This window comes from Pongo abelii, chromosome 19 (assembly GCF_028885655.2).
Source record: "Pongo abelii isolate AG06213 chromosome 19, NHGRI_mPonAbe1-v2.0_pri, whole genome shotgun sequence".
NCBI classification, from domain to species: domain Eukaryota; kingdom Metazoa; phylum Chordata; class Mammalia; order Primates; family Hominidae; genus Pongo; species Pongo abelii.
This window is the reverse complement of record NC_072004.2, coordinates 65,540,629-65,680,041: the sequence shown is the minus strand read 5'-3', so window position 1 is coordinate 65,680,041 and position 139,413 is coordinate 65,540,629. Positions and strand designations below refer to the sequence as shown.

General features: G+C 48.0%; 6 protein-coding genes and 2 long non-coding RNA genes across 17 annotated transcripts; 3 read left to right on the top strand and 5 right to left on the bottom strand.

Annotated features, from left to right (window-relative positions):
- Positions 1–236: 236 nt before the first annotated feature.
- Positions 237–5,791, bottom strand: MRPL27 (mitochondrial ribosomal protein L27). 2 transcript variants are annotated; one of them, XM_002827386.6, is made up of 4 exons: positions 5,512–5,791; positions 2,831–2,962; positions 2,408–2,475; positions 237–668 (listed from the first exon to the last, which is right to left on the bottom strand). In XM_002827386.6, exons 1-4 carry the CDS (start codon positions 5,558–5,560, stop codon positions 462–464), a joined length of 456 nt encoding a protein of 151 aa, XP_002827432.1. In that variant the 5' UTR covers positions 5,561–5,791; the 3' UTR covers positions 237–461. The 2 variants fall into 2 exon arrangements, with proteins under 2 accessions (XP_002827432.1, XP_063574209.1); XM_063718139.1 differs by lacking the exon at positions 5,512–5,791 and adding an exon at positions 3,282–5,472.
- EME1 (essential meiotic structure-specific endonuclease 1) lies at positions 5,601–13,932 on the top strand. 4 transcript variants are annotated; one of them, XR_008519611.2, is made up of 9 exons: positions 5,601–5,658; positions 7,592–8,393; positions 8,476–8,603; positions 11,037–11,135; positions 11,228–11,349; positions 11,522–11,678; positions 11,906–12,021; positions 12,120–12,231; positions 12,762–12,894. XR_008519611.2 is itself a non-coding variant. In XM_009251618.4 (9 exons), exons 2-9 carry the CDS (start codon positions 7,616–7,618, stop codon positions 13,387–13,389), a joined length of 1,728 nt encoding a protein of 575 aa, XP_009249893.1. In that variant the 5' UTR covers positions 5,601–5,658; positions 7,592–7,615; the 3' UTR covers positions 13,390–13,932. The 4 variants fall into 4 exon arrangements, 3 of the variants coding, with proteins under 3 accessions (XP_009249893.1, XP_054402562.1, XP_054402563.1); XM_009251618.4 differs by lacking the exon at positions 12,120–12,231 and adding an exon at positions 13,213–13,932 and having other exon boundaries at positions 11,561–11,678; positions 12,762–12,951; XM_054546587.2 differs by lacking the exon at positions 12,120–12,231 and adding an exon at positions 13,213–13,932 and having other exon boundaries at positions 12,762–12,951.
- On the bottom strand, positions 13,687–31,099 carry LRRC59 (leucine rich repeat containing 59). The gene is made up of 7 exons (XM_003780536.5): positions 29,762–31,099; positions 27,475–27,534; positions 25,285–25,443; positions 24,943–25,047; positions 20,578–20,650; positions 17,613–17,786; positions 13,687–15,725 (listed from the first exon to the last, which is right to left on the bottom strand). Exons 1-7 carry the CDS (start codon positions 29,864–29,866, stop codon positions 15,478–15,480), a joined length of 924 nt encoding a protein of 307 aa, XP_003780584.2. The 5' UTR covers positions 29,867–31,099; the 3' UTR covers positions 13,687–15,477.
- A 14,223-nt stretch (positions 31,100–45,322) lies between these two features.
- LOC134760487 (uncharacterized) lies at positions 45,323–56,316 on the bottom strand. The gene is made up of 3 exons (XR_010137970.1): positions 53,867–56,316; positions 52,609–52,711; positions 45,323–50,727 (listed from the first exon to the last, which is right to left on the bottom strand). It is a non-coding gene; the product is annotated as an uncharacterized LOC134760487 (long non-coding RNA).
- A 4,082-nt stretch (positions 56,317–60,398) lies between these two features.
- On the top strand, positions 60,399–109,116 carry ACSF2 (acyl-CoA synthetase family member 2). Of its 4 annotated transcripts, none has more exons than XM_054546226.2 (17): positions 60,399–60,637; positions 61,153–61,227; positions 94,983–95,178; positions 95,546–95,674; positions 95,937–95,990; positions 96,480–96,598; positions 96,684–96,879; positions 97,449–97,544; positions 97,686–97,843; positions 98,108–98,199; positions 98,508–98,584; positions 105,308–105,415; positions 106,708–106,859; positions 107,947–108,088; positions 108,176–108,286; positions 108,481–108,549; positions 108,784–109,116. In XM_054546226.2, the coding sequence occupies exons 1-17, from the start codon at positions 60,510–60,512 to the stop codon at positions 108,832–108,834; spliced, it is 1,953 nt and encodes a 650-aa protein (XP_054402201.1). In that variant the 5' UTR covers positions 60,399–60,509; the 3' UTR covers positions 108,835–109,116.
- LOC129054955 (uncharacterized) lies at positions 88,720–94,257 on the bottom strand. The gene is made up of 3 exons (XR_008519610.2): positions 93,963–94,257; positions 90,522–90,643; positions 88,720–88,882 (listed from the first exon to the last, which is right to left on the bottom strand). It is a non-coding gene; the product is annotated as an uncharacterized LOC129054955 (long non-coding RNA).
- On the bottom strand, positions 98,786–103,140 carry CHAD (chondroadherin). The gene is made up of 4 exons (XM_024234612.3): positions 102,300–103,140; positions 99,994–100,157; positions 99,581–99,726; positions 98,786–99,336 (listed from the first exon to the last, which is right to left on the bottom strand). The coding sequence occupies exons 1-3, from the start codon at positions 103,071–103,073 to the stop codon at positions 99,585–99,587; spliced, it is 1,080 nt and encodes a 359-aa protein (XP_024090380.2). The 5' UTR covers positions 103,074–103,140; the 3' UTR covers positions 98,786–99,336; positions 99,581–99,584.
- Positions 109,117–112,917: 3,801 nt separating the features above from the next.
- On the top strand, positions 112,918–120,205 carry RSAD1 (radical S-adenosyl methionine domain containing 1). 3 transcript variants are annotated; one of them, XM_009251614.4, is made up of 10 exons: positions 112,948–113,187; positions 113,818–113,951; positions 114,069–114,273; positions 116,294–116,659; positions 116,845–116,908; positions 117,531–117,678; positions 117,897–117,951; positions 118,634–118,737; positions 118,936–119,085; positions 119,370–120,205. In XM_009251614.4, exons 1-9 carry the CDS (start codon positions 113,053–113,055, stop codon positions 119,051–119,053), a joined length of 1,329 nt encoding a protein of 442 aa, XP_009249889.3. In that variant the 5' UTR covers positions 112,948–113,052; the 3' UTR covers positions 119,054–119,085; positions 119,370–120,205. The 3 variants fall into 3 exon arrangements, with proteins under 3 accessions (XP_009249890.3, XP_002827424.3, XP_009249889.3); XM_009251615.4 differs by having other exon boundaries at positions 112,918–113,187; positions 119,075–120,205; XM_002827378.6 differs by having other exon boundaries at positions 112,920–113,187; positions 118,936–120,205.
- The last annotated feature ends 19,208 nt before the right edge of the window (positions 120,206–139,413 follow it).

Below are 139,413 nucleotides of genomic sequence, written 5' to 3'. Positions count from 1 at the left end.
GCCCAGCCCCTGGCCTTTTCTGGGATCTAAGAGGGGAAGCAGCAATGACACCCTCAAGCACAAGCTCCCCTCCTCCCCCTCTGGAGGACAGTGCCAAAGCAAGTCCCTCCTACAAAGTCCCCCCCTTCTCATTTCCTCACTCAGATATGTTCTTTCCTGCTTTGAGGCTCCCCCTTGGTGTGCACTAGAGAACCTGGGTAAGGACCAACAGATCACTAGGCAGTTCCATCCAGGTGTGTCCCTAAATAGCATGCGTTCATGACGCTGGCTCATTTTATTTTTGGCCCCAGGTCAGGTCTCCCAAAGGGTTTCCCAGCAGTCACTTCAGAGTCTCCTGCAGAGTCACCATCAAGCAGACCTCTTCCTCGGGAGGCCGTGTCGCCACCCCAACCCTTGACTTCTGGTATCACCATCTCCTGTCACCTGGGCTCCAGTCTCTGTCCGATGGCCTCGACAGGACATCAAAGCATAGCTACCAGTTTGAAGGTGCCCTCAGGCTTGGCAGGAACCACGTGGACAAAAGTCTTGTAGAGCACAGCACCCTTGGGCAGCCTGGTGATCAGATCCACAGCCTCCGTGTTTCTGGGATGAGGCACGTAGACCTCCTTAGTGTAGCGGACTATCCCCTCTTCCAGGGCATACAGACATTTATTCTTCCCAAGACCCACCTGCAACACACAGACCTGGTCAGCTGGTCAGCGAGGGGGTCCGTCCCAGAACTTTGGGACAGACTTCTCACACAGAGCCAGGCCCTGGGGCCGAAGGGGGGATCAGAGAGCTCCATCTCAGGTTCCCTTTCCCACTGGCTGGCACGTCCAAACCTTCTGCTTCTTTATTGATTCATAACAAATGAGGGGAAAGAAAGCTCCAACAGCCAACATGGGCCACTGCTCAGTCCCAGGGGCTGTTACCTGGAGCCATGTCTATGCAGCTGGTCAGAAGCCACATTGGACAAATCCCAAAACCCAGGAAGATGCCCTAAATCTTCACTTAGACTTAAACAACACTAGAACTGTCACATTAAAACACTAGTTTGATGTAAATTTTCATTTAGATAGTGATCTATAAAGTTTAGGCTCTATGGAAAATATAGACCAAAGCTATATGGATAATGCATATGCTAATAAAACAATCATACTACTGCATTAGCTAATACCCATGTAAGCCCTTTAATACACATTAAGTCATTTAATTCTCACCTAGTGAAAGAGGTATTATTTCCAACGCCATTTTTCAGATGTGAAATATGAAGCAGAGAGGTTAAACTGTGTTGTATATAGTTTTTAACCATATTTTTTAGCTTTTTCTTTTAGAACTTCAGGCTGGGTGTGTGGCAAATTTTACCCAGGTAGTCCAGCATTATTCTCTGTCTCTCTGATTAAAAGAATAGGCTCTGGAGCCAGGATGCCTGGTTCAAATACCAGCACTGCTACTTACTCCTGTGTGGTCTTAGGCAAGTTACTTCACTGTGCCTCTATTTCTTCATCTGTCAAATGGTGATAATATTAACTATTTTACAGGGTCATTTTGAGGATTAATGCTCAACAATCATAAAGGGCCTAGAATACTGTCTAGCTCAAAATGTGTTAGCTTTGATTGTTATTGTTGACATAGCTACACATCTAATGTCTTCAGTTCTAAAAGATAAAGCTACTACATACATAATCAATTCACATACAAATTAGCATCTTTGAAATAAATACAGGTTACTATCAACCTTTTTGTACCTACTAAAATTATCGAAAAAGGGGTGGGGGAGGGGAAACTGTTTACAAAGGCAACTAATATTTAAAATAATGTGAAGAGTACAGTGTCATTATGTCTCTGTAACAAAGAACTGTCCTACCTATAAAAATGATGCCAACTTGCTGAAACTGAAATCCCCACCTGGTATGAACCTAATTTCTGGCACACTGAATTCTATTTCATTAAATTCAAGCTATCTTTCAACCATCTGCAAGTAAGTTTATACAAAGGAAGAAGTCTTAGACATAATGAAAAACTAATAAATTGAAATTAGTTTCCCAAGACTAAAATAATATTTTAAATCACCAGGTATCTTGTCCTCCAAGAACTGAGGGTTAGAAAGGAGAACCAAGAATACCAGGCCAATGCAACACCAAGGCAAATCACAGTGATCTGGGAGTTAGGCAGACCTGGTGCAAATCCCAGCAGTCACTTGCTCCTTCCACCCCTCTAGGTCTCTGGCATTTCAACTATAAAATGGCATTTCACCTTACTCACAGGGATATGGTAAGGAAGAAATGAGATCGGGTAGGCATGGGAATCAGCACAATGCTTGCCATTTGGTAAACACTCAGTACATGCAACTGTTATTACCATGCTTAGGGGTAAGGAGAGTTCATCCTAGAAAAGGAAAAAGGGGGACAGCAACGGAGCAACTCACATGGGCACCTGGGTGCCAGCGGAAATGGCGCTGTGTTGCAATGATGTTCCCAGCATGAACATAGTGACCTAGAAGAGAAGTCCACAGTGACTGGGGCAGCATAGCAAACTACCAAGAAAACATGACGGCCCAAATGCTGCACACCAACCTCCAAGCCTGCCCCTGGCCAAAATCAACTCCCAGACAGTCCAACACAAGCAGCGCAGCATCTGCCACCCAGCAGCTCTTGTCTCTAATTGCATGGTTATGGCTCACACCCACCCACTCGATGACCCTTCCTCAGGTCTTATCTGTTCCTTTCAACTGGAGCCAATTATGATGGTGAGGAAGAACACGGCCAGGCACACTCAGGGTTCTTCTGCTCTCCTAAGGAACACGAGGACAGGGTGCAGCTAGGAAAGGGAAGCCAAGGCACATCCTCACCTTCCATTTTCTTAATGCCTTGGCGTCTGCCTGATGACTTTCCACCGAGGTTTTTGGAGCTACCACCCGACTTCTTGGATGCATATCTGACAGCAAGAGCTGTAGCCAGAGTGGGGCTTAGCAAGGATGTAACTGCAGAGAAAACAGAAACACTGTTCAGACAGACAGGCTCAAACTATTTCTGCCTCAATGGGCCACATGCTGATAGGTGAGAGGCGGTGGGGAGATGAGAAAGATGTGTCAGGGGAGCAGAAGTGCCACTGAGTGTATTAGTTCTCAGGGAATACCTGCAAGTCCTTGGCTTTCTCCTTTTGGGGGAGGGAGCGGGGGAGCAGTGAAACACAAATGGAAAAAAATAAACATCATGTGTTCTGGGTCCTGACACATTCAGTCTAAATGTGCTGAGGAGAAATGGACACCACAGAGCTGCCTGCTTCAGAGACTCACTCACCCTCATGCACCACGGAGGGGCCAGAACAGACTTGGGGAGCCCAGCACATCCAGAAAGGCTTCTGTTTCAGGCTCACCCACGACTTTCTTTTTTTTTTTTTCTTTTTTTTTAAAGACGGAGTTTCGCTCTTGTTGCCCAAGCTGGAGTGCAATGGCATAGTCCTGGCTCCCTGCAAACTCCGCCTCCCGGGTTCCAGAGACTCTCCTGCCTCAGCCTCCCAAGTAGCTGGGATTACAGGTGTACGCCACCACGCCCAGCTACTTTTTTGTATTTTTAGTAGAAACGGGGTTTCACCATGTTAGCCAGGCTGGTCTCGAACTCCTGACCTCAGGTGATCCCAAAGTGTTGGGATTACAGGCCTCACCCACGACTTTCTCAGCTGTCCACTCATCCACTGCTCACCAAATACTAGTAAACCAAAAGGATAGCTGGCCTAAAGGTGGCTCCCACAGGGTCCTGGCCATTTCAGAAGGCTGGGCCCTTTCTTCTCAAAGCACATCAAGCAGAGGCCCAACCATGACCCACACACTGCCCTTGTTAATCTGACCTCTCCATACTCATTCCAAAGTGCTCAACAGCATTCATTTGAAGAAGTAAAATGAACTAAAATTCATACTAAGATGGTAGTCCCTTGCTGTATGACAAGCCTAGGGGTGCAACTCCTTGCCTGCAGGTCTCCAGACACAGCCATGATTTAAGGTCCATGCCAGTGTCTTTAGAGAAGCCTTGTGGGTCTCTGGAGCCTATACGTTCAGAGTTCCTGAAGCCTGGGTTTCTGACATTTCCATGACACCAGAGACTAGCTGGGGCAAAGGACCAGAGATAAGGACTCAGAAAGACAACGTGTTAAAACATGCCCGGCGCCAGGATCTACCTACCTTTAAACATCTACTCATTCATTTACATACTTACTAAGCTCAGGAGCTGGGCTTTTACTTTACTTACATTATCTCACTCACAAATCTTTGCTCTTCACCTTACTCCCCATCCTCCTCCTCAAAGTAAATGGTGCTACCATTCATCCAGTTGCTTAAGCAGAAACCAGAGTCATTGGGGATTCCTTCTCTTTGCTGACCTCACATATTCAGTTCACCAGCAAGCTCTGTGTATGCTAACTCCAAAACAGATCTCAAATTCATCCGTTTTCCTCCAAGTTCACTGCCACCACAAACATCTTGGCTAAATCATCTCTCCTCAGGGCTATTACGACTTTCCATTTGATTTCCTCATTTCCACTCCTATCCCCTTTAAATTTACATAAGAGCAATAGTTTGCTTCTCAAAATGTAAAACTGGCTCAAGTCACTCTCCTGTCCCTCACTCTACACAGGGCTAGGTCTCCTGTCATTCTTTTTTTGGGGGGGGAGGGGATAGGGCCCCATTCTGTCACCAGACTGGAGTGCAGTGGTATGAACATAGCTCACTGCAGCCTCGACCTCCCGAGCTCAGGTGATCCTCCCACTTCAACCTCCTGAGTATCTGAGATCACAGGCAAGCGCCACTACAGCCAGCTAATTTTTGTATTTTTTGTAGAGATGGGGTTTTGCCATGTTGCCCAGTTGGTCTTGAACTCCTGGGCTCAAGCGATCCGCCCACCTCGGCCTCCCAAAGTGTTGGGACTACAGGCATGAGCCATCACGCCCCGCCTCCTGTCATTCTTTAGGTCTTAAATGTTATCTCCTCAGAAGCCTTCCTTCACCGTCCAATCTAAAAAAAGACACACACACAGACACACATTTTCTTTCTTCACAGCACTTGCCAGTCTGCAACTACTTTATATGTTCATTTATTGGCTTATGCACCAGAGAGAACCGTTCGGGGGCTAGAAGCCACGTCTTCACGTTTTCTGCTGATTTTCCGAACACCTACCGCCGTGTCTAGCACAAAGACCTCAATCTGCTGAATAAATAGATTAATTTTTTCAGCCCCAATGTGCCAATGTTACTAATACTTCTACAGAGAAAGGATCCACCCAAACCTCCAACCGCCAAGGAACCCGTTCGTGTGCTGAGGCAGGAGAAAGACAAGTGCTCTTCAAATGCCCTCACTCACGGCGCCACCCAGGATGTGTCACGTGACCAGCGACACCGTCCCTCAAACCTGGAGTACCCCACACACTTCCCCTCGCATCCAAGGTCCTCCGCGGGGATCAGTGTCACCTCCTTCCCTCCCTGCTGGAGCTCCACTCTGCCTCTCCGCCTCGCCCCGCTCTGACTACTGCGTCCCATTACCGGCTGTCCGGGTCCTCAGCGCCAGCACCACCGACGCCATGCTTGCCATCACTCACTTCCGGTCTCGAAAAGTTTCTAGTTCCGCTATCAAGAGATCTACTTCCGGGCCCTGCGTGGCAGTTGGAAGAGTGGCTGGAGAAGTTGCAGGTGAGCGTCCCCGGTCGCAGGCCTGCGGATTGGGCAGGGCTTCCCTCCTGAGCACCGCTCTGCAGAGTCTTGGTGGCTAGGGTGTACAGGAGCCTCTGCAGCGGACCGCCAGCCTGACAGGCGCAGAGCTTGTCGGGCAGGGGCCCGCTTGTCCCACTCCCCTGATTTGCAGATGTCAACGGAGGCCCAGCGAAGGGTCAGAGATGAGGCCCCCTCCCTAGTCATTTAACTTACTCTACTTAGCCAGCTGTGTGCCAGATGCTGTACTAAGCGCGGTGGATGCATTATTTTATTTAATTCTCCCTACCTTATAAAATGGGTGCTGTTATCATCCCTGTTTTACTAAGGAAGAAACTGAGGCCTAGGCAGGTTACATGTCTCCTCCTGGGTCATACCTACAGTGTTAGTAAATGTTCAAGAAATGATTAGCTTTGCATATGACCCAGCAATTCTACTCCTAGGTATATACACGAAAGGGATTTGAAAACATACCCCCACAAAAGCTTGTACGTCAGTGTTCATAGCAGCATTATTCATAATAGCCAAAAAAAGGAAACAAATTAAATGTCCAAGTGATGAATGGATAAACAAAATGTAGCATATCCATACAGTGGAATATTATTCAGTCATGAAAAGCAATTAACTACTGATACAGGCTACATCATAGATAAACCTTGAAAACATGCTGAGTGAAAAAAGTCAGTCACAAAAGGCCACATAGTGTATGATTCTATTTATATGAAATATCCAGAATAGGCAAATGCATAGAGACAGATTTATGGTTGCCAGGAGCTGGGGAGAGGGAGTGAATGGACAGTGACTGCTTAATGGCTGCAGGAATTCTTTTTGAGGTGATAAAGATAGTGGTGACGGGTGCACAACATTGTGAATATACTAAAATCTACTGAACGTACACTTTTAAAAGGATATTATGCTGTGCAAATTATCTCTATTTTTATTTTTATTTTATTTATTTTTCTTTTGAAGCAGGCTCTCACTCTGTCACCCGGGCTGGAGTGCAGTGGTACAATCACAGCTCACTGCAGCCTTGACCTCCCAGGCTCAAGCAATCCTCCCACCTCAGCCTCCTGAGTATCTGGGACTACAGGTGTGAGCCACCATATCCAGCTAATTTTTGTATTTTTTTGTAGAGACGAGTTCTCAGTATGTTGCCCAGGCTGTTCTCGAACTCCTGGGCTCAAGTAATCCTTCTGCTTTGGCCTCGCAAAGTGCTGGGATTATAGGCATGAGCTACCATGCCCAGCCTATATCTCAATTTTTAAAAAGAACAGTTTTTGGCCAGGTGCAGTGGTTCACGCCTGTAATCTCAGCACTTTGGGAGGCCAAGGCGGGCGGATCACTTGAGGTCAGGAGTTCAAGACTAGCCTGGTGAACATGATGAAAACCCGTCTCTACTAAAAATACAAAAATTAGCCAGGTGTGGTGGTGGGCGCCTATAATCCCAGCTACAGCGCCTGTAATCCCAGCTAGGCTGAGGCAGGAGAATCGCTTGAACCTGGGAGTGAGGTTGCAGTGAGCCAAGATTGTGCCACTGCACTCCAACCTGGGTGCCAGAGTGAGACTCCATCTCAAAAAAAAAAAAAGAATAACTTTTGACATCTCCATTTCAAACGTGAAGATCAACAAGGGGTTGGAGGTGTTAAATCTTGTTACCACCTCCCCCCATTAAAATTTTGTAATGGTAACTCTACTTTGTTTATGCTTCAGCTTGACCTGGAAAGAATTTGAGGAGGATTCCTGTTAGATTACCAGGAGTTAGAGTTCCAGATTGAATGTGTTGGGGCCATGTCATATTTCTCTGTTTCTGTATTCTCTATATCTTATATTTATGTCATAAAGCCTGGCTATGGAACACAGCTAGTGGACTGAATTGAATGCTCCAGTCTGTGTTGTATGTCTCTTTTCCTTTTAGGGAATTATTTGATAGCACATACTGATGGCTCTGAAGAAGTCATCACCCTCACTGGATTCTGGTGATAGTGACTCTGAGGAGTTGCCAACATTTGCCTTTCTGAAGAAGGAACCATCTTCAACAAAGAGGAGACAGCCTGAAAGGGAAGAGAAGATTGTAGTGGTTGACATCTCAGATTGTGAAGCCTCCTGTCCTCCAGCACCAGGGTTACTTTCACCACCTGTCCCAGACATAGCTGAAACTGTCACACAAACACAGCCAGTCAGGTTGCTAAGCAGTGGAAGTGAAGATGAAGAAGAATTTATTCCTCTGGCTCAAAGGCTTAAATGTAAGTTTCTGACCCACAAGCAACTGAGCCCTGAGGACTCTAGCTCCCCAATTAAAAGTGTTTTGGATCATCAAAATAATGAAGGTGCGTCATGTGACTGGAAAAAGCAGCCCTTTCCAAAGATCCCTGAAGTTCCCCTCCATGATACCCTAGAGAGGAGTGCAGCAGATAACAAGGACCTGATCTTAGATCCATGCCGTCAGCTTCCAGCCTGCCTGTCTACCTGCCCTGGCCAGAGCAGCAGCTTGGCAGTAACTAAAACAAATTCTGACATCCTTCCACCCCAGAAGAAAACCAAGCGGAGTCAGAAGGTCCAGGGAAGAGGCTCACACGGATGCCGGCAGCAGAGACAAGCAAGGCAGAAGGAAAGCACCCTGAGAAGACAGGAAAGAAAGAATGCAGCACTGGTTGCCAGGATGAAAGCCCAGAGGCCAGAGGAATGCTTAAAACACATCATTGTAGTGCTGGATCCAGGTCCTCACATGTGTCTTTGTCCTGTGCTGAGTTATCTGCTTTCTGGACCACCCACTGACAGTCCCTTTTCCATCTGTTGCAGTGCTTTTACAGATGGAAGGTGGGGGCCAGCTCCTAGGAGCACTGCAGTCCATGGAGTGCCGCTGTGTGATTGAGGCGCAGGCTGTGCCTTGCAGTGTCACTTGGAGGAGAAGGGCTGGGCCGTCTGAGGTAGGGGTTTTCTGGCTGACATTTCCTCCCCCTCCTCCCCTTACAATTACAGGATAAATATCCTTTTATTTTAAAGGATACTTATCAGTCAGGGCCCCAGCAGGAAGACAGATGGCACATTCAACTCAGGGTAATTAAAAGAAGATTGAATAAAGGGACTGTTTGCCAAGGCATGGGCAGGGTACGAGGAAACTACCAGTGACAGCATGGTACCTCACAGTAATAACAGCACAACTTATGGTTTTTCGACCTCAGTATTGTTGACATTTTAGATTGGAGAATTCTTTGTTTTGGGGGCTGTCCTATGATGTGCAAAATGTTTAGCAGCATTCCTGGCCACTATCTACTAATGTACCCCTCTCAGTCATGACAATAAAAAATGTCTGCAGACACTGCCAGATGTCATTTGTGGGGAAAAATCACCCCTGGTTGAGAACCATTGGCATAGCTGTTACCATCCCTATGCCTGAAGGGATGAGGGGAAGGAGTGGTTAACAGAATCCAGGAGAGAGAAATGGAGAGAGGACCACCTTGAGCGAAGCTATGAGCTGCCATAGAGGGGGACAGCAAACCCTAGGTGACCCCACTGGGAGGGAGCCAGGGGAAAAATACCCTGACTTCACTTTTCTCCTTCCCACTAGTCCTCTCCTCGGGTCCCTGCTGGTGACACCCAGCTGGGAGCCAGACGACATGTGGGCCCTGTGTTTTTTGTAGAGATCGCAGAGTGGAGCTTGTATTTTTGGTAGAGACGGGGTTTTGCCATGTTGCCGAGGCTGGTCTTCAACTCCTGAGCTCAAGCAATCCACCTGCCTCGGCCTCTCAAAATGCTGCGATTACAGGTGTGAGCCACCTTGCCTGGCACTAAGATTCTTTTTTATCTCACCAGAAGCATCTTGTATAAAAAAAGAAAAAAGATTTTTTTTTCCTCTCTTTGATTTCTTTTTTGGATCTGATAACTTTCTCAGTAACACAGGACAGTTCCCCACCCTTTTTACTCTGGGGGTATTAGCAAGCCTTTATATTCATAGAGCAGCTTACCCTCTCAAGGCACTCCCACATTGTCTCTTGTGTTTCCATCAGTCATCCTATAGGGTAGAACTTCTCCCCACATCACAGGTGGGGAAACTGGGGCTCAGAAACGTTAAAAGCCTTGTTGAGGATCACAACGGGAATGAGAACCCAGAGCTCCCCCAACCTACACTTTGCTGTAATATAGGTCTTGCTTTGCTTATAGGGACCCAATCAGAAAACTTTCTATCAAAGTCCTGTTCCCCAATTACTCCATAATACTGTACTGCTGGAGGATTGTTGGCCTTGAGGCATCCTTGACTTTGATTATGCCCTACCTGTGATAAACAGGAGGTGCTCTCATAGACTGAAGTTTCCCTTGTGATTCTTGTCTTTGTCACAAAAAAACCTATGTGTTTGTAAGGACCACTCAGCTCACAGCATCTACCCTCAAAGCCAGAGTGATTTACTTGTACTAAATCCTTTGGAAGAGTTTCCCTTCCCTCCATTCCCGTATTCAAAATGTACAGAACAAATTGGCCCCAGCCCCTTTCAACTTGCTATGTTCCTTTCTTCTTTCTTTCTTTCTTTTTTTTTTTTGAGACAGAGTTTCACCCTGCTGCCCAGGCTAGAATACAATGGCATGGTCTCGGCTGACTGCAGCTTCTGCCTTCTGGGTTCAAGTGATTCTCCTGCCTCAGCCTCCCAAGTAGCTGGGATTACAGGCGTGTACCACCACGCCCAGCTAATATTTTTGTATTTTTAGTAGAGACGGGGTTTCACCATGTTGGCCAGGCTGGTCTTGAACTCCTGACCTCAGGTGATCCACCTGCCTAGGCCTCCCAAAGTGCTGCGATTGGGATTACAGGTGTGAGCCACCGTGCCTGGCCTGCTATGTTCCTTTTTTTTTTTTTTTTTTTTTTTTTTTTTGATGGAGTCTAGCCCTGTTGCCAGGTTGGAGTGCAGTGTTATGATCTCGGCTCACTACAACCTCCACCTCCCAGTTTCAAGCAATTCTCCTGCCTCAGCCTCCCAAGTAGCTGGGATTACAGGCACGTGCCGCCACACCCAGCTAATTTTTGTATTTTTAGTAGAGACGGGGTTTTACCGTGTTGGCCAGGATGGTCTTGATCTCCGACCTCGTGATCTGCCCACCTCGGCCTCCCAAAGTGCTGGGATTACAGGCGTGAGTCACCGCGCCCGGCTGCTATGTTCCTTTCTTATTCACTGTCTCTGAGATGCAGGGCACCAAGACTGAATGATTGAGGGCTGGGAGGGACAGCGACACTGTTTCTTGCCACAGTGACTTCATTCCAGAAAGGATAATGCATAAGGGGTGGGAGTTAGTTCATTCACCCAGAAGACCTGGGCCACTCTCACAGGTGCTCAATACCTGCTGACCTCCCTCCCTGTGCTGTGTTCCAGGTACTTTGGCAGGACGGAGAGGACTGGGTGGAGGAGCCAACAGTACTGGTGTTGCTCCGGGCAGAGGCATTTGTGTCCATGATCGACAATGGAAAGCAGGTGGGCAGAGCCAGAGGGTGGGAGGACATGGAACAGAAGGCTGACTCTTACTAGGAAGCAAGTATTAATGCAATTTCTGCCCCTTCATGCAGGGAAGCCTGGACAGCACTATGAAAGGCAAGGAAACGCTTCAGGGCTTTGTAACTGACATCACGGCAAGGACAGCAGGGAAAGCTCTGTCACTGGTGATTGTGGATCAGGAGAAATGCTTCAGGTTTGGATTTGCCCTGGTGATTTCATGTTAAAAGGGGCAGCTCTTGGGCCAAGAGGGGTGAGTTTAGTTTATTCATTGCAGATGTAGGTCACTCTGCAAGGTAGTCTATCTCTAACAAGTCCGGGGGGATGCTCTGGTCCAGTCTTCTTCCGTATCTTCTGCCTGACTTCAGCCTGGAGCTGCTGTTCTTTGATTTCCTCCCCTGCACCAGTGCTCAGAATCCTCCAAGAAGAGGGAAACAGGGAGCAAATAAACAGACCAAGGAGAAGCAGCAGAGACAACCAGAGGCCAGCATAGGGTCCATGGTATCCAGGGTAGACGCTGAAGAGGTAAGAACGTCCTGTTGCCTGAATTGGGCTGGGCACTCACTGGTCACCTGAGACTTGCTATTGATAAGAGAATAAAATGCCTGCTGCATACTGCTTTCTGCCTTGGCACTGACTAAGAGAAGGTACCAAACAGGAAGCCAAGGGGCTGGGGTGTGGCTTTAGTGGACAGTGACTTGCAGATAGTCTCTTCCTACCCTTCCAGTCCATTGTTGCTTTTGGGTTTCTAGGCATTGGTGGATCTGCAGCTACACACAGAAGCCCAGGCTCAAATTGTGCAGAGCTGGAAAGAGCTAGCCGACTTCACATGCGCATTCACAAAGGCTGTGGCTGAGGTGCCCTTCAAGTGAGTAACCCCAGCAAGTCCAGCCTCCACGCTGGGCCTTGTCCTTTACCATGGCTCTTGCAGTCAAAGCAAATGTCCCTTTCCCCTCATCTCTGCAGTCAGCCCATTGTCTCTCAAGCTTGAGGCAGAAGGAGCTGACCTCACACTGGAGATTCTTGAGAAGAGTCCTCAAGCCTAGCCCCTTTTCAAATATTCTCCTTTCGCCTATATGTAAGTATGTGTTCTGCAGGCTGATATCATAGGCCAGGTTACCATAGGCCAAGTTACCAGGATTAATTACAGGTCAGATCACAATGTAACAAGCACTAGGAAAGCAAATTTTTAGCCTACTCAGTTCAAGAAGTGTTCATTGTCAGAATTTAAAATAAGTAAATGACCTCAGAGATAATCCAGTCCCTTATTTTATACTTGAGGGGACTGAGGCCTGAAGAGATTGACTTGTCTAAGCTCCTAGCAGTTAGAAGAACCAGAAATAGATTCCAGATTGCCAAATATCCAAAGAATCTGGTATCTTTTCTTCTACTAAAATGGACTAGATGTAGTTTTTAAATGAATCAGCAACTGGCCCTATACCTGGGAACAAAGTGAGCACTCAAATTGTCAAAGGCACAAAAAGGCCAGACGTAACATGGCGCCCACCTCTTCCAAGGTCAGTGGGGGGGTTTTTCAGTTCCCACTTGAGGGGAACAGGTGTAGAAGAGTAATGAGCAACTTACAGCTCTCCAACTACGCTGTTGCAGGAAGCTCCGAGATGAAACTACCTTCTCCTTCTGTGTGGAGAGTGACTGGGCTGGAGGGGTGAAGGTGGACCGTGCTGGCAGGGGACTCGCACTAGTCTGGAGGAGACAGATTCAGCAGCTAAACCGAGTCAGCCTGGAAATGGCCAGTGCAGTTGTGAATGCCTATCCCTCCCCACAGCTCCTGGTACAGGTATGCCGCTCCAGGGCTCAGGGGACACTGCCCATTGCCTGTGGGCTCAGTGGGCCCCCAGATTTCCATAGACAACTGTTGAGGGCCCACAAAGGCCTCACAGGTCAGCAGTGCAGGCCTGCTAAGATCAATGTTGCTAATGCTGACCCAGGGAGGGAGGACAGGTTCTCATGCCCCAAGCCAAGCGTAGCACCCTCCATGCTCATGGAGAAGGGATCACCATGGATGGCACCATATTAAGAGGTCATCTGCCACTTCCAGGCTTATCGGCAGTGTTTTTCGGAGCAAGAACGCCAGAATTTGCTCGCAGACATACAGGTGCGCCGTGGGGAAGGTGTGACATCCACTTCTCGCCGCGTTGGACCAGAGCTATCCAGGCGTATCTACCTTCAGATGACCACTTTACAGCCACATCTCTCTTTAGATAGTGCTGACTGATTCTAGCTCTCAGGGATGAGGATGAAAAGTTGGAAATTTCCACCTCCCCAACCTCAGAGCCTGACTGCAATGAAGAAACTGGCAGCACCTCCTGGAACACAAGCTTAGGTGAGGCCCAGTCTTTCTTGGGTCTTATTATTTGTGAAGGTCTCTGCCTATCAGCTGGGGCAGAGACTGAAATACTGCCACCTACCTTTGGCATTTAATGTTCCTCTCCTGGCAAAAATTCACTAGCCACAGACAAACCACCCCCACTCCTACCCAGCCAGCCCTCAAAACACAAAGGAACAAAGACAGTCCACTCAAACACTTATTTAATAACTGTAGAAATCCAAAAGAATTAGCATCAAATCTTGAAGTCGTGAGTGAAGCTGCGGGTTGGCTTGACTGGGCTCAGCCACTGAGCTGCCTCAACCAGCCAAGGAATGGGATTATGATGACTATGCGGACTTCTATATTGTCTTCATCTCATTGTGTGTATTATGTATTTAGTTTCAATAAAGCATTTGTACCAATGGCTCTGGAGCTTGGAGGAAGACTAAAGGAATGTGTAGTGATTCTGAGTAAGGTGTAGACCTACGCAGCAGAGCTATGGGGGAGAAGATTAACAAAGTCCTTTCTTCCAATATCAGGACAGTCATGAGTGGCAGTCCCATCCAAAAGGTCTTTAGGGCTAAAAGGCCCTCTCTGTCTCTGAACTATGAGATTCTTGCTCCCTCCGGGGGAGCCAAGGAGCTTGCAACTGGGAGTTTGCAGTGAATGAGCACCATGACACAGTCATTTCTGATCCCTCTATCCAGCTGTTGTCAGTCATTTCTGATCCCTCTATCCAGCTGTTGTGAAAAGATGAAGCAAAGGAGGCAAGAAAATGCTTAATCTAGCAGACAAGAAAATGGACAGTGCGATCCTTGTTTGTGCTAGCCATTGGGTGATGCACCACTTTTCAGCTCCATGATGCTACTTGTTTCCCTTCGTTTCCTGTTTCCATTTATGCCCTTCAGTTATGGTCTAGAATCAAACAATTCTAAACCTCAGTGTCTTATGAAGCTGACACTTCAAAACCTGCAAAAGCAGGTTGCCTTTGAGGTATTTAGTCACACCAAGTACAACTAGAGCTGTCATAGACAGTGTAGGTTTGCAGAGATCCACCTCCTTGCTTACTGGCAATTAGGGAGTTAATGCTCTAAAATTGAGGCAAGGAGCCTGGACGGTTGCCATTTTAAGGAAGCCACATAAATTGGGCAGGACTCCACAGGAGCTGCCCATGACTTGATGATAGCAAGAGATTTCTATCTCTGAGTCACGAAATCTGTCTACCATGAAAGAGTCTATGCTTCGCCTGAGGAATAATCAATTCTGGTGTGAGTGCTAGTCTCTCAGGACATTATAAAGGAGGGAAAATGATGTAAAGGGAAGAAAGAATACCAGAGTGGGAATCCAGTTTTGCCTCAAACTAGCTGGGAGACCAGGCAAGTCATGGAAGACCTCCGTTTCTCTGTCTGCAAGTGTCATATTTGACTGGATGGTCATGAAGTCCCTTTCATAGCCAGAGATTTTGTGTGGCTGCTAACATGCTTACATCTCTGAGGTACTGAAGAAAACAGGAATACCCCTACCTCCCAGTTTAGACTGGATTTACTGAGTGTGGTGTTCTAGTCCCCCCCAGTTCCTCCTGATCTACCCTGATTCCCAGGGAGGAATGAAAGAAAGGGTTTGTGGCATACAAAAGTATAAATGTAGTGACAGCTGACCATTTAGTACAAACAAGCCTTGCCTTTACACAGCTTTGTATAACAACTAGAAAAGGCTATGTTTTCTCTCTCCCCACCCCCAAGCCTACTCCTTTAGGCATGCAGGTAACTGCCCCCCCGCGCCCCCCTGCCACCTCCCATTTCTCCTCATTCCACCAGGGAACCCTGACTAAGGAATGAAGAAGTCCTACAAAGAGGAGGTCTCATGTACCAATCTGCAGCCATTTGATGATGGCAGGTAGGTCTGATGCTAAAAAGAGGTTGTGTCCAGCAGAACCCAATTCCATAGGAATCCAAACTCCAAGGCTGGGAGGCAGCAGGTGTGCTGGGGACAAGCTCACTGCTGAGAGTCGGTCTGGAGGACCCACTGGAGGATCTCATGGCGGCGTAGACCCTGGACCGCATTGTCATAGATGGTGTTCACGCTGGTGCAGAGGGGCTGCTGCTGCAGCTCTGTCACCCGACAAGCAACCAGCCCTCCCGCCACACCAAATAGCAGCAGCAGCAGCAGCAGCTTCAGCACAGCCCAGGAACGAGTGTGCTTCCGGGGTGGTGGCTTGCGGGGACGGGAGCCAGACTTAGATTCTGGAGGAACAGTAACAGTAGACAAAACAAGTTCAGTCAGAGGAGACCTGCTCTATACCAATCTCTGCTAGTCTCCTCCGTGCAGATCTACCTATATTCCTTCCTCAAGCAAAAACTCCCCAGGCCCTGAAGAGAAAAAATGTCTCCAGAGACCGAAACAGAAACAACTTTTCCCTTGGATCTCAAGGGGGTAGATTTGAAACTGGCACTCATTCTGTGTGTCTCATGTGGCCCACAGCCCTCAGGGTGCTAAGTTCTCCTTGGTAACATGGTGATCACGCCTCTTGGGATCACAGAGGGAGAGGCTTATCAGGAGGCATCCAGCGCTGACAGAGTACTGTCCACTTGGGGAAACACGGTCAGGATTTATCATTATTGTCATTATTATGATATAATGTGTATATAAAAAGAAAGCCCAAAAGGTAATACACCATATTGTAAGCAGTGATGATTTCTAGGAATGGGGGAGTACAGGTGGTTGCCATTTTCTGATATATGTATCTAGATAGAAAGTATCTTTTCTTAATTCTTTGCAATGAACATATGTTACATTTTTAATTAGAAAAAAATTAGTTTTGAGATTTTTAGACAAAATTTTAAAAAACTTGACTGAGCATCCACAATGCCAGGAACTGCATGATCCTCCTTCCTCATTTAATCCTTATCACTACCCTGTATGATCTTCATTTTCAACAAGGAAATTAAAAACCAGTGAGATCAGGAAGGTGGAGGCCTGTGGCCCTGTCCTGTTCAAGACAAGGGTGAGTAGGGGCAGGGCCACAGGCCTCCACTCTCTGTACAGAGCTCCTTCCCTCACCTGCCTCTCCCTCAGGGGTCCCTTTTCACCCAGAGGGTATCTGACCCTCTGCAGCATGTGGAGCCAGGTCACTAACGAAATTCAACCATATTCAGGTAAAACACAAAAATGTGTTTTCTATACAATGTGGCTCCCTGAATGCAGGCCAAATGACTCCTCTAGTGTTCAAGCAGAGAGGGGTCTCACTGTTGCCCAGGCTGGTCTTGAATGATCCTCCTGCTTCAGCCTCCCAAGTAGCTGGGACCACAGGTGTGTGCCACTACACTTGGCTAATTTTTTAATTTATGTAGAGACAGAGTCTCTCTATGTTGCTCAGGCTGGTCTCAAACTCCTGGGCTCAAGTGATCTCTTCTCACCTTAGCCTCCCAAAGCACTGGGATTAAAGGCCTGAGACACAGAACCTTACTGTAAGGCACTTTTAAGAGTAAACTTGCCGGGCACAGTGGCTCACACCTGTAATCCCAGCACTTGGGGAGGCCGAGGCAGGCGGATTACCTGAGGTCGGGAGTTTGAAACCAGCCCGACCAACATGGAGAAACCACATCACTACTAAAAATACAAAATTAGCCGGGCGTGGTGGCACATGCCTGTAATCCCAGCTACTTTGGAAGTTGAGGCAAGAGAATCTCTTGAACCCAGGAGACGGAGGTTGCAGTGAGCCAAGATCACGCCATTGCACTCCAGCCTGGGCAACAAGAGTGAAACTCTGTCTCAAAAAAAAAAAAAAAAAAAAAAAGGAAACTTGACCATGTGTGTGATTTTTACATATCTCAATGATTTTGGAACCTCACCTCTAAAAAAAGTGAGACTGTTCTGGGAATGCTCCAAGACACATCTGACCCAAACACCTGCACAGAAGTATGTGGACACTAGAGAAACAAACAAGCTGGGCACTGCCTCCCTAGAAGAGTCCCTCATTCCCTGTAACCAAACCTTCTCATCCACTCCCAAGCTTTAGAGTGTACTTTATCTAAGGTTTGCAGGCCTGCTCACCCAGTTGTCTATGCCTGGAAACATTGAGTGTCTCCACTGTACCCCTGCTGGAATCTTACAACAGGCAGAAAACTTACTCGGGGCCTGATTTGCTTCCTTCTTAGGTTTCTTCTCCTGCTCCCGCTTGGCTGCTTTGAGGGCATCATACTCCTTTCTCCGGCGCTCCTTCTCTTCCGCCTTCTCCCGCTTCCGCAGTTCCCGCTCCTGAGCTTCCTTAGCTCGCTGCTTAGCCTCACGCTTCTTCTCTGCCTCTACAACAAAACATACCAAAATTTGACTTCTCTCCCACAAACACTCCAGCAGTTTGCTTTCCCAAGTGATTAAAAGTACAGATTCTGCCACCTTTACCCTGGTGCCATGGTTCACATAAGAAATATTCAAAGGAAACAGCCATCCTTCTGCTCCTGGAAGTAGCCCTCCCCAAAAGCAGCTGCTCTCAGGGTTTGCCGAATGGTTTCTGATTACGAGGTTCCTATCCTCAAGCAGCAGAGAAATTAGGGTAAAATAACAAGGAGGACCTAAGAAAGCCATGAGGGATAAGTGGTGCTCCTCTAGAATTAGGTACTAACTCAGAAGGCATAGCAACTGATTGCCTTCTAGAACTCAGCTATGAAGAGAAAAAACCATGGCAGTTTTCTATGGGACTCCTATCTTCCCAAGCTTCAGAAATGAATGTGGCATGGGGGGCCAAGTGAGAAGAGAAAATGAGCACTCAAGTTTAGGGTTAGAAACAATGACGCCAGGAGCAGTAGCTCATGCCTATAACCCTAGCACTTTGGGAGGTGAAGCTGGGAGTATCACTTGAGGTCAGGAGTTCAAGACCAGCCTGGGCAACATAGCAAGACTGTCTCTATAAAAAAACGAAAAAATTAGCTGGGTGTGCTGGCGCATGCCTGTAGTCCCAGCTACCTGGGAGGCTGAGGTGGGAGGATCGATTGAGCTCAGGAGGTGGAGGTTGCAGTGAACCGTGATTGTGCCACTGCACTCCAGCGTGGGTGACAGTGAGACCATGCCTCAGAGAAAATAAAAGAAAAAAAGTAACAATGGCAATGTTGTTCTAAAAAAGTGAACCTACCTTCTTACTACTGCACTGACTGGTTTTTTTGTTTGTTTGTTTGTTTGTTTTAAGGCTAGTCAAGTGAAGCAGTGGGAGTGGAGAAGGAAGAAAGAAATCTCTAACTGGTTGTGATGAATTAGTTGTAAACACCACTGCACTAGGACCAGCCTGCACTTGACTAGTCTTAAAAAACAAATGCTTGAACTCATGAATCTGAGAACTGAACACAGGAACACATTCAGATTTACTCAACGGTTCAAGCATGTTTACAAACTTCCAAATTACAACCTCCAAATTATTGGGTTCTAAAAATGCATTTCCAAATTAGTTATTTGGAAGTCTGAAATACATTTTTCCAAAGCCAGAATGCCACAAATGATGGTTAAATGTCCTTTTAGGGCTTAAAAGTCTATGTTAGCCATAATGTAGCTGAATAGTACTACTGTAAATACTGTAGCTTTCCACTGCTTCTCCACGTAGAAACAAGCTCCAAGTTCCAGCTGGGCACCAGAATGCCAAGAACACACTCCACCCAGCCTCTAGGGAACATGGGCCACTGAGAGGTGAAGGCAGCAGGGGTCAGAGTAAACACGGGTATGTCTTGCCACAGTGGCCATGCGTAATAAGGGATGACTATAACTTGGCATGGTGCTCTCAGGGACTGCCTGTAATCAGTACTGTACACATCCCTTCTTGAACCACAGGAGTCCTCCAGTGAGGGGGCTCAGAAGTCAGCCAGCCAGTCAACAGAGCACCTACTATGCCAGAGGTTATTTTAAGTGCTTGAGATGCAGCAATGGAGAAAACAGGCCACATTCCAGTGCCTATATCATTTACTTTCTAGAGGAGACAATAAACAGGTGAATGTAACGATGACAGTGATCTGTGCCCTAAAGAAACTAGCAGAGGGGCACCTGTAGTCCCAGCTACTCAGGAGGCTGAGGCAGGAGAATGGCTTGAAGCCAGGAGGCGGAGGTTGCAGTGAGCCGAGATCGTGCCACTGCACTCCAGCCTGGGCAACAGAGTGAGACTCTGTCTCAAAAAAAAAAAAAAAAAAAAAAACAACTAGCAGAGGGTATGACAGAGTGACAGGTAGAATGGCTACTCTAGTCCAGTGGTTCTAAAAGGGTTACAGTTAACCTAAGGCAACATTTGAGCAGAGATGTGGGATTATGAAGCCAGCACTTAAAGAGACTAAGGGAAAAGGAAACCCAGCAAAACCCCGAGTGAGACTGCAGTTGGTGTACTCAAGCTGAAGTTAATGGCCCAGTTTCACTTGTGTGTGCAACAAGGCCGGTGGAGAGCAGGCAAGTAAGCTTGGGCCAAGGTGGGTTTTGCTGGCCTTGTCAATGAGTTTGGATTTCATTCTAAGTTCAGTGGGATGCCATTAGAGGGTTTTAAGCAAGTAGCAGCATAATTATTTATGTTGTAAAAAGATCTCCCAGACTGTTGTGAAGAGAATGAGTTTAAGGAGATGGCAGCATCATGGAGACATGCTGGAAGGTATTGTGGTGGTCCCAGAATGGTGGCTGGTTAGAGATGGCACCGGAGCTGGAGAAACAGTCCCACACAGGACTTGCTGACAGATTGGATGTGGGAATTATAGAAAAAAAGGAGTCATTAACATCTTTCCTATTTCAGGCTTGAGTAACTACAGGGAAAGTGATTTCCTATCACAGGGAACACTGGGAGGGACTGAAGGGCCATCAGGAATCTGTTTTAGCCACATTTCATATGAATGCCTATTAACCCTCCAAGCAGAGATGAAATATAAGCAGTTGACTGCCTCTAGAGCTCAGCAGAGAAGCCAGGACTAAAGAGAGATTCATCAGATAAAGACGATACCATCCACCACAATACTGTCCCCCCACCGCCCACTAACTGTTCTTCATGACTATTCTACTGGATCCCAGCTCCTGAAGCATGAGAATCCACTGGCTGGGATGAGGACCTGAAAGATAACTACAAGACGGACAGCCACCTACCACGTTCTACTTCCAGCCGCCGCTGCCTCTCCCGCTCCTGATCTGCCTGCACGGCCTTCATGTGCTGTAACACCTGCAAAGGAAAAGGAGGAAAGTAGTGCTCTTCATAGTCACGTTTGCTCAGGGAAGTCTCAAAACAGACTATTTTCAGGCTTCCAGATTATCATGGTAGCAATGTAGAACTAATAAGAGTTAGGCTGAATGTGGTGGCTCATGCCTGTAACTCCAACACTTTGGGAAGCCGAGGTGGAAGGACTGCTTGAGCCCAGGAGTTCAAGACAAGCCTCGGCAACATAATGAGACCCCGCCTCTACAGAAAAATGTAAAAAATTTGCCAGGCGCAGCGGCACATGCCTGTAGTCTCAGCTACTTAGGAGGCCAAGGAGAGAGGATCACTTGAACCCAGAAGGTCAAGGCTGCAGTGAGCTGTGGTCATGCCATGGCACTCCAGCCTGGGTGAAGACTGAGACCCTATCTCAAAACAACCACCACCACCACCACCACCACCAAACTAATGGAGTTAATTGTATCTTTGTATCCTAAAATTACTGTGCCAACCTTAGTTGGAGAAGAGTGTTATGAGCCCAGGTCATTAAAACTGTCAGAAAAAAGTGAAACACAATGCCAACTCGAATCTGTAAAAAGTTCTGCCATTTACACTCACTCGCACATGCATGATTCCATATGACCCTCAGCAACAACTTGGGAACAGCATTTCCTCCAACACGCTTTCCTGACTGCCCCTCCTGTGGCTACCTTAAGTCCCCCTCCATCTATTCCTGTGGAATCCAACACAGGACATTGTAGCCACTTGCTACCTACCTGGCTTGGTCATAAGATGGCAGATTCCTTAATGGCAGGAACCGCTGTCTGGTCTGTAGGTATCACACAGGGGCGTGGCTAGCACAGAGTTTAGCTAATTGCAGGCATTTAATACATACATGAGGAATGGCTGATTCCCATTTCAAAAGGAAGAAAACCAAGACTCATAGGGTGATTTGTCCACTGCTAATGGCCAGAAAGCAGCACAGCTAAGACCTGAGCACAGTCCCCTGCATTCCTAGGGCAGAGCTTGTCGCACACACTTTCACCACATGCAGGACAGCCCCGAGAGAAGCCTACACACAGCACACTTGTACTCGGCAATCTGAGCTCCCCAGATCCACATCAACTCGCTCATGGATGACCTCCACACAATCACAAAGATTCTCGCTATGGTGGGTGGAGGAGGTAAAGACCTTTTTTGTTTGTATTTTTTTAAAGCTGGTATTCTTTGGCTGTAGGGGACAGAGTGTAAGCTTGGAGCCCAACGCAATCCTGACTACCCCTTATTGTATAACCTTGGCAAGTGACTTAACCTTTCTGAGCCGATTTTCTGATCGAGAAAACAGAGATAAGATATACTTCCAGGGAGTGTTGTGAAGAATAAATAATATAACTTGTATTGGCTGCCTTGTATAATCTCTGGCATTATATGTGCTCAGTAAGTACTGCTGCTTATTTTCTTTACCATGTGAGTAAGAAAAAAGAAGAAAACCCAAACTATTAGCAAAAGGGTCTTGTTTTACTACTGCACTTAACAATTACATTTGAATATGCATGCGCATGAGACAGACATGTATATTCATATGTAATTCTTATTTCTAGAAAACTCCAGACATGCATACCTCCAGACAAGCACACACCCATCATAAGAAGTATTCAGGAGCAGACCAGCAAAAGGATCTCCTTTCAAGGCCTGGTTTGGGCCAGGCGCAGTGGCTCACGCCTATAATCCCACACTTTGGGAGGCTAAGATGGGCAGATCACTGGAGCTCAGGAGTTCAAGACCAGCTTGACCAATATGGTGAAACTCCATCTCTACTAAAAAATACAAAAATTAGCTGGGCGTGGTGGTGTGCACCTGTAATCCCAGCTACTCAGGAGGCTGAGGTAGGAGAATCTCTTGAACCCGGGAGGTGGAGGTTGCAGTGAGCCGAGATTGCGCCACTGCACTCCAGCCTGGACGAGAGCGTGAGTCTGTCTCAAAAAAAAAAAAAAAAAAAAAGAAAGAAAAAGAAAAAGAGAAGAAAAGAAATCAGGTCTGGACCCAGAGTTAAGGCTCAGGGCACTCAGGTAGTAGAGAAGTCATGGGTCCCGTTGCCATGATGCAGGGAGAGTGTGGAAAGTAAGAGTCCAGGGTGTTGGCTGAGGAAGAGGAGTGAGGGGAGTGGATCACCTGAGGTCAGGAGTTCAAGACAAGCCTGGCCAGCATGGTGAAACCCCATCTCTACTAAAAATGCAAAAATTAGCCAGTCGTGGTGGCACGCCCCTGTAATCCCAGCTACTTGAGAAGCTGAGGTGGGAGAACTGCTTGAACCCGGGAGGTGTAGGTTGCAGTGAACTGAGAGTGTGCCACTGCCCTCCAGCTTGGGTGACAGAGCAAGACCCAATGTCAAAAAAAAAAAAAAAAAAAAAAAATTAATTATCTGAAAACACGGGCAATGCAGAAATGGGACAGATTCTCATAGTCTGGAGTCTGTGAGCTCCTGGAGGGTAAATTTTTGTCTAGCTACTCTAGTTCATAGCATACAGTAAGCACCTGATGAATACATTGAACAAATCATTTTTAAAAGTTGCTTTAATATGTACCAAGCAGATTAAGACTAACCCATATACCCACCAGGGTTTAGGTCTTACCTGGTCAGAGCTAGTAAGACCTAAACTAATTCCTGCAGACAGACTACCTGATTCTGACTGGCCCAGGCCATTTCCCTACAAAGCCTAAAGGTGTGCTGCAGCTCTAGGACAGCTGTGCCAGGGACCATGGCTTTAGTTACCACATCCACTATGTTGCCTGGAGCTTTGTCTGAAAGACATATGCAAATACAAAAGGCCTTTGTACTCAATCAAAATTATTTTTGTATGTCAAAAACTGTGGAATATCATCAATTTCCTATGGTTCCACATATTACCTACTGAATGAATGGATGGATGGATGAATGAAAGGTGTGTATATGCTGAGGGTTTCTTGTGTCAGAGAAATGAAAGTAATGCCGACTCCTCAGAGCTCTGAGGATTGTGAGATGGTGCATGGAAAGCATCCAGGACAAGGAAAGAGTAATCAATGGTAGCTACTGTCAACTTGCAGAACAGACATCAATCCTACAGCACCCAGTTTTCAAAAGAGGATTTCACTGATCACTTATACTGTTCTGATCTAAGGGAAAACTCTTATCTTAGCTACTTGGTTGTGTTAACTTTGTGCTTGATTTGTTGTAATAAGAGATGATACAGATGACGAGATTATATAAGAAGCTCTGAGCTAATGATAAGAAATATCTTACTCTCTTACTCTCTACTTGAGACAGCAGAGACTCATCATTCACCCATGAATTCTAGTATTTAAAGTTAAGTCTTTTTTGTTCAACATGCACCTTAAACATAGCCAAGTTATCTGGTGCTCAGCTGAAGCAGCAGCAATCTGTTCCAAAGCTGGAGGGAAAAAGTGACTATAGTTGGAGTTATTAAGAGCTAGGTATAATGCTGTTCTTAATAGGCAGGGTACGGCACCTTCCACGCTACTGACCACAGACAATGGTTGTCTTGCATGCTGCTTTCAGTTCCTCACTCCTATGTCAGATGACTCAACTGTAATCAAATAGCAGGTCTGCCCAGGACGTGCCTGCTTACAGCTATAAACTTACAGCTATAACACCTTTATCATCACTTTTATTATCAACATTCCTACGACTGTGCCTCAGAAAGGCCACAGCCCCCAACCCCCTGGTACTGTTAAAACAACTGTCCACACAGTGTCATGTTGCATCATGCAAGGTCCTGGCTTCTTAAGAGAGGAAGTAGAGAAGGCAGTCTTGTTCTGCGACTTGCGAAGTAAATGCAGGCCAGGCACGGTGGCTCATGGCTATAATCCCAGCACTTTGGAAGGCCAAGGTGGGTGGATCATTTGAGGTCAGGAGTTCGAGACCAGCCTGGCCAACATGGCGAAACGCCATCTCCACTAAAAAATACAAAAATTAGCTGAGCATGGTAGCAGGCGTCTGTAATCTCAGCTACTCGGGAGGCTGAGGCAGGAGAATCGCTTGAACCTGGGAGGCGGAGGTTGCAGTGGGCTGAGATTGTGCCACTTGCACTCCAACCTGGGCAACAGAGCAACTCTGTCTCAAAACAAATAAAAAACAAAAAAATAAAGTAAATGCAGAAACAAAGGTCTCTGTTTGACAGGCTCATAGTGGACATATTTCACTCGGACCTGAATGCTTAACTCCACACAAAGCTCCAGGTGCCCTAGGAGGGAAAAACAGGAGGAGGAGAAATCCCCGGGGAGTGTGTAAGGAGCCACCAGGGAGGCAGCTTGGTGCTTACCTTGTTTGCACACTGCTTACACTGCTTCTCATCCAAGCAGTCACCTGCCACCTTGGCCAGGACAGGATCCAGGGGGTTATCCTTCAGGTCCAACCACTTCAGGTTCTAAAGAGATGGGCAATGGGCAAAGAGGCTCGTTAAGCCCGAGTTCACATACATAGTCCCTCGGGGTGAAACAAAATAAGCAGGAAGAATGCCCCTCTGTGTTCCACATATAGGGAGCGCCATCTGAGGCAGGACCAACAAGGGGGTATTTCTGTCAGCCTTTCTCAGGGCCGTGCTCCAGAGTCCTTGAGTTCTCTGCCATATCTGGCCGTGAAACACTGGTTCACAAATTGTTACCTTGAGCTGAGCAAAGCTGACAGGCAAGGTGACCAGCCTGTTGTTGAGGAGATCCAGGTGCTGGAGGTTGACCAGACGGCCAAAGTCTGCCGGCAGCTGCTGCAGCTTGTTCTTACTCAGGTCTAGCTTCACCAGGTGTGTGAGGCCACAGAAATCCGACTAGGATCCAAAGAGAGAACCTAAGCTAGGCTTGTCCAACACACGAGCCACGACAGCTTTAAATGTGGCCCAATACAAATTTGTAACCTTTCTTAAAACATTACGAGATTTTTCTTCCTTTTTCAGCTCATCAGTGTATTTTATGTGTAGCCCAAGACAACTCTTCTTCTTCCAATGTGGCCCAGGGAAGCCACAAGATTGGACACTCCTCATCTAAGCCTTGGGCTCACACACTTTGGTGTAACAGTCTGGAAGCCCTCAAGTCAGAGGTACCCCCTGTAAAAATCCTGGCTCTACCGTTAGCAGCCGTTCTCCTCAAATGAAAATGCAGAGAACACCTACCACTCCTGGTGATAATTACCAAGATGTGTATGGAAAAGGGCTTAGCACAAAGTAGGCACAAAACACTATTCCTTCATTCTCAGTTCTTGCTCCAGCCCACCCTCCACACTGCTCCTAGAGAGGTGTGGTACCCATTCTGTCCTTCCACAGCACCCTATGCTCACCATCCGTAGGATCTGTCAAAACAGCGTGCTCGTTCATTTTCTTAAAAAGATCAGGCACTCCTGGAGTACTCAGTCTGATTCTTGTTATTTGCAGCGCCTAGCACAGTACTTACCACAGGTGCTTAATGGACATTCTGTGAATAACTAACTGAACGGGCTGGGGTCCATCCTACCCAAGTCCTGGCTCTTTCTCAACACAGGTCAAAACATCCCCCAACATTAAACCTTTGCTAAGCACCCATCTGAAAGCGATGGTACAACCTCAGCTAATGAGGCACTATTCATGCTCTCTAGGGACTTGGAAATGCCAGTGGATCTGCAATGCAGAGTGAAATGGAAGTTGTCAGTGCAGACAACAGAACAAGCTCAGATCGAAAAGTGCACTTGGCTGAATGACCATCTGGCAAAGTATACAGAAGGAGTGCGGCTGCAAGGAATTGCTACCCTGCTTTTATTTTTATTTTTTTAGAGGTGGGGTCTTGCTATGTTGTCCAGGCTGCTCTCAAACTCCTGGGCTAAGTGATTCTCCCACCTCAGCCTCCTGAGTTACTGGGATTATAGGCATGAACCACAGCTCCCAACATATTCTTCTTTTATTCAACACAAAATACTTTCTGGAAGAAGTGAGATCTCAGATGCTTTTTGAATGTTAGAAACAGTTTTTGATGAGCTGTGAGAAGGTACTGTGGACAATGAGCAAGGCCTAGGAGAATACTGAGAGGTGAGTGGACTAATAATCCAAATGAGGACATTGCCAACTTCTGAACTCGACCCCTGAGCCACAGCCAGGGCCAAACAGGAAGTCACCCTGGAGTACAGCAAGGAGTGGCACGGCTAGAGTGATGGGCAGAAGTGGCAATAGCAGCACACTTAGGCCTGACCGTGCAGGAGCGCTGCTATGTCGGAGAGGCTGAGGGGCTGAATGAATCCACTGTCTACATAGGTGGAGCGGAAGGAAAACTGGCAGACGTTGTGCAAGAAAAATAAAAAGGATTTGATCATAGATTGAATGTGCTGACCAAATTGAGCAAATCTCAACGAATTCAAGTCCTTTGGGAGAATAATGACAAGGTAGCCCATAAAATCACCTTCTTTCTTGCTCCCCATCAAAAGATGCACAAGGAAGCTGTTCACAGCTTTCTCCCTGGAAAGCAGAGCAACTTACAAAATGGTCTCTAGCATCCTTTATGCAGTAGGGAGGTAAACTATTTTTCAGAGGAATAAAATAATGTAGAAAAAAGATGAGCCCAGTAAGTTACTCAGCATCCTGTTGAGTTTAGTTTTCTGTGGCCTGACTTACCACTGTTCTGAAGAATGAGGCCTCCACCTCAATTCCTTTCCCACTGAGACTAACCACCCCATTCCACTGTGCCTCCCCTACACACTCAGATTTAGCTATAGCCTGTCTGTAGGCCTATCCTGAAATTATGCCTTATGACACCCTCCCACCCCCCCTCAACCCCCGAAACAGGAAGGAGATGCATCCGAGGCACCAGAAGGAGTCATGGCTGCATGCCAATCTTACCGGTAGAGTAGTCAGTTTATTACAAGACAGATCCAGGATGGTGGCCTTTGGAAGGGCAGCCTAGGTAAAAGAGGATGAGAAAAACCTGTCAGACCAACACCTGGAACAATTCAGTGACATCTGTTAATGAAGCATTTTCCAGAGAATGTTCCCATGATTAGGAAAGGCCTTTTTAAAATGGCAGTAAAGAGTAATGTTCCTGGGAAGAAGAGGAAAAATAAGCCAGTCAACCATGATCTAAGGAAGAATGCAAAGAGAAGGGATGTGGCTGTACAACCTCCAAGAAGGGAAACCTTAGGCGAGGCACAGGGACTCACACCTGTAGTCTCATAGTCTCAGCTACTCAGAAAGCTGAGACAGGAGGATCGCTTGAGCCCAAGAGTTTGAGGCCGGCCTGCGCAACAGTGAGACCCCATCTCAAAAAAAAAAAAAAAAAAAAAAGAAAGGAAGGCAGGCAGGCAGGCAAGCAAAATTTAGATTCTTAAACATTATTCCTAGCACTTTAAAAATAAATATTACCCAGCATCCCTCTTATTAGGTTTCAGGGCAGGGACAGTGTCTAATAAAGCTTTGCAATTTCCATATTCCCCAGTTCAGGCCCTTCCTCAGAACAGGTACTCAATATCCATACATGTTGCCTGAATCATGACTGATCGAGTAAATAGCGGAGTGAATGACAGAGTGAAAAAACAAGGCCCTGCTGGGTGCGGTGGCTCACGCCTGTAATCCCACCACTTTGGGAGGCCGAGGCAGGCAATCACCTTAAGTCAGGAGTTCAAGACCAGCCTGACCAACACGGAGAAACCCTGTCTCTACTAAAAATAGAAAATTAGCCAGGCATGGTGGCACACGCTTGTAATCCCAGCTACTCGGGAGGCTGAGGCAGGATAATCGCTTGAACCCGGGAGGCGGAGGTTTCAGTGAGCCGAGATCACTCCTGGGCAACAACAGCGAAACTCCATCATCAAAAAAAAAAAAAAAAAAAAAAGGCCCTCACAGCCCATCTCTATTTTCCCATGGTGTCCAGGCTGGAGAAGCTCAGCAAAACTTTCTCCCTAGGGTTAATGCTGGGCTGTTCAAATGCCTGGAGTATATGGTTTCAGAGAGCAGTCCTAGGGCAGGGTGAAATAAGCCTGGCCATCTATCTTCCTGGGGTAGAAAAGCAGGCATATATTCAGTTAAGGATCCTCTGGCAACCTGCACTTTCTGTTACAAAGTCGTAAAAGTGAAGTTTGACCACCTAAAAAGTTCTAAATACTACAGTGGGAAAAACACAATAACAGCTACAAGTATCAGTATTTGCTCCTTCCAAGCATTTTCCATTACAATGGTATTTAACCTCGCAATAAGCGTATGAGATGGAAACTATTATCACCATTGTATAGATGAGGAGATCTAGGCATAAAGGCTAACTAGCTTGCCAAGGGCACTCAGCTATTAAGCAATGGAGCTGGGAGGGGCTGGGAACCCGGTTCTAACCACCGCAATACCCGTCCACGGTGGAAGAAAGACTGGGCCCAGCGCCCAAGGCAAATGTAATTTATCAACGGCAGAAAGCAAAGTGTGGGTCACTCAAAGTGAGTCTAGTAGGGCGTTGGCGGGGGTGGGAGGGGAAACGGAGTAGGAAAAGGAGGGATGTGGGAACTAGTTCCACGCTGACAAAACTAGATGCCTACTAATCTCCCTGGAGCTGTAAGCCTCAGTTTACAGGGGAAAGGTTGGGGGAGAGAGGGGCGAAGGGGACTCCTGCCAGTTTCAGCGGAATTGGGATGAGACTTTACCAGCCAAGCTGTGGGGAGACTTTACTTTCTTCGAGGTAGGCTGCCTCACGGCTCGGGCAGCCAGCTGGAATTGCCAGCTTCCTAGAAGAGCCAGGTTCTGGGCCACACCCAGGTCTACCAGGAGGCCTACTCCCCCGGAACAAGTCACTCATTCATTCTCGAATACATCCAGTAACTGCACCGCGTGCTCCCACTCAGAGTCGGGCACGGAGCTGGGCGCTGTGAAAGCCCCTCAAAGGTGACAGATTCGCTTCTTGGCCTGTAAAAAGCCTAGGGCCAGAGAAGCAGATCTTCCCTATGTTCTGGAACTGCGCCAAAGTGACACGTGTACATCCCGGGAAGAACCTTGGGCTGGACGCGACCTCCTAGGGCACTTAGTCCCAGCACCCCGCTTCTTTTCAAAGAAAAGGAAACTGATGTTTTTAAAGAAGAGGAAAGTAGGTGGCCCACGTAGGGGCCAGCGCCCGGCGAACGTGGGCGCCTGGGCCTCGCGGGACGATACTGACCAGCTCCTTCACCGGGACCTCATTCAGGTCGCTGAGGCTCAGGTCCAGTTCGTTGCCGTCCAGCTTGTCGCGGAGGTTCCCGCCCTTGCTACCGGCCTTGGTCATGGTAACGCCGGCTGAGCGGGCCCCGGCTCCGGGGTTCCGGCGGGTGAAAGGAGCTGAAATGTCGCTTGTCAGTTCAGCGGCCCCCCACCCAAACGACGACGCCTGAGCCCTCCGTCGCCGCCGATACGAGACCGCCTCCGCCCGTCCGCCCGCCGGCCGCACTCCGAGCCCCGCGCCTAGCTCCCACCGGTGCCGCGACGACGACCACTTCCGTGTCCACGTCACCTTCCGCGACCACTGAGATGGGCTGGGCCAGAGCGGCCCGAGCGTGTGCGGGCACGCCCCCTGGTGCCCAGGGTGATGCACTGCACGTCGCCGCCGCCGGAGGGGTGGGGTTGGAGGCTGCGAGCTCGGTTCACCGGTGGCCCGCGGGCATTATTGCTGGCAGTGCCACGAGGCAAAAGGGCACAGACTGGGCGCCAGAAGACTGGGTTGACATCCAATACTGACCTCATCAGATCACCCCAATCCCCCTGATTACGAGCAGAAGCTGGGTGTCCTCCAAAACTGCTCCCTGTCCTCTACTTAACCCCCGAATAACCATCATGGGGAAAACTCGACTTCCTGAATTTCTCCTCTCTCCTCCCCACTCACTGCCTCAGTGCTTGTCTCTGTCCTTCCATCCACTTTCACCCAGCTCCCCGGTGATCTTTCTAAAAATCTGGCCAAGTCTCTCCCCTGCGTAAAACCCTTCAAACTTGCAGCTACCTCTAGGATACGGACCACTTTCCTTTGGAAGCTGGGTCCTGCCTGCTTTCGCAGCTTCCTCACACGCTCCAGTCCATGCCTGGCCTAGATGCTGTGTAGATTTCCGGGAGGTGGCTCCCACGTCTGGCCCTCCCCAGCGATGGCCCTCCCTCCCCCGCCACTCACCTCTGTCTAGCTAATTCCTTAGTCCTTCAGGAAATCTCCCCTGAACACCGTGAACGCCAGACTGAGTTAGCCCCCCCACCCACCAACTTAGGGCCCCGTTTGCTACTTTATCATCAGAGACAGTAGAGCTTGATGGCCAAGTGGGACCTCTGGCACTAATACTCATCCACTGGGTATTCATCCTGGCTCTGCCACTTGCTACTTATAAAACCGTAGACAATCACCAGGCTTCAGTCTTATCTATGAATCAATCTATGAGACATGTAGCTAACAGAGGTTGGGGAGAACTGAAGGAGTAAAACACACCAAGAGCTTACAGCAGTCACTGGCACTTAGTAAGTACCCAATAAATATTAGCTACAATTCATGATCCACCTTGTATTGTACTCATCTTTATGTGTCTGTCCTTCATTCTGGACCGTGAGGACAGGGATTTTTGTCTGAATCATCTTCGTATGCCCAGAGTTGGCATACCCTGATGCAGGATAGCTGCTCATTCAGATGTCTGTTGAATAAATGAATAGATGTATGAATGAATGAATGAATGAATGAATGAAGCACTTTACCCACTCCAAACCTCAATTTACTCATTTTGAAATGGGGATATTAAAGCTTATCTCAGAGGGGCCGAGCAGGATAGCTCACACCTGTAATCCCAATACTTGGGAGGCCAAGGTGAGAGGATTGTTTGAGGCTAGGAGTTCAAAACCAGTCTGGGCAACATAGCAAGACCCCATCTCTACAAAAAATAAAAAATAAAAAAGCTTGTCTCAGAGGGAAACTATGAAGAACAAATAAAGTAAGTGCAATTATTACGGGGGGTGGGTGGCGGGGGTCCTTGTTCTTAGAACTCTCAAGGTGGTGGCAGGCCACTTCCAAGATGGTGGGAAGCCTCTTGTTCTCTGACCTGGGTTTCTTGGCCTCAAACATTCCAAGGAATGGAATCTTGGACCATGCGATGAGTGTTATAGCTCTATTCAGCTCAATTAGGACAAACCCAAACCCAGGCACTTAGCCATGCAGGAACAACGGCAAGCCTTTAGCCTGATCCGGAGCAGCAATGGGCGCCTCGCTGGATCGGGAGCCCAGCAGACACCCTGCCAGATTCAGAGGGGTGGAAGTCAGCGGTGTGTCTGTGACAGCGGCAAACAGCAGTAGTGGACAGTAAGGAAAAGCTCAGCTCAAGCCATAACAAACATGGACCAGAAGAGTGTGCAGTTGCAAGATTTAATAGAGTGAAAACAGAGCTCCCATAAAATGGGAGGGGACCCAAAGGGGTTTGCTGTTGCCGGCTCGAATGCCTGGGTTTATATCCCGATCATTGTCCCTCCTCCTGTGCTCTCAGGCGATAGATGATTGGCTATTTCTTTACCTCCTATTTTTGCTTAATTAGCATTTTACTGAGCTCTCTTTACTACCTGATTGATCAGGTGCGAGCTAAGTTGCAAGCCCCATGTTTAAAGGTGGATGTGGTCACCTTCCCAGCTAGGCTTAGGGATTCTTAGTCGGCTTAGGAAATCCACCTAGTCCTGTCTCTCAGTGCCCCCCTCAACAGGAAAACCCAAGTGCTGTTGGGGAGGTTGGCCGATGACCGCTCTAACTGCTTCCTGCTGAATTGGGGCGTAGTAGGGGTTGTGCAGTTGAGATTTCCTCGGGAGGGGTGCCTTCGATGTCACCAACATTGGAGCATGGGCTAGCAGGCTGGTCCAGGGGTCCACGGTAGATCTTAGTCATGGACCGCATCTGGGGCTCCATTTAAAGAACCATTTGTAGTTTTACAGCTTCGATTCTGGAATAGACAAACTTAACAAGGAGGTTAAAGATACAGGGATTGAAATGTATGGCCTGTAATATAGGGGATTATTTCTTTGGCACACTTCACAGGCCCTGACTATCTGCTTGATGGTTTTGAAAAGGCCTGTCCAGTAAATAATAATTTGGCCATCTGATGGGTGCTATCAATGCCTAAGTGAAAGGTTTGCTGAAGGGTTTTAAGTAATTTTCATTGGTTAGCTGCAGGCAAAAGTATTTTTCCTTCTCCAGTGGCTAGTCATCCTGAGGGGAGGAAACTATGTCCTGGTCAGGTTCCCCATTCTATTTCTCCTGCTGAGTACTGGGGCTTGGTTTCCTGGAGGGGATTACCCCATACTAGGGGTTCTTCTATAAGCATTTCTAATGGAGAGTCCCACCTTGCAGCTCTTTTGGCTTCAATATCCGCTTGGCGGTTCCCTTCTATTTCTTCTTTCCTTTCCTTTCTGATGACCCCGGTAGTGTAAGACCACCACCTCTTTAGGTTTCTATACAGCCAATAATAATCTCCTGATGGCTTCCTGATGTTTGATAGGTGTTCCCTTGGAAGTTAGGAATTCACTTTCTCTCCATATTGCTGCATAGGCATGGAGGACTAGGTAAGCATACTTTGAGTCTGTATATATATTTACCCTTTTCCCTTCTCCTAATTCTAGTGTATAATGTCCCCTGCTTTTGCTAGAATGTCTCTCCCTAACAAGGGAGTGGGGCTTTCAGGCATAATTAGAAAAGCATGTGAAAAGAGTAAAGTTCTCCAGTCACAACTTAGTGGCTGGCAGAAGTATCTAGTGACTGGCTGTCCTAGGACCCCTCAGATAGTGACAGATCTGGAGGACAGTTGTCCAGGACAGGAGAGTAAGACCGAGAAAGCTGCACCAGTGTCCAGGAGACAGTTAACCTCCTGGCCCTCAATGGTCAAGCATACCTGGGGCTCTGTGAGGGTGATGGCATGGGCTGGCGCTTGCCTCGGGCACCCTCGGTCCTGCTACTGGATCATCTGGTTAGTGGCTTCTGACTCAGAGGACCTTCGTCCCATGGGGCAGTGGGCCTTCCAGTGATTTCCTTGACATAAGGGGCATCGACGAGGGGTGGCTTATTTCTATTTGGACAATTTTTTTTTTTTTTTTTTTTTTTTTTTTTTTTTTTTTTAGACAGAGTCTCACTCTTTCGCCTAGGCCGGAGTGCAGTGGCGCGATCTCGGCCCACTGCAAGCTCTGCCTCCTGGGTTCACACCATTCTCTTGCCTCAGCCTCCTGAGTAGCTGGGACTACAGGCACCCGCCACCGCGCCCAGCTAATTTTTTGTATTTTTAGTAGAGACGGGGTTTCACCATGTTAGCCAGGATGGTCTCAATTTCCTGATCTCATGATCCGCCTGCCTCGGCCTCCCAAAGTGCTGGGATTACAGGCATGAACCACCACGCCTGGCCTTGGACAATCTTTTTTAAAGTGTCCTTGTAGGCTGCACTGGAAGCAAGCCCTATCAGGCATTCGATTTGCTCAGCCTTTCCATGTTCCAGAGCCTCCAAGGTCCACTTGCCTAGGAGCCATGACTAAAGCTGTGGCGTTTTTCTTATCTAATTTGTCCTGTTCTCCCTGTTCCTCCTGATCCCTATTATAAAAAACTGAGGTTGCCAAGTTCAATAGGGTTTCTAAGTTTTGCTCCAGGCCTAAGGCGGACTTCCGAAGTTTTTTTTTTTTTAATGCCTGCAGCTGACTGAGTGATAAACTTATCAAGATTAGTTGGTCTTCAATAGAATCAGGTGACAGAGAGGTAGGCTTCCTCAATGCCTCCCTTAGTCTCTCCAGAAAGGCAGTAGGATTTTCTTCCTTTCCCTGTGTTATAGTGGACATCATTGAATAATTCATAGGCTTCTTCCTTGTTTCCTTAGTCCTTCTAGCACACCAGTTAGTAAATGTCTGTGGCACCAATCTCTATGTTGTGATTCTGCATCCCAATGAGGGTCTACACTGGGAACTGCCTGCTGGCCTGTGAGAAATCGTTCTCTTTCCTCTGTTGTCATCCTATCATTGACCTGACTGAGATACCAGATATCGCCAAACTCTCGGGCTGCAGTTATGGCGGCACTTCTCTCATTTGTGGTTAGTGTCTGATCTAGCAGTAACATTATATCTCTCCATGTCAGAACAAAGGATTGTCTTAACCCTTGTAAAACATCAATATAGCCATCAGGGTTATCTGAGAATTTACCTAGGTCTATTTTTTTTTTTAAGATGGAGTCTCACTCTGTTGCCCAGGCTGATATGCAGTGGCACGATCTCGGCTCACTGCAACCTCCGCCTCCCGGGTTCACGTCATTCTCCTGCCTCAGCCTCCCGAGTAGCTGGGACTACAGGCGCCCACCACCACACCTGGCTATTTTTTTTTTTTTTTTTGTATTTTTAGTAGAGATGGGGTTTCATTGTGTTAGCCAGGATGGTCTCGATCTCCTGACCTCGTGATCTGCCTGCCTCGGCCTCCCAAAGTGCTGGGATTACAGGCATGAGCCACCGCGCCCGGCCTTACCTAGGTCTATTTTAATTTGCTTCAAGTCTGACAGGGAAAAAGGTACATACACTCTGACTGGGCCGAATTCTCCAGAATACATCTTAAGGGCATTTTTGCCTTGGGGGGAATGTTTCCCATCTGAAAAAAAACATAGAGATGCCAGCACCCCTAGTGATTTTCCCATGAGCATTAGTCCTAGAGGGTCCTCTATGGTCCTAATGCTTATTCCTTTCTAGGGTGAGTAACCACCCATGGACTTTTGCTTATCGGATTAGTTACGCTCACCGATGTAGCAGTCCTGCACCCCTTTTCCCGCCCTTTCTTGACCACAAAGAAAGGGGTCCGAGCTGCTGGATTCTAGTGGTCCTTTACCAGCGTGCCCAACATTGCCTTTGTGCTCAGAGGTGAGTTCCAGAGCTGGGCTGAGTTCTTGAGTATTTCATAACAACCTAGCTGCCCCATCAAGATGCATCCCCATAAACAACAGTTCTTATGCAAATTCGCTTCAGAGAGGGTGTAGGTAACCTTTTGAGTCAGGATTGAGATAGAGTCTTTTTGATTCTGTAAGTACTTTAAGGCTTGGCTGAGTGCAAACAGCTTCCACATTTGAGCAGACCAATTATTAGGCAATTCTTCTAACTCTGCTCCCACAAGAGTCTCCCTATCAATTACTGAATACCCATTGTGTTTTTTCCTCAATCACCTGGGAAGAGCCATCTATCCTTCTTTTCTGAAGGGAGTTCCTTCTAGGTCTGGTTGGACCTTTGTATGGTAATTAAGATTTAAATCCCCTGTTAGGAAATCTGCTGGGTTAAGGGAATTTTCAGTGGTTAGTGTTAAATTACCTTTTTCTAACAGAATAGCCCCATACTTTAAGATTTTTGAGTTAGTAAGCTACCTTTTTGCTTTTCTGACTTAGAATAATTCTGAACTGGTGAGGTGTGCTCACAGTGAGGTTTCCTCAAAAGGTTACTTTTCTAGGCCGGGCACGGTGGCTCATGCCTGTAATCCCAGCACTTTGGAAGGCCGAGGCGGGTGGATCATGAGGTCAGGAGATCGAGACCATCCTGCCTAACACGGTGAAACCCCATCTCTACTAAAAATACAAAAAAAAAAAAAAAAAAAAATTAGCCGGGCGTGGTGGCGGGCGCCTGTAGTCCCAGCTATTCAGGAGGCTGAGGCAGGAGAATGGCGTGAACCCGGGAGGTGGAGCTGGCAGTGAGCCGAGATCGCGCCACTGCACTCCAGCCTGGGCGACAGCATGAGAATCCGTCTCAAAAAAATAAAAAAGTTACTTTTCACTTTCTTCTGTTAGCAAACCAGTTGCTGCTACAGACTGAATGCATTTGGGCCATCCATTGGTTCCTGGATCTCAGTGCTTTCTGGCTATGCCCTTGTTTACACTGAAAACAAGGCAGTATTGGAGTGTTATAGGGTCACAGAGAAGACCTTCAATTATCAATTATAGGTTTTAAATTTACCCTGGCTTTTAAAGGAATAGGGCACACTGTTTTTTCTTTACTACATCTATCTCTCTTTTTCTGTCTCTCCCTCTCTTTTTTCTGTCTGTCTCTCTCTGTCTCTTCTCTCCTTGACTTACTCAATTCACTTTCATCCTGATCTATTATGTTGTCATAGACCCAGTTCCAGTTGTTAACATACTGGGTCATCAGTTCTAAGGCCCTGGCCAAGGAGCCAAGGCTTGGAGATTGTATTGCAGAGGGATAAGCTGGGTAGAAATTGGGGGAGGAGAGCATCTTACACAATGGGAGAGCAATCCTCCTAGCCATTTACAAACTTGGGGCCCTGGCAAGGGTATTGGGGAACGGGTCCCACCTAACTGCCCATGTCGAGAGATGTATGCCTAAATTGGGAGGTACATCAGGGAAAAGACTCCCTGGATTCATAGCCTAGATGCCTAAGGACACAGCGTAGAGCTTCCTTAGATTGCTTTGGGGATACAACCTGCTCTAATACTTGGAGAGGAAGTGAAAGTCTGAAGCATTAGTACCTAGGAGGCAGGGATCAGAGGAAGTAGATTCAGAGGTAAGGAGAATTTTGGGGCTACACTTTCAAGAAAGTCATGGTCGGGACCCAGGAGGTATGGGTCAGAAAGAAAGGTAGGGGCGCACGCATGGGTGACTGTTGAGTAGAGACTTCTGGCTGCACCATGATCTCAACTGGCTAACCCCGGGAGTTCGGAAAGACAGCTTTCTGTCTCTAGTCAGCCCTCAGCTTCCCCAGGAAAATTGAAAGCGGAAGCTGGTTCCAGGCAGACCAACACTTCCAACCCAGAAGGGTTGGGGGTTGTTAGAAAGCCCTTTCCAAGACAGCCTTATACCTGAGTCTTAAGTGAGGCAGCCACACTAATCGTTTTTAACTGGCCGACAGATGCCCAGTATTTTCCTCCAATTCTAAGGAAGAATAGGACAGAATAGTAAGTGAAAGTGGTCCAATATTACTGCTTTGGAGGTCCCTTCATGGTTGCCAATATCTTACCAGGGGATCCTTGTTCTTAGAGCTCCCAAGATGGTGGCAGGCTGCTTCCAAGATGGCGGCAAGCCTCTTGTTCTCTGACCTGGGATTCTTGGCCTCACGCATTCCAAGGAATGGAATCTTGGGCCATGCAGTGAGTGTTATAGCTCTATTCAGCTTGATTAGGATGAACCTGGGCACTTAGCCGTGGAGGAACAATAGCAAGCCTTTAGCCCAATCAGGAGCAGCAGTAGGCACCTCGCTGGATCAGGAGCACAGCAGATACTCTGCTGGATCCGGAGGGGTGGAAGTCAGCAGCAGGTCTGTGACAGTGGCAAACAGCAGTGGTGGACAGCAAGTGAAAGCTCAGCTCAAGCTGTAACAAACATGGACCAGAAGATTATGCAGTTGCAAGATTTAATAGAGTGAAAACAGAGCTCCCATAAAATGGAAGGGGACCCAAAGGGGGTTACTGTTGCCAGCTTGAATGCCTGGGTTTATATCCCGATCATTGTCCCTCCTCCTGTGCTCTCATGCGATAGATGATTGGCTATTTCTTTACCTCCTGTTTTTGCCTACTTAGCATTTTACTGAGCTCTCTTTACTACCTGATTGGTCGGGTGTGAGCTAAGTTGCAAGCCCCATGTTTAAAGGTGGATGCGGTCACCTTCCCAGTTAGGCTTAGGGATTCTTAGTCGGCCTAGGAAATTCAGCTAGTCCTGTCTCTCTCTCACAATGGCGTACTCCTTATTTAACAAATCCCCGCTGTGCACACCCCAACCCATCCCCAGCAAGGCACTGTGCTGGGCTTCTGGGAAACAGACAAGGGCAATTGGATAATACATACATTAGCATTTGGCAATCTCTAAATCCTTGAGCATCCATTATCTTATTTTGATAATGTACATGAGAAGACAGTGAGGCATATTTTATTGTACTCCCTCTCTTAGGGAGGAAGAAACCAAAGCTCAGTGAGGAAAAGTCACTTGTTCTCAGCCACACCATTGGTTGAGTGGCAGACTTTTTTATTTCAAATCCTGTTTCTTTTCACTACACCCTATTTTTCCTACCATGAAGGAGCCTACAGTCCATGCAAATAATTATTATACAAGGTAAAACGATAAGTGCCTGAACACATAGAGATGAGATCTGTGAATGAATATGTAGGGCTGTGTGTGTGTGTGATAACATCAGGTTGACAAAAAAACATTATTTGTGCCTCGGACTGTGCTTTACATATATTATGTCTTTTAACTTGGCCTTCACAACAGACTTATAAGGCAGACATTATTTCAGTTTTACAGGTGAAGTGATTGAGGTTCAAAAAGGTCAACTATTTAATGACAATCACAGCAGGAAAGTGAATGCATTCCAAGAAAGGTGGGTGCAAACCCAGCATGGTGGGGAGAAGCCTATACGGAAGACAGAAATCAGAAAAGGCACCATGGAGAAGGTAGCATTTAGGTTGGGCTTTGAAGGATGGGTGAGGTCCAGACAGGCAGAGATGCAGCCCAGGGAAGCAGAGAGGCAGAGCGAGGAACTGACCACAGGTACTGACTTTGGGGAAGATTTGTTTAAATCTCTTAGGCTAGAGCCCTGCAGCTTTGTGAGAAAGTGAAGCCTGTCATCTGTTGGCAGCCTTTTTCTTGGAAACAACAGGCTGGCCCTAGGCTGAGCCCCCCAAAACCAAATGCCACCTTGTGCTTGGATGTCTGAGGTTGTTAGGGGAGCTGCCAAACAGAACACAAGTACCAGCAGCAATTGAGAAGCCCAAGATCAAGACCAGGACAGGAGTCATCAGCTGCCTGAAAACCCGTAGGCGTCAGGCCAGTGCAGCCACTGCTAACTCTGGGGCAATCTTGGCAACTTGTTACACTCCCAGCTTCTGTTCCTCCTTCTGTAAAACGGGTATAATAGCCAGGTGCAGCAGCCCTTGCCTGTAATCCCAGCTACTTGGGAGGCTGAGGCAGGAGGATCACCTGAGCCTAGGAGTTTGAGGCCAATCTACGCAACATAGTGAGAGCACCCCCCATTCTAAATAAATAAATTTTCAAACATTGAAAAAAATGAGCATAATAATATGAAGTAGCACATCAAGGATCCACAGAGAGACAGGTGAGAAAGAGCCAATAGCACCACGCAGCAGGAATCAACTTTTCTAAGGGCAGCTGAGTCCCTTTAGGAGGTGGGTTGAAAAAAAAAAAAGGCAGGCCAGGCATGGTGGCTCATGTCTGTAATCCCAGCACTTTGAGAGGACAAGGTGAGTGTATCACCTGAGGCCAGGAGTTCAAGATCAGCCTGGCCAATATGGTGAAACTCCATCTCTTCTTAAAAAAATACAAAAATTAGCTAGGTGTGGTGGCATGCACCTATAGTCTCAGCTACTGTACTCGGGAGGCTGAGGCAGAAGAATTGCTTGAACCCAGGAGGTGGATGCTGCAGTGAGCTGAGATCACACCACCACACTCCATCCAGCCTGGGCAACAGAGCAAGATTCCATCTCAAGGAAAAAAAAAAAAAAGCAGTCTCAGGCCTTGAGGATGTGAGCCCCCAAAGTACATTTTAATATTGATCTCCATTTATATAGTCTACTTACTTACATAAATTTGCTTTTTTCGAGACAGAGTCTCTCTCTGTCTCCCAGGCTGGAATGCAGTGGCATGATCTCAGCTCACTGCAGCCTCCACCTCCTGGGTTCAAGCGATTCTCCTGCTTCAGCCTCCAAGTAGCTGGGATTACAGGTGTGAGCCACCATGCCCAGCTAATTTTTGTATTTTTAGTAGAGACGGGGTTTTACCATGTTGACCAGGCTTGTCTTGAACTCCTGGCCTCAGGTGATTCGCTCACCTCAGCCTTCTAAGGTGCTGGGATTACAGACATAAGCCACCATGCTCGGCTATAAATTCGCCTTAAATACTTCCACATGTAGAGACGTATGTGTGGAATGTAAGTCACCATGTTCCTGTAAGTCAGCCTTTCCCAAGGTAACCCTCAAACTGAAGGCAACTGCAATTAGAAATCCCAAGATTTTTGTTTCATTTTTGTTTTTAGAACTAAGTAAATATTCTCTTTTTCTGTTTGTTTGAGACAGGGTCTTGCTCTGTTGCCTAGCTGGAATGCAGTGGTATGATCACAGCTCACTGGAGTCTCCACCTCCCAGTGCTCAAATGATCCTCTCCACCTTAGCCTCCCTAGTAGCTGGGACCACAGGCATGGACCACTGTACTCGGCTATTTTTTTATTTTTTGTGGAGACAGGGTCTCCCTATGTTGCCCAGGCTGGTCTTGAACTCCTGGGCTCAAGAGATCCTTTCACCGCCACCTAGCAAAAGTGCTGGGATTATAGGCAGGCCGCTGCGCCTGGCCTAATATTATCTTAAAATGCATATAGAGGGGCTGGATGCAGTGGCTCATGCACTTTGGGAGGCTGAGGTGGGCAGATCATGAAGTCAAGAGATGGAGACCATCCTGGCCAACATGGTGAAACCCTGTCTCTACTAAAAATACAAAAATTAGCTGGGCATGGCGGCATGCGCCTGTAGTCCCAGCTACTCGGGAGGCTGAGGCAGGAGAATCATTTGAACCCAGGAGGCAGAGGTTGCAGTGAGCCGAGATCGCGCCACTGCACTCCAGCCTGGGCAACAGAGCGAGACTCCGTCTCAAAAAAAAAAAAAAAAAAAAAAAAGAAAGCGTATAGAGGGGGCCAGGCGCGGTGGCTCATGCCCGTAATCCCAGCACTTTGGGAGTCTGAGGGGGGTGGATCACGAGGTCAGGAGTCCAAGACCAGCCTGGCCAAGATGGTGAAACCCCATCTCTATTAAAAATACAAAAATTACCTGGGCGTGGTGACAGGCACCTGTAATCCCAGCTTGGGGGGCTGAGGCAGAGAATTGCTTGAGCTGGGGAGGCGGAGGTTGTAGTGAGCTGAGATCGTGCCACTGCACTCCAGCCTGGGCGACAGAGACTCTGTCTCACACACACACACACACAAAGCATATAGAGGGATATGACAATTGTACTTTTTAAATAAATATTTTTAACAAAAAAAATGCACATAGAGGGAAAAGTCAAGTTCATATGGCAAGATAAATGTGCAAGAATTGCCATGAAGCTGGGCACAGTGACTCATGCCTGTAATTCCAGCACTATGGAAGGCCAAGGCTGGAGGGTTGCTTGAGCCCAGGAGTTCAAGACCAGATTGGGCAACATAGGGATGGATACTCTGTCTCTACAAAAAATAATAAAATTATTCAGGCATAGTGGCCCACACTTATGGTCCCAGCTACTCAGGAAGCTGAGGGAGGATGAGCCTAGGAGGGTGAGGCTGCGGTGAGTCGTGATTGCACCACTGTACTCCAGCATGAGACCCTCCCCTTACCAAAAAAAAAAAATAAATAAAAAATAAAAATAAAAAAAAGGCCAGGCGCAGTGGCTCATGCCTGTAATCCCAACACTTTGGGAGGCCAAGGTAGGTGGATCACTTGAGGTCTGAGGTCAGGAGTTGGAGACCAGTCTGGCCAACATGGCAAAACCCTGTCTCTACTTAAAAAAAAAAAAAAAAAAAAAATTAGCCAGGTGTGGTGGCACCCACCTGTAGTCCCAGTTATTCGGGAGGGTGAGGCAGGAGAATCGCTTGAACCCAGGAGGCGGAGGGTTGCAGTGAGCCAAGATCGTGCCACTGCACTCCAGCCTGAGTGACAAAGCAAGATTCTGTCTCAGGAAAAAAAAAGAAATAAGTCAAATCCATCAACAAGTGAGTGGTTGAAAAACTGAGAATGTATTTATACAATGGAACATTACTGTGGAAAATTATGCAGCCATTAAAGGGAATGACTAGGAACTGTGTGTACTGACCTGGAAAAAAATGTTTATTGCATATGGTCAAGTGAAAACATGCAAGTCATTGAGTATGGTACATGGCCTGATCTCATTTTTTAAAAACAGAATTTCATTTTGACATTATTTCAGATTTACAGAAAAGTTGTAAGAATAGAAAGAATTCCTGGAGCTGGGTGCAGTAGCTCACACCTGTAATCCCAGCACTTTGGGAAGCCAAAGCAGGAGAATCACTTGAGGCTAGGAGTTTGAGATCAACCTGGGCAACATGGCAAGACCCCATCTCTATTATAAAAATAAAATAAAATAAAAATAATTTCTGTGTACTCTTTTTTTTTTTTTGAGACGGTGTCTTGCTCTGTCACCAAGGCTGGAGTGCAATGGCACTATCTCGGCTCACCGTAACCTCCACCTTCCAAGTTCAAGCAATTCTGCCTCAGCCTCCTGAGTAGCTGGAATTACAGGAGCACACTATCACGCCTGGCTAATTTTGTATTTTTAGTAGAGAGGAGGTTTCTCCATGCTGGTCAGGCTGGTCTCAAACTCCTGACATCAGGTGATCCACCCATCTTGGCCTCCCAAAGTACCAGGATTACAGACGTGAGCCACTGCAGCTGGCCTTCCTGTGTACTCTTTACCCAGATCTCCCATTTGCCATTTCACTACAGTTGCTTTATCCTTCTGTCTCTCTGTCTCTCTGTCTACACACACACACACACACACACACACACACACACACACAATTTCTAAACTGTTTGAGTATGTTGCAGATATGATGCCCTTTTATCACTAAATATATCAATGTTTTTTTTTCTAAGTACAAGGAAATATATAACCACAGGGCAATTGTAAAAATCAACAAATTCACACGGATCAATACTACTCTCTAATCTATAGACTTTATTCTGATTCTATTAATTGTCCAGCATGATCTTTTTTTTTGTAAAAATAGCCAGATTTGATGGCTTATGCCTGTAGTCCCAGCTACTCGGGAGGCTGAGGCAGAAAATGGTTTGAGCCCAGGAGTTTAAGTTCAGCCTGGGCAGCATAGCAACTCTTCTTCTCTTAAAAGAGAAAATAAAAAAATTATATATATAATATTAATAGAAATATGATATATTAATATATAATATATAATAATATACATAATATTCCTAGGCTTAATATATATGAGCCTAGGAAAATGTATAGATGAATATCCATACTTTTTAACCTAGTTCACCTTAAAAATTTGCTAAAATCAGCCTTATTACTTTCTTAATAAATTATAATATAGAAAAGTTTATTACAAATAAATAAGCAATGAATGAATGAATAAACAAAATCATCATATGTTGAGATGGAACCGAGATCAAATCTGGTTCTACCAACTTTGGACACATTACCTAATCTCTCCAAGCCTGGATTCCTCAATCATAAATCTCCACCTATAGAAGAAACTATTTTGTTTCTTTGTTTGTTTATTTATTTTTTTACAGACAGAGTCTTGCTCTGTTATCCAGGCTGGAGTGCAGTGGCGTGATCTCGGCTCACGGCAACCTCCGCCAACCAGATTCATGCGATTCTCCTGCCTCCACCTCCAAGTAGCTGGGATTACAGATGTGTGCCACCATGCCTGGCTAATTTTTGTATATTTGGTAGAGATGGGATTTCACCATGTGGCCAGGTTGGTCTCAAACTCCTGACCTCAAGTGATCTGCTCACCTCAGCCTTCCAAAGTGCTCAGATTACAAATGTGAGCCACTGAGTCCAGCCTCTTCTTGTTTGTTTGTTGGTTTTGAGACAGGGACTTGGTCTGTTGCCCAGGCTAAAGTGCAGTGGTGGCGTGATCAGGTGACTGTAACTTTTTTTTTTTTTTTAAATAGAGACAGAGTTTCACCATGGTGCCCATGCTGGTCTTGAATTCTTGGGCTCAAGTGATCTGCCCATCTCAGCCTCTCAAAGCACTGGGATTATAGGCCTGAGCCATGGCACTCAGCCAGCTCACTGTAACTTCAAATGCCTTTGTTCAAGGATTCCCCCACTTCAGCCTCCTGAGTAGCTCGGACTACAGGCATGCACCACCACACCCAGCCGGAAGCTATTTTTTCATAAGGATTAAATGAGTTCTTAGTCCATAGAAGGCACTCAAAAAAATCATTCCTGTAAAACCGTTCATCTCTTCCTTATTCCCGCCTTCTCCCCTCTGTTCATTCCATTTGGCTTGGAATGTCCTTTTCTTCCTCCCCTTCCATGATCACCATCCTTTTCATCCTTCAAAGTCCAGTCCAAATACCACTTCCTCTAAGAAGTCTTACCTGATCACCCTGACCAAAAGTGAGCTATTCTGCTGATGCCCATAGCACTATGTCCCACTTTGCATTAGTTGTTGGCATGGGTAGCAGAGATAGCAGAGGAGCCCAAGAGAAGTCTGCTGGGGGTTTCCAGAGAAAGGCTTTCCTTGCTCATCAAAGGCAGGCCAAGACCATGAGGGAAGGCACTACCTACTTCAAAAAAATAAAACAAGGAAGACAGAGGGAGATCCGACAGAGAAGAGGAGGAAATGTGAGCACAGATGCAGAGATTGGATTGATGTGGCCACAAGCCAAAGAACAAATGGAGTCACTAGCAGCTGTAAGAGACAACGAATGGATTCTTCTCTGGTTCCCCTCGAAGGAACTAGCCCTGCCAACACCTTGATTGTATTTATTTATTTAATTTTTTTTTTAAGACAGAGTCTCACTTTGTTGCCCAGGCTGGAGTGCAGTGGTGTGATTGATCTCCACTCACTGCAACCTCTGCCTCCTGGCTTCAAGCCATTCTTGTACGTTAGCTTCCCGAGGAGCTGAGATTACAGGTGTGCGCCACCACACCCAGCTAATTTTTATATTTTTAATAGAGACAGAGCATCACTGTAGCAGGACAAGCCACAGACAAAACCCCTCAGACACTGAGTTAAAGAAGGAAGGGCTTTATTCGGCCAGGAGCTTCAGCAAGACTCATGTCTCCAACAACTGAGCTCTCTGAGTGAGCAATTCCTGTCCCTTTTAAGGGCTCACAACTCTAAGTGGGTCCATGCGAGAGGGTCATGATTGATTGAGCAAGCAGGGGGTATGTGACTGGGCGCTGCATGCACTGGTAATTAGAACAGAACAGAACAGGACAGGGATTTTCACAGTGCTTTTCTATATAATGTCTGTAATCTATAGATAACATGACCCCGATTAAGTCAAGGGTCGATCTTTAACTACCAGGCCCAGGGTGTGGTGCCAGGCTGTCTGCTTGTGGATTTCATTTCTGCCTTTTAGTTTTTACTTCTTCTTTCTTTGGAGGCAGAAATTGGGCATAAGACAATATGAGGGGTGGTCTCCTCCCCTATTCCCCCCCTTTGAGAATCTCACTCAATAGTGGGAGTTCTCACTTTCATTTTTATTACCTATGTCTTCTTGCAAGACAGATCGATAGTGATTCATATAGTACACTTGTGCTGAAGCATTTTGGTGAGCTAACGTAGCGATGAAGCTTTTTATCATTTGAAGAAGAAATACAGGTAGCAAACAAGGGAGCAGCAAGTAGGTTTCTATTACTATTATAACTCTTACTATAAGAGTTTTAAATCTTCTTAATGCTGGGAACCATTTCTCAAACATGGCCCCAGGATCAAATCCATGCCACACTTGCACAGGCACATGTGCCAGTTTTGTCATATTTCTATGTCTTCAACTACTTGCCCTTGATCATCTATGTGTAGACAGCAATTAGTAAGGTTAAATTTCCTACAGACCCCTCCTTCAGCTGCTAGCAAGTAGTCAAGAACTAATCTATTTTGATAGATAGCATTTCTCATCTGAGTTTCTTGCCAGGCCAGAATAGTCAAGGCTCTGCTGGTCTTATTAGTGATTATTTCTAAGACAACTTGTAACTGTGTGATTCAGTTGAGCATGTAAATGGGAGTCGGGTATCCCCATAAGCCGTCTTGTGCCTAAGTGCCAGGCCTATAATATTGTATGATTCTCTCAGGGGGCCATTTATCATCTTTTTAATTTTCTAGTTATGCTTCTCTTTTTGCAGGAAGCACAGACAGGGAAGCCCAGGAGTTTGCCTGTCTTTATGGGCAGTAGGAAGAAAGATGGTTTAATAGTGCCAGGAACACAACTAGCTGCCCACTGGTTGGGTAATTTGGTATAAGCTCTATGCCCACATATCCAGTATAATCCAGTGGGGGCTGTCCAGTCCCGGTGGGACTCCAGGTGGGTTCACACAGTTTGCAACTTTGGGAATTTACTAAATGGATTTTTCTTAGTGTGGTTTGAACTCCACTAGGTGGCTGTTTTTGTAGTATTATTATACAGTTTTTGCCCAAGGCAGCTGAGTCTTCCCACAGGAAGGGTGAAGTCCTTCCTTACTTTTGCTATACAGTATTGTCTAATGATTGAGGCTTTTAGGACCTAGAAGTTATCAGGGTGATTCTTTTGAGCCAGGAATTCATCAGGAACTGGGTCTGTAGGTACTAATTCTCGGGCTTCCTATGGCCATTGATCTCCCATTACAGTTCCTCTACATATCTACATACATAACATGAAGTGACATTGAGAGACTGGGCTACATGCTCAGCTAATTGCAAAAACAAATTTCTTGTTTTTCCTGGAATTTCTGGTACTGGCACAGTCACTTTATCACAGAAGGTTTGAAATACTGGCTAAGGAGAGGGTTTATAAACTTCTCCTCAAACCACGATATTTACTTGAGGATCCAGTCCAGCCCCATTGATTCCTAGGGTTACACGCTTCCCTTTTTCCAGTGAGGATCAAGGGATTGGTTATTACTAGTTCCAAGGTGTTACACTGACCACTGGTACAGAAAGAGCCAGTTTTCCCTTTCTGAAGGTGGACAGGATCCTTTTTATTTTTTATCCAAGTAGCCTAAATGACACAAGAACAGTATCCACATTATTTCCACACAGTCCTAATTCATGACAAATGTACTTATTTTCTTCCATACAGCCTCTTTCCTAATTAAGAGAACCACATCCTATTTCTAACTTATTACTATTAATGACAGCGCAGGCATCAAACTTTAAGGTGACTTGTTTGGGCAACCCTTTTTCTTTTGTTTTGGCTAACACCTTACTCATATCGTTTATAAGCCTTCACCAGCCCTCAGTCCTTAATCTTATTTCAAAAACTGTGGTCACGGGAGGCTCAGATGGGTCATAACACACACGAGGTTGGTCATTTCCTGGGCTACATACCTTGCATAGAATAGCATTATACAAACAAGTTTTTTTTTTTTTTTTTGTCCCAGTACACTTATAATAATCATAAAATAATAAGACTGTAGCAACTTTTTGTCCTACCTCAGTGACTTGATGTATGCACTCTAAGCAGTCCTCAGTCTGAGGAAGGTCAGTTAAAGTCCTTACTGTACAAGTCCAAATTTTAAGGAAAATGAGTCCCATGATGAGTTTTCTCATGCTTCAGCTGTGTGTGGACCAGTCAGCTTCCGGGTGTGACTGGAGCAGGGCTTGTCGTCTTCTTCAGAGTCACTTAGCAGGGGTTGGCGAAGCTGCTCCCGTCCATGTACCGCTCACAGTCTACTGATGTTCCAGGATGGTTTCGGAGGTTGGGCCTGGTAGAATAAACTGAGTCCAACACCTCTACACAGTTATGTTCAACTGGGCTCTCTGACACCAGCAGCAAGGTGGCGGGGTTTAGGTTGTTGCAAACTTCAATGGTTATGCAGGGATCTTCACATAGCAAGCTTTGGTACTTGGTTAATCTAGCATTTGTTAACCAATGATGTCCTTTGGTAGTCATTAAAGTTACCACGGCATGGGGGGCCTTTATATTCAGGTTTTGCCCAAGGGGTTAGTTTATCTGCTTCTTGTGCTAACAGGGCTGTTGCTGCCAGGGCCCTTAGACATGGGGGCCAGCCTTTGGAAACCCCATCTAGTTGTTTTGAGAGATAGGCCATTGGCCTTGGCCAGGGCCCCACAGCCTGCGTTAAAACTCCAACTGCCATTTTTTCTCTTTTTGACACATAGGGTGTAAAGGGTTTGTCAGGTCAGGTAGCCCCAGGGCTGGAGCCGACATGAGTTTTTCTTTTAACTCATGAAAAGCTCATTGCTGTTGGTTGTAATAGATGTAATTTATCCAATTTATATTTTTATTAACTGTCACCTACCAAAATATTGACTCAAATCCTGCAGCTATTTGATTTCAAGTTTAAATTGATCTGGTATTCTCCGTAGGACTCCAGTTGTGTCTAAATCAACATGAGAGTTGAAAGACCCATAAGAGGCTTCTCTCGCTTTACGATGCCTTATTTTTTCTCCTTCTGGTTGATGAAATGCCAGGGTGAAAGGGATAGCCAATTGGACTAAAGTACAAGTGCCACTCCAGTTATTCAGCAGAGTGCCCAGTAAAGGTCCACCACAATACCACCACACATCCACTTGGAGATGAACAAGGGCTGACTGATTGATAAGCTCTTGAAAATTTTTAAGCTCACTACATCCCTTCAGGTCTAACGAATCTAAGTTTCCTCCCAGTCATGAGAGACACGAAGTGAACTTAGAGTTGGGAGACGGAGGCTGGATGGCCCTTGGGGGCTGACCCGTTGACCTGCAGCGTGCCAGATATAGCAGAGAGAGCTTGGCACAACTTATTACTCAAGGCTGTAGAATCCTGGAAAAGAGCTACCAGGCAGCCCATGCCTGGTCGACTGGAGGACCACCTTAGTGGAAAGGGAACAATCTGGGCCTCTGGCCTGCCACGTGCACAAGCATAACAATTGCTTTTGTTTAACGTGTGGATGGAATATTTGATCCATTCCAATGAGGCATTTGCATCTTGATATGCTGTCTTAATTGCCAAAGTTTGTTTTTGTTTGTTTGTTTGTTTGTAGTATTTATTGATCATTCTTGGGTGTTTCTCAGAGAGGGGGTTATGGCAGGGTCATAGGATAATAGTGGAGAGAAGGTCAGCAGATAAACACATGAACAAAGGTCTCTGGTTTTCCTAGGCAGAGGTCCCTGCGGCCTTCCGCAGTGTTTGTGTCCCTGGGTACTTGAGATTAGGGAGTGGTGATGGCTCTTAACAAGCATGCTGCCCTCAAGCATCTGTTTAACAAAGCACATCTTGCACCGCCCTTAATCCATGTAACCCTGAGTTGACAGCATGTTTCAGAGAGCACGGGGTTGGGGGTAAGGTTATAGATTAACAGCATCCCAAGGGAGAAGAATTTTTCTTAGTACAGAACAAAATGGAGTCTCCTATGTCTACTTCTTTCTACACAGACACAGTAACAATCTGATCTCTCTTTCTTTTCCCCACATTTCCCCCTTTTCTTTTCGACAAAACCGCCATCGTCATCATGGCCTGTTCTCGATGATCGCTGTCTCTTCGGAGCTGTTGGTTACACCTCCCAGACAGGGCGGCTGGGCAGAGGCGCTCCTCAGTTCCCAGACTGAGTGGCAGCTGGGCAGAGGTGCTCCTCACCTCCCAGATGGGGGCGGCCGGGCAGAGGCACTCCTCACCTCCCAGACGGGGCAGCTGGGCAGACACACTCATCACTTCCCAGACTGGGTGGCGGCCGGGCAGAGGTGCTCCTCACCTCCCAGACGGGGGCGGCCGGGCAGAGGCACTCCTCACCTCCCAGACGGGGGCGGCCGGGCAGAGGCGCTCCTCACCTCCCAAACGGGGCAGCCAGGCAGAGGCACTCCTCACTTCCCAGATGCGGCAGCCGGGCAGAGGCGCTCCTCACTTCCCAGATGGGGTGGCAGCCGGACAGAGGCACTCCTCACCTCCCAGACGGGGCAGCCGGGCAGAGGCGCTCCTCACATCCCAGATGATGGTGGCCAGGCAGAGATGCTCCTCACTTCCTAGACAGGGTGGCAGCCGGGCGGAGGCACTCCTCACTTCCCAGATGGGGCGGCCGGGCAGAGGGGCTCCTCACATCCCAGACAACGGGCGGCCAGGCAGAGATGCTCCTCACTTCCCAGATGGGGTGGCGGCCGGGCAGAGGCTGCAATCTTAGCACTTTGGGAGGCCAAGGCAGGCGGCTGGGAGGTGGAGGTTGCAGCGAGCCGAGACCATGCCACTGCACTCCAGCCTGGGCAACATTGAGCATTGAGTGAGCGAGACTCCGTCCGCAATCTCAGCACCCTGGGAGGCCAAGGCAGGCAGATCACTCGAGGTCAGGAGCTGGAGACCAGCCTGGCCAACATGGCGAAACCCCGTCTCCACCAAAAATACAAAAACCAGTCAGGCATGGCAGCGCGTGGCTGCAATCCCAGGCACTTGGCAGGCCGAGGCAGGAGAATCACGGGAGCCCAAGGCAGGGAGGTTGCAGCGAGCCGAGATCACGGCAGTACAGTCCAGCCTAGGCAACAGAGGGAGACCATCGAAAGAAAGAAAGAGAGAGAGAGAGAGAGAGCCAAAGTTTGTTTTAAGTCTTTAACTTCTATGATCCTGTAGTAAAATGAGTGTATGATTTAGGGAAATTACAAAAACCGGTTGGGGCAGTCCATCCTTGCTCTTTAGTGGTCCACAGAATGTTGGACCAACTACAGCATAAAAGCTCTACATTGGGGAGCAAGACTCCTGGTTGACACTGGAGTCTTTATCAAAATTTCCCAAGGTTAAATGGTCCTAATTTACTAATGCCCAGTCTGAGGAGAGTCAGGAGGGACAGAGGTACTTTTCTGAAGTAGAGAACTGTCTTTGACTTGGCAAGTCCCCATAGGGTATAACAAGGCAAACATTAAATGCAATAGTTTGAGGCTAAATGAACTTGGTTATGTTAATAACCAGATGGTCAGCAATAGAGCAAGGAAAGAAGAAAGAGTAATAGAATAGATGAAAGAGTTAAATTTTTCTTAGTTTTAGTTTGGTAGGGTTTTCCCCTGGGACTGTGGCCCATGACTCTGGAGGGGGTGGCACTTTGACTCGGGTGTGATGAGTCCATCCCTTTTTCGCTGTATGAACAGCAGTCTTGGAGGTTAACAACACAAGGTAGGTCCTTCCTAGGCTAGCCTGAGTTTTTCTTTTTTCCACCTTTTGATAAGAAAGTGATCTTCAGGCTGGTGCTGGTTTACTGGAAATTCTAGGGGTGGTACCTGTGCTAAAAGACTTTCAGTTTTGAGGGAAAGGAAAGTGGAAGATAAACCAAGTATATAATTTCTAAGAAATTGACTTTTTGTTTTAAATGTGGGGACATCAACAGTGGACTTTATAGTCTTCGGTGCCTTCTTACTGAGAAATTTCCTTTAGCACCTATTTGTATTAGTTTTTAGACCAAAGAAAGCCAAACACCATTTTATATTTAATAATGCTTCTTGTATGATTTTTATACCAGATAAGCTAAATTTCACCTTTATATTAGTGTGCTACTAATGTTAAACTTAGTTTTAATAAAACTTTGTATACATATTTATTCAATTTTTAAAGTCGGACCATAAGGTAAGATTTTTATAGACTCTTTTTAACCTTTTATAATCGTTGTTAAAGAGAAGGTTAGTGCTTTAAGAAAAACCCGTTGTGTTTTTACTTTAATGTCCAGTTCACAGAAAAACTGGATGATACCCCTTTAACTTTAGCTAATATGTTTACAAACAGAATTTTCTTTACAATTAACATTTTAAAACTTGCTTAAACCTTCAAAACAAACATTTTTTAACCTTTAATGTAGGTAAAAATTTACATTCTTATGCCTCCTTATAATCCTTTTACCAAAGGTATATTTTACTTTCCTTATACACCTTGCACATAAACTGTTTTTTTTTTTCCAATAGTTTTACATTCAGGAGGCCTAGTTACCTTTAAATTATACAACATTTCTTGCATAACTTTTTAACATTTTTTTCTTTCACAACTTTTGCAGACAATTCTTTGACATGTCTTAACTTTCTGACTTATTACAAACTTTTTTTTAAAACAACCAGTTAATTTATTTCAGGACAAGAGTTTACCATACAACACTCTTTTTACATAAATTCTGCCTCCTCTTTTTTTCCCTTTTTTTTTGAAGATGATAACCATTGTTTTCCAAAGCGAACTTCTTTTATGTCTGTGGACTAGACTAAGGCCACAAGATTAGAAGTTACTATAATACATATTACACTGTTAACTTTTAGCAAACTTTACTTTTGTTGAAAACCTTGTAAGTTTGGGATTTTAATTGTCCTTTGCTATTAATAAGACCTTGTTTTGTCCAAATTAACTTAGAATTGGTATAGATGGCTTTTTTTTTTCCTTCAATTACCTGGGAGGAAACATCGATCATCCTGTCCTGAAAGGAGTTCCTCCGAGGTCTGGTTGGATCTTTGTATGGTAATTAAGATTTAGATCCCCTGTTAGGAAACCTGCTGGATTAAGGGAATTTTCAGTGGTTAATGTTAAATCATCCTTTTTTTGTTTTTTTCCTTAGGATACTTCTGAACTGGTGAGGTGTGCTGACAATGAGGTTTCCTCTAAAAGTTATTTTTTTACTTCTTTCTGTTAGCAAAGCAGTTGCCGCTACAGATTGAATGCATTTGGGCCATCCACGGGTTACTGGGTTAAGGATTTTTGATAGGAAGGCCTCAGTGCTTTCAGGATACACCCTTGTTTACACTGACAGCAAAGTGGTATTGGAGTATTACGGGGTTATAGAGAATACCTTCAATTATCAATTATAGGTTTTAAATTTATCTTGGCTTTTAAAGGACTAGGGTATGCTGTTTTTTTTCTTAACTGCTTGTATATCTCTTTCTTTCTTTCTCTTTTTGATTTTCTGTCTCTTTTTCTCTTTGACTTTTCTTTTGCCTCTCTTTCTCTCTGCCTCTCTTTTTCTCTCTCTCTCTCTCTCCTTCCTTGACTCCCTCTTTGTCTCTCTGTCTCTTCCTCTTTCTCTCTCTGCTGGTCTTTCCTTTCCTCTGCCAGCTGCTTATGCTGCTGTTCTCTCAACCACTGTGGGGGGTGGGGGTTCTAAAACCAGCTATAACCAAGTGTCTATGTATGGGAACTGGTCTGTGTGTCCTGGCTTACAGGTTACCTTGTGCCATACCTTTGAAACAAGGGACCTGTCCAGGCTTCCTTCTGATGGCCGACCCACCTCTAATGCTGGCCAGTCTATCTTAAACAAAGTTTTAAGTTTTAATGGTGTCATAGTACTCCATAGTCTCCCTTAAATTCTTTCTTTAAATTTTTCAACATAGTTCCTAGTGGGGTGGGCTTACTTTGTGCCTGACCCATGCTTCTTCGAGACAAAACACCACACTCACACCAAACACACACCACAAAACAAAGAACAGGTAAAAAGGGCACACACACACTTTTACAGTTTACACCAAACCAGAATCAAAAACAAAATCAGAGTATCAAGAAATCCAAGCCAGGTCAAAACCAAAACCAAACCAAAATATCAAGCAATCCAAGTCAAGTCAAAAACAAAAACCAAAGTGCCAGTACAGGCACACTGTGGGTGATCAGGCCACGCTTCCACTCAAATGGAGTGGGCAAGTTCCAAAGACTAGTCTTACCAAGTTTCAGATGTCCAGACTCCAAGTGCCAGTTCCTTCCCGGAGTTCAGCCACTGCATTGATCCTCCATGGGGGCCTGCCACACGCTGCTCTGGCGAGGCGTTCCTCCGGGCCAATTGCTTACCTGGGATCACTCTCAGGATCTGCATCACTCAAGCTGGCTAGGGTACCCTGCAGGGATTCTCCACAGGGCAGGCCTAAGCTGCCTAAGGGGCTGCCTCGACCATCCCTTCATCACCTTGCTTCCCGATCAGGGAACCAAGAAATGAAGCATGACAAGCCACAGACAAAACCCCTCAGACACTGAGTTAAAGAAGGAAGGGCTTTATTTGGCTGGGAGCTTCGGCAAGACTCACGTCTCCGACAACCGAGATCTCCAAGTGAGCAATTCCTGCCCCTTTTAAGGGCTCACAACTCTAAGGAGGTCTACGTGAGAGGGTCATGATCGATTGAGCAAGCAGAGGGTACGTGACTGGGGGCTGTCTGTACCAGTAATTAGAACGGAACAGAACAGGACAGGGATTTTCATAGTGCTTTTCTATACAGTGTCTGTAATCTATAGATAATATAACTGATTAGATCAGGGGTCGATCTTTAACTACCAGGCCCAGGGTGTGGTGCTGGGCTGTCTGCTTGTGGATTTCATTTTTGCCTTTTAGTTTTTATTTCTTCTTTCTTTGGAGGCAGAAATTGGGCATAAGACAATACGAGGGGTGGTCTCCTCCCTTATCGCCATGTTGACCAAGCTGGTCTCAAACTCCTGACCTTGGCCTCCCAAAGTGCTGGGATTACAGGTGTGAGCCACTGCGCCCAGCCCAACACTTTAATTTTAATCATGTAAGACTCTCTTCAGACTTCTGGCCTCCGGAACTGTAAGACAATAAATTTCTGGGATTTTAAGCCACTGCGTGTGTGCAATTTGTTCCAGCAGCAATAGGAAGCTGACACACTGCTTCTTTCTCAGGACTAGATGCAAACCTCCAGGAAGCCTTCTGCAACACACCTTGGGTAGGTGCCTCTTCCCCAGCCTCACTCACACAGCACTGGCCACACTGCAGGCCATTGTCAGTCTCAGGGTTGGCGTTTTCTCCTAGATAGCGAGCTCATTGAGAGCAGACAGCATGTCTCATTCATATCATGCTTGTCAGCAAGTAGTTACTCAATGAATGAATGTTGAACCAATGAATAAAAAAAGAAAATTAAATTAGATTTGGTTTAACACTGGGTCTTTATCCAAGACTTCACAGTTGACTTTAGTTCTTGACTTTGACCCAAGAAAACTAAAATATTACACCATCCAAATAAAGATTTTTGTCCTATCCTCTTACAAAAGCAAGGCTTTCACAGTTTTTTGGCAGTTGCTGTTATTATGGCTTAGTTTTTCAATTTGGGGATGTAAGCAAGAAAATACTGATCACTTAAAAACACGTCTGCCTGTGCCTGCAGCAATTGTCAGTCGCGATCAAGATAATTTTACTCAGCTGGGTGTGGTGGCTCCCGCTTGTGAATCCCAGCTCTTTGGGAGGCTGAAGTAGGAGGATCACTTGAGCCCAAGAGTTCAAAATCAGCCTGCGCAACACATGGAGATCCTCATCTCTACAAAAAAGGAAAAATTAGCCCAGTGTGGTGGCATGTGCCTGTAATCCCAGCTACTCAGGAGGCTGAGGTGGGAGGATCACTTGACCCCAGGAGTTCAAGGCTGCAGTGAGCTATGATTGCCCTATTGCACCACTCCAGCTCCAGCCCAAGTGAGAGTGAGACAGTCTCTTAAAAAAAAAAAAAAAAAAAAAGATAACTAAAAGATAACTTGACTCTACACAGTAGTTCAAAGCAAGTTCCTCATTTTCACTTTCAGTTTGAGAGTTTGAGAATGAGAAACATCCATGTTTAGAACAATTTTTATTAGCCTTTTTTTTTTTTGATATTGGCTACTGGATCTAATTGGCTTGATTAGCAGAATATACGCATTCTGTTCCAAGTCATTTCAATATCTTTGAAAATTGAAACTTCCTTCCTCAACTTCCTCTCCCCTTTTCTTTCTGTGGCTGCCAGTGGTCTCTCTTTTTTTTTCCACCTCTCCTTCATGATCACTGCATTCTTATTAGACAGCTCAGTTCTCAAACACACAGTGAAGGAAATTCTTTAAAAGGGCCATTTTTTACTTACTACTTGGAGACAGTCAATTACAACAGAGAGCTATGAAAAATTACACCAGAGAAAAGGGATTTGCTCCAGGTCATTGACAGAAAAAGCACTAGGGCTGGATTCTTTCCAGATCTGACACTGAAGTTGATTCCAAGCCTAAGTAACCTCTTTGCACTCACTGTTTTTACACTGAAAACCTCATCAAACACATTAGTTCCTGTAACTGATTGAAGCCTCCCTCAGGCACGTTAATAAAAAATTGTATTAAGAGAAATCATATACACCATCTTAGAAAATAACATAAGAAAACAGCTTTTTTTTTTTTTTTTTTTTTTTTTTCCGAGATTGAGTCTTGCTCTGTTGCCCAGGCTGGAGTGCAATGGTGCCATCTTCGCCCACTGCAAGCTCCACCTCCCGGGTTCACGCCATTGGCCTTCCTCAGCCTCCTGAGTAGCTGGGACTACAGGCGCCCGCCACCACGCCCGGCTAATTTTTTATATTTTTAGTAGAGACAGGGTTTCACTGTGTTAGCCAGGATGGTCTTGATCTCCTGACCTCATGATCCGCCCGCCTCGGCCTCCCAAAGTGCTGGGATTACAGGTGTGAGCCACCGCACCAGACCAAAAACAGCTTTTTTAACAAAAGCCTGTTCTCTGCCCTCACTCTTCCTCCCACTGCTATACCCCAAAGAAAAGCTTTTTTAAAAGTTGTGGAAAAATAGACATAAATAAAATATATCATTTTAGCCATTTTTAGGGTTACAGTTCAGTGGCATTAAGTATATTCACACTGTTATACCACCATTACCACCATCCATCTCCAAAACCCTTTCATCTTCCTAAACTGAAACTCTATACCCATTAAACAAATAATAACTCCCCATTCCCCCACCACACCCCCAACCCCTGGCAACCACCATTCCACTTTGTCTCTAAGAATTTGACTACTCTAGGTGTTGCATATGAATGGACTCATACAGTATTTATTCTTTTGTGTTTGGCTTATTTCACTTAGCACAATGTGTTCAAAGTTCATGTGGACTGTAGCATGTGTCAGGATTTCCTTCCTTGTTTGAAAGCTGAATAGTATTCCATTGTATGGATATACTGCATTTGTTTATCCATTCAATCATTGATGAATATTTGGGTTGTGTCTGTCTTTTGGCTATTGGGAACAATTCCGTTGTGAACATTGGTACACAAACGTTTGTTGGAGTCCCTACTTTCAATTATTTTGGGTATATACCCAGAAGTAGAATTGCTGGATCATATAACTCATTTTTAATTTTTTGAGGAAGCACCATACCATTCACTGTGGTGGCCCCATTTTACATTCCCACCACCAGTGCACACATGTCCAATCTCTCCACATTCCCACCAATACTTGTTATTTTCTGGTTTTTTTGTGGGTTTTTTTTTTTTTTTTTTTGAGACAGGGTCTTGCTCCAGGCAGGAGTGCAGTGGTGTGATCTCAGCTCACCGCAGCCTCAACCTCTTGGGGTATATATATATACACATACATATATATATATATGTATGTGTGTATATATATGTATGTGTGTATATATATGTATATGTATATATATGTATGTATATATATATGTGTGTGTGTGTATATATATATGTATATATATATTTCTTTGGTGAAATATCTATTTAAGTCCAAAGAGAATCATTTGAACTATTGTAACTATTTCTGTTTTATCTTCTTCTGCTACTTGCCTCTAAATGACATACTTATTTTGCCAGTTTTAGATTTTCTGTTTGATAAGTGGGTACTTGCACCCCATCTCTCCTCCCTAAGTCCTGGTACTATAGTTTTATTATTATTTTTGTACATAATGACATACCCTTTTATTTTTATTTTATACTCTCCCTCGCCCCTTCCCTCTCAACTACTATCAGATGTAACTTCCAAGGTTAGTGATACTTACATTTACATTCTGTTCTGTAACTGTGACTAGGTCTTCTGTAGGTTGATGTTACGAAAGAAAAAAAAATCAATAAATGGCATTTACATTTTGAGCCTGCTTCTGAAGCACAGAAGCAGGACATGGGCAAAGGGGCGGGAATAAGGGCTTTCTCATGGTAGCCAATGGCATGAGCCAAATTACAGGGACCATAAATCATGCAAGTCACGTGCAGCATAAAGGAGATGTGATGGCTCAGGCAGAAGGCCCCTTGGGGAGCAACGGGGAATTTAATTGGTTAAAGGGAAGGGAAGGGAAGCTGGAGAGCCTGGATGGCCCACTGCCCTGCTCCCCACTTCCCTCAGCCAAAGAATGCTGGGTCAACATGATTCCCCCACCATGACTCACGGACTTCCCCACCAGCCGTCTTGACTTTCTCCCAGCCCTCCTCCCCATCCACAGAACCAGTGCCTACCAGGGCTTTGCAGAAATAAAACAATTCCCCCTCCTAAAATAGGTTTGCAATTCTTACACAGAGGAAGGTCTTAGAGTGAAGACACGAGAGGAAGGAGAGGATGGAAAAAGAAATAATCACTGAAAACTGGCCGACTACCAGTTCTGTGCCACCTACTCAATTCTTACACAGCCCTCTGCGTGAAGTTGGTATTATTATCCCCATTTGACAGATAACGAGGCTGGAGAGGCCCCGTGACTTGCCCAAAGTCACAAAGAGACAAGAGACTACGGGCAGACCTTTGGCCTATGTTTAAGAAGCTGAACCTCTTTGGGATTCAGTTTCTTCGTCCATAAAAACAAAGACACATTCCAAAGCATGCCTGTTCCTTGCAGGGTGTTTGTGAGGGTCAGAGAAAATGTCCTTGAAGAGCCTGGCATGTACAAGATACCCTGAAACTGGTGGCTATGATGCCACGGCCTGTGCACCTAGGAAGAGTCAGGAAAGCCCAGTGTCTTGAAAAGCCGAGGCTGGAGCAAAGTTCAAGGAGGAACTCACTTCTCTCCCACTCTAGGACTGACCCTCAAACTAGCCAGGAGAGTAGAAGGACCTACAAGATCAGTACCTACCCCACACTTCGTAGGCCAAGAGAGGCACAACGGTTTACCCAGGGTCACCCAGCATGCTAGAGGCTGAGCCTGCCAGCCACGGCTGGGACCCCAGGCTTGTGAATGCCCCGGCCCTCCACATTCCCGGGTCCGCTATCAAAGACAGTTAGTCTAATTAGGAAAGCACACCCTTGTAGGCCCAGCCTCCTGTGATTTCTTTGTTCCTCTGTCTCTTCCTACCCCAACCCCACAGAAACTGAAGTGTGGGGACCCTCCCTAGGAACCGGGGTTCCAGGGAGGATTTGAGGTCATGCTCAAGATCATAAAGAGGCCCAGCATGGACTCCTTCTCATGATCGAAGTGGAGCCAGAGTTCCCAGATAAGGTCAAAGGTCACCTCAGACCAGGCTCCACTCTCAGTCACCCCTTCTGCCCGGTAGGGTTTACTTCATCTCCTCCAGTCAGGAGAGGGGAGGTCACACTGCCAGGGTCTTTGTCCCATTCTTCTCTAGCTCCTTCTCTAGAGGAAGAGTCATGGCTACCCCGAGGCAGTGTGGACCTGGAACAGGTATAAACTGTGCTACTCTTTGGTGCCCAGTGCCACTTTTCCTAGCCAGGACCAGAGCGGGATTATCACCTTCTCTGTCCCGAAGCTCTGCCCAGGTGTTAGTACCCCACTCACCCCTGGGCCTCAGGAACCCTAAGGAGGGGCATAGGGTTGCTTTCCATTCACACCTGGGACAGCACAGGGAACTGTGCCACAGGTCCCAAGACAGGCAGATGGAGGATGAAATACACAGGTCCCAGTCCCTAAGGCCACCTTGCGGTGTCCGGCCCCCAACCCTGTGCAGAAGGTCAAGGCAGAGGCGCCGAGGAGGGATGGGAGGATGCCTCCTGTGAGATGGGGCACAACTGGTGTCCCTTCTGAAGCTGACATCCGGCCTCAGCTGGGACTCTGGCGCCAGCGGGCCTGCAGGGGTTCACCCGCGACACCCTTTGTTCTGGCTGCCTCCCCATCCCCGCGGGCCCTCTGCTCCAGCTGGCATGCCTCAAGGACGCTTCGCGCCTGCTCCTTTGGCCCCTGGCTCGCAAGCAGCGGGGCCAGCACGTGACCCGAGCGCTAAAGGGCGCAGGGGATGGATGGAGCTTGACCTTGCCATCTGGCCCCTCACGGATGTGCGGCTGGCTCTCCCTCTAGGAAATCAACAAATTTTTGCGCCTCTAACATCCAGGCCCCTGAGGATGGTCGCGAGGAAGAGCTGTTTCGGACCGCAGCTGGGGCCTTCGGATCCAGAGGAAACCAGGGCTATTCTTCGAGGGTGGGAGGGGGAGGGCCGCGGGGTCGGAGGGGAAGGTGGCCCCGCGCGAAGTCGCCGCCGCGCCTCGCCCCGCCCCGCCGGCGGAGACCGAATCCGCCGCACCCCATAGGCAGAGGCCACCCTCCCCGCCTCCCCGCCTGCTCTGCGCCCGCCCCGCCCCGGCTCACTTTAAAAGTTTACTCGGGCCGGGACGCAGGGCAAAGCGAGCCATGGCTGTCTACGTCGGGATGCTGCGCCTGGGGAGGCTGTGCGCCGGGAGCTCTGGGGTGCTGGGGGCCCGGGCCGCCCTCTCTCGGAGTTGGCAGGAAGCCAGGTTGCAGGGTGTCCGCTTCCTCAGGTACTGGCCCCCCGCGGGAAGAGAGGGGACGGGGCAGTTCCCCGGGAGAGGAACTTGGAGGTCCCGGCGAGCTTCGGAAGCCCCACCTCTGGACGAGTGCACTGGGGGGAAGGTACCCGCCCCTCCCCCGCCCCCCACCAGCACCTAGGCAATAGGAAAAGCTGGCTTGGCCTGGTGTACTTGGGTTGGGGGGGGGCGTTGGTTGGTGGCTGCAGTGACTTCGAGTTCTGGTCCAAGACTCTCGATTCCTTCTCCTTTATGGGCACAGAGGGCAAGGAGTGTGGGCTTTAAGGAGAATATTCCGATAGAGAGGGGCAAGGGCCAAGGCCTGGGCTGTACCCCCAGGACACTGCCTCTGAGTTGGAACCCCTTCATGGGCAAACTTGGGGATCAGCCCCAGTCTCCCCGACCCAGGCCACTAAACTTAGCAGTCTCCTGTCTCCTCATCAGCTGCTCACTAACATGGCTTTCATTCTTTGCTGCCTACTCCTGGGCCTATTTCCTTCTGTCCTCAGTGCAAGGGGTGGGATGGAAGCTGGCAGACAGAGGATTTCAGTTCCCAGTAGCTTCACTGACTCTGCAGCAGCACAGTAAGTAAAGCTGCCTTCCCGGTGTGACCAGTCCCTGGGAGGACCCCGTGAGATGGCAAATGTGAAAGTGCTTGAGACACAGAGAGCAGGCTGCCACTCATGTTATCAGCGCTGTTAGCTTCAGCAGGACCACTGGGGAGCCCTGTGCACCACTGAGCCTGTCCTACCACTCAACTCGGCCAGATACTAAGTCTATGGTCAGGACAGCACTTTCAACAACATCAGATGGGGTGTGGGCCTGGACATGGAAAAGGGAGAAGAAGTCAGAACAAAGCTGGGTCTCAGAGAACTAGATTTGTTTTTGTTTTTAAAAAGGCTAAGCAGGAAGAGTTGGAGGGACATGCAGACTCCTTTTTGGCTAGAACTCCAAGATCACACTTTCTGAACTTGCTGATTCCTGAATGCTAGAAAGCATGCAATGCCTTAACATCACTCTGCCTAATTTGCTGAGAAAACTAAGTGGATCAAGGCTGGTCAGTAGATGGGATTGAGATGAGGATAGTGGGGTCCTCTTCCCAGTGACTCTGGGAAGTCACTCACTACTTCCCAGGGTCTCCCTAGACAAGTTCAGCCCTCTCCTGACCCGCTAGTCTCTTAAGCCTCTCCTCTGGACTCATGGGTGCCCCCTCAGACTGGGAGGACTCTAAGGAAAGTTACTCCCCAAAGTGTACATATTTTATCACACTAAATCAGGCTACAGGGGAGTCTCTCAGCCTACTCTGGCTCAGGAGGCTGCCCAATACAAAACAAACAAACAAACCAATAAATAAATAATAAATCAGGCCACATGGTAACATTTCTGACCTTTGACTTTTTTTATCTATAAACAAAACAGGTCACTTACCTGCTACAGCCCCGGGACCTCTGAGAACACCAAGCTTCAGAGAAATTCTTATTGCTGTGTCAGGAGGAGACTCATTTATCCAGATAGATGATTTTCTGAGTGTTTGGCCTACTTCCTTTCTGTCCCTTCCACTCCCCTGTGCTTGCACCCTTATTGTCTGACTGTGGTGGTTTTACCTGATTTCTCTCCTACTTTCCCCTTCAGAAGCCTCAGGGCTCAGGCCAGGCATGGTGGTTTATGCCTGTAATCTCAGCACTTTGGAAAGCAGAGGTGGTAGGATCACTTGAGCCCAGGAGTTCAAGGCTGCATTGAGCCATGATCATGCCACTGCACTCTAGCCTGAGCAGCAGAGCAATACCTAGACTCAAAAAATAAAAATAAAGGCTGGGTGGGTGGCTCATGCCTGTAATCCCAGCACTTTGGGAGGCCCAGGCAGGCAGATCACTTGAAGTCAGGAGACCGGTTTGGCCAACATGGTGAAACCCCGTTTCTACTAAAAATACAAAAATCAGCCGGGCGTGGTGGCATGTGCCTGTAATACCAGCTACTAGGGTGTCTGAGGCAGGAGAATTGCTCCAACCTGGGAGGCGGTGGTTGTAGTGAGCCAAGACTGCACCACTGCACTCCAGCCTGGGTGACACAGCGAGACTCCATGTCAAAAATAAATAAATACAAATAAAAATAAAGGCCAAGCATGGTGGCTTATGCCTGTAATCCCAGCACTTTGGGAGGCTGAGGTGGGCGGATCACTTGAGGTCAGGAGTTAGACCAGCCTGGCCGACATGGAGAAACCCCATCTCTACTAAAAATACAAAATTAGCCTGGCGTGGTGGCGCATGCCTGTAATCCCAGCTACTTGGGAGGCTGAGGCAGGAGAATTGCTTGAACCTGGGAAGCGGAGGTTGCACTGAGCTGAGATTGCACCACTACACTCCAGTCTGGGTGACAGAGAAAGACCTCATCTCAAAAAAATAAAAATAAAAATGAGAAAAGAAGCCTCAGGGCTGAAACCATCAGCAGACATTCCTGAGAACAGATTCCGTGTCATGCTAGCGCATGCTGTGGATATAGAGGCCACAGAACTCAGTCCTCACCCTGCCAGGAATTTGCAGCCTCGTAGGAGGAGAAATAAATCAAGGTGAGCACTATTCGGTGTTGCAAGTGCCATGGTGAGGAATGCGCCTGGACTTTTGTCCTCTGTTTTCTCCGATCTGCTCACACACAGCCTGCTTTCCTGTTGCCCAACACCCAGGCCTATTACTTATCAGACCCTGGTTTTGCCTGAGAGAAAAGAGCAAGGGCTTTGAAGTTAGACTATCCTGGATGACAGCCCTGGCTCCTCTCCCTGTTGGTTGTATGACCTCGGGCATGTTATCTAACCTCTGAGCTGGTTAGTTCATTACTTACTACCTTCTTGCTGTGTTGTTGGGCTGATGAATAAAAAAAGCTTGCTCTTGTTTTCAGCCTTTCCTTTGAGGCAGGGCTGTTCCCTGGAAACCCTTGACTGGTGTCTGGGTGGGAATTCTGACTGATTTGAAAGTAGGAGAGGATCCCCTCCTTGGTGCCCTCTTTCTGGAACCCAATTATTTCTCCTAGCTGATTGCCAAGATGGTGACTTCCACCCAGCTACGTGTCCAGTCCTTGGGTCTGCTGGACGTCCTCCTCTCCATTTGACGCAGGGCTGTTCAGAGTCTTTTTCTTTTTCTTTTTCTTTTTTTTTTGAGGTGGAATTTCACTCTTGTTGCCCCAGGCTGGAGTGCAATGGTGTGATTTCAGGTCACTGTAACCTCTGCCTCCTGGGTTCAAGCAATTCTCCTGCCTCAGCCTCCCAAGTAGCTGGGATTACCGGTGTGTGCCACCTGCCCAGCTAATTTTGTATTTTTAGTGGAGATGGGGTTTCACCATGTTGGTCAGACTAGTCTCAAACTCCTGACCTCAAGTAATCCACCCGCCTCAGCCTCCCAAAGTGCTGGGATTACAGGCGTGAGCCACCATGCCCGGCCCAGTCTTTCTCCCCACAAGGAAAGAAAAAGCTGTCCTTTGCTCTCCAGAACTCCTCATGACCAACTCCTTCCCCCTGTCCACGTGCCTCCTTCCCCAAGGAAGGTGAATGAGTTAGTCTGGGACTTCAGCAAACCTCCAAGGAAGGAATTCAAGGAGAAACCTGGGCTGAGCAGGCTTCCTCCAGACCTCCCCTAAAGCTGGCCTGGGGCTGCCTATGAGGCAGCTGCATCCAGGGTGTTGGGAACACTCAGAGCTGGGAAGGCAGAGAGATCAGTGGCTAAAGCCTCTCAGAATTAGGTGTGGTGCTCAGAGCTGGGGATCCAGTGACTTAGTGCTGATGGTAGGGACAGAGGGGTAAGTGGGCTTTGTGGACCACCCTCCATGGGGATGGCTATGATCATGTAAGACTGTGGACCTAAGGCAAAAATCTGAGGCAAAAGTAATATAAGTAGAGAGTTTATTTGGGCCATGTTTGCAGACTGCAACCAGGAGCATAGACTCAAGTTGCCCTGAATATATGATCTGATGAGCAGCAGTTACAAGTGGGTTTTTAAAAGAAAAGAAGGCTGGGCGCAGTGGCTCACACCTGTAATCCCGGCACTTTGGGAGGCTGAGGCGGGCGGATCACAAGGTCAGGAGTTCGAGACCAGCCTGGCCAATATGGTGAAACCCTGTCTCTACTAAAAATACAAAATTAGTTGGGCATGGTGGCGGGCGCCTGTAGTTTCAGCTACTCGGGAGGCTGAGGCAGGAGAATCGCTTAAACCTGGGAGGAGAAGGTTGCGGTGAGCCGAGATCGTGCCACTGCACTCCAACCTGGGTGACAGAGTGAGACTGTGTCTCTAAATAAATAAATAAATGAAAAGAAGAGACAGTTCCTAAGTGATTTATCAAGAATGTACATTAAAATGATATAAGCTATTGATTCATTATACTTTGTTCTTTGTATCACAAATTTTGTTAACATGAAAGTAATGGGTAAAGCAGCTAGTTAGGAGCAAAATGCCTTTAAACAATTGTCCCTGGGAAGGAAGGAGCATGACTGAAGTCTCATGTCTCTCTGGGCTTGATACATTTTGCATACATCACATAGCTCAGACAGCTGCTGAGCTATTTTTCTGTTCTTGTGACCAACAATTTACACACACATGGAAAACTACAAAATGCTGTTTTATACGAGCGCCTTGTATTAAGCCTGGAAGTGTTTTGGGTGGTAACCATAAATAGTTACAAGAAATAGACTCTTCCCATAATTTCCAAAACATGATTTATGAATGATTTGGTAACGATATCCCTATGCATTCCACTGGGGATCCTCCAGTCTAAATGTAACAGTAGAAAATAACTATGAACTTGGCTGCTGGAATCAGTGAATGGTGCACATCTGTTTTAGTTACCCTCCTCTGCTTTGAATGCTGTACATTGCTGCAGTCTACTGTGAAGCGTGTAAAGGTAATAAAAAGATGAATGAGTTTATTTTAATTGACAGAGCTATTTTTCTAGAAGGAGTCTACTGGGGAAGTCCGTAGACACACTGATTGAAGGCAGAAAGTTTGTAGTACCATTAAAGATGTCAATCAAAGCAGGAGGAATCTGGTTTGTGGAAATGCGAGGGGGAGACTTCCCAAAGAGCCTGGGGTTAGAACCTGATCCCTGAAAGGATAGGTCTACAGCTTGAAGCCTTTGTACTTCTGTGAAATCTCACTTGTGCTTCAATCGTTATGAACCTTGGTGAGATCATAGCTCGCTATAATCTCAGACTTCTGGGCTCAAGCGATCCTCCCATCTCAACCTCCCAAGTAGCTAGGACTACAGGCAAGTGCCACCATATCCAGATCACTTTAAAATTTTTTGTAGAGATGGGGTCATGAAGTATTGCCCAGGTTGGTCTCAAACCCCTGCCTCAAGCCATCTTCCTGCCTTGGCCTCAAGTGCTGGGATTATAGGGGTGAGCTGCTGATCCCAGCCTCTATTTTACTTCCATCTACAGATGAAACTTTGGAGCCAGGCAGATCTGGATTCAAATGAACCACTTTCTAGCTGAGTAGTTTTTTCACTTACGTTGAACTTGACTTTTTTTTTCTTTCTTTATTTTTTTTGTGGAGACAAGGTCTCGCTCTGTCACCTAGGCTGAGTGCAGTGGCACGATCACAGCTCACTACAGCCTCAAACTCTTGAGTGATCCTCCTATCTCAGCCTCCCCAGTAGCTGGGACTGCAGGCCTGCATCACTACACCCAACTAATTTTTGTATTTTTTTGTAGAGATGGTGTTTTGCCATGTTGCCCAGGCTGGTCTTGAACTCCTGAGCTCAAGTTACCTGCCTACCTCAGCCACCTCCCAAAGTTCAGGGATTACAGGTGTGAGCCACCACGCCTGGCCTTGACTTTTCTTGTGTATAAGTAATATGTTGTGAGGGTTAAATGAGGTCCCATAAGAAAATGCTTAACACACAGTTTGACGCCAAGGACATGTTCAACCCATCGCATGGGTCAGTGAACAACCTGTCCTAGTGGTGAGCTATTTTACAGGAATGCTTGTGTAATGATGGCTTGGCCCATTCTTAAAGTGACCCCAAGGCCCACAGTATAGTAACTGTGTCTGGGGAGTAGGAGGGAGAAAGTTCCAGCAGGGTAAACTACCTAAGCAAAGGTGGGGCTGCTGGAGATGGGTGGACAGGCCTGAGCTTAGGCTGAAGATAAAGCTGGTCATACATTCAACAGGCCAACATGCAGGCTGTAATTTCATCTTCTGGGTTGGCCTTGCTATGGGAGTGTCCTAATAACAAAGGGTAGGAACAATTCTGCCAGTGCCTCTCCCTTTAGAACTAAACATGTTGTATTTCTAGCTTACAAATCATGCTTTATAAACCTCAGTGGCATGCATGTATTCCTCCATCTGGGAGTCAGTTGACAGGAAAGCAAATCCCAGTCTTACCAGTCCTAACTTAGTGTGGCTTTAGGCAAGTTACTCAACCTCTGCAGAGCTTAGTTTGTTTGTAAAATAGGCTGTTTGGACAAGATGTGCTCTACCTTTGGGAGAACATTCTGTGATTCCTTAAGAGGCTGGAGTTTGAGCCTGATCCCTAAACCCAATAAGGCTGTGATTTGAAGTATGCAGCCTTCATACGTGTGTGAAATTTCACTTGGTCTCTTATGAACCCTGAGTATGCAGCTTCCTAACCTGACATTCTGTAATTCTGTAGTCCCCTGAGCAAAGAGAAGCATCAAGTTTTGTTTTATACACACACGCACACACACACTTAAATATGTTTTTCTTTTTCTTTCTTTTTTTTTTTTGAGATGGAGTCTCGCACTATCACCAGGCTGGAGTACAGTGGCGCGATCTGGGCTCACTGCAATCTCTGCCTCCTGGGTTCAGCAATTCTCCTGCCTCAGCCTTCCAAGTAGCTGGGATTACAGACACCTGCCACCACGCCCAGCTAATTTTTTGTATTTTTAGTAGAGATGGGGTTTCACTATGTTGGCCAGGCTGGTCTCAAACTCCTGACCTCGTGATCCGCCCGCCTTGGCCTCCCAAAACGCTGGGATTACTGGACTCAAACAATCCTACTTCCTCAGCCTCTTGAGTAGCTGGGATTACAGGTACAAACCACCATGTGCACCTGGCTACCTCAAAGGTTTTCCTCCTAGAAAACTAATATCTAGCTTTGCATGTATTTTAGTAATCCTATCAAGGGACAAGTGTCTTGACTCAGCCCCCATCCCTGACTCCTAGGCACTCTTCTCCTGGGGTCTCTGTCCAGCTATTCCAAAAGAAAACCTGCAGCATGGATGCCTCCTGACTCCAAGTATTTCAGGCTACTCTGTCGCCTGGACTGGAGTGCAGTGGCATGATCACGGCTCACTGTAGCCTTGACCTCCCAGTCTCAGGTGATGTGCCCACCTCTGCCTCCCAAATAGCTGGGATTACAGATGTGCACCACCATGCCTGGCTAAATTTTTTGTATTTTGTTTTGGTAGAGACAGATTTCCACTTTGTTGCCCCAGCTGGTCTCAAACTGCTGGGCTCAAGCGATCCTCCCTCCTGTAATCCCAAAGTGCTGGGATTACAGGTGTGACCCACCACACTGGCCCTTCTATGTCTTCTTGAGAGAGTTTTCTGAACCCAAATTATCACTTCTTATGTATTTTCTGTACATACTTACAAACAGATACCAGTGGTTCCATTCAAGATGCTGAAAATGGGCCAGGCGCAGTGGCTCACACCTATAACTCAGCATTTTGGGAGGCTGATGTGGGAGGATCGCTTGATCCCAGAAGTTTGAGACCAGCCTGGGCAATATAGGGAGACCCCATCTCTACAGATAATACTTATTACAAATTAGTTGGGTGTGGTGGCATGTGCCTGTGGTTCCAGCTTCCTGGGAGGCTGAGGCAGGAGGATTGCTTGAGCCCAGGAGGTCGAGGCTGCAGTGAGCCATGATCGTGCCACCACACTCTAGCCTCGGTGACAGAGTGAGAGCATGTCTCAAATAATAATAATAACAAAACAAGATGCTGAGAATGGAAGCTTCCACCAATATAGAGTATGTTGTTCAAAATCTTTACTAGGCTAGGCGCAGTGGCTCATGCCTGCAATCCCAGCACTTTGGGAGGCTGAGGCAGGTGGATCACCTGAGGTCAGGAGTTCGAGACCAGCCTGGCCAACATGACGAAAACCCATCTCTACTAAAAATACAAAATTAGCTGGGCATGGTGGCATGCACCCGTAATCCCAGCTACTCGGGAGGCTGAGGTGGGAGAATCTCTTGAACCCAGTGGGTGGAGGTTGCAGTGATCTGAGATAGCACCACTTCACTCCAGCCTGGGTGAAAGAGCAAAACTCTGTCCCCCAAAAAAATTTTTTTTTTTTTTTTTACTGTAGTCCTTACTGCTCTTTGTAGTCATTTGTAGTTTGTTCTTTGTAGTCGGTGTTTTTCATAGGTCACATACTCCTCAGGGAGGTTATGTCAAGTGGTAGAAAGATCATGGGGCTTTATGATATAATTACATACAGTAAACTGCACAGATCTTTTTTTTTTCTTTTGAGACAGAGTTTCACTCCTGTTGCCCAGGCTGGAGTGCAATGGTGCAATCTTGGCTCATCGCAACCTCCGCCTCCTGGGTTCATGCGATTCTCCCGCCTCAGCCTCCCAAGTAGCTGGGATTACTGGCACATGCCACCACGCCCGACTTATTTTGTATTTTTAGTAGAGATGGGGTTTCTCCATGTTGGTCAGGCTGGTCTCGAACTCCCGACCTCAGGTGATTTGCCCGCCTCGGCCTCCCAAAGTGCTGGGATTACAGGCGTGAGCCACCGTGCCCAGCCTGTGTCTGGCTTTTTTTGCTCAGAAGCCAAGGAGTGCTTTTGGGAGGAGCAGCTCATTAACCTTGACAAAAACTCACAAAAGTGAGTTTTACGTATTAAACAGCTCAATGTTTCAGAGTTCTGTATGTATTCTAGTATTATTCCTTTGTCAGACATGTGGCTTACAAATATTTTTCCCCACTTTGTAGCTTTTTTTCATCCTCTTAAAAGGGTCTTTTGCAGAGCAAAATTTTTTAATCCTTTTTTTTTTTTTTAATTTTTTGAGAAAGGCCTCACTCTGTCATCCTGGGTGGAGCACAGTGGTGCAACCACGGCTCAGTGCAGCCTCAACCTCCCGGGCTCAAGTGATCCTCCTGCCTCAGCCTTCCAAGTACCTAGGACTATGGGTACACGCCACAAAGCCCAGCTAATTTTAAAAATTTTTTCATAGAGATGGGATTGCACTGTGTTGCCTAGGCTGATCTCCAACTCCTGTGCTCAAGTGATTTTCCCACCTCAGCCTCCCAAAGTGCTAAGATTACTTTACAGATGTGAGCCACTATGCCCAGCCCATACAGCAATTTAAAAAAAATTTTTATAAAATCTAGTTTATTAAATCTAGTTTTTAAGTCTAGTTTATAAAGTCTAGTTTAGTGAGTTTTTTTTTTTAGATGGGGTCTCATTATGTTGCCCAGGCTGGTCTCCAACTCCTGGGTTCAAGCAATTCTCCTTCCTCAGCCTCCCAAGTAGCTGGGACTACAGGTGCATGCCACTGCACCCAGCTCGCAGTGAGTTTTTTGTTGTTGTTGTTTGTTTGTTTTTAATGGATCATGCTTTTGGTGTCAAGCCTAATAACTTTTTGCCTAGCTCTAGATCCAGGAGATTTTATAAATTTTTTAAGTTTTACATTTTACACTGAAGTCTGATTCATTTTATTTTTGCTTATATAGAATGTGAGACTTAGTCAAAGTTCATTTTTGTTGTTGTTGTTGTTATTTTTTATTTTTCGAGACGGAGTCTCGCTCTGTCACCCAGGCTGGAGTATAGTGGCGCGATCTCGGCTCACTGCAACCTCCGCCTACTGGGTTCACGCCATTCTCCTGCCTCAGCCTCCCGAGTAGCTGGGACTACAGGCGCCCGCCACCACACCCAGCTAATTTTTTGTATTTTTAGTAGAGTTGGGGTTTCACCGTGTTAGCCAGGATGGTCTCGATCTCCTGACCTTGTGATCCACCTGCCTTGGCCTCCCAAAGTGCTGGGATTACAGGCGTGAGCCACGGCGTCCAGCCTGTTGTTGTTATTATTTTCCTGCGACAGAGTTTCACTCTTGTTGCCCAGGCTGGAGTGCAATGGTGCAATCTCAGATCACTGCAACCTCCACCTCCCGATTTCAAGTAAATTCTCCTGCCTCAGCCTCCCGAGTAGCTGGGATTACAGGCGTGTGCCACTACGCCCGGCTATTTTTTGTATTTTTAGTAGAGACAGGGTTTCGCAACGTTGGTTAGGCTGATCTTGAACTCCTGACCTCAGGTGATCCACCTGCCTCGGCCTCCCAAAGTGCTGGGATTACAGGTGTAAGCCACCATGCCCAGCCAGTTCTTTTTTTTTTTTTTCCTGAGGCTCTTTGTGCTTTTAATGGCCAGCATGCATTAAAATGGCCATCAATTAAGAAAATGACCATTTAGTAGTGATCTTTTTGGGATTTTATTTGTCACAACACCTTCATCTTGAACAATAGTTGCACATTGTAACTAGTATAAATATATCACCTATTTATTCAGGTACATAAAAATTATAACTTTATTTCAGGATAAAACAGCTATTACAGGTTCAGACTCAGCAGTTCAGCGTTGTCCTTCCTGCACAAGCATTGGCCATCTCTACTCCCATATCAACGACCACTGGAAGGTCAACCACTAGCCTAGTGTCTGTGCAAATTAGGCAAAGAAGCCCCCCAAGAGGATGCAGCCCCATGGCACATGGCTTGGCGAGTGGCACATGGACTAGAAGAATGAGATCACGAAACTTTGGGTGGTGTGCAGGGGAGATGGGAAGGGAGAGCCTGCCTTTCGACTGCCATGAGCTAGGAGATACATTGGACCAATGAGCTAGAACACAAGAGTGAATATGTTGAATGAGGACTGAGGACTCATGCTATGAGTACAGCATGTGAATTTCATGGACAGATCAGGGCTCTTGCTTATTGCAAAATGTTGGTCTTGGCTGGGCACAGTGGCTTACGCCTGTAATCCCTACACTTTAGGAGGCTGGAGCGCCAGGGTTGCTTGAGGCCAGGAGTTTGAGACCAGCCTGGGCAACACAGCAAGACCCTGTCTCTACTAAATAAATAAATAAATAAATAAATAAATAAATAAATAAATAAATCCCAGCTTGAGCGTGTGGCTCCTGCCTGTAGTTCTAGCTACTAGGAGGTTGAGACAGGAGGATCCCTTGGGCCTAGAAGTTTCAGGCTGCAGTGGGCCATGATCAGGCCATTGCACTCCAGCCTGGACAACAGAGCGAGACCCTGTCTCAATAAAAAAAAAAAAAGTTGGTCTTGACCTTGACCCTTTACATGACAGGTGCTGTGGGTCTCCTGCCCATGCCAGAAGTTGCTTCATCTTTTGGATGTTGTAGACACCCTTCGTAGGAGATCATCAAGCCCCTTGTATTTTCCCTCTTAAAACTTTCATGTGAAAAAAAATTTGAAACACAGTTACATGGAAAAAAAACAAACACCTGTGTGTCTAACAGAGAATAAAAATTTAACCTTTCTTGTTTTCAGAAAATTATAAATGAAAGAAAACACTACAGATCAAGTTGAAGTCCCTTTTCTGTCCCTCCTGCAGCCGGCCCCCACCAGAGAGCCCCCATCATAAATTTAATATATGTTGTGCTGAAGCACATTTTATACTTTTAGCATGTCTCTGAATCCATAAATAGTACAGTTGTCCCCCAGTATCTATGGGGGGTTGGTTCCAGGACCTCCCTTGTATACCAAAATCCTTGGATGCTCAAGCCTGTGATATAAAATGGTGTCATATAACCTATGTGCATCCTCCCACGTACTTTAGATAATCTCTAGACTACTTACAATACCTAATACAGTATCTACACATCACTTCATTTGTGTGGATTCAACATAGTACTTAGTGAGCAGCAAGTTCAAGATCTAAGTTATTAGTTTTGCCTGCTGTATAGCAGTCCATCCTATGACTATATCTCTAGCAGTGAAATTGCTGTGCTGAAGAGTTGACATTTTCAGCTTTTTTACATATTGCTCTGGTGAGACTGTGCTACTGTGACCACCAGCAGCAACCAAGTTTTGCTGTTTTCCCACATCCTTGCAAATATTTAGTATTGCTGGAGTTTAAAGTGTCTGCTGCTGGGCTCAGTGGCAGTTTGCTTTTCGGAACTTTGTGGAATTTTTTTTTCCAAATATTTTTCTTTTTTCTTTTCTTTTTTTTTTTTTTCGGAGATGGAGTCTCGCTCTGTCACCCAGGCTGGAGTACAACAGCGCGGTCTAGGCTCACTGCAACCTCTGCTTCCCAGGTTCAAGAGATACTCCTGCCTCAGCCTCATGAGTAGCTGGGATTACAGGCGTCTGCCACCACACCTGGCTAATTTTTGTATTTTTAGTAGATACGGAGTTTCACCATATTGGCCAGACTGGTCTCAAACTCCTGATCTCAGGTGATCCACCTGTCTCTGCCTCCCAAAGTGCTAGGATTACAGGCCTGAGTCACCATGCCCAGCCCCAGTATTTTTCAATCTAAGGTTGATTGAATCCACAGATGCAGAAACTGTGGATGCAGAGGGCTGACTATATCTTGTATCATTTGATCTGTTTTTAAAGTTTATATTTGTTTAAACATGGAAAGTACTTAGAATCATGTTATGTGAGTAATAAGTGCTCTTAGTCTTGGATTTTTTTGTGTATCAATAAACAATACATATTTTATGCTTTTTTTTTTTTTTTTCAAGAAACAGGGTCTTGCTGTCTCCCAGGCTGCTGGAGTGCAATGACGCCATCATGGCTCACTGCAGCCTCAACCTCCTGGGCTTAGGTGATCCTCCCATCTCAACCTCCCGAGCAGCTGGAACTACAGGTGCATGCTACCACACAGCTATTTTTTTTTTTTTTTAAGAGATGGTCTTGCTATGTTGCCCAGGCTGGTCTCAAACTCCTGAGCACAAGCAGGCCTCCCACTTTGACCTCCCAAAGTGCTGGGATCACAGGCATGAGCCACCGTGTCCAGCATTAGTATGCTTTTATAATTTCAGCAAAAATAGTATCATAGTTCTCTTCTTCTTTCATACAGTAATATGTGTTTTACAGATCTATTCATCTCAGATTGACATAAGTTGAGACCTGTAGATCTAAGTTATTGGTTTTACCTGCTGTATAGCAGTCCATCCTATTACTATATCTCTAGCAGTGAAATTGCTGTGCTGAAGAGTTCTTTTTTAGGTATTGCCCTGGCGAGACTGCTACTGTGACCACTAGCAGCAACCAAGTTTTGCTATTTTCCCACAACCTTGCAAATATTTAGCATTGCTGGACTTTAAAGTGTTTGCTGCTGGGCTCAGTGGCACGACCCTGTAGTCCTAACTACTTTGGAAGCTGAGGTGGAAGGATCACTTGAGGCCAGGAGTTCGAGGCCAGCCTGGGCAACATAGACACTATTGCTAAAAAAAAAAAAAAAAGAGTTTGCCGCTCTGGTGGGGGTGAAAGAGTATCTTGTTGTGGTTTTAATTTATACTTCCCTGATTACCAGTGAGGTTGGGCATCTTTTAAAATGTTTATTGGTAATGTCTTCTGTGTCTGTTCTGTTCCTATTCATTGCCCATTTATTGTGTGAGATCATTTGTCCTTATTGATTTGTGTTTTTTAAAACACAGGCTAAATATTAATCCTTTGTCTCTTATATATAAAATGAAATTTATAAATCCAGGCCATTGCTTGTCTTTTAGCCTTGTTGATGATGTATGTTTCTCTGTGGACCTAGGGACTGGCCTCGCATTGGGGGTAAGGAGCAGAGGCCAGTCCATGGCTTGGAACAAAACAGGATATTGCTTTCAATTTCATTTTGAAAGCCTCACTGGTGGCTAGCTAGTATGGCACCCTCCCCGGGAAGCAGGGGGTGGCCTCAGCATGGGGACTGTTCCTGCAGTCTCTGGGCCCCTCACAAATCAAGGTTCTGAGTCCTTCAACCTCCCTCCGCAGTGGCTTCTGCAGAGGCCTTATCCAGGGCCTGAGGCATTTCTACCCCCCGACAGGGGCAGGGTCCACCTGTAAACCTCTGGCCCAGGTTCCAAGAACCTCTACCCAGCAGGTAATATGTAACAGGAGGCAAAACAAACAGCTTCTCCTCTTATGTTCTCCATGGCAGACCTGTTTGCCCAGGCATTTGCAATCCTCCCTGCCAAGTGTGGCTCCCTCAGAGCCCAGCTCTGCCTGTGGTCTCTATATGACCGTGTCAGAACCGTGCAATCCTTTGTGCCCAGTGACCTCTAGCCCCCAACTTTAGTTGCCAGCCCTGAGTGTCACAGAATGCCACAGCTATTTCACCTGCATTGCCCTGAACCAGCTGGCTCATGTTTTCTGTCCAGTTCCTGCTGGTAGGCAAGGCTGGGCTGGGCAGGGCTAATGCTGGGGTAGAAGGCTTTCCAGGTGGGTCCGACCAGGTGGCTGCACAGGTAGGGTGCAGAGCCACTATGGGTTGGTGCCAGGAGAGGTGAGCTGGCTCACAAGAGCAGAACAATGAGAGAAGAGGCAGCAAAGAAAAAGAATCAGACACCACAAGGAGATGGAAAAGTCAGTGTGTGCTCAAGGACTGCCAAGTGGGAGGCCTGGTGGGGGCAGCTGCTGAAGGGGCCATCCCGGGAGGGGCTCCCCATGGGCTGGAGGCACTCAGAGGGCTCCCCGTCAGCCTGCAGGGCCCCCAGGGCAGGATGTGGATGGGCTGCAGAGTAAAGAGCAGTACTCTTGGAAAAGGGTCCAGATTTGCCACCCATCAGGGTCAGAACCTTAAGAAAATGAACTCCTTGCTTCTTCATCCTTAAAAAGAAATGATCTGAGAGTAATGTGAGAATCGTATGAGACACCCAGGCTGTGCAGTGGCACGATGTCGGCTCACTGCAGCCTCGATCTCCCCAGGCTCAGGTGATCCTCCCACCTCAGCCTCCCCAGTAGCTGGGACCACAGGTGTGCACGACCACACCCAGCTAAGTTTTTTTGGTGTTTTTTGTAGGGATGGGGTTTCACCGTGTTGCCCAGGCTGGTCTCGAACTCCTGGGCTCAAGGGATCCGCCCACCTTGGCTTCCCAAAGTGGTGAGATTACAGGCGTGAGCCACCATGCCTGGCCTGGCGGTCCTTTTTAAGTCACAGGTCTCTGAAAAGATTCATGTTGTATTGTATTGGGGTCTTGGAAGCCAGGCAGTCCTGGGTTGGAATCCCAGGTTGGCTGTTTACATGCTCTGTGGCTCTGGGTGAGGTGCTGCATTTCTTGACGCCTCATTCCTTCATCTGTAAAATGGGTATGTATCTTGGTCAGGCAGTGGTTATGAAGATCACAGATCAGGCATGCAGAGTCTTTAGAAGAGAGCTGGCATGAGGACACAGCAATAAACATCAGCTCACATTTTTCCGAAATCTGCTTTATCACCCACAGTGTATTAGACATTTTCCATGTCATTAAATATAGTGTCTTTATTTATTTATTTATTTATTTTTATTTATTTATTTATTTATTTTGAGACAGGATCTTACTCTGTCTCCCAGGCTGGAGTGCATGGCACAATCATGGCTTACAGCAGCCTCGACCTTGTGGGCTCAAGCAATTGTCCCACCTTAGCCTCCCAAGTAGCTGGGACACAGACACACACCAGCATGCCTGGATAATTACAAACATTTTTTTTGGCTGGGCACGGTGGCTCACACCTGTAATCCCAGGACTTTGGGAGGCCCAGATGGGTGGATCACCTGAGGTCAGAAGTTCAAGACCAGCCTGGCCAACATGGTGAAACCCCATTTCTACTAAAATTACAAAAATTAGCCGGGCGTGGTGGTGCATGCCTGTAGTCGCAGCTATTTGGGAGGCTGAGGCAGGAGAATCACTTGAACCCTGGAGGCAGAGGTTGCAGTGAGCCAAGATTGTACCACTGCACTCCAGCCTGGGTGACAAGAATGAAACTCCGTCCCAAAAAAACAAAACAAAACAAAACAATTTTTTTTTTTTTTTGTAGAGACAAGGTCTGCCATATTGCCCAGGCTGATCTCAAACTCCTGGAATCAAGTGATCCTCCCGCCTTGGCCTCCCAAAGTGCTGGGATTACAGCCATGAGCCACTACGCCTGGCCTTTTAGTTAGTTTTGTTTTAGAGACAGGGTCTTTGTCGGTCACCCAGGCTGGCATGCAGTGACACATTCATGGCTCACTGCAGCCTTGACCTACTAGGCTCAAGCGAACCTCCTGACTTAGCCTCCCAAGTAGCTGGGACCACAGGTGCACACCACCACACCTGGCTAATTTTTAATTTTTTTGTAGAGATGGGGTCTCAATATGTTGCTCAGGCTGGCCTGAGCTCCTGAATTCAAGCGATTTTCCTGCCTTGGCATCCCAAAGTGTTGGGATTATAGGTCGTGAGCCATTTTGTCTGACCATGTCTTCATTTTTTAATGGCATAGTGTTGCATTGTATATGCTCTCTAATTTAGTTATCTAATCTCTTACTCATAGGAATAATTTTTTTTCCCAGTTCTTTGCTAAGCAGCAATTAATGTCTCTATTCATACCTTTAGGCATTTTTTAGGTTTTCTTTCTTTTTTTTTTCTTTTTTTCTTTTTTTTTTTGAGACGGAGTCTCGCTCTGTTCCCAGACTGGAGTGCAGTGGCGGATCTTGGCTCACTACAACCTCCGCCTCCTGGGTTCAACTGATTCTCATGCCTCAGCTTCCCAAATAGCTGGGACTATAGGTGCACACCACCATGCCCGGCTAATTTTTGTATTTTTAGTACAGACAGGGTTTCACCATGTTGGCCAGGATGGTCTCGATCTCCTGACCTCGTCATCTGTCCGCCTCAGCCTCCCAAAGTGCTGGGATTACAGGCGTGAGCCACCGCGCCCGGCCAGGTTTTTGTTTGTTTGTTTGTTGTTGTTTTTTAGAACAGATCCCTAAAAGTAGAATTGCCAGGAGGCCAAACAGCTTCTCCCCTTAGATTCTCCATGGCAGACCTGTTTCAAAAGGTATGCATATTCAGAATGTTAATAGATATTACCAAATCAGAAGGAATCCAGATTTATAGGTTTTGAAGCTAACACAGTTTGGGATGCCCTCTTTCTAAACACAAATAAAAAGCTCTTAAGTATCAGATTTTGTGCAAACTGAAGATCGATTTAGAATAAGAAAAGAATTTGCTACCAGTTGCTGCGAGCTTGAAGATTCTCTTTTGAGCTCTCTTTAAGCAATTTGTCAGAAATGCTGACAGATAAATGCTTCTTGATTTGCAGCCAGCCTTCCCTCTCCAATTGCCAGGCACGCCCAGCACTAGGATGGTAGGGAGGGGCCAGGCTGGAGGACATGCTAAAGTGTAAGTTTCTTAGGCTTCCTGCCTCTATACTTACCATCTTCTAAAAATCGTATATCAGTTTACACTCTGGTATATTTCTCCACATCCTTGCCAACATTCCATATAATCAATAACTCTTGTTTTCATGTTGAAATTCATAGCCATTTTATCAATCTTCTCTACTTGGGGAGTTTTTTTTAGGCCCTATTGAATGCAGTGTGATCATCTAGTGCTCTAGCTTATCTTAAAATAACCTCTCCCACTGATTGCATAAAGCCAGCAAGAACATGAACCTACTTGGGTTACAAGGATTAACTCTTATTTAGCTGCAACTGCTTTCTAGTACTGCTTATGAATATTCTTTGACAAAAGTGCCTATCATGGAAATTTGAAATTAAACACAGACTCCTCTAGAAAGACAGCAATCTTTGGTTTGGGTAGAGGATTACTGATTTGTTCTATTTTCTCTTCTTGTAATATTTCATTTATTACAGTATCAGACAGATTGAATTATTTTATATCTATATATAATTTTTGGAATAGCAGCTTTTTGGCCCCGGTGGTATAATAATCTAGATAAATGATCAAAAGGAATTGAGTTTGAAATATCAGCCACTGGCTGGGCGCAGTGGCTTACACCTGTAATCCCAGCACTTTGGGAGGCTGAGATGGACGGATCACTTGAGGTCAGGAGTTTGAGACTAGCCTGGCCAACATGGCAAAACCCTATCTCTACTAAAAATACAAAAAAATTAGTTGGGCATGGTGGTGCGTGCCTGTAGTCCCAGCTACTCCAGAGAGTGAGGCAGGAGAATCATTTGAACCAGGGAGGCAGAAGTTGAAGTGAGCTGAGATCGCACCACTGCACTCCAGCCTGGCGATAGTGCGAGACTCCGGCTCAAAAATAAAACAGAAAAGAAAAAGAAATATCAAATATCAGCTGCTAAAGGATCAGAGACTAGATATCTTCCCCAGCCCCCGAGTTTCTCTCTTTGCAAACACACACACACACACACACACACACACACTTTTGCCACCATTAGAAAATAAGTTTGCAGGCATCATAATGTCCATATTTTTCATCTTTGCTTATCTCCTGGGGAACAAATGCCTCATGGTTGTTTTTCTTTGATCTGTGACATGGGTACCTCTTCCTGTGCTTACTGGCCATTTGTCTTCCATCTTCTATGACTTTGTGGCAGATTTGGTCATTATTATCTTCTGTGTGTAAGTGTCACTTGGTCTGCTTTAGTGGAAAAATGTTTGCAATTAGATAATGTGGCTTTTTTTTGAGAGACTGGTGCTCACTCTGTTGCCCAGGCTGGAGTGCTGTGGCATAATCGTAGCTCACTGCAACCTTTAAGTCCTGGGCTCAAGTTATCCTCCTGCCTCAGCCTCCTGAATAGTTGAGACCACAGATGCATGCCACTATCCCTGGCTAATTTTTAAATTTTTTATGGAGACAGGATCTTACTGCATTGCCCAGGCTGGTCTTGAACTCCTGGACTCAGGAATCCTCCTGCCTCACCCTCCCAAAGTGTTGGGATTATAGGCATGAGCTACCGTGCCTGACTTACATGAGGCTGTCAATCAACCTTTTTAGCAGCATCTTGGACCAGTTGCTTAACTTTTTCATCTCAATATTCTCCATCTTTAAAACAGGAATAAAAGTCCTTATCTCCCACAAATTGCTGGGACGATTTGCCTCGAAAACCTGTATGATTGCATTACAGAGGAGATACTCAGTGTTCCTTTTCTCTTCTGTTCAGATACCCTGCAGATTTACCCATCTCTGCCTTCCCCTCTGAGAGTGCTTATCTTTTTCATAAAGCAGAATCATTACATTCCCAGCATGTCATCAAAAGTGTCTACAGGCTGGACATGGTGGCTCACGTCTGTAATCCCAACACTTTGGGAGGCCAAGGCAGGAAGAATGCTTGAGCTCAGGAGGTCAAGACTAGCCTGGGCAACATAGGGAGACATTCTGACTCTACAAAAAAAAATTTTTTTAATTATCTAGGTCTGCTGGTACATGCCTGTGTTCCCAGCTACTCAGGAGGCTAGGATAGGAGGATCGCTTGAAATTGGGAGGTCAAGTCTGCAGTGAGCTGTGATCATGCCACTGCACTCCAGCCTAGGCTTCAGAGCAAGACCCCATCCTATCTTTAAAAAAAAAAAATTGTAAAGCTGCCCTCTGGATCTTGCTGGAGCCTTGCATTCAGTAAGCCATATTCTAAATGAACAACTATGTGTCATCAGCTGCTCTGTGCTCCTGAACCTATAGAACATGCATCCACATCTGAAACAGATTGGCAGGGCTAACAGTCACATTGTACCATGACTGTCCAGAAAACACAGCCTCAGGAAGGAAAAGCCTATGACATTCAACATTGGGACTGTTTATTTTCTTGAGTAATTTCTAAGACAGATCATGAACAGATGTGTTTTCTTGGCTTGCCCAGCTTTATTTATTAATGTATATATTTTGCACAGACGTGCTATGTGCTGCTTTTATTTTTCTGACGGAATGTTAAATAGGTACTGCAATGTTGCTAAATTTAGTTTATTAATTATGACTACATTGGCAGTAGCTTAAGCCCTAGAAGGTTTTTTTTTTTAAAACTTCGTGTTGAAATATATGACAGATTCAGAAAAGTACACTTTTTTTTTTGGAGGCAATCTTGGCTCACTGCAATCTCCGCCTCCCAGATTTAAGCGATTCTCCTGCTTCAGCCTCCTGAGTAGTGGGGATTACAGGCACGTGTCACTATGCCTGGTTAATTTTTGTATTTTTAGTAGAGACGGGGTTTCACCATGTTGGTCAGGCTGATCTCGAACTCCTGACCTCAAGTGACCCACCCACCTCGGCATCCCAAAGCCACCACACCCAGCCAGAAAAGTACACATATTTTAAGGCCCACTTGATGCACTTTTGATAAACTGAACACACCCATTTGTAACCAACACTCAAATCAAGACACAGAACATGACCAGAAACCAGGAGTTCCCTCGTGACCTCTTTAAGTCACTGACCCTCACCAACTGACCATTCTCCTGACTTCTAACAGCATAGATTAGTTTTGCCTATTTTGTATGTATAAATGGAATTAGACAGTATACCTTTTAAAATCTGGCTTCTTTCATTGAACATTGTTTTATGAGATTCATTCAGATCACTGGGCATAATCATAGTTCCTTTGCTCTCATTATTGTATAATTACAAATAAGTCACCACTTATTTATCTATTCCATTGTTGATGGACATTTGGAATATTTTAAATATTGGAAATAATACAAATATCCTAGTACCTGTCTTTTGGTGAGCACATGTTTGATTTCTATTGGATATATACCTAGGAGTAGATTATGCACATTATTTTTTAAGTGTACATTCAATGGCTTATAGTATATTCATAGATATGTGTAACCATCACTATAGCCAATTTTAGAACATTTTCATCACCTCACAGAGTTACCCTATGCCCTTGTAGCTATTATCTCTCTGTCTTCCCATCCCTCCCAGCACTAAGCAACCACTTAATCTGTTTTCTGTCCCTATAGAATTACCTATTCTGGACATATATATGGAATCCTACTGTCTCGTATGATTAAAATAAGGATGGCCAGGCGTGGTGGCTCACTCTTGTAATCCCAGCACTTTGGGAGGTTGAGACAGGTAGATCACTTGAGCTCAGGAGTTCGAGAACAGCCTGGGCAACATGGCGAAACCCAGTCTCTACCAAAAATACAAAAATTAGCCTGATGTGGTGGTGCGCGCTTAGAGTCCCAGCTACTCGGGGGGTGCTGGGACAGGAGGATCTCTTGAGCCCCAGAGGCAGAGGTTGTAGTGAGCCGAGATCGCGTCACTGCACTCCAGCCTGGGCCACAGAGTGAGACTCTGTCTCAAAATAATAATAATAATAATAATGAGATGATCAAAGTATGATTTCATGAGTCACACAGTTTATTGCCATACAAAGATTTTTTTTCTTTTTTTGTTCACAGTGCTTAAAGCGGGGAGAATAAGAAAACAAATCTCACAGGGAATACACTCAATAGAGGAGGTCCCTTAGCCACATAGTGAGTGAGTTCCAGTCTGTTAGAATCCAATTATTAAAGTCTAATTGCTCACTTAGGAAGAAAGCAAGCCTCTGTGGAAAGTAGTCTGACTGAAGCTTGAGGCATACCTTTATAGAGAGATTCTCGGCTAGATGGCTTGACCATGCTAGAGGGTGTACCGGAGTTGGGTGAAGCTTTGGAAATTAGCTCAAAGGCTAATAGGGTGTGGCCTTAGCTCAGCCTGAGCTTTCACTCTTCAGAGAAGCGCTCAGACAGAGTGTAGCCCTGCCACAGCCTAAGGTCTCAAAGTGTCTGTCAAACTCTTGGGTTTATATGTACAGTCCAGCGTTGCTTAACAACGGGAACACATTCTGAGAAATACATCAGACAATTTTGTCGTTGTGCAAACATCATCAAGGGCACTTACACAAATCTAGATGGTAGAGCCTATTACACACCTAAGCTATGTGGTAGAGCCTGTGCTCCCAGGCTGCAAACCTGTACAGCATGTTACTGTCCTGAAGACTGTAGGCAATTGTAACACAAGGGTAAGTATTCGTGTATCTGAACATATCTAAACGTAGAAAAGGTATAGTCAAAATACAATATTACAGTATAATCTTATGGGACCGCTGTCGTATATGCCATCCATCATAAGCCAAAATGTCATTTTGCAGTGCATGACTGTATTTTAGAGTCCAGTAGTTGAGGTCAATAGTTCACAAATGGGGTCTGATAAGGTGTGATGGTGTCACATTCTCAAGGGGAGGGGAGTGCACTCCATGTTCTTGTCACAGCAAAACTTGTCACTCCCATAGCAAATGTCAACATAAATAACAAACAGAAAAAAAGTCTTCAACTATAACGAGTTTAATTGGGAATAAGCATTGCAATGAGGAATACGTACGCCACAGTAAACTATAGGCATATTCACGGGGGTAAACGAAGACAAGGATTTTTAAAGGTAAAATGAGGGTTACATATGTCGTCTTGAAACAATTATCCTCGGCTACAAGGATCAAAAACAAGGGTGGCATCAGTCCAGGGCTGCACAGGCAGTTGCTGGGCAAATGTCCTCACAGAAGCATTTTTTGTGTGTGTGTAAGATTGAGGTGGCCTTTGTGCAAGGTTGTGGTTTTGGCAAAGTCTCTTGTGATATCTTTTGTTATCAGGTAGTCATGCACCAGAACCTCCCTGCATGTTCTTACCTGGCTCCATTTTTGTCAGGGTTTGACACAAGTGACTCCATTTTTATTCTAACAACTTTTTCACAAACTTTGTATGTATTTGGAATTATTTCAAAGTTGTATAACATATACAATATGTAGTCTTTTTTTTTTTTTTTTTTTTTTTTTGGAGATGGAGTCTCGCTCTGTCACCCAGGCTGGAGTGCAGTGGTGCGATCTGGGCCTGCTGCAACTTCTGCCTCCTGGGTTCAAGCAATTCTTCTGCTTCAGCCTCCCGAGTAGCTGGGACTACCGGCACCCACCACAATGCCCGGATAATTTTTGTGTTTTTAGTAGAGAAAGGGTTTCATCATGTTGCCCAGGGTGTTCTCGAACTCCTGAGCTCAGGCAATCTGCCTGCCTCGGCCCCTCAAAGTGCTAGGATTACAGGCATGAGCCACCACGCCCGGCCCAATATGTATTCTTTTGTTACTGGCTTCTTTCACTTATAAATGTTTTCAATGTTCCACCATGTTGTAATATGTATCAGTACTTCATTTCCTTTTTTTTTTTTTTGAGACTGAGTCTTGCTCTGTCACCCAGGCTGGAGTGCAGTGGCGCGATCTTGGCTCACTGCAAGCTCTGCCTCCCGGGTTCACGCCATTCTCCTGCCTCAGCCTCCCAAGTAGCTGGGACTACAGGCACCCACCACCATGCCTGGCTAATTTTTTGTGTTTTTTTTTTTGGTAGAAACGAGGTTTCACCGTGTTAGCCAGGATGGTTTCGATCTCCTGACCTCATGATCCGCCCACCTCGGCCTCCCAAAGTGCTGGGATTACAGGCGTGAGCCACCACTCCTGGCTACTTCATTTCCTTTTTAAAAATTGCTTTATTATAGTAAAATACACATAACATACAATTTACCATCTTAACTATTGAAGTTTGCAGTTTAGTGGAATTAAGTACAGTACACTCACACTTTTGTGCAAGCATCAGTACCACCCACCTCCAGAACTTTTTCATCTTTCCCAACTGAAATTCTGTACCCATTAAACGATAAGTTCCCATTGCCCCCTCCCCAGCCCCCTCTACTGCTAGACAGCTTTTACCTTCAGTGTCTTCTTTCACTTAATAAATGAGAGGGTCCGTTGCTGACTAACGGGATTGCTTCTCTAAGTGGAGGCCTTTTCTAAGTGGAGGCCTTCTTGCATATATGCGATTGAGTTTATCCTAAAAACGGGTAACAGAAAATGTGGTTGTAGAAAGACAAGAGGTGGAAAAACAAACTGGCCAAGGGTTTTCATACTGAGTGTCCTATCCACAGGCCACAGCAGCCCCGCCGCAGATCTGCCCGATTCTTTGGCATCAAGAAGTTGATCCAGCTCACGCCTGTAATCCCAGCACATTGGGAGGCCGAGGCAGGTGGATCACTTGAGGTCAAGAGTTTGACACCAGCCTGGCCAACATGGTGAAACCCCATCTCTACCAAAAAATACAAAAATTAGCCAGGTGTGGTGGCACACGCTTGTAATACCAGCTACTCAGGAGGCTGAGGTGGGAGAGTCGCTTGAACCCAGGAGGCGGAGGCTGCAGTGAGCCAAGATCATGCCACTGCACTCTAGCCTGGGACATACAGTGACACTTTGTCTCAAAAAAAAAAAAAAAAAAAAAGTGATCCTACGAGCCATTTCCATGTTGTGGATTTGCTGGCAGGTTTCAGAACTCTCCTGCTGTCACTGTCGGCATAGCTTCTTATAGTACTACCGACGCTTAATGTCCTTAATGAGTTCATCCACGGTGAGGACTCTCTTTAGGGTCCTGTATGTGCCTTCCACATTCCCTTCCTGTGCCATCATAGTCCTGGCAATGAACTTCAGGTTTTAAATCCATGAGCTTGGATCTAAGTCTCCACTCTGCCAAACCTGACGTTCCATACCCAGATGACCCCTGTAATCCAAATAATAGATTCCATTGTATGGATGGATATGCCACATTTTGTTTATCCATTCGTCTGTTGCTGGACATTTGGTTTGTTTCCACCTTTTGGGTATTGTGAATAGCGCTGCTGTAAACATTCATGTATGGGTTTTTGTTTGTTTTGTTTGAGACAGAGTTTCATTCTGTCACCCAGGCCGGTGTGTAGTGGTGTGATGGTAGCTCGCTGTAGCCTCGACCTCTCAGGCTCAAGTGATCCTTCAGAGTAGCTAGGCCTCCAGAGTAGCTGGGACTACAGGTGTGCACCACCATGCCCAGCTAATTTTTAAATTTTTTGTGTAGAGATGGAATCTCATTATGTTGCCCAGTCTAGTCTCAAACTCCTGGGCTCAAGCGATCGTCCCACCTTGGCCTCAGAGAGTACTGGGCTTACAGGCATGAGCCACTGTGCCTGGCCCAAGTTTTTGTTTGAACACATGTTTTCAGTTCTTTTGGGCATATATTATAACTAGGAGTGGAATTGCTGGGTTATATGCTAATTCTATATTTAACTTTTTGAAGAGCCACCACACTGTTTTCCAAGCAGCTGAATCATTTTACATTCCCACTAGCAATATACAAGGATTACAATTTCCTCACATGCTTGCCAACACTTGTTATTTTGTTTTTTGATTTTTTTTTTTTTTTTTTTTGAGACAGAGTTTTGCTCTTGTCACCCAGGCTGGAGTGCAATGGCACAATCTTGGCTCATTGCAAACTCCGCCTTTCGAGTTCAAACGATTCTCCTGCCTCAGCCTCCCAAGTAGCTGGGATTACAGGCACCCATGACCACACCCGGCTAATTTTTGTATTTTTAGTAGAGACAAGGTTTCATCGTATTGGCCAGGCTGACCTCGAACTCCTGACCTCTGGTGATCTGTTCGCCTTGGCCTCCCAAAGTGCTGGGATTATAGGCATGAGCCACCGTGCCTGGCACTTGATTTTATTTTATTTTTTTGCCTTCCGAATGAGCATGATGTGGTACCTCATTGTGGTTTTAATTTGCGTTTCATCTGCTTGTTAGCCATTCATAGATTACCTTCAGCAAGATGTCTACTATTTTTTAATTAAGTCATTATGTGCATTATTTTTAATTCATTCCTCTGATCATTCATCTGAGCACCTCTTATGTTCCTGGCACTCAGGCACTTGGGATAGAACAGTGAACACGTTAGTTGCCGACACTGAAAAATCAAGAGAATTCTTAAAAAATAAAATTTCTTGTTCCTGACTTCTCTACTCAGATCTGGGCCTGAGTTGTCAGGAGCCAGCCCTCTGCTGGCACCTTTAAGGCGGGGCTGTGCTTTGTTTCTTCAAGGCTCCTATCTGGCCTCAGTCCCACCTGGGCCCCGAGAGCCTTGGATTTTACAACACCCATGCTAACTAGCTGATGCCTCTCCAAGTAGTTACTTTAGTTCTGAGTTGAGAACAACTGGCACTGCTGTTTTTCCTCTAACTCCTTAAGCTTCCCATGTCACACTGAAAAAAAAAAAATTCCTAAAACCAAATCCCTTTAAGAATAGAAGTTGGGGCACCGTGGCTCATACCTATAGTCCCAGCTACTTGGGAGGCTAAGATGGGAAGATCTCTTAAGTCTGAGAGCTTGAGGCTTCAGTGAGCAGTAATTGTGTCACTGCACTACAGCCTGGGTGACATAGTAAGTCTCAAAACAAAACGAAAAAATAGAAAAAGAAGTGTCGGGTCGAGGGATGGGGCCGGGGGAAGGAGAGCATCAGGGTAAATAGCTAATGCATGCAGGGCTTAATACCTAGGTGACAGGTTGATAGGTGCAGCAAACCACCATGGCAAACGTTTACCTGTGTAACAAACCTGCATGTTCTACACATGTATCCCAGAACTTAAAATAAAATAAAAGACAGAAAGAAAAAGAAGTGGCCACCCTTTATGCCCCAGGCATTTGTGGTGTGGGCAAGGAAGGAGAATTGGTTTGTTTATGCTTCCTCTTTCGAAATGATGGGTGGTTCCTATGTTTATGAGCACATTGCATTGATATGAGTTTGTAGAACTCTTTTAATTCCTTGGAAGAGCCGCCTGTTTCCAACTCAACCCTGCCCTACCCTGGTCCCAGTTTCTTGAGATCAGTTAGTAGAAATTGTGGAATAATAAAATTGAGGTTATATTATCTCTGATGATCAGATAGGAGATAAATTCCAAACCAGAAGGAACAGGAATCACCTATGCGCACTCCTTTCTCCCAGATCTGAGGGTGGGGCGTGGGCAGGCATGGCTGTAATGTTGAGGCAGTTGCACCGGGTCCTCTGCTCCTGGCTCGGGTGTTCATCAGCCATGTGAGCCACTTGATCTCTTTGTACTTCAGCTTCTTTACCGGTGGAATGGGAGTTCATGATACTCACCTGCATTTTTTAAAACATTTTTTTAAAATTTGAGACGGAGTTTCACTCTGTGGCCCTGGCTGGAGTGCAGTGACGCAATCTCGGCTCACTGCAACCTCTACCTCTTGGGTTCAAGCTTCTCCTGCCTTGGCTTCCTGAGTAGCTGGGATTACAGGCACACACCACCACATCCCGCTAATTTTTTGTATTTTTAGTAGAGACGGGGTTGCGCCATGTTGGCCAGGCTGGTCTCAAACTCCTGACCTCAGGTGATCCACCCACCTCGGCCTCTCAAAATGTTGGGATTACAGGTGTGAGCCACCGCGCCCGGCCTCACCTGCATTTTTCTAGGATTATATTAGTGTGTCTCAAAGAAACCCAAACTGAGAGTGACTGAAAGAAGATGGAGGTAAGGGAATGGTTGTGTGTCTTGACTATTATCAATATCAATATCCTGGCTATAATATTGTACTATAGTTTTGCAAGATGTTAACATTGGGAAAATTTGAATATTGATGCTGAAGAGTGCATGAGATATTTCTGTATTGTTTCTTTTTTGTAGTTTTTTGTGGTTATTGTTGTTTTGGGTTTGTGTGTGTGTGTGTTGTTGTTGTTGTTGTTGTTGTTTGAGACAGGCTCTTGCTCTGTTGCCCAGGCTGGAGTGCAGTGGGTGTAATCAACCTTGAACTCCTAGGCTCAAGAGATCCTCCTGCCTCAGCGTCCCAAGTAGCTAGGAGTACAGGTGCATGCTACTATGCCCAGCTAATTAAAAAAAAAAAAAAATTGCCAGCCTGGGCAACATGGCAAAACCCCATCTCTACAAAACATACAAAAAAATAGCTAGCCATGGGGTCATACACTTGTAGTCCCAGCTACACAGGAGGCTGAGGTGGGAGAATCATGTGAGCCCAGGAGGTCCAGGCTGCAGTCAGTGAGCCACGACTACACCACTGCACTCAAGCCTGAGCGACAGAGTAAGACTGTCTCGAAATTTTTTTTTTTTTTTTTTAGAGACAGGGTCTTGCTCTGTCACCCAGGCTGGTCTCAAACTCCTGGGCTTGAGCAATTCCCCTGCCTTGGCCTTCCAAAGTGCTGGGATTACAGGCATAAGCCACCGAACCTGGCCTCAATATTATTTCTTATATCTGCATATCAATCTACAAATATCTCAAAATAAATAATTTAATTTTCAAAAGCAAAGAAAAAAGAAAGGAGATGGGAGTTTCTTTATCTAGGAGACAGCCAGTCTGTGACTGGTGTGGTAGCTCCTGCTGTCTAGGCGCCAGGCTCCTCTCTTGTTGCTCTGTGGTGCCCCAAATCACTATGTGGTCCAAAATGCTACCATTCTTTTCCCGTCACAAGCAGCATTCCAGCCTGAGGAAGAAAAAAAAGAGAAGATGTCCCTTCCTTTGAAAGTTTCTTCTCTGAAGTTGCACACACTACCCCTCTTTAAACCCCACTGGCCAGGACCTCACCATCTGGCCAGACCGGCTGCCGGGGAAGCATGGAAACCTGGTCTTTATTCCACACAACGTGGCCAGCTAGATGTCTGAGGGTATGTCATGAGAGAAGAAGGACCTATTGGGGTTTCTGTCACACCACCTGTCAGAGCTGCTGTGAAGACACAGGAGAAAACACATGCCAATTGAACTGGATTTTTTTTCCCCCATAAATCAGCCTGCTGATTTCCCAACCAGAATTTCCAGGAGACCACTGTTTGGTCTGAAAACCATGGTGAATAATGGAAAACAAAGTTCCAAACTAAATGGGACTCCCGGTCATTGTGAGAATAGGAGGATGCTTGTTGTGAGGCTGAACACCTGCCATCCAGGCTGGAGTGCAGTGGCACCATCTTGGCTCACTGCAACCTCTGCCTCCCGGATTCAAGAGATTTTCCTGCCTCAGCCTCCCGGGTAGCTGGGACTAGAGGTGTGATCCACCATGCCTGTTTTATTTTTGTATTTTTAGTAGAGATGGGGTTTCACCATGTTGGCCTGGCTGGTCTCAAACTCCTGACCTCAGGTGATCCACCCGCCTCAGCCTCCCAAAGTGCTGGGATTACAGGTGTGAGCCATCATGCCTGGCCAGTTCCCAGACTTTATAGGTGGGGAAGGTGAGCTTTAGAAAGGAGAAATCCTGTGTCTTAATTTGAATTCTCCTGAGAACAAGGACTTGGGTGCAGGTAGTTTATTTTGGAGAGTGATCCCAGGAAGTGGGGATAGGAAGTAGAGAGAGCAAATAGGGAGTGGGGAAGCTGATAAGGGGATGTTATTAACATCATCACCCTAGGCAACAAGAGCTTCATTCACCTGGACCTCTGAGAAGGTACAGATACCTCCCAGAAAAGGGGAGACTTGGAGCTCCAGCCCCACGGGGTTGAGTGCTGTCCCTGGAGGCATGAGCTCCTCTTCCAGGCTGGGCTGCAGAACTAGGGACTCCCACATTGAGGAAGTTCCTGAGCAGGCAGCAGACGCCCAAGGAACCACCCCAGCAGCTGTAGCTAAAATCAAGGGTGGGCGGAGGAGCTGTGACATGAGACACCCATCACCCACCCAGCCAGTGGCACACCTGCAATGAGACCTCGGGTCCTCGAGTCCCTGGCCTGGTGCATTCTCCCCCTGTACCCCGAGCTTCAGAGCATCAGCAGTGTTCCTCTTTCACTGTGACGCTTGTCCTCACCTCCCAGGTGAGGAGTCTAAGAAAACAGCCTTTCCATCAGCCCCTGTCGTGACAGACCCTCCAGTGGGATGGTAGTGGCTGCCTCGCCCATTTACAGGGCAACCCAGTTTTGCTACTTCTGCCCTGAAATTTGTTCCTCCCAGAAACTGTCCCTCACAAGGCATGAACAATCAATGGAAGATATACGTGGTCTTCCTAGCACAACAGCTGCAGAATGAGCTGTGGAGTGCCCCATCAGGAGTCCTGAACAGCTTCAAACTTTTCCCCTTTAGAAACTGCCTGACACGCCCCAACCCCAGTAATCATCATGCATTTAATTTAGGGGTTGCCTCACCCTTGGGAGATCCAAACCCTTAGGCTGACTTCCTGTCTTTCATGGAGGAGAAGGCTCTTGTCCACAGTGTACTCCTCAGTTTCTACTCAGGGCCAATGACCTGGAGCCTTGGCACAGAAACCCTGAAGAGAGAAGCTGAGATAAATCACACTGCTTTGGCCAAGCAGACAGGTGATCTGCAAGAGGTGGGAACAGCCTCATCCTTAACACTGCACCCTCTGATGAAAAGGTACCTGGTGGCCTGGCGCGGTGGCTCACGCCTGTAATCCTAGCACTTTGGGAGGCCGAGGCAGGCGGATCACCTGAGTTCGGGAGTTTGAGAACAGCCTGACCAACCTGGAGAAACTCTGTCTCTACTAAAAATACAAAATTAGCCGGGCATGGTGGCGCATGCCTGTAATCCCAGGTACTCGGGAGGCTGAGGCAGGAGAATCGTTTGAACCCAGGAGGCGGAGGTTGTGGTGAGCCGAGATCACGCCATTGCACTCCAGCCTGACAACGAGAGCGAAACTCTGCCTTAAAAAATAATAATAAAAATAAAATAAAATAAAAAAGGTGCCCGGTGGCCAGGTGCGGTGGCTCACACCTGTAATCCCAGGACTTTGGGATGCCAAGGTGGGAGAATCACTTGAGCCCAGGAGTTCGAGACCAGTTCTGGCAACATAGTAAGACTCCATCTCTACCAAAAAATAAAAATAAAAATTAACTGGGTGTGGTGGCACACACCTGTAGTCCCAGCTACTTGGGAGGCTGAGATGGGAGGATTGCTTGAGTTTGGGAGGTCGAGGCTTCAGTGAGCTGTGGTTGCACCACTGCACTCTAGCCCAGATGACAGAGTGGGATCCTTTCTCAAAGACAAACAGACAAACAAAGAAAAAAAAATGAAAAAAAGACCTCTGGGAAGTCCAGGTGTCACACCCTATTCCTAGAACTGCGTGTCCTTGCTGGCCTGCTCTAGGTGACAGTTTCTGAGCTCTTACTCAGACCTAGGTGGGAATGTGAACAGAGCAAATTCTGTTCCCATAGGAGAAGGTGTGCTCTGGCTTCCAGACCTTCCAGGCCATCACTGGATATGTGCTAGGCAGTCCCTGGTGGACTCCAGGTAGAAGCTCCCTGGGCCCCCTAGGCTGAGGACCACACCATTGGTAGCCATCTCTGGCCAGGAGGGTGTGGAGGTTTGGAGGGACATGCAGCATCTTCCTTCATCACTAGTGGGATGGGAAGAGGACCAGTTTTCCACTCTAGACTTTGGCAGATTTCCGTAGACCCTGAGGGCCCACAGATTTCATAGACATATGGAATTGAGTGAAATTACAAGGGGGAGAAGCAGGAGGAGCTAAGGTTGGTAGCTGAGATGTGGGGAGTGTAGGGAAAGAAACCCCACTTCTGTCCCATGTACCCCTAGGAGAGAGTAGGTTATCTTCCTTTGGTTCTCTTCTTTACCGAATAGTCTTAATCCGAGAGTTGAAATGATTTGTTTACATACATTTCTCTTCCTACCACACTGTGACTACTTAGAGGGCTGGGAGCAGTATCTTATCCATCCCTGTATCCCTAGCACCTGGCACAGGGCTGGCACATAGTAGGTGCTCACTAAAGCTTGCTTGAATAGATGAGTCAAAGGCGGTTGGGGTGGCTTAGATGGCCAAGAGAGTGGTTGTCAAAGTGTGATTCATAGAATCCTTCTCACCCAGTCCCACATCAGAATCACATGGGATTCTGTTAAAAATTCAGATTCCCCTGGTCCACTCCCCAGAAGCTCTGCAATGAGTAGGCACTGCAGGGGCCCAGGAATTTGCATTCTTTGTGAGATCCTGAGATGATTCCGAAGCAGCTGTCCATGGACCACATCTTGAAAAACTGTCACTTGGAGGAGGGAGTGACACTGGTTGAGAAGGTTCCTTCTGATGTCCCTGGAGGGACAAGGGAGGGATCAGCCCATAAACACAGATCCTGGTTCCAACATCCATCCATCCCTCTTCACTTCATAAATGATGTGGGTCCACTTGGGCCCATGGGTGGAGAAAACTCCAACCCCAGAACCTGGAGTTTGGGGGCTCTCCTCATTCTTCAAGGCCCAATGTCCTCTGCTCTGGACCCTTTGATTTCAGCTGGGTTCAAGTTCCAGTCACCCTCCCATTCTCACAGCACTCCCTCTCATTTTCCGTGCCCCAGCCACAGAGACAAGCTCTCCTCTGCTGGAAAAGCCCTCCTCTCCCTTCTCTGATGATTAATACTTCCTCACCCTTCAGCTCTCAGCTTAGGCATAAATTTCTTAAGGGAGTTTTCCTTGGAGCCCCAGGTGATCCCAGGTTCCCTCTTACAGGTGCTCCTAGGACCATGGCCCCTTCCTTATCTCAGCTTTCTAAACATACATTCATCATTACTAAGGTTGACTGCACTCCTCTCTTTCCCACCAGACCGTTATCTCTGCAAGGACAGGGACTGTATTTGGTTTTGTTCATTTTTTACCATTGGGCCTTCTCTGTGGTGGGTGTTTCCTAAATATTTGTTGGAGGAATAAATGTTGGCTAATTACTCTGTAGGGCTGAGGAGGCCATAGTGTGGGGGGCCCCAGGGCCCAGGTCTAAGAGAGGCTACCTTAACCCAGCTTTGAGGGGACAGAGAATGGGCCTCAGATGGGCTGGGATTCCCCCCACAGTCTGCCTCATGGCTCCCATTTCCTGATTTTCTAGGCTGTTCCCACCCACGAAGAGCTAATATGTCTAATTCCCCCAGAGACAGGGAGCTTCTTAGAGGAAGGACTGTGGCTTGTTCTATCTCTAGTCCTAGCATAGTACTTGGCACATACGGGTGCTCACTGAATGTGTGTTGAATGCGTGGTCAATAAATGCCATGAATGGACGGTAAAATGCCTGTCGACTACAGAGCACTTCACCATTCCCAAAGCACCTTTGCAGGCCTGTTCACACTTAAACCTCATGGCCCCGCTGTGTAATAGGCAAGGCAGTTTCTTCATCCCCTTCTAGCCAAAGAGTAAACAGATAACTTGCCAGGTCCCACTGGGTTTTATTGGTTTGTTGTTTGAGACAGGGCCTCTCTCTGTCACCCAGGCTCAAGTGCAGTGGTGCAACCATGACTCACTGCAACCTCTGCCTCCCAGGCTCAAGTGATCCTCCCCCTTCAACCCCCAGAGTAGCTGGGACTACAGGCATGCGCCGCCATACCTGGTTAATTGTTTAAAATGTTTCATAGAGACAGGGTTTCCCTATATTGCCCAGGCTGGTCTCGAACTCCTGGGCTCAAGCAGTCCTCCTGCTGCAGCCTCCCAAAGTGCTGGCATGACTTTACAGGTGTGAGCCGCTGTGCCTGGCTCAGGTGCCACAGTTAATAAAAGGTGGGGAAAGTTCAGTGGAGCAGTAATGGAAGTGCAGGTTCTCCTCCAGCTTGACGTGCCCTTACTTAGGGGTCGTCTCTTACCTGGCAGGGCTGGGAGGAGATGGGTAGTTCCTGAAAGGCCGATGGAAAAAAGTGGGGAGTAGGTTACTGCTCCCGTGACCACCCAGGCCTCTACCCAGACCTGCTTCCACCTGTGCCCTGAGATGGATAGGCAGCCACATGTGAGAAGTGAAGAGTCCCGGCCCCAGACTAGAACCTGAGCCAGGTCCCGAGCTGGCTGCTTCCTCCACTCAACATCCCCAGCTCAGAAATCTCAGGATCTTGGTGCCCCTTGCTCTTCTGACATCTGGCCCCTTTGCCTTAACTGGCTGCTTTCAGCCAGCTTCTTAATTCCCTGGAGATAGAAACTGCCTGCCTTGTGACATCATCTGAGAGTGGGAGCTGGAGCCCAGGTGCCATTTGGCGTATAGGGGCTTTCTTCTTCATCTGCAGGTGCCCAGGATCTTTAGCACCTGGCACTGGACACCTACAAGCCTGTGGAATAACAGGGGCCTCCCAGCTGCCTCTCTTAGGGCCTCCATCTGCTCTCTCCTTTATCCCTTTCCTATTCTGTCTTTGGCTTTCAGGCCCTCAGGAGAAAAACTGGCCCACCAAGGAGTCTAAAATCCTAAGGCCTTGGATTCAAGCCCAGGGTCCAGGCACGCTTCCCTGGTTCCTCAGGAAGGACCCCAGTGACCTGTTTATTCTCCAGGAGGCAGGGGCTGGGGGTGAAGGCATGATCCTGCTTTGTAAGATCTGTCTGTCTGCACAGGCAGGCTCTCCCAGGCTTCACTAGGGCATCTCACCTTTCCCGGGAAGGTGAAGTAGGGCCCTTTGCTCCAGCTTGGTGTAACCTTGTCCCTGTCCTGCTGCCTTGGGATTAGGCTTGAGGTTGGGAAAAGGGTCTGGGGGATTTTAGGCTTACAAGAAGATCTGGAGAAAACCTAGTGGTCTCTAACAAGTTGTCAGCAGCCTACCTTCTGGCTTGGCTGGGTGTGCCATGCCCTTGGTTCCAGGGAGGCTGATCTGGGACAGTCAAACCCATAGCTCCTCTCCCTACAGTTCCAGAGAGGTGGATCGCATGGTCTCCCTGCCCATCGGAGGCCTCAGCTACGTTCAGGGGTGCACCAAAAAGCATCTTAACAGCAAGACCGTGGGCCAGTGCCTGGACACCACAGCACAGAGGGTCCCAGAACGAGAGGCCTTGGTCGTCCTCCATGAAGACGTCAGGTTGACCTTTGGCCAACTAAAGGAAGAGGTGGGTCCTGACCTGGAAACCTCAAAGTGGGCAAGTACTAGCTCCCAAGCTGCCCTAGCTGGGCAGAACCAGGAGCGTGGGCACCTGGCTATGGGGCAATGTGCTAGGGCTGCCAGAGAACCCCAAGGGATGGCAGGAGAAGGAGACAGGACTGAGGCACAAGGGGTCCAACGCCTCCTGTATCAGCAGCTCCTGGGGCACTTCTTAACTGCAGGCTCCAGGGCAGACCCACTGAGGCTGGGAATCTGCCTGTCCCTTTGTCCCCAGTGACTGTGATGAGAACTCCTGGGCTAAGGGCTGAGGGTGGGAGTCTTGGGCCCCTTCCTGCTTGCCCCTCTCACCCCTTGTGCCCCATCTTTTACACTAGGTGGACAAAGCTGCTTCTGGCCTCCTGAGCATTGGCCTCTGCAAAGGTGACCGGCTGGGCATGTGGGGACCTAACTCCTATGCATGGGTGCTCATGCAGTTGGCCACCGCCCAGGCGGGCATCATTCTGGTGAGGAGGGGCTTGCTTGGCACAGCTTGGTGTGCGTGGGGGAACATCATTCAAGGGGAGCCCCTCAGACCCTCAGCCCCAGGATCAAACCAGTGCCTTGTTGGTTTCAAACCAGGTAGTGCTTTCTCCTGAGGCCCACCAAGGAGGCCTCTGGGAGTTAGGCGGGTGTAGAGTGCTGCCTCTATGCCTCCTGGTGGCGGAGGGGCAGCAGGAGGGACAGGGTCTGCCCAGAATACTGATATGCCCTCGCCGCTTCCACCAGGTGTCTGTGAACCCAGCCTACCAGGCTATGGAACTGGAGTATGTCCTCAAGAAGGTACAGTTCATTCGTCGGTGAGGGGCCCGGCTGGGGTCTGGCACAGGGGGCTGCACAGGCTCTGCTTGTCAGAGTCTGGCGGTGTGAGCTAGGGCACGCATGGATGGGTGGCATGCACAGTGTCCTTCCTTACGCCATGTGTGGTTGGAAGGTGGCCCCAACTCCATGGAGAGGGTGGTTGGTCAGACACAAACCTGGCGTGAGTGTGCGGGGACGGGGGCATGTGTGTGTCAGGGCAGAGGTGTGTGTGTGTGTGTGTGTGTGTCCATCCTCATACGTGATGCATATGTGTCTCAGGGTGTGGTGTGTGTGTCTTGGGGCTGGTACATGTGTGCATTTGTCTTGGAGTGTGGTGCCTGTGAGTGTGCTGGAGGTGTGTGTGTCAGAAGCAGGTGCATCTGTATGAGAGCAGCTGATTAGTGAGGACTCCCCCAGAGCTCTAGTCTGGGGCTCCCTGCTGACTGCAGGTGGGGGACTCCCCTTCCACAGGTGGGCTGTAAGGCCCTTGTGTTCCCCAAGCAATTCAAGACCCAGCAATACTACAACATCCTGAAGCAGATCTGTCCAGAGGTGGACAATGCCCAGCCAGGGGGCTTGAAGAGTCAGAGGTGGGTGTGTCCCGGGTTAGTGGGTGGTGCATCATTCAGCATCCCTGATTCCTTCACTTCCTATCCACCCTGCCCCCTCCCTCAGCCCGTCTCTCACCATCGTCCGCACCCCCAGGCTCCCAGATCTGACCACAGTCATCTCGGTGGATGCCCCTTTGCCGGGGACCCTGCTCCTGGATGAAGTGGTGGCGGCTGGCAGCACACGGCAGCATCTGGACCAGCTCCAGTACAACCAGCAGTTCCTGTCCTGCCATGACCCCATCAACATCCAGTTCACCTCGGTAGGGCAGAGGTCTCCAGGCCCCAAGCCCAGATGGACACATGCCCCCTGCCCCTGTGACACTTCCGTGGGAATGGGGAGACAGCAGAGGAGAGCATGCATTCTTTACTGAGACTGGCCTTCAGCTGTCCTCTGTGCCCCGGAAAATATCAGCACCTGGTGTCCTTGTCACATTTCCTCCCCTAGCTCCCCGCCCTCTCCACTCCAGCCCTCTTGTTCCTGGTGCAGTGGCAGATTCACTGAACCAACACAGGTTAGAACTGCTACAGGCTGCCCCTCATTTAGCTGATGAGGAATCAGAGACCCAGAGAGAGAATTTGCCCAAGCCAGCTTGTGGGTGGCAGAGTTCTCTGGGCCATGTAAGTGGCACGAGAACGGAGACCTTACCTTCTGCATTGCTGGACCCTGACACCTGGCATCGTGGTAGACCTTTTGCAAATATACTGAACAGATGGATCTGGGGCAACAATCCCTGTCTCCTGATTCCCGGTCCAGTACTCTTCAAGGCAGTGGCCCAGGGTGGGAAGGAGATGAGAAGGAGGCCAAGCCATGCCCTGTTTGCCTTGTCAGGGGACAACAGGCAGCCCCAAGGGGGCCACCCTCTCCCACTACAACATTGTCAACAACTCCAACATGTTAGGAGAGCGCCTGAAACTGCATGAGAAGGTAAGGCAGCACTAGGCCCAGGGTAAGGCTGCAGGAGGGGTGGCTCAGGCAGGGGTGGGGGGCTGGCTGGGCTCCCCTTGCCAGCTGGAGGAACTGGCTTCTGGCTCCAAGACAGACCCAGCCTCCTGTCTCCATCACCAGACACCAGAGCAGTTGCGGATGATCCTGCCCAGCCCCCTGTACCATTGCCTGGGTTCCGTGGGAGGCACAATGATGTGTCTGATGTACGGTGCCACCCTCATCCTGGCCTCTCCCGTTTTCAATGGCAAGAAGGCACTGGAGGCCATCAGCAGAGAGAGGTGGGCACTGGTGGACAGGCTACTTGTGGGCTGATAAAACCCTCTTGTTCCTCACTCCTGGGCCCTGACACCTTTCCAAGCTGCCTTCTCCCTCCAGCCAGGAGACTGAGGATGGGGACAGTGGAGGACCCCAGGAGAGGACCAGTTCCTGCCTCAGGAGCTTCTCCTGCCTGTTCCCTTTGCTGCAGTTTCATGGCGGGGTGGGTGAGAACAGGGAGTTCCCTTCCACTTCCAAGCCTAATTTCGAGACCTCCTCCTATACAGAGGCTCCTTCCTGTATGGTACCCCCACGATGTTCGTGGACATTCTGAACCAGCCAGACTTCTCCAGTTATGACATCTCGACCATGTGTGGAGGTGGGGTGGGGCCAAGGGCAGCCAGGCTTGGGGAGGGGGCTGCTTCCCCAACAGGAATGGCCCGGGTGAGTTAGCTATGCTCCCAGTCTTTTATTTAGGGGGCAAGAAGGACACTGTAAAAATGTGGGTGGGAGGGAGGGAGATCCCCAGTGTCCCTGGACACCAGCCCAGGGCCAGCTGCCAGGTGTAGGAAAGGCTCGGGGTCAGGGGAGAAAAGGGAATGTTCCTCCCTTGGATGAGCTGTAGGTGAAAGGACTCCACTGGGCCTGGAGAATTGGGGAGCTGTGTCAGCCCTCTCTCTGATTCAGGTGTCATTGCTGGGTCCCCTGCACCTCCAGAGTTGATCCGAGCCATCATCAACAAGATAAATATGAAGGACCTGGTGGTGAGTGGTGACCGGGGCCCGGGCTGTGGGCAGGCCAGGCCTGGGATGACAACAGATTGACAGACATGGGGATGAGCCCAGGCCAGATGTTCAAAGGAGACCCTCTCAGCCAGCCCTCCTTCCAGAAAGCAGATGTGAGAAAAGATAGTCTGACCTCATCAGCACCTGGTGGGTGAAGGAGATAGGTGGCGGGGGAGTGAATATAATACATACATACATTTATATTTATAGAAATCTCAGGAAGAAATTGTAGCATGGGAAGACGGGCAGCAAAGCACCGATGTTCTGCTAGAACGTCCTGGCAGGTGGGGGCTGGCAGAGTTGGGGCATGGGCCTTAAAACCCTTTCTGGAAGCAAGGGGTGGGGCAAGGACCTGATGATTGTTTCCACGTGGCAGGGAAAGAGGAACAGAGGAAGGATGATCCTGGGAGGGTGGCCATCCTGATGACCAACCCGTTGTGGTTCTGATTGACTTGCGGGGGTCTCAGCAACAGCTTCTCTGAGAGGAGCTGGAGGGTGGGGAAGGCATGAAGCCTGGGGAGAGGCTCAGCCTTCCTTCTCCCCAGGACACTGCTGGGTGGAGCTGGGTTGGTAGTGGAGTGCGCGAGGCCCCCTGCCAGGACGTGTCTAGGTGTAGGCAGCTCTGTGCATCAGCAGAGGCTGTGGGGAGAAGGTAGGGGTGGAGGTGGGAAGGTCAGTAGTCTCTCCGGTGGAAGGCAGAGGCCAGTCACCAGGACTGGCTGGGTCAGAACCTGCAAGGAGGCAAGGATCGATGTCAGTACTCCAACAACCCAGATGATGCTTGGAGAAAATGGTAGAAGTCCTGGGCAGGACCTTTTCCTCCCTTCGAAAGGGGACCCAGTCCTCCCCTCCTCTCTCTGGAAAAATGGAGGGTCTGCCTGACCATCCAGGGGCAGGGGGTATCCTGGAAGATACCAGCTCACTTGCTGGAATCGCCAAAGAGGGACATAGGGGACCTGTTTACTCAGCCCCTACCTGTTTAATGGCGACCAGCTTTCTTGGACCTCTTGGTGGGGAACTTGCAGCTGCGGAAGGCGTCCGTGTCACGGATGTGCTGGCCCTTGAACTTGGCAGGTGAGGCACAGGTGGCATCTGGGCGGGAGGCCTTGGCTTCCAGCCACCTGGAGAGACAGAAACTTGCTGGGGCTGGGGAAGAAGGTGGGAGTGCTGGGGGGAAGGGCAGTGAACTATGGGGCCAGCATTGAGTTGGCCACAGGATAGTCTGAAGCTGTCATCTTCATTTTACAAATGGGGAAACTGAGGTTCCCAGGGTCCCATGCTTATTAGGTAGCAAATCTAGGATGCATGTCCAACATGTCTTAATGCAGGGCTAATGTGCCTCTATCACATATGGGTGGGCTCTGGGAGTGACGTGGGGTTGTTCTTACCGCCGAAGGCCCCGGAGCTGGCAGGTACACTTCCAGGGGTTGTTGGTAAGGGTGAGGGTCTCCAGGCTGTCGAAGGGGAAGTTGGAGGGTAGCTGGTTCAGGCGGTTGTTCTCCAAATGGACGTGTTTCAGCGTGGTTACACCCAGGAAGGCACCATCTGAGAACTGGGGAGCAAGGTGGTCATAAGTGAATGAGTAAGCACCCGAGCGCCAGAGGGGCAAGATCCTTCCCTGAACCTGAGCCATAGCACTTTGAGGAGTTTCCCAGTTTTCAAAGCAGTATGACCAAGTAGTCTCAGATAATCCAATCTACACAACCCCCTTTGAGACAGATGGTGTTCTTTTCTTTTCTTTTTTTTTTTTTTTGAGACGGAGTCTCACTCTGTTGCCCAGGCTGGAGCACAGTGGCGCGATCTCGGCTCACTGCAAGCTCCGCCTCGCCTCCTGGGTTCATGCCATTCTCTGGCTTCAGTCTCCTGAGTAGCTGGGACTACAGGTGCCTGCCACCATGCCTGGCTAATTTTTTTGTATTTTTTTAGTAGAGATGGGGTTTCACCGTGTTAGCCACGATGGTCTCGATCTCCTGACCTCGTGATCTGCCAGCCTCAGCCTCCCAAAGTGCTGGGATTACAGGCGTGAGCCACCACGCCCGGCCAGGTGGTGTTATTTTCAATATGCAAATGGGGAAACGGAAAAAGCGCAGTCCTTTGCCCTGGGTCACAGCAGTGGGTAAACAGTAGCCACAGGACCACACCCAGCTCCTCTTCCCCTGGCACCACAATCCCTGCACAAACACTGGGACTGTGGGGCTGCCAGAGTTTGGCCCCAGCAACCCAAACTGGTACACGGTGAACTTGGTCTGTGCTTGGTGGAGTGGGCAGTGGGCCCAGGCTCCCCACAGTCCCAGGGTCCCAGGACTTCCCCCAGCTCTGTCCTCACCGCTCCCCCACTGCCAGTCAGACGCTATTTGTGAAGCCACCTTGGTGGAGCCTTTGGCCAGGTTGGACGGCTCCAGAGGAAATGTTATATTGGTGCCCACACCTTTGCCCAGGCGCCACAATTCCTGTCTGGCCTCCCCTGCCCCAAACCAGCCCCTGATTCGCTGCTCTGCTGCCCACTGAAAGACCACTCTGGCACTGGTGGGCCACAGGGGACTCCAGCTTCAGCTGGGGAGAGGCAGGGCTGAAGAAGGGCAGGCTTGAGCAGGCTCCTTCCACCCAGACAAAGGTTGGCTGCTGCCCAAGTGAGATTCTGCCCACATCTCCACGCCCGTACCCTTTCCTGTGGCCCACGTTGAGGTATGAAGGTCTCCAGTAACCAGACTCTCCTCTACCTTGTTGGTCCCCACCCAAACCTCCTGGCTGAAGCTTCTGTACCAGGGTGATTTTTCCAGTCCCAGAGAAGGGATTCTGCTCTGATCCAAGGTAGTCCCACCTGGCCAGACACTGAGCACCCCAGGGGAGAAAGGAATGAGTGAGGATGCAGACAGGAGATGGGTCTAGCGACAGGGAAGGGCAAACGGCAGTTAGCAGTCTGGAGACAGTGAGTCACACCAGTCTTCTCTGTGGAGAGACACCTGGGGTCTTGTGCCAAGGACTGACAATAGTGGTCTTGCCTTTGCCCCTTCATGGAGCCCATGGGCACGATGCTTGCATCCTGGGGGAGCCCTTGGTCCCATGCCTACTGAGCTGCAAATGGACTTGAGAATGCAGTGAATTGTGTCTGTGTGGATTGGGCAGGGCCATCCACCGGGGCCTCTATGGGGCATGGAGAATGTCTTTCTCAGGCATTTGCTTCGCCTCACTCCCCAGTCCCCCACTATCCCTTAGCACACATGCACAGCCCCCACCAGGAACAGGGTCTCTTTGTGGGCCTGATCTGCCCAGCTCCTCTGGAAGGCTCCTCAATAAACAAACCTTCCTTTATGGGGTGGTAGGTTTACTGGAGACGGGGAAAAACAGCAGAGGAGGGGTGGAAGGCCCAACAGGAAGAGGTGGCTGCTGCTCACAGTTGGGGGTTTGGGAGCACTGGAGATGGCACTAGGGGGCCATTTGTGGGGCCAGGGCAGCCCCACTCCTTTTATATGTAAGAATCCTAGGAGGGCAGTGGCCGAGACTGGCAGCAGACAGGGATTAGGGTAGGGATGTGACAAGGTGAGGAAGGGAGATGGCAGAGATGCTCACCTTGGAGATAGCCAGAGGGACAGGGAACCTGGGGACAGGGGATGGTGCCAGCTGTGGCCCTGGCTCCTGGGGCCTCCAGGAAGGGAAGAAGGAACCGGGGCAGAGCCCACAGCCAGGAGCTCACCTTCTCCAGGTTGGTGTTGTCTAGCCAGAGGGTCTCCAGGTATCTGCCAAAGGACTGGAAGGCATTGTCCGGGATGCTTTTCAGGGGGTTGTGGGACAGCTTCAGCTCCTCCACCACCCGTAGCTTGCTCAGGGCAGCCGAGGGGTAGCTGGACAGCTGGTTCCTGTCCACGTGGAATTTGGCGAGGTTCTCCACGTCGTCCAGGGCCCCGGGTTGCAGGGAGCTCAGCGCGTTTTCCGACAGGTAGAGCCAGCGCAGGTCCTTGGCTCCCTGGAAGGCGCCTGCGCGCAGCTCACGGATCTTGTTGTTGTTGAGCTGCAAGATGAAGAGGTTGACCAGCGGGGAGAGCAACCCCCGGGGCAGCTCAGTGACCTTGTTGTGGTCCAGGTAGAGGTAGGTCAGCTCGGTCAGGTCGTCGAAGGCGCCTGCGCGCAGCACGCGGATGTCGTTATGGGACAGGTACAAGTAGATAAGCTGCTTGAGGCCGCGGAAGGCACCGGCGGCCACCTCGCGGATCTGGCAGTGCTGCAGGTGCAACGACACGAGGTTCGGCATGGCCCGAAACGAATTGGCAGCCAGCACTGGGAAGTTGTTGCGCTGTAGGTTGAGCAGCTTGGTCTTCTCTGACACCTTGGGGATCTTCTGCAGCCCCACCTTGTCGCAGATGACGTGCTGCAGGTCGCCGTGGCAGTGGCAGTTCTGGGGGCAGGCGGCCAGCGCCGGCAGCAGACCAGCCAGGAGGCCGAGGATGAGCAAGAGCATTGGGCGGACCATGGCTGGGACGCCTGGGGCCGGGGCTGGGGGCAGCAGCGGCGGCGGGGCGCGGGCAGCGGTAAGTCCTGGGCGCTCCGGTCTGCCGCCCTCTTTATACGGTGGCCCTGACCGCAGCCGGCAGCCGAGCCAGCTCCTACGTGGAGCATCGAGGCCACTGGGCTTAACTCGCTCGCGCCCAAAGATGCGCCCCCGCCCTCCACGGGGAAGGGGGCGGGGCCCTTCCCCCAGCCGGCGACCGTGCATGAGGGGATGGAACCGTGGCCCCCGAGCCCCGGCTCTAGCCCCCTGCTCTCCTATGTGCTCCTCTGCCTACCGCCTTTCCCGGGGCTTTTCTGGGAAGGGGGAATGGTTATGTCTGGAGCCCCGAGTTTACATCGGAGAGAGGGAGGCGTTCCCTGAACTTATTTGTTTGCTCAGGTTTGAGCCTCTACGCGGGGCCATCCACACGCGCTCGGCTGGGTGCCCTGGATGCGAGGCCGGAGGAAGCGGGGCCGGACAGCCGGACGCGTCTCCCTGCGGTGGGCCAGCTGGCGGCGCTTTAAAGGGGCGCTTGTGCGGCGCTGGCCGAGCGTGAGAGCGTCGAGCTCCCACTTCGGACTCGACGGGCACCCACTTCGGACTCGACGGGCCAAAGCTGGCCCTGGGGAGACCCGAGCTCCTTCCCCACCCTCGGGCGCGCCCCCACCCCTCTCTCCCAACCCCGCTTGCGTTTCTGTCCCCGGCGCTCTCATCCCCTTTTTCCACCGCTGAAGGCTAAGCAGAAAAGTGGGAAGTGGGGGAGAGTGGCCCACAGGAATGGCAAACACACCTGGAAACCACAGGCCACAAGCACAGTCGCACCATCCCCCCTCCTTCATCGCCCCGAAATATCTCCATCCCTCATCCCCAACCCTAGTGGTCAGGACCCGCCCCTGAGGGGTCTCAGGGTGGCGGCTGAGTGGCGCCGAGGTGTACTTGGCAGAGGCCACATTCGGGCAGTGGCCCCAGGACTGTGAGGAGGGGTGCGGGAGGGGGTGGGGCAGGTCGAGGGACCAGCCCTGGACGGCTCTGGCTGCCAGACCCTAAGTTCTGTGGGCAGTCCCGCCCCAGCCCGCCAGATTTCTGTGTGCCCATTTGCCAGCCACGATGTCCGGATTCCTGTGGAAAGGGGAGGGTGAGCAGGCAGGGTCACAGCTCTGGCCTCAGGGTGAGCTGCAAGCTGCCTGGCACAGGATATTGTCTGTGATGAGGGGTGGAAGGAGAAACCAGAACCCACATTGAACCAAACCCCAGCCGTGCCAGAGCCAGAGCAGCTGATATGGGGGAAGCTTGGTGCAGGGAGGAGGATGGATGAGATCTGGTGTCCGTTGATTAAAGGGGACCTAGGATACGGGGTAACTAGCCTCTCTTCCCTTACCCAGTACCCCCGTGTTGGGGCCTGGTTTCCAGAGCCTGCCCTTCTCCCAAACCTCTCTGCCCCTTGCCTCTAGGATAGGGGGGTCATACTTGGCCTAGACCATTCCTTGATGGTATTTAGGCTTCTCCAAGGCTGGCTTCTGGTTTTTCTGTTGCTCAGGCTTTCCAACCACTGGAAATGGGGGAGGTGGGGCGGGGGTACCACTGGTTTTTAAAATCACTGCTTAGGTTGTTTTTTTATTTTGATGGAAATACATTCACGGGAAACTCTCCAGAGCTTGGGGGACGCCTGCTCCAAGGCCAGGCACTTGTTCAGGGTTTGCAGAATGCGGGGGTGGGGTTGTGTCTGTGCCACTCCTAGCTGGGCCAAGGCGGGCTGGCTTTCTCATCAAGTTTATGGGGCCTTCAGCTTGGAAGGGAGGAGCAGGGGATGTGGCCTGAAATCAGGAAGGTGGGATTAAGGCAGCCAGGGGATGGGGGAAGAAGTGTGGGGTGTTGGTAATACCGGAGCCACAGGCACAGACAGGTGGCTGCTCCAGGGAAACGGGACACTGAGAGAGCTCCAGCTGGAAGAGAATGGTGTCCCTGCTCTCAATTTTCTTTCAGATCTGGGGCCCTGCAGAGATCTAGTCTGCTCACTCCCAGCACCTCTGCCTCCTGACCCCAGGCCCCTACCAATGATGTCTCTGTTTCCACCATTCAGCTGCCCTCCACTTCCTTTTCTTTTATGAATTCCACTGCCTTTTCTTTTATGAATTCCTTCCCATTTCCTCAGATAGCTCACCTGATCCCTCTGCACGTGCTGAGCCCTCTTCACACACCCTTTCTGGACCCTCTAGGTTGCTTATGGAACCACAGAGAACAGTCCCGTGACATTTGCCCACTTCCCTGAGGACACTGTGGAGCAGAAGGCAGAAAGCGTGGGCAGAATTATGCCTCACACGGAGGTGAGCCCCCGACCAAGACTCGGAAGTCCCACCTCTCGTCACCCAACTGGAGTGCACCCCGCTGGGACATCTGTTGCTTTCAGTGAGAGAGTCAAATGGCTCACTCAGGATGCCTAGAGGCCCCCAGCAGCAGGGGTGTGCTAGGCCTGGCCCGGAGTGTTCTCTGTGGGCTAAGCATGAAAGGGGAAGAGCTGGAACAGTGGCTGTGAGCGGCTGCCAGCTGAACTTCTCCGCGGCCTCCCTTCCTGTCTGAGGTGTGTTTTTGCCAAGCCCACTGTCTGTTTCAGGGCAGTCAGGGTAGCCTCAAAGAGGAGCCAGAGCACAGAGAGTTTTCCTGCACAGCTTCTTTTCCTCCAGTGGTCCTCGCCTCTCGCTTTAGCAGAGTTCCTCTTCTTGCTTGGCGTAAACACTTCATTTCCCAAGCAGCCTATCCCTTTGGGGGGGTCTCTTTGCCCCTCAAAGGTTGCCCCAGAGTACATCTCAATCTCAAATGCCCAGCCATGCCTCCTTTCCTGCTCCAACACTGGGGCTGTGCCAGCTGGCTCCTGATTTCCCCTGCACCCTTCTGCTCCCGCCCCTGGGGGATCGCTGCCCCTGTGCACAAGCAGCTGCTTCCCCTGGGGCTGACCGCTGTCCTGGCGTGAATCTGCCCTGCCCTCCCACCAGAGCAGCCGTGTACCCAGAGATTGAGTAGGGATGTGAGCCCCCTCCCGTGTGTGCTACAGCTGCACTGCCACTCTCACTAGGATGCCCACATGGAAGGGAAACAGGGGCAGGCATTACTCACCCCATTTCACGGACGCAGACACTGAGGCACACAGAGGCTCAGCTTTCCTTGGCACGGTGGCCATGGCTCTTTTCTCTACCAGGCTTTCAGACTCTGCCTCTCCTATTCACATGGTGTTGCCATGCCACCCTCTTTGGCTTATTTGCTGCTTAATGGGAAGTAAGAGGAGACTCCCTTCTCCTCTGCACGGTTTATAATTCTTCAGCTGGCTCTGCAGTCCACAAACCTCTTTCTTTGCAGCAGCTGCCTGCCCGCTCTGTTTCCTCAGCACTCCCAGCCTGGGACTCAGCTCTTCTTTCATGCCCAGCTCAGGTCTCTGACTGGCTTTGGGTTGACTCTAGCCTTTGTCTCCCTTCTCTGGATGGGGATAAGCAGAGCCAGGGGGCCTCATTCCAGGCAGTTGGGTTGGGGGGTTGGGGGCAGGCAAAGCTCTCTCCATTTCCAAGGACCACCTATCCTGAAGCAAGAGGATAGGAAGCCCCAACCTGAGGCCATCCTGTCCCAGGCCCGGATCATGAACATGGAGGCGGGGACGCTGGCAGAGCTGAACACACCCGGGGAGCTGTGCATCCGAGGGTACTGCGTCATGCTGGGCTACTGGGGCGAGCCTCAGAAGACGGAGGAAGCAGTGGATCAGGACAAGTGGTATCGGACAGGGTGAGAAGGCAGGGCAGGGTGGAGGCTCTGGCTGCTCAGGGGAGACTGGAGATCTTGAGGCTGAGCCGGGAACATTAACCTGGCACCGTGAGGATGTGGGTATCAAGATGACCCCTCACATGCTGGAGTCTTATTTTCCAAAATGTACATGGTGGGGATGATCATACATAGCACAGAAGAAAGTAACTGGGTCATCACCCTACACCAGCAGCTGCAAAATCTGAGTCCAGATTCAGTCACTCATTTGTTAGCTCAGCAAATTCTTATTAGAATTCCTTATGTGCTAGCACCGTTCTCGCCGCTGGAGGTCCAGAGGAAAGTAAGATGAGAAGGATCCTGCTTTTTGGAGGAAGACTTATGATGCCCAACATCGATAAATAACACCAAGAAAATAGGCCAGGCGCGGTGGCTCACACCTGTAATCTCAGCACTTTGGGAGGCCAAGGCGGGTGGATCACCTGAGGTCAGAAGTTTGAGACCAGCCTGACCAGCACAGTGAAACCTCACCTCTACTAAAAATACAAAAATTAGCCAGACGTGGTGGCGGCGTGTGCCTGTAGTCCCAGCTACTCGGGAGGCTGAGGCAGGAGAATCGCTGTAACCCGGGAGATGGAGGTTGCAGTGAACCGAGATCGTGCCCCTGCACTCCAGCCTGGGCGACAGAGCAGGACTCCATCTCAAAAGCAAACAAACAAACGAACAAACAAAAAACACCAAGAAAATGAAATAGGGTTATAGGAGAGAAAGTGGCTGTGGTGGGGAGGGGAGCTTCCCTTAGATTGAGTGGACAGAGAAGATGTCTGGAGACATTTGAGCTGAGACCTGGAAAGAAGCCAGTCGTGAAAAGCTATGTGTAGATATGTTGAGAGAGAGAGAATATGTTATAGGTATTGTTTTGTTTTTGTCTGCCTCCCCTCCCCTTACTAGACTATTAATTCCAGAGACTGTGTCTTGTTCCTGCTATGTCTCCCAGAGTCTAGAGCAGTGGAAGACATATAGTAGGCTGGTCAATAAATGTTTCATGAGTGAGCAAGCAAGTGAGTGAACAAGGCAGAGATGACAGGTTGCCCCTGGGCTTTCCTTACAGAGATGTCGCCACAATGAACGAGCAGGGCTTCTGCAAGATCGTGGGCCGCTCTAAGGATATGATCATCCGGGGTGGTGAGAACATCTACCCCGCAGAGCTCGAGGACTTCTTTCACACACACCCGAAGGTGCAGGAAGTGCAGGTGAGGCACCTGGCTCAGGTGAACCCCCAGAAACAAGAAACACACGTGAACACGGTGATGTCTGATATTTTTCTCTGGCCCTGGAAGGTGGTGGGAGTGAAGGACGATCGGATGGGGGAAGAGATTTGTGCCTGCATTCGGCTGAAGGATGGGGAGGAGACCACAGTGGAGGAGATCAAAGCTTTCTGCAAAGGGAAGGTGGGAGCCTCCGCCCAACCAAGCTGATGCTGCTCGGTTCTTTGCTCACCCACTCCTTTGCCAACCAGCCCGGGGCGGGGATTGCTCTGCCCTTGATGAAGCTGACTCCCGGCCAGGCCAGCCCCTGGTCCCCTACCCATACCCCTGTGAGCTTGCCCAGCCTCACGCCTTACCTCCCTCCCTCTGGTCTGCAGATCTCTCACTTCAAGATTCCGAGGTACATCGTGTTTGTCACAAACTACCCCCTCACCATCTCAGGAAAGGTGAGTAAGGTAGAGGAGACTGGGGAGGGCAGCCTGGGCTCTGGGGACCCATGGGGCCCCACCTCTGTTTCCTTCAGCAATGGGTGTGGAGATGCTGGCAGTAGGGTGACCAGGTCACCTAATCCTGGTTTGCCTGGGGACTTTCCCTGTTTTGGCACTAAGAGCCTGAGAAACCCCTTATTCTTGGGTGAACCAAGACAGCTGGTCACCCTAACTCCTTTTTCTTTCCTCCAGATCCAGAAATTCAAACTTCGAGAGCAGATGGAACGACATCTAAATCTGTGAATAAAGCGGGAGGCCTGTCCTGGCCGGTTGGCTTGCCTCTCTCCTGTCAGAATGCAACCTGGCTTTATGCACCTAGATGTCCCCAGCGCCCAGTTCTGAGCCAGGCACATCAAATGTCAAGGAATTGACTGAACGAACTAAGAGCTCCTGGATGGGTCCGGGAACTCGCCTGGGCACGAGGTGCCAAAAGGCAGGCAGCCCGCCCAGGCCCTCCTCCTGTCCATCCCCCACATTCCCCTGTCTGTCCTTGTGATTTCGCATAAAGAGCTTCTGTTTTCTTTGGCCTCTTGCTGGTGGGCTCTCTTGGCAGCTACTACGGGTTGGAGAAGGGAAGACACTGAGGGAAACTAGCATTTTCAGACCTCCTATTCCTTGTCATTGAGAGTGCAGAGCACCTTGATGTGGATTATCTACTTAATTTAACCCTCACCCTTGGTATCCCTTTGAGATACCAACCCATTTTTGCGGTTGTTCTTGTTTTTTGAGATGGAGTCTTGCCCTGTCACCCAGGCTGGAGTGTAGTGGTGCGATCTCAGCTCACTGCAACCTCTGCCTCCCTAATTGAAGTGATTCTCCTGCCTCACCCTCCCAAGTAGCTGGGATTGCAGGTACCCACCACCACACCCAACTAATTTTTGTATTTTTAGTAGAGGCGAGGTTTCACCATGTTGGCCAGGCTGGTCCTCAAACTCCTGACCTCAAGCAATCCGCCTGCCTCGGCCTACCAAAGTGCTGGGATTACAGCCATGAACCACTACGCCTGGCCCCAATTTTTTATTTTTAAGCTACTCTAATTTAATTCTTTTTCACATTGTTGCCAGATTAGTCTAGCAAGAAGTATTTTTTTATATATATGTAACAGCTTGATTGAGATGTAATTCACATACTATCCATTCACCCCCCCTCCCCCATTTTCTAGAGACAGGATCTCATTCTGTCTCCCGTGCTGGAGTGCAGTGACATGATCATAGCTCACTGCAGCCTCGAACTCCTGGGCTCAAGCAGTCCTCCCACCTCAGCCTCCTGAGTAGCTGGGACTGTAGGAATGTGCCACCATGTCTTAACTAATTTTTAAACATAGAGACAGGATCTTGCTATGTTGCCTAGGCTGGTCTAGAACTCATGGACTCAAGCCATCCTCCTTCCTCAGTCTCTCAAAGTGCTGGGGCAATCCACCATTTAAAGTATAGAATTCAGTGGTCTTTGGTATATTCACAAATATGTATAACTATCACCACAGTCAATTTTAAATATTGTCATCACCTAAGAAAGAAACTCCATACTCTTTAACTATCATCTCCCATCCCCCAGCCCCCTTCCTCCCCAGCCAACCTCATTTTTATTTTTTATTTGTTTTGAATGGTGAACCTGGGGCATCCCTAGTAGGCAGGGCCAGATAAAGCAGGTTGTACCTTGACCCAAGAAATAAAAACAGCTGGGTTCCAAAAGGCGCATAGATTCCCAGTTCACGGGAATGGAAACTTGACTCCTGCCTGCCCCCTTACCTCCCAGCGTGCCTGCCCCCTTAACCTCCCAGCGTGCCTGCCCCCTTACCTCCCAGCGTGCCTGCCCCCTTACCTCCCAGCGTGCCTGCCCCCTTACCTCCCAGCGTGCCTGCCCCCTTACCTCCCAGCGTGCCTGCCCCCTTACCTCCCAGCGTGCCTGCCCCCTTACCTCCCAGCGTGCCTGCCCCCTTAACCTCCCAGCGTGCCTGCCCCCTTACCTCCCAGCGTGCCTGCCCAAGGCAGCAGCAGCCTCCTCTTGACTTTTTAAGAAATGAACATAGGTTTAAGGTATTTTCAGTACCAGGCTCTACGCTAGGTACTTTCACATTATTTTCTCTCCAAATCTTCCCAATAATCCTTTCAAGTAGCCATTGGTCCCACTTCACGAATGACCCAACAGAAACTCAGGGAGGTTCCGTATCTTGCTCAAGGTCACACAGCTGGATCAGAACCCAGCTGTCTGTTAGGCAGGTTCACTGCACACTGGTTACCAACTTGTCAGAGTCCAGTGAGGCAAACACCCACAAGTTACATAACGCTGAGTCCAGCGAGGCAAACACAAGTGACATGCAACGTGTTTATTACCTATAGGTAGGCACTAAGGGACAACAGAAGGCTGGGATTCATTTGGAGCTGGACCCCTAAGGCTCAGGAAAGCTGTTGAGGCAGATGGGGGATGGACTGTTGTCTGCGCATGCCCGACTTTTTTTTTGTTGGTTTGTTTTGAGATGGAGTCTCACTCTTTCACCCGGGCTGGAGTGCAGTGGTGTGAACCCCGGGATTCAAGCAATTTTCCTGCCTCAGCCTCCCTGGTAGCTGGGATTACAGGCGTGCACTGCCATGTCCAGCTATTTTTTTTTTTTTTTTAGTAGAAACAGAGTTTTGCCATGTTGGCCAGGCTGGTCTTGAACTTCTGACCTCAGGTGATCCACCCGCCTCGGCCTCCCAAAGTGGTGTGATAACAGGCGTGGGCCACCACGCCCAGCCAGCTGGACTTGTACTGGAGCTGAGAGACCCCAGAAACCAGCCCGCCCTGTTTTTTGTTTGTTTGTTTGTTTGTTTGATACTGAGTCGCACTCTGTCTCCCAGGCTGGAGTGCAGTGGCGCCATCTGGGCTCACTGCAACTTCCGCCTCCCAGGTTCAAGCAATTCTCCTGCCTCAGCCTCCCGGGTAGCTGGGACTACAGGCACGCACCACCACACCTGGCTAGTTTTTTGTATTTTTAGTAAAGACGGGGTTTCACCGTGTTAGCCAGGATGGTCTCAATCTCCTGACCTTGTGATCCACCCGCATCGGCCTCCCAAAGTGCTGGGATTACAGGAGTAAGCCACCGCGCCCGGCTTCTGCCCTGGGTTTTATACCCTGGGGCCATGTGGCATGTTGGGCTGAAGTGCTGAAGGATATGCTTTTTCTAGGGGGACAGGAACAGAGCATGGCTGTGCTGGCCAGTCCTTCCTTCCCTCAGGATGTTGCATTCTCTGCACACTCTACAGTTTTATTTATTTATTTATTGAGACAGAGTCTTGCTCCATCACCCAGGCTGGAGTGCAGTGGCACTGTCTCAGCTCACTGCAACCTCCGCCTCCCAGATTCGAGGGATTCTCCCTGCTCAGCCTCCCGTGTAGCTGGGATTACAGGTGCCCACCACCACGCCTGGATAATTTTTGTATTTTTGGTAGAGACGGGGTTTCAGCATGTTGGCTAGGCTGGTCTTGAACTTCTGATCTCGAGCGATCTGCCCGCCTCGGCCTCCCAAAGTGCTGGGATTACAGGCTTCTACCGTTATTCTTGAGAACTACAAGCAAGAAAGGAGGGGAGAACCAGGTCAGTTCAAGGCCACTGGGAGAACTGTCCTGCACCGCCTGCCTCTGAAGCTCATGATGTTTCTGCTTTGTGGGACAGTTGTTCAGGTGCCTGCTTCCCCAGGCCTTCCCCTGCGCCTTCCCCCTCTCTCCTGCACATACCATCTGATTGTCCTTCCAGCACGTACACCTCCAGATGCTTGGATTGGCCTGACTCAAAACAGTCTACTCTCCCGGCCAAGCCAATTGCCCCTGGGATTTTCTGCTCCTCCAAGATCCCGCGCACAGCCCTGGTGGTGGCTCATGCCTGTAATCCTTAGTTACTCTGGATGCTGAGGCAGGAGGATCGCTTGAGGCCGAGGAGTTCAAGACCTCCCCTCTCCCAAATATTTGTAAATGAAATTAAAAGAAAGATCCAGCCCAAGTGTCTCTTCTGCCCTACTGACTCCCACACTCTTAAAACAGATGACCTCACAGCACTGAGGCGGACGGCTCCGGTGTCCAGCAGGCACGGAATTAATACGCCTTGCCTGCCCTGGCCGGTTGGCTTGCCTCTCTCCTGTCAGAATGCAACCTGGCTTTATGCACCTAGATGTCCCCAGCGCCCAGTTCTGAGCCAGGCACATCAAATGTCAAGGAATTAACGAACTAAGAGCTCCTGGATGGGTCCGGGAACTCGCCCGGGCACAAGGTGCCAAAAGGCAGGCAGCCCGCCCCGCGGCCTGGGGAAAGAACCGACAGGCGGCCGCGGTGAGCGCCCGGGCGCCCGGCAGGTGGCGCCGCAGCCCCGGGCCCGGGCCCTCTCGTCGCGCGGTCACGCAGCTCCTCTTCCTTCCGCCGGCTGCGCACTCACAGTGATCCCTGCGCGCGTCTCCTGCTCGGGTCAGTTCCACGCGCTGCACTGGGCGCCATGGCGCTCCCCGGAGCCCGGGCCCGCGTATGGGCGGCAGCAGCCAGAGCGGCCCAGAGGCGCCGCCGCGTGGAGAACGTAAGAGGGTCCCCGAGTCCTGAGCCTGCGGGCCGGCGCGCGGCGCTTTACGTACACGTGAGTAGGGGCGGGGGCGGGGGCGGGGGCGGGGGCGGAGCCCACGGTGTGTGGCCGCAGCCGTGGCCGTGGCCGTGACCGTGGCGGTCCAAAACCCAGGTGGCGGCTTGTCACTCTATGAACCCGCCTGCCGTGTTTCCGTGCCCCCGTACGAGGTCTGGGATGGGAGCCTGTGCCTTGGCAGGGAAATGACTTGGTCCAGAAACCTGAAGTCTCTGCTACTCACCGGCTCGGTGACTGAGCAAATGGTTCAAATTTCATGACAGTTTTCCTCTTAGCAAGACAAATTTTTTTAAGAGCAGTGTTCTGATTCGGTAGCTGGGAAAATGGCCCATAGGAAAATTGTATGAAAATTCTATGATCCCAGAAAGAGCTTGGGTTGAGTTCCTTTCTGACGTCTGCTGGTTGGAAGAGGCAGCGTAACAAAGGAGTGAGCCTCAGTTTTCTCACATTGAAGTGGATGTAATAACCCCACTGCGACCTGCCTTGGGGAGTTGTGTGGCTTAGATGTCCTAGCTACTGTGGAAGGACCTCGGGATAGGGGTGAGGGTGGGGTTGGGGATGTGTGCGACTGAACCCTGGAAGTGGCCAGCGCAGCTCTCACCGCGCACGTGCACTCACTGCCCCCAGTGGCCTTACTGCGAGAAGCGCTGCAGTTACTGCAACTTCAACAAGTACATCCCTCGCCGCGTGGAGGAGGCTGCCATGCAGAAGTGTCTGGTGACCGAAGCGCAGACGCTGCTGCGGCTCAGCGGGGTGCAACGGTGGGTAGTGGGGGCTGTAGGCAGCGTTTTGGGAAATATTTGGAGGAGTGGTGGAGGATAGGTGCAGGCATCCCAGAGGGCTCCCCCAGGTCTCATTTCTCCATCCTCTTTCCCCAGGGTGGAGTCTGTGTTCTTTGGTGGGGGGACCCCCAGTCTAGCCAGTCCCCACACGGTGGCTGCTGTCCTGGAGGCTGTGGCACAGACAGCCCACCTGCCTGCAGACTCGGAAGTCACATTGGAGGCTAATCCTACTTCAGCTCCGGGCTCCAGACTGGCAGAGTTCGGGGCAGCAGGGGTCAACAGGTTGTCTATAGGCCTCCAGGTAACCCATGGCACCCACCCCATCCCAGTGCAGCCCGCCCTTCAGTGCCATCTTCTCTTTGGTCACATTCATTCATTGGGCAAACATTGATTGAGCACCTTCTGGGGGCCAGGGACACAGCAGGGCCTAGTGCGACACTTTTGTAACTCCTTAATTGTCTGCTGCTGTCATAGACCACAAACTTTATGAGAAAGGGATCAGGTGTGGCTTTTCTATTTCAAGCACTTACCATAGTGCCTGGCACATAGTAGGTGGTCAAAAAAGATATGCTACATGACTGGAGACACGGGAGACGCAGACATGTAGCCAGATTATTGCAGCATGGTAAATGTCACCTGTGAGGGGGGTCTCTATAAAAGGCTTCTAGATTTCTGATCTAGATTCAGTGATTTCTGATGAAATCACTGAAACTTCTCTGGAGGAGATGATGTTTGAATGAAGAGGAGGAGTTCACCAGGTTGAGGGGGTGTGGGGGAAACAACACAGGACATGGAAGAGCCTGGCATGTTTTTGGGAGAGCTGTGAGTCATTCCTTGTGACTGGAGAGGCTGGAGACAAGGCTGCAAGGTAGGGTCCAAAACCTTTGGTGCCTACTAAGGAGTGTGGGTTTTGTCCTAGTAATGATAGGGAGCCATTGAAAGTTTTTAAGTAGGGAGAAACCTAGTCCTCTCAGGTTGACCTCTGACATTTCCATAGGACTTCCAGGTTGTGGGCTTTGTTCTGATGGAATATGCTGACAGAAACACATCACTTCTAAGATATTCTTACCCCAAATGCATATCTTGAATCTAATTGTCAGGAAACCCTGAATTAAGAAACTTTTACAAAATTATTGTGGTAAGAACGGACAGCATGAGATCTGCCATCTTAACAAGTTTTTAAATGTACAGCACTGTTAACTATAAGCACAATGTTATACAGCCAATCTCTAGAAATTATTCATTTTAAATAATTCATTTAAATAATAATTATAATTCATAAATAATAATAATTTATTAAATTCATTAAATTATTCATTTTAAACAACTGGCATGTATTCTTCAAAAATGCCAGTGTCATGAGAGACAAAGAAAGGCTGAGAATCTAAAGGAGACAAAAGAAACAGCTGAATACAATGTGTGGCCCCTGACTGGGGAGGAAGGAGGAAATTACCACAGTAGATGTTATTGGGACCATTAGCCAAATTTGAATATGACAATGTATTATGTAATGGTGTTGTGTCAGTGTTGCATTTCCTGAGCTCTGTAATTGAATTGCAGTTATGTAAGAAAATGTCCTTGTTCTTTAGGAAATACACACCTAAGTATTTAGAGGTTAGGGAGTATAATATCTATAACTGCTATTCAATATAGTGGCCACTAGCCACAGACTAGTGAGCATTTGAAATGTGGTAAGTTAAGTTTAATTCACTTAAATTTAAATAACCACATGTGGCTACTACCTATCATATTGGACAGTACAGATATGAACATTTTCACCATTGCAGAAAGTTCTTTTGGACAGTGCTGGTTTATAATTTATTGTTAAATGATTCAGCATAATAACAAGTATGTATGTTTAAAGAGAAACAAATATGGAGAAATGGTGAATCCAAATGAAGGGTTTTTTTTGTGATTTTCTTTCAACTTTTCTATAGGTTAGAATTATTTAAAATTGAAAAGTAAAGTAAATAAAAACTGTTGATTTTGGAGTCAGACAGTCCTAAACTCCAGGTCGAACTTTGCAACTGTATGGCCTTGGGCAAGTTACTTAACACCTCTGAACCTCAGTTTTCTCATCTGTAAAGTAGAACTAATATTGGAGGGTTACAAAGATTAAACTAGACACTACATAAAGGTGCTTGGCACATAGCGACCCTTCTGTGAACGGCAGCTCTTGGTGCCAGCTTGACCTTCCCCCTCCTGCCTTCCAGCTGCCTGCCACATGCTGCGTTCTCCCTGTATCTGTGTCTACAATGGGGTGGAGCGTTCTTGTCTCTCTCTGAGCTGCTGGTATGCTTACACCCACCCTCTTTTCCCAGTCCCTAGATGACACTGAGCTCCGGCTGTTGGGACGGACGCACTCGGCCTGCGATGCTCTGCGGACGCTGGCAGAGGCCCGGCGCCTCTTTCCCGGGCGCGTGTCTGTGGACTTGATGCTGGGGCTGCCGGCACAGCAGGTGGGGCCGTGGCTTGGGCAGCTGCAGGAACTGCTGCACCACTGTGATGACCACGTCTCCCTCTACCAGCTGTCCCTGGAGCGGGGCACCGCACTCTTCGCCCAGGTGCAGCGGGGTGCCCTTCCAGCCCCTGACCCGGAGCTCGCAGCTGAGATGTACCAAAGGGGCCGGGCCCTCCTTCGGGAGGCTGGCTTCCACCAGTATGAGGTCTCCAACTTTGCCCGGAATGTAAGTTCTGGGGCTGATGGCTGGAGGTGGAGGATGGGCAGACTGCAGTGTGACCGGGGCATTGTGACCTTCTGAAGAGAAGGATCCTGGCTGAGATGGTGGGACATTCTAACCTGGGGCCCCTTACCTGAGTCAAAAACGAGGCCCGCCTTCTTCACTCTGCACTATTTCCTCCCTCCCCGCAGGGGGCGCTCAGTACCCACAATTGGACTTACTGGCAGTGTGGTCAGTACCTTGGCATTGGGCCTGGTGAGTCCCGTGAACTACAGAAAGGATGACTCAGGAGAGGAATGTCGTGGCTATGTGAACTTGGGCCACATTAACCTCTCCAAGCCTCTATTTTCTCATACGTAAAATGTGGCAAAAAATAATACCTCCCTATAGAACTGTTGAGCATGAATTATAAGGGGCTTAATGTTGCACCTTGCACTAGGGTTCTGAGCCTTTAGTGTGTATGAGAATCTCCTGGAGGGCTTGTTAAAACCCAGGCTGCTGGGCCCCACCCTCAGAATTCCCAATTGGACAGGGCTAGAGGAGAGCCCAAGAATTTATATGTCTTGGCATTTTGGGATAGATGATTAAAAAAAAAAGAAAGAAAAAAGGGCCTGGTGTCACGTGCCTCTAATCTGAGCTACTTGGGAAGCTGGGGTGGGAAGATCGTTTGACCCCAGGCGTCCAAGACCAGCCTGGGCAGCATAAGTGAGACGCCACCTAAAAAACAAAAACAAAAAAGAAAGAAAGAAAAGAAAAGAAAAAGAATTTACATTTCCAGTGTGTTAGAGGCAGTTGCTCCAGGGACCACATGATTTAAATCTGATAAGCACATAGTATTAACAGCCATTAATGTGGGGATGGTTGTTGATGTTGTCAGGGGCCCATGGGCGATTTATGCCCCAGGGGGCTGGAGGCCACACCCGGGAGGCTCGGATCCAGACACTAGAGCCTGACAACTGGATGAAGGAGGTGATGCTGTTTGGCCATGGCACCCGGAAGCGTGTCCCCCTGGGCAGGCTGGAGCTGTGAGCATCCAAGGACACAGGGCTCTCCCCCAGGGTTCCCACACCCCAAGACCATGTCTATTTGTACATCTTTTATTTCCTGTCTTGCCCTGGCCCCTGCCTTGCCACATACTGTGTGGTCCCTGTTAGCCTCCTGTAAATGCATCCCAGTGTAGAATTTGGAGAATGGGAGGAGCACAGGCCTCCTCTCTAAGACCCCTTGATGATTTTTCTTTGAGGCTGGAGGAAGTTTTGGCCCTGGGGCTACGCACCGATGTGGGGATCACTCACCAGGTAAGGAGTTGGGATTCTTGCACACCACTCCCTCCTAATCTTGCAGAATCAATGCCCCCTCCCTGCCACCCCACCCCCCACACACATATACCTCCAATTTCTGTGAGATTGGCAGCTAGAAGTGGGGCCCAGGTCCAGCTGAGGCCTGTTGGGCAGAAGCAGTGAGCAGTGGTGCATAGCTAAGAACCCTAGACCAGGGCTGCAGAGACCCAAGTTCCAGCCCTCATTTTACTACAACCTTGGACACAAATCCTTTCACCTCTCTCAACCTCAGTTTTCTGAGCTCTGTGAAGCAATAGATAGATAAAGGCTTTTCACTTGTTTTTAGGGAGCACTGAAATCTCTCATAGGAAGCACAGTAGATAACAATCAAGCAAACCCAGAGCTGCTCTGGATAAAGCAGAGCCATAAAGCCCTGGCTAGAGCTGGCTGAGAGGGGAGGGAAGAGAGGAGGCATAGAGGAAGGCTTGGCTTGGCTGGAAGCTGGGTTCCAGTCTCAGTGGAATAGGAGTGAAGGTGCCCTCCTCCCTGCTGGCCCATTGGCCTGGTTCTGCTTTCATGCATGTCAGCTGCTGAGATCTCCATGCTGGACTGGACCCTCCCCCACCTCTCACCACACCCCAACTACGTGGCCCAGAGTAGCCAGGCCAGCTCCCAACCTCTGACCCTCTGGCTTCCCCAGCACTGGCAGCAGTTTGAGCCCCAGCTGACCCTGTGGGACGTGTTTGGAGCGAACAAAGAAGTGCAGGAGCTGCTGGAGCGGGGCCTACTGCAGCTGGATCACAGGTATGTTGGGGGGTGCCGGGCAGAGGGGGCTGAGGCATCCCAGGGAGCCCTGACTACAGCTCTCCACAGACCCAGGAGAAGTGAGAAAGACTGACTGGTAAGGAGGGACCTGTGGGTGCTGGGAGCTCAGCCCTGCTGGGGGATGGGCTTGAAATTGGTAAGATGAAGTAGTCACCTTCAGGCCTCTTGGTTTTCCAGGGGTCTTCGGTGTTCCTGGGAGGGTCTGGCTGTGCTGGACTCTCTCTTGCTGACCCTCTTGCCTCAGCTCCAAGAGGCCTGGCAGCAGAGAACCCCCTCCCCTGTGCCAGGAGGATGACAAAATGTTCCTGTGTTCCAGGGTAATGCCAGGTGGGTTTTGAGAGCTGGGTCGGTGCTGCAGACATCTCTTCTCCATTGTTGGGTGTCGTCTCTGCTCCATGTGATCATTGCTCAGCCCTGGCATCCCCAGGGGAATGGCAGCAGTGAGGTAGATGGGAGGACATTTCTGGTCGGGGAACTGGCATCCCATTCAGCATCTCAGGACTCACAGGCCAGCATGTGTTCCATGGCTGGGAATTGCCTACAACCCACATCAGCTTCTGTTTACCTTTTTGGCATCAAATAATGAACAGTGTTTGGAAATCTTTCTACAGGCAATTACCTCTCCAAGAGAAGCCTTCCTTACTTTGGAGTAAGGTCCTAAGACAGCTGGATGAGTCAGGAAAACCATGTCCCCTCTAGGTATTATTAATATAAGCAGGAAGGGATCTACTATAGGAATGAAGTATTTATAAAACCACTGATGAAGTATTTATAAAATCACTGAAAGGGATAGAGAAGTGAACATTGGAGAAAGCCAGTAGCGACTGTCAGAAATCAGCAATGTGCAGGAGGCACAGAAAACTCCTGCTGATGGTCTCAGCTTCCAGCAGCACAAAAGCAAATGATGTACTGGAAAATGCTCAGAAGATGCTACAAAACCTCGTGCCCACTGTCTGCCACTGCTGGAAAAGGAATCATGGTTTCTAGAAGTGCCTCTCATTAGTGGACTTTAAAGCAAATCCTGGCTGGTAGGAAATTCTGAGGAATATAGTTCTTAGGTTTCTAGCCTCTACCATGCAGGAGAGAACACAGAAGGACTGATGTATGTTGGTGGATCCATGTATGTGTCCAACACAGTGGCCTGCTGGACTCTGAGAACTGGGAAAGATCAGAGCAAGCCTTGCCTCTTATCTTCGGGAAACCAGAATATGTTTGGGGTGGTAGGAGCCACGCAGACTCTCCTGAGCCCCCTCAATCACTTCCTTCCCCACTCACTTCCTTCCCCCTGTGCCTTTCCTTTGAGAGTAAAGGTGGGTGGAGTTGACCAGAGAAAGGGGAGAGAATTGGGGAAAGACCCAAAGTGTTTGTAATTCTTCTTTGTCCTTTTACCTACAGAAATGGTCACATGGTTCTATTTAAATAGCCTAATAAACACATCTGGAGCCTGTCTTGACTGTGGTCCTCTCCTTTGTCTGAGCTCCTTCCTAGAGCGTGGAATCCTGATTTCGGGACTAGAAGCTTAGCCTAGGGCTGAGATTCCTTCCCCCGCCCCCTACATTTTATTTTGAAGGATTTCAGACCTACAGAAAAGATAAAAGAATAGTTGATTGGAAGCCATATATCCTTTGTCTACTATGTATCTATAAAGTCTGGAAATAGGCAAATATTCATAATGCCATCAAGAACATCTTCAATCCATTGAAAAATATAATAGGCCAGACGGGGTGGCACATGCCTATAATCCCAGCACTTGGGGAGGCCAAGACGGGAGAATCACTTGAGCCCAAGAGTTTGAGACCAGCCTGGGCAACATAGCAAGACTCTGCTTCCAAAAAATAAAAAAAAAAGTTTCCATACTTTGTGGTTACCCTATAGATTCATCAATTGTTAATTTTTGGCCACATTTACTTCATCTTTAGATAAACATGTCTGTATAATTTTTTTTTCTGAATAATTTAAAAGTTGTAGACATCAGGCCAGGCGCAGTGACTCACACCTGTAATCCCAGCACTTTGGGAGGCCGAGGCAGGTGGATCACTTAAGGTCAAAAGTTCAAGACCTGCCTGGCCAATGTGGCAACACCCCTTCTCTAAAAAAAAAAAAAAAAAAAAAAATACAAAAATTAGCCAGGCCTGGTGGCACACACCTGTAGTCCCAGCTACTCGAGAGGCTGAGGCAGGAGAATCGCTTGAACCTGGGAGGCGAAGGTTGCAGTGAGCCGAGATTGTGCCACTGCACTCCAGCCTGCGACAGCGAGATGCCATCTCAAAATAAATAAATAAATTCATTAACTACATACAATCATTATAGATAATTTTAGCCTTTCTCCATTAAAAAGGAGCTTTCCATTTTTTAAAGGGCCGATTTTTTTTTTTTTTTTTTTTGAGACAGGGCTTCACTGTGTCGCCAAAGCTGGAATGCCATGGCATGACCACAGCTCACTGCAGTTGTGACCTTTCAGGTTCAAGTGATCCTCCCACCTCAGCCTCCCAAGTAGCTGAGACTACAGGTGTGCACCACCATGCCTGGCTAATTGTTTTTTTGTAGAGATAGGGTATCCCTATATTTCCCAGGCTGGTCTCAAACTCCTGGGCTCAAGTGATCCTCCCATCTCAGCCTCCCAAAGTGCTGGGATACAGATGTGAGCCATTGTGCCTGGTGAAGGGGTGATACTCTTAACCTGGAAGTTGTATGTTATATGTGTGAGGCAGAGGGAGTGGGGAGGGGCATTTTCCTGGGAAGAGGCTCCATAAGTTTCATACCTTATGTCATAGGGTACCATGATGCCAGAAGTAATCTAGTACCACTGCCAAATGAGGCATGCTAAGCTCAGCCTCTAGCTGAGTGACTAAGAATGGGGCCTCCCCACCTCTCAGGTAAGCACGTGCGTTTCCCATGTGCCCAGTGGGTGTGAATATCAGTCTTTCCTTGACCCTGTGGTAACATGGTAAGTGTTACTACCTCTCCTTTATTCATGAAATATTAAGCAAGCACAAATGGTGTGCCAGGGACTGCACTGGGCAGCAGGGAGGAACAAGACCTGTCCTGGCCCTCGAGGCACTCACTGCCATGTTGACAGATGTGTAAAGAGATTAATTCCAGGCTTGTCAGTCAAGGTGTGCAGGCAGGTCGTGGGAGCCAGGGCACGTTTGGTTCGGAGGGACTAGGAGCAGGACAGGGGATACCCTTTTCTTACCGCCTCCATTGCCCCTGCTGCCCTGGAAAGCCTGGCCCTGGGGCAGCCTGTGGGGTGACCCGTGCTGCTCGGGGAGCTGCTTCCTGAGACTTCCCCTGATCTTGACATTCAAGAAGCGAGCACGGGGCCGAGGCAGGTGTGCCATCAGATAACCTGGGACCACTCAGGTTTCTCCCAGCTGCCAGGGCTCGTGCCACTTGAGACGTCCGGGCCCTCCCTGCCAGGACACCTCATGAGGCCCGTGCAGAGGAGCTAGGTAGGAGCCAGGGCCAAGTGGGGGTGGCACAGATCACCTTCTGTGACTCAGTCTGGTCTTTCCTTCACCAGATGAATCAGAAGCTCCTGGAGGTGGAGCCCCCGAATCTAGTTTTTCAATGCTCATATATGGCCCTAATGATCATTCCCTTTTGGGAACCCCTGATTACAATCATTTCTTGCCTTTCATGCCAGGAGGCTGGGGGCAGGAGGAAAGGGGGACATGGCTATTTCCAGTGTCCTGTGACAAAGTGGGAAGGGGGGCCTTCATTTCACGTCCCAGCCCTTCCATGACTCATCCATCAGGGGGCTTCTCCCCCATAGTGGGACCTGGGTTGTCATCTTTTCACCTGCCCTACATGGACGCAAGTAAAAGGGGTGAACAACCCCCTTTGTTGATGAAGTTGGGGACATATAATACATGTGGGTATGTGGTTACAGCTTGAAGCACCAAACCTTCTGCGTGCAGGCAGAGCACTGGTCATTTGAAAGCCCTCCAACTGAGCCACCCCTCCCCGCTGCTGAATTGTGTGAGGTCGACAGGACAGCTCTTTTCATTTCCATCTTACAGATAGGGACATTCATGGAGGCTCTCTAACTCGACTCAAGTCCTATAAGCAGTAAGTAGAAGGTCTGGCATAACACTTCTGCGCATCCAGAACTTTCTGTCCCATCATTGTTTTCTCCTTGCTGTAGGTCCAGGTCAAATGGTCTGCCTCTTAAATGAGGCAAAGTCCGGACCTCTCAAATTTAGGGACAGGGAGGGTGAGGGTCTCACTGTGTCCCCCAGGCTGGAGTACAATGTTACGATCACAACTCACTGCAGCCTCAAACTCCTAGGCTCAAGTGATCCTCCCACATCAGCTCTCCAGCCCCTTGTAGCTGGCATCATGCCCATGAGACCGCTCACCTCTCCTCTCACACCCTTCTGCAAAGAAAAGAACTTCAAATAATAGAATGAAATCACTTGTGTGGTAGATTGTGTCATGTCCAAAATGTTTGCTACCCCTCCTTGGCATAAGCCTCACCTGAGGGCCTGGGGAGGATTATATACCCCTACCTTGTTGAACCTGGAAGGGCCACGAAACTTGCCTGGCACTGGTTGTAAGAGCCGGTGGGTGGTCCATCAGCTGTCTGTTGCAGTGACCTGCTATGTTCACATGGAGACTGCTTTGTCAGCCTAGGTCCCAGGGTGAAGAAGATGGTCAGAGCAGCCAGCCACAATAGACATGAAGAGTAGAGAGAAATTAACCCCTGCCATTGTAGACCAGTGGACTTTCCAGTTGTTGCTGCACCATAATTGAGACTAAACTGTCTGATTCAGTTTGTAATCCCACCATTCAAAGATTAGCCATTGTTAAGATTCTGGTGTGTATCTTAGCAGAAATTCTGATATGCAAATTAATGTATTTAGATACACAATCTTACAAAAATGGGATAATACACATCTTGCTTTCTTGTCTTATCTAATATGTACTAAGTGTCTTTCCATGGTAAATTTATATCTAGATCCAGTTTTTCAGTGTTGGGATCACAGTGTGGCTCCATAGTGTACTAATGCATGGTTATGCCAAAAAATGTTGTTTTCCCGTTTCTTTTCTTTTCTCTTTCTTTCCTTCTTTCTTTCTTTTCTTTTTTCTCTTTTTTTTCATCTCTGTCACCCAGGTTAGAATGGGGTGCAGTGGCACAGTCATGGCTCACTGCAGCCTCAACCTTCTGGACTCAAAGCAATCTTCCCACCTTAGCCTCCTGAGTAGCTGGAACCACCACACCTGGCTAATTTTTAAATTTTTTGAAGAGACACGGTTTTGCCATGTAACTCACTTTGCTTTTGAACTCCTGAGCTCAAGCAATCCTCCCCTCTTGGCCTCCCAAAGTGCTGGGATTACTGGGGTTACAGGTGTGAGCCACCGCCCTCAGCCTCCAGTTCTTTTTTTTTTCTTCTTCTTTTTTTGAGACAGAGTCTTGCTCCCTTACCCAGGCTGGAGTGCAGCGGCGCAATCTTGGCTCACTACAACCTCTGCCCCCCAGGTTCAAACAATTCAACATCAACCTCCCAGGCTCAAGTGATCCTCCTACCTCAGTTCTCCACCCCTTTGTAGCTGATGCTACAGATACACACCAGCGTGCCCAGCTAATTTTTAAATATTTTACAGAGATGCAGTCTCACTATGTTGCCCAGGCTGGTCTTTTTTTTTTTTTTTTTTTTTTTGAGGCGGAATCTTACTCTATCACCCAGGCTGGAGTGCAGTGGCACAATCTCGCCTCGCTGCAACCTCTGCTGCCCAGGTTCAACCGATTCTCCTGCCTCAGCCTCCCGGAGCAGCTGGGATTACAGGTGCCTGCCAATGCGCCTGGCTAATTTTTGTATTTTTAGTAGAGATGGGGTTTCACTATCTTGGCCAGGCTGGTCTTGAACTCCTGACCTCATGATCCACCTTCATCAGCTTCCCAAAGTGGTGGGATTATAAGCGTGAGCCACCGCGCCCAGCCACCCTGGCTGGTCTTGAACTCCTGGCTTCAAGTGATCCTCCCGCCTCAGTCTCTCAAAGTGTTGGGATCACAGGCGTGAGCCACTGCACCCCACTTAATTTTTGATGAATATAAATTCTGTGATGAACATGTTATGTAAATATTTTTATGCAATGGTTTGATCATTTTCTTAGCTTTAGGTTAAATCTCAAGAAGTAGAATTGCTGACTCTAAGGATTTGCACATCCTTTGTTTGGATACACAATGCCAGACTACCCTCCAGGAAGCCTGCCCAATTCACACCACTTTTGCCAGCCTGCTAGTGCTCTTTTCTCAACCTCATCAATAGCAAGCATGATCAGTTTTTCCAGATGATTCCAACTTGAAGAGCATTCTTTTTTTTTTTTTTTGAGATGGAGTCTCGCTCTGTCGCCCAGGCTGGAATGCAGTGGCTTGATCTTGGCTCACTGCAACCTCCACCTCCCAGGTTCAAGCGATTGTCTTGCCTCAGCCTCCGGAGTAGCTGGGACTACAAGTGCACGCCCCCACACCCAGCTCATTTTTTGTATTTTTAGTAGAGATGGGGTTTCGCCATGTTGGCCAGGCTGGTCTCAATCTCTTGACCTCGTGATCCACCCACCTTGGTCTCCCAAAGTGCTGGGATTACAGGCGTGAGCCACCACACCCGGCCTAAAGAGCATTCTTGATCCTAGCTTTATCATCAGTACTGCCTTGGCAACTGTTTCATCCATCTGATTGATCACTGCCAAGTCAGAAAGCAAAGGGATACAACCTCTGGGACCACCTAGGTAGAAGACTGAGCTGGAACTCAGTCTAATTTCCATGTACATTACCTCTGAGTTTCTCTTACTCAGCCGACCCCCTCCTGGGAGAATCGTAGGTCTCCCTTTTATCTTTCTCTCCCTGCTGCCCCTTCTCCCTGAGGGGATTTTTAAGGCCAATTTTAAAATTATTATTATGAAACGAATAACAAAATAGAAATATTGGACAAAATTCTAAATGAAAAAGAAAAAAGGATCACCCATAATTAGTGGTCCCAACAAATTACATTGTTTTTATTTGCTTTATTTGCCTGTGTTCCCTTCCAGTCCTAGTCCAAATGCATGCCATATTTTTACCCAGATGTGACCCTGGTCCAGATCTAATTTTGCATTCTGCCCCTTTCAATTCTCTTGTCATAAGCAGTTTTCCACATTGCTACATGGTCATCATCTTATTCTAATTGTTGCACAACATTCCAATGAGTGAATAATTTAATCATCATTACCCTAATGTAAGTCACTTACATGGTTGCTCAATTTTCCTATAATAAATACTGCTGTAATGCATGCTTTTGTGGATATGGCTTCTTCCTTCATTTGAATTATTTCCTCAGGTCAATTCTCCAGGGTGAGATAGGTCAGAAGGTGTGAAGGCTTTAATGATTCTTGGCACGAGAACTGGAACATTGTTTTCCAAAGGGTTTTTCTTTCTTTTTTTTTTAATTTTCCTGCTCAAAAGTTAATACATGCTATCTTTCAACCATTTAGAAGAAAGCAAAAATTCTACTACCCAGAAATTAGCACTACTAACATTTGGCCAACCATTCCTCCAGGCATCTCTGGATATACACATCTATCTATATGTATAATCTGCATAGATATACATATAGATGTAGACATAAAAATAATTTTTCACAAAAGGGATCGCATCACCATGCCAGTTTTGCAACCTGCTTTTTTACTCAACAACATGTCCTGGGTTTTTCTAATTGGTTCTGCCACCAGTGCCTAGGTGGTAGCAAAATGTAGTACAGCCGTAGCTGTAAGCCACACACTGTACCGAGAATTTCATGTACATTAGCTAATTTAAGCTCTGCAATGACCAAATGAGATAAGTTCTATTATCATCATGCCCATTTTACAAATGAGGAAACAGGCTCAGAGAAATTGACTGCACAGGGTCACAGAGCTAAGGAGTGGTGGGGCTAGCACTCCAAAACAGATGTTTATACAAGTAATACACGAACACATGTCTATTGTAAAAGATAAAAATAATAAATGCAAGCAAGAGCATAGCACAGAAACTAAAGTGTGGGCCAGGCACAGTGGCTCATGCTTGTAATCCCAGCACTTTGGGAGGCCGAGGCGGGCAGATCACGAGGTCGGGAGATCAAGGCCATCCTGGCTAACATGGTGAAACCCCATCTCTACTAAAAATACAAAAAATTAGCCAGGCGTGGTGGCGGGTGCCTGTAGTCCCAGCTACTGGTGGGGGCTGAGGCAGGAGAATGGTATTAACCCAGGAGGCGGAGCTTGCAGTGAGTCGAGATGGCGCCACTGCACTCCAGCCTAGGTGACAGATCAAGACTCTGCTCAAAAAAAAAAGAAACTAAAGTGTGAAAGTCCCATTTACACTTCCACAGAGGTTTGGTGTGTGTATCAGTTAAGTTTAGGTTCAATTGCATGTAACAGAAAACCAAAATAGCATAGGCTTAGACAAAATAGGATTTGTTTTCTTCACATAAAAGAAGTCTGCACATAGCATTTCAGGGCTAAGCATGGTGGGCCCATGCTCATTAGTCATGAAGAACCCATTTTCACTTTATGGCTTCGTCCCTAAGGTCTCCACGTGGACTAATATTGTCCCTGGAGCTCCAGCCATCATGCCTGCATTCTAGGCAACAAGGAGAAGGCTGGAGGAGCAATGCCATGGTTTTTCCCAGATGAATTAGCCTCTCTCTAAAGAGCTTTCCCCAAAGTCCCCCTACCCTATGATATCACTTTATTTCTTTTCTAAATTTTTTTTTTAATTATTTTTTTGAGATGGAGTCTCACTCTGTTGCCCACGCTGGAGTGCAGTGGCACGATCTTGGTTCACTGCAGCCTCCACCTCCCGGTTCTAGTGATTCTCCTGCCTCAACCTCCCAAGTAGCTGGGAATACAGACACGCACCACCACGCCCAGCTAATTTCTGTATTTTTAGTAGAGACAGGGTTTCACCATGTTGGCCGGGCTGGTCTCAAACTCCTGACCTCAGGTGCTCCGCCCACCTCGGCCTCCCAAAGTGTTGGGATTACAGGCGTGAGCCACTGTACCTGGCCTGATATCAGTTTATTTCTAATTGACGACCCTTATCCACAGGGAGGCTGTGCAGTGTAGTTTTTAAACTGAGCATTTTGCAGCTTCTGCAACCCCAGCTCCCCACATAATACAAGTGCTTGGTTAACTTTTTTTAAGGGGGAAAGAATGGATATTAAAAGAAAATTAGACAATTCTGCCACCATGTATATCCTTCCCAATCCTTTCCTACAAATTTTTATATGTATATATCGTGAAAGTTGATTGTACAAATTGGGTCATTCTTGCCATACTCAACTAAATCAGAGTCAATGGGTTGGGGGAAAAAGTATTTGGGACACATAACTTCGCTCCAAGAAGTACATTTTCCATGAGCTTGGCTGCTGAAGCTGCCTCTTGTAACCTGAAACTAGTTTTATCTGATGGCTACTGAAACAACCTGCTGCAACTCTAAGACTGGCTTTACCCACCACCTTCACTCACCAGTCAGCACTTGCCATCCCCAAAACCTTACTAGCACCAATGAACTATCTTTCAAAACAATTCTCCTTTTTATAAAACCCCCAAACATCTCTTTGTTCTTTGGCTGTACTAAAGACCACCCAGTCTGTGTGTATGCCCCAAACTGCAATTGTTGCTTCTGAGATAAAATGTTAAATTTAGAGATTCATCTCTACATTTTTATTTTGACTTTGACAATGTGTACATATATAATAACATAGTTTTATATGGTACATTGTTTTAATTTACATTTTAAAGCCTTACTGACCAGATTAAACATTCTCCATTAAATATTTGTTTACTAATTATTGTGTTGTGTGCACAGTTAAGCTCTTTGCTTATTTAGCCAATTAAAACCTGGAAGATATCTTGATCCAGCTGAATGGACTATCAAGGTAAAGAGATAGAGGTGGTCGCAATGGCTCACACCTGTAATCCCAGCACTTTGGGAGGCCAAGGTGGGTGGATCATGAGGTCAGGAGATCGAGACCATCCTGGCCAACATGGTGAAACCCTGTGTCTACTAAAAATACAAAAATTAGCTGGGTGTGGTGGTGTGTGCCTGTAATCCCAGCTACTCGGGAGGCTGAGGCAGGAGAATCGCATGAACCAGGGAGTTAGAGGTTGCGGAGATCGTGCCACTGCACTCCAGCCTGGGCGACCGAGTGAGACTCTGTCTCAAAAAAAAAAAAAAAAAAAAGAGAGAACAAATAGATGAATAGATGATAGGTACATTAACTCTTTGTATTACTTGCTGCAAATGCTTCTAATATGCTATCCTTTTTATTTTTCATGGATTTTTATTTTTTTGGAAGTGAGTTTTCCAGAAATTTCAACTACATTTATATATTTAAGTCCATCTTTTGCCTTGGGGCTTTTTCTGTTAGTCCCAGGCTCAGACATTAGTCCCACCTCCAGAGATATGGTTGGTGTTGAAGTTGGCCTTCTCCTCCCAAGAGGGGCAGTCTAATGTTGGTGTGGCTAGGCCCACCTGGGTTCGAATTTGAATCTTGACTGTCACTTCCTACTATACAACTAGGAAGAACACATCTGTCATCTAAGTTCTAGTTTTCTTGACTGTTGGTGAGGGGGTTGGATCAACCCCAGGTTCTTAAACTTGTCTACGCATCAGAACTGTCAGAGGCTCCAAATTGCACATTCCTGCCCCTCCACCTCCGCACCTCAGCTCAGATCTACAGAACTCAAATCGCTGTATCCAGGAGTCTGTATTTTTAAAAATGCTCCCCTGAGCCTGACATTCAGACATGTTCCAGAATCGCCACACCAGCCACTGTCTGAGAGTGCCTCCTACCCCAGGCTCTCTGTGCAGTGGGTGAGTGAGATGAGGGTGGTGGCCCTTGGCCACTGTGTCCCCCGAAGCCAGTTGGCCCTGCCTTGTCCTCTTGGGTCAGAGCTCCCATTTCACATCCAACCTGAGCCGCAGTCCATTCTCCCTGCTTTCTCAGGGCTGGGGCTTGGGCTCGGGGTGAAAGGGTGATCAGGATCCTGCAGTGTGAGTGGGGTTGTGGGGCTGCCACGGCAATGCCCCTAGGAGGGGCCGGTGTTCCCTACTGGCTGGCTTCCCTTAGTGAAGCCTCTCACCCTATGAATCTCCACCTCTTCAGCTCTGACAGCAGGACTGAGACCATGCCTTCCTTGCAAGGCAGTCCTAAGGTCTGCGATGATGGGTGGATGGCAAAAGTCTCGAGCAGTTCCTGCCACAAAATGGGCATTTGACAAATGTGGTAGATGTTACTATTAGTGCTTTCTTTTTCTTTTTTCTTTCTTTTTTTTTTTTTTTTTTTTTTGAGACAGAGTCGCTCTGTCGCCGAAGCTGGAGTGCAGTGACACGATCTCAGCTCCACCTTCTGGGTTCAAGAGATTTTCCCACCTCAGTCTCCCAAGTAGCTGGGACTACAGGTACTCACCAGCACGCCTGGCTAATTTTTGTATTTTTGGTAGATGTGGGGTTTCACCATGTTGGCCAGGCTGGTCTTGAACTGTTGACCTCAAGCGATCCACCCATCTCGCCTGCCTCAGCCTCCTAAAGTGCAGGGATTGCAAGTGTGAGTCACCGCACCCAGCCACTATTAGTGTTTTCTTTGGAATTTACAGTTGTAGGGGAGGCAAAATTTTATCCACTACCATCTTGGGGTTTTTTGGCTGGGACTCAGAATTAAACTGACATAAGACAGATTAACAGGAGAAAAACATTCAAATTTATTTAATACAGTTTTTATGTGGCACAGGAGACTTCATAAGGAAATGAAGACCGAAAGATGCAGTTAGAATTGAACACTCAGCTAGGCGCGGTGGCTCACACCTGTAATCCCAGCACTTTGGGAGGCCAAGGCAGGCAGATCACTTGATGTCAGGAGTTCAAGACCAGCCTGACCAAAATGGTGATGTGAAACCCCCGTCTCTACTTAAAAAAAAAAAAAAAAATTAGCCAGGCATTGTGGTGCGCACCTGTAGTCCCAGCTACTCGGGAGGCTGAGACAGGAGAATCTCTCGAGCCCGGGAGGCAGAGGTTGCAGTGAGCAGAGATTGCAACACTGAACTCCAGCCTGGGCAACACAGTGACACTGTCTCAAAAAAAAAAAAAAAAAAAAAGTATAGAGTTGAACACTCAAAGACTGACTTGGACAAAGGGTAGTAAATTATGAAAATCTGAGCAGGCTGTTGTGCTTGGGGTAGGGTAGTTAATTGGCTAGAGAAGTGACTAGGAAGATAATGGTTAGTTTAAGGAGGTTGGTTTGTATAGATTTACCTCAGCCTCAAATTCCCATCCTTGATAATAAGAATGATGTTTTCCTCTGGTATAGAGGGGATGTCTTTTACATGGGAATTTCATCTACTGCTTTTTTTTTTTTTTTTTTTTTTTTTTTTTGAGACACAGTTTTGCTCTTGTCGCCCAGGCTGGAGTGCAGTGGCACGACCTTGGCTCACTGTAACCTTCGCTTCCCGGGTTCAAGCAATTCTCCTGCCTCAGCCTCCCAAGTAGCTGGGATTACAGGCATGCACCACCACACCGGGCTAATTTTTGTATTTTTAGTAGAGACAGAGTTTCACCATGTTAGTCAGGCTGGTCTCGAACTCCTGATCTCAGGTAATCCACCCACCTTGGCCTCCCAAAGTGCTGGGATTACAGGCATGAGCCACCACGCCTGGCCATCTACTGCTTTTAAGAAGCAGAAGTTTGGGAGGCCAAGGCAGGCGGATCACGAGGTCAGGAGATCAAGACCATCCTGACTAATGCAGTGAAACCCTGTCTCTACTAAAAATACAAAAAATTAGCTGGGCATGGTGTCATGCGCCTATAGTCCCAGCTACTCAGGAGGCTGAGGCAGGAAAATCGCTTGAACCCGGGAGGCGGAGGTTGCAGTGAGCCAAGATTGCGCCACTGCACTTCAGCCTGGACAACAGAGCGAGACTCTGTCTCAAAAAAAAAAAAAAAGAAGCAGAAAGGGCCAGGCATGGTGGCTTACACCTGTAATCCCAGCACTTTGGGAGGCTGAGGAAGGAGGATTGCTGGAGTCAGAGGTTCGAGACCAGCCTGGGCAACATGGTGAGACATTCATCACTATAAAAAATTTTTAAAATAGCTGAGTGTGGTGGTGCAGCTGTGGTCCTAGCTACTCAGGAGGCTGAAGTGGGAGGATCAGTTGAGCCTGGGAAGGTCAAGACTGCAGTGAGCTATGATCGTGCCACTGCACTCTAGCCCGGGTGACAGAGTGAGAACCTGTCTTAAGAAAAAAATAAAAAAGCAGAAGGAAGGTTCACATGATCTTCTTGCACCTGCTATTTTTCAAATGCCTTTAACTCAAAATAGTCAATAAGCCAGAGCAGCAGATTTTAGGGTAGCATGTTCTTAACTCCACAGTGCCCTGGGCATGCTGGCTCTAGAGAACACAGGTCTTGAACAGGAATTCCTGGTGCCTGACAGGACAGAGAGAGACCTGTCATTTCCCTGTGCTGCTCAAACTTCAGTAGACAGCCCTGACTCCTGGAAATTTTTCCCTCTGGCTCAGCATAGAATGTGTCACCTCCTGGGTGGCTGGGAGGCTGTGCACCATGAGGCCCACTGGCAGCCTCCAGGCAGTGGGCACCCACACTATGTGACTCCTGCTACCAGTGCTCCCTGCCTTCTCTCAGCAGGTCAGGCAGGAGCGGCCCCATTCCTCAAGTGGCTGACTAATCCGGGCAGGGACTGCCCCACCTGCCTCCCAGATCCCTGACACCCGGGACACCCCAGAGGTTGCCTTTCCTCTGCCCTCACTCTAGATTAGGCCTCTCCTGGAGCCCTCCCTGCAGGCAGGGCTTCGGCTCAGGGAGGCTGCTTTAGATCTTTGGGGAAGTTGCTGAGGAAATGTGCCCCTCCTCCCAGTCCCCACCAACCATGGACCCTTCAGATTAATCTACTAACAATAAGAAAATGAGCTGTGAAAACCATCAGGCTGGCAATCCTCAGCTTGAGTGAAGTTCAAAGGTCACAGAACAATTTAAGGATCCTGTTCACACACCCTAGTTTGAGCACAGGAGCCCTGAATGGCTCCCACCTGGGTCCCCGAAGTGTGCGTGCTGTGTTCAGATTCCAGCTCTGCTGCCCATTCACTGCTTAATCCTGGGTGGGGTACTTAGCCCTTCTCTGCCTCAGTTTCCTCATCTGTAAAATGGGAATGCTAATGATATTCTCTACCTCACATGGTTGTAAATGTTCAGGAAGTTAGCACCCATAACTAAAACACCAAAGAAAAATAGATACATCGGATTTCATCAAAACTTTAAAAATGTTGTACATCAAAGGGCACTATTAAGAAAGTAAAAAGAAAACCCACAGAATGGGGGAAAATATTTACAAATTATGTATCTGATAAGAGTTTAATATCCTCAATTTATAAAGAACTCCTACAGCTCAACAATGAAAAGACAACTCAATTTAAAAATGGGCAAAAGGTCAGACGCAGTGGCTCACACCTGTAACCCTAACACTTTGGAAGGCCGAGGTGGGCAGATCACTTGAGGCCAGGAGTTCGAGACCAGCCTGGCCAACATGGTGAAACCCTGTCTCTACTAAAAAGACAAAAATGGGCCAGGTGTGGTGGTGCACACCTGTAATCCCAGCTACTTGAGAGGCTAAGGCACAAGAATTGCTTGAACCTGGGAGGTGGAGGTTGCAGTGAGCCAAGATCTCACCACTGCACTCCAGCCTCGGCAACAGAGTGAGACTTTCTCTCAAAAAATAAATAAATAAAATAAAAATAGGCAAAGGATTTGAAAAGACATTTCTGTAAATAAAATACACAAGTGACTAATAAGCACATGAAAAGATGCTCAACATCATTAGCCATTAAGAAACTGGACAACAAAACTATGATAGGACCCCCCCAACACCCACTAGGATGGTTATAATAGAAATAATAATAATAACAAGTGTTGGTGAATATGTGGAGAAATCAGAACCCTTATACACTGCTGGTGGGGATGCAAAATGGTACAGCCGCTGTGGAAAACAGTCTTGCAGTTCCTAAAAAAGTTAAACTTAGTGTCACCGTATGATCCAGCAACTCCACTCCTAGGTATATGCCCAAGAGAATTAAAGACATGTAGTCATACAAAAACTTATGCACAAATGTTCATAGCGGCAGTATTCATAATAGCCACAAAGTGGAAACAGCCCAATGCCCATCAATTGATGAATGGATAAATAAAATATGGCATCTTCATACAATGAAATATTATGCAGCAATGAAATGAATGCATGAAAACATTATGCTAAGTGAAAAAAAAACAGACACAAAGTAGGTCTATACTGTATGATTTAATGTATATGAAATGTCCAGAATAGGCAAATTCATAGAGACGGAAAGTAGATTAGTGGTTTCCCGGGATTAGCGGGTAGGGAAGAATGGGGAGTGACTAATGGGTACAGGGTTTCTTTTGGGGTGATGGAAATGTTCTGGAATTGAACAGTGGTAATGGTTGTACAACCTTGTGAATATACTGAAAAATAAAAACACTGAATTGTATCCTTAAAATGGTGAATTTTATGTTATTTAAAATTTTTTATGTGAATTATCTCAATTTTATTAAAAAAGGAATTACTACACACAAAATGCTTAGAAGGCTATGCAGGCCATGATAAGCCTTCAGTTAGTTGCCATTTAGTTTATAAACTCCACTGAATTTATGGGTTGGTCCAGATTGCCAGAAGGAAAAAATAAAAGGAACATCACCTTTAGAAATCGAATTCATGGCCTGACGCAGTGGCTCATGCCTGTAGTCCCAGCACTTTGGGAAGCTGAGGCAGGCAGACCATGAGGTCAAGAGATCGAGACCATCCGGGTTAACGCGGTAAAACCCCATCTCTACTAAACATACAAAAAATTAGCCGGGCATGGTGGCACGCGCCTGTAGTCCCAGCTACTTGGGAGGCTGAGGCAGGAGAATCGCTTGAACCCAGGAGGCGGGGGTTGCAGTGAGCCAAGATCGCCCCATTGCACTCCAGCCTGGGTGACAGAACGAGACTCCGTCTCAAAAAAAAAAAAAAAAGATTGAATTCCCATGCTTAATACACATTAAAGCATTTATTTGCATGTAGTTTCTTATCTCATTTCATACTCAGTCTTGATTTGACATGCTTTATATATATACATATATAATATATAAGCATTTATTTGCATATTGTTTTTAAATTGTATTTTCATGATCACTTTTATCACTTTTGATATTTTTGAGGTGTGTCCAAGGCTTAAATCGCATTTGTTTTTGAAGTCTCAACTGGATTGAGTCTAGGACTGCCATGTAGCTCAGAGAATCCGCTTATGGTCAGGCCTGTGAAACAGCAGGATGCTCATTGACCTTGGGCTGAAAGCCTGAGATGGAGGCTTAGCTTTATTGCTTACAAGCTATGTGACCTGGGACAAGACTAAGGTTGTCAGATTTAGCAAACAAAAATACAGACACCCAGTTACATTTGAATTTCAGATAAACAATGTATATTGTTTAATGATTTTGTTTAATGATATATTGTTTAACGATATATTAATGAAAAACAATGATATTAAACAATGACCAGATAAACAATGAATATTTTTTTGTGTAAACATATCCCAAATATTATATGGGACATACTGATACTAAAAAAATTATTTTATCTGAAATTAAAATTTAATTTATCTGTGAGAGTTTTCAAGGGCATTTCAAGGGAATTTCAAGAATTAAATATTCAAGGGAATATTTAATTCTCACAACGCCCCCTGCTGCCCTTTCCCATTTTTGTCATGAAAGGGACTGACTCAGAGAAGTGACTTAGCCCAAGGTCATCCAGCTAGAAAATTATTGAGCTGGGATTTGAACTTGGGTGCGTCAACTGTAGCATGCTCTGCTACTGGAACTCAAGACAGATATGCAGCGACCTACCTTTTTTTTTTTTTTTTTTTTTTTGAGACAGAGTCTCACTCTGAGGCCAGGCTAGAGTGAGTGCAGTGGCGCGATCTCGGCTCACTGCAACTTCTGCCGCCCAGGTTCAAGCGATTCTCCTGCCTCAGCCTCACAAGTAGCTGGGATTACAGGAGCCTGCCACTGCGACTGGCTAATTTTTGTAGTTTTAGTAGAGACGGGGTTTCACCATCTTGGCCAGGCTGGTCTTGAACTCCTGACCTCGTGATCCACCTGCCTCAGCTTCCCAAAGTGCTGGGATTATAGGCATAAGCCACCGCACCTGGCCTGGCAGTGACCTACTTAATGATAGCCTGGGAGCCATGAGCTAACTTGGTAAGAACAGAAGCTTTCATGGACTGAGACGGACTTTTGAATAGGAGTTAGAGAATTCGATTTCAAAGTGTTTCTATGACCCTGTCTGTGTTAGTTTCCTGTTTCTGCCTTAACGAATGACCACATATTTAGTGGCTTAACACACATTTATCTTGCAGCCTCTGGAGGTCAGAAGTCTGAAATGGTCCAGGTGTCAGCAGAGCTGTGTTCCTTGTGGAGGCTCTAGGAGAGAATCTGCCTCTTGCCTTTTCCAGCTTCTTAAGGCTTGCGGCATGTCTTGGATCGGAGCCACACACTCTGACCTCCGCTTCCATTAGCACATCTGCCTCTCTGATGCTGACCCTTCTGCCGCCCTCTTGTAACGACGCTTGTGATTACATGGGGCCCACCGGATAATCCCGGATCATCTGTGAATCTCAAGATCCTTAATCACATCTGCAAAATCCTTTTTGCCTTGTAAGGTAACATATTTACAGTTTCCGGCGATTAGGAGGTGGACATCTGTGGTGGAGAGGTTATTCTGCCTATCTCACTAAGAGAGAAATGCTCTAGTTGACTTGAGTGTCCCAGGCCTTAACTATAATCCCTTTCATCTGTATAGTTTTCACACACATTCTTTTTTCCACCTTGCATCCATCCTGGAAAGTAGATGAAGGCTGTGCTGAGCCCATTCTGTGAGGGAGGAAGATGAAACTCAGAGCGGAGGCCTCGTGCTGGGTGACACAGCTAAAAAGAGACTCAGGCCCAGGGCTTTTGAGTCAGCATCTGCCCCCTCAGTTCCCAGCCATGCATCACTAGAACACTATTCTCACCGATGGAGAAGGACAATTCCTCAGCTACCCCCACAATTTAGGAAGAAGTCCCCAAGGTGAGCCAGCTCCCTCAGCCCTGAATCTGCCCTCAGAAGGTGGCCTTCTGCCCAGAGCGAGGATGGAGGGGTGCAGGCAGAGAACCATTTTTTTGGTGGAGGTCCACGGGACAGAGCCCAGAACTCAATGTCCATCCATCTTGGGCGTGTCCTCCCCAGCAGCCCAGGCTGACTGGACCGGCGCAGGAACTCCTGCATGCTCAGAGGGAGCCCTGATTCTTAGAACTGTCTTCTCATAGCAGTCTTCTTAGGAGTATGTCGCTGTGGTTTGTGGTTCTGCCCCTGGGTGCTGCTGCATGGGAGGAGCCAGCTCTCTCCCTGCCCCACAGATCATGGAAGGCAGCGACCATAGGCTCACTGATGCTCCTGCAGGCTCCCCACACCCATCCATTAGGATGGCCCACATGTGCCAGCCAGGAATGGGGGACACAGCCATGAAGCCGACAGACAGGCTCCTGCACCTCTGGAACTTGTGCTTTAGCGGGGCAGACAGATCCCACAGAAGTGTATGTGTAGGAGTTCTGAGGATGACAAATAGGATGAGGCAATAGAAGGTGACCGTGACCTTGTGAGACAGGCACTGTCCCCACTCTATCACTCTATTTTTGTTTCTTTGGGTTTTTTTGAAGCAGGGTCTCGTTCTGTCACTCAGGCTGGAGTGCAGTGGTGCAATCATAGCTTACTGCAGCCTTGATCTCCCGAGCTCCAAGCAATCCCCCTGCTTCAGCCTCCTGAGTAACTAGGACTCCAGACATGCACAAACACCACACCCGGCTAATTTTTAAAATTTTTATTTTTAGTACAGACGGGGTCTCACTATGTGGCCCAGGCTGGTCTCAGGCTCCTGGGCTCAAGTGATCCTCCTGCTTTGACCTTCCAAAATGCTGGGATTGCACATGTGAGCCACCATGCCTAGTTCACTGTCCCCACTCTAAAGCAGACAGCCCAAGTGGGGGCAAAGTTGAGAAGCAAACACACACTTTACTCCAAAGCCTCTGAAAATCCCCCCTTGTGTCCTTCCTAAGAAGCGTCCCAGAGTCTCTGTGTCATCCCTGAAGCTGAAGTCAGTCCATTCTGGGAGCAGAGTCCAGCTGCGTCCTGTGTTTTGGGCTAAGAAGAATGTGAGATTCCTGCTGAGTATGAGCTGAGCAAGGTTGTAGTAAGGGGAGCAGTGATGTGATGCATCGTTTAAGGGGTGCAGCTGCCAGATGTGAGTGGGTGAGGGCAGATGTGAGGGGCATCAGCCAGCTATGTGTGCGGGTGGTCAGACCTGGTTGAGGGGGGCACAATGGAAACAATAGGGGAGCAGGCCAGGTGGGTATGCGGAAGTGAGACAGAGTGGCAGGATGAACCGGGAGGGGGATCAGATGTGAGGGGCTGGAGAACAGATGACTCCCAGCCTCAGTCTTTAGGAGGGTGGCTGTCCCTGGGAAATGGATGATGCAGTCTGTGGAGGAAATGTGCTTTCTATTTAGAGAGGCTGTTTAGGAGTAGCTGACGACATGCCCAGCACCTGGATGGGTGGAAATAAACAGAGGCATGAAGCAATAATTTATGCCGTGTCCTCTGTCAACCTAGCCACCACCTCCTCCTCCCTGGGCTCCAGGAAGTTGCTCAGAGTTGTGGCGCTGGGAGGAGACTGCGGGAGCTATGCTGGTGAAGCGATGCTGTCATCTGAGCTTGTGCTTTACACACACTGGGCTTTTTTTTTTTTTTTTTTTTTGAGACAGTCTTGCTCTGTCACCCTAGGCTGAAGTGCAGTGGCGCAATCACAGCTCACTGCAGCCTCGACCTCCCAGGCTCAAGCAATGCATCCACCTCACTCTCTTGAGTAGCTAGGACCACAAGGGCGTGGCACCACATCTGGCTCATTTTTAGAAATTTTTTTGTAGAGACGGGGTCTCACTATGTTGCCCGGGCTGGTCTCAAACTCCTGGGCTCAAGTGATCCTCCTGCCTCAGCCTCCCGAAGTGTTGGGATTATAGGCACAAGCCATCATGCCCAGCCCCTCCAGGCCTTTGTACCTTCTGTGTCCTCACCTGGAATACCTGCCCCCCGAACTACCCAGTGAACTCTTTATTTAGTGGCCCACCTCCTCTAAGAAGGCCCCCCTCATATCCAGTCTGTGGTTCCTAAATTGCAGCTAATTACTACCCCAGGAGCTCACACATTAGAGTTGGAAATCTACTTTCAAATGACCCCACTTCATGTCTAAAGCACTCTGACCTCCTCCTACCCCCATCCCAGTCGCACATGAATGAGCTTCAGGGAATCCCTGGAATTGAATGCAAAGTCATGTGCAAAATCAAATGTGCAAATGTGTGGATAAACAAAATACAGTATACCCATAAAACGAAATATTATTCAGCCACAAAAAGGAATGGAGTCACTGATACGTGTTAAGTGGAAAAAAAAACAGACAGAAAAGGCCAAATATTGTATGATTCCATTGATATGAAGTATCAGGCAAATCAGTAAAGACAGAAAGGAGCTTAGCGATTGTCAGG

Bases quoted from the DNA above. Each gene is read 5' to 3' on its own strand.
- MRPL27 (XM_063718139.1), bottom strand. From the start codon at position 3,438: ATGCCATTGCACTCCAGCTTGGGCAACAAGAGCGAAACTCCGTCTTTA. The intron at 2,963-3,281 runs GTGAGTGAGTCT...TTTTCTCTGCAG, and splicing joins CCCCTCCGTGGTGCATGAGG to TTACATCCTTGCTAAGCCCC. The intron at 2,476-2,830 runs GTGAGGATGTGC...CTTCTCTTCTAG, and splicing joins AGGCATTAAGAAAATGGAAG to GTCACTATGTTCATGCTGGG.
- EME1 (XM_054546587.2), top strand. From the start codon at position 7,616: ATGGCTCTGAAGAAGTCATCACCCTCACTGGATTCTGGTGATAGTGAC. The intron at 11,136-11,227 runs GTGGGCAGAGCC...CCCTTCATGCAG, and splicing joins TGATCGACAATGGAAAGCAG to GGAAGCCTGGACAGCACTAT. The intron at 11,679-11,905 runs GTAAGAACGTCC...TTGGGTTTCTAG, and splicing joins CCAGGGTAGACGCTGAAGAG to GCATTGGTGGATCTGCAGCT.
- LRRC59 (XM_003780536.5), bottom strand. From the start codon at position 29,866: ATGACCAAGGCCGGTAGCAAGGGCGGGAACCTCCGCGACAAGCTGGAC. The intron at 17,787-20,577 runs GTAGGTGGCTGT...GTTTTGTTGTAG, and splicing joins GCGGCTGGAAGTAGAACGTG to AGGCAGAGAAGAAGCGTGAG. The intron at 15,726-17,612 runs GTAAGTTTTCTG...CTGTTCCTCCAG, and splicing joins GGAAGCAAATCAGGCCCCGA to AATCTAAGTCTGGCTCCCGT.
- ACSF2 (XM_054546226.2), top strand. From the start codon at position 60,510: ATGGCTGTCTACGTCGGGATGCTGCGCCTGGGGAGGCTGTGCGCCGGG. The intron at 60,638-61,152 runs GTACTGGCCCCC...TTCTGTCCTCAG, and splicing joins CAGGGTGTCCGCTTCCTCAG to TGCAAGGGGTGGGATGGAAG. The intron at 108,287-108,480 runs GTGGGAGCCTCC...TCTGGTCTGCAG, and splicing joins AAGCTTTCTGCAAAGGGAAG to ATCTCTCACTTCAAGATTCC.
- CHAD (XM_024234612.3), bottom strand. From the start codon at position 103,073: ATGGTCCGCCCAATGCTCTTGCTCATCCTCGGCCTCCTGGCTGGTCTG. The intron at 100,158-102,299 runs GTGAGCTCCTGG...CTTGCTCCCCAG, and splicing joins ACAACACCAACCTGGAGAAG to TTCTCAGATGGTGCCTTCCT. The intron at 99,727-99,993 runs GTAAGAACAACC...CTGTCTCTCCAG, and splicing joins CAGCTCCGGGGCCTTCGGCG to GTGGCTGGAAGCCAAGGCCT.
- RSAD1 (XM_002827378.6), top strand. From the start codon at position 113,053: ATGGCGCTCCCCGGAGCCCGGGCCCGCGTATGGGCGGCAGCAGCCAGA. The intron at 113,952-114,068 runs GTGGGTAGTGGG...CTCTTTCCCCAG, and splicing joins CGGCTCAGCGGGGTGCAACG to GGTGGAGTCTGTGTTCTTTG. The intron at 118,738-118,935 runs GTATGTTGGGGG...TTGGTTTTCCAG, and splicing joins CTACTGCAGCTGGATCACAG to GGGTCTTCGGTGTTCCTGGG.